This window comes from Harpia harpyja, chromosome 9 (genome assembly GCF_026419915.1).
Source record: "Harpia harpyja isolate bHarHar1 chromosome 9, bHarHar1 primary haplotype, whole genome shotgun sequence".
Lineage (NCBI taxonomy): Eukaryota > Metazoa > Chordata > Aves > Accipitriformes > Accipitridae > Harpia > Harpia harpyja.
In genome coordinates this window covers 7,641,477-7,785,655 of record NC_068948.1, presented here as the reverse complement: position 1 = coordinate 7,785,655, position 144,179 = coordinate 7,641,477, and the positions used below count along the sequence as shown (strand labels likewise).

At 38.4% G+C, this 144,179-nt stretch overlaps 1 protein-coding gene across 3 annotated transcripts; it reads right to left on the bottom strand.

Annotated features, from left to right (window-relative positions):
* Nucleotides 1–27,552: 27,552 nt before the first annotated feature.
* Nucleotides 27,553–107,812, bottom strand: ADAMTS18 (ADAM metallopeptidase with thrombospondin type 1 motif 18). Of its 3 annotated transcripts, XM_052797648.1 has the most exons (23): nucleotides 107,512–107,812; nucleotides 107,284–107,362; nucleotides 105,097–105,413; nucleotides 78,609–78,888; nucleotides 74,684–74,883; nucleotides 73,853–73,936; nucleotides 72,827–72,986; nucleotides 72,097–72,202; nucleotides 68,594–68,731; nucleotides 67,111–67,264; nucleotides 65,963–66,058; nucleotides 64,841–64,989; nucleotides 59,086–59,258; nucleotides 56,957–57,087; nucleotides 56,702–56,825; nucleotides 55,224–55,468; nucleotides 44,442–44,583; nucleotides 42,733–42,859; nucleotides 37,991–38,195; nucleotides 35,479–35,670; nucleotides 34,896–35,108; nucleotides 33,315–33,462; nucleotides 27,553–29,613 (listed from the first exon to the last, which is right to left on the bottom strand). In XM_052797648.1, the coding sequence occupies exons 2-23, from the start codon at nucleotides 107,333–107,335 to the stop codon at nucleotides 29,498–29,500; spliced, it is 3,552 nt and encodes a 1,183-aa protein (XP_052653608.1). In that variant the 5' UTR covers nucleotides 107,336–107,362; nucleotides 107,512–107,812; the 3' UTR covers nucleotides 27,553–29,497. The 3 variants fall into 3 exon arrangements, with proteins under 3 accessions (XP_052653608.1, XP_052653607.1, XP_052653609.1); XM_052797647.1 differs by having other exon boundaries at nucleotides 107,284–107,812; XM_052797649.1 differs by lacking the exons at nucleotides 105,097–105,413; nucleotides 107,284–107,362; nucleotides 107,512–107,812 and having other exon boundaries at nucleotides 78,605–78,837.
* Nucleotides 107,813–144,179: the final 36,367 nt, after the last annotated feature.

The window sequence follows — 144,179 nt, the reverse complement described above, 5'->3', positions numbered from 1 at the left end:
CTAGCTATTTACAAACAAGAAATGTTACTGTGTTTTTTACATACTCATATTGGGCATGATATTTATCTGATACTGATTTTGCAGCTGTATACTGCAGTCAACTTCAGTTGTTCACGATGACATAACGTGACCTATCCTAATAAAAGGAACAGAGTCAGAGCAATGTTAAATACCCCATTACATTTTGTGATCTATTTATCTGCTGCTTTAAATGTGTAAGGGGTCTGTTCTCTATGTTCTTTTGCCAGCCTTTTAAAGGCACTGATAATTAGACTTCTAAAGTCATTTGGTCACTTGCCATGCTCAGTACCTCCTGGAATTTTCAAAACAGCTGTGATACTCCCAGATTTAAAGGATTTTGACAAGAGTAAGATACTAAAAATTTTCAAAACTATCAATAGGCACTTATCTACATCTTTAGAAATGAAATGTCTTTCAAAATTTGACCCTAATCCCTTTCTGAGAAGAGTAGACCATGACATCCCAGTACTGGGTGTGTTACATGACACTTTTAAAACACGCTTTGCCAACATTTTTACACGTCTCCTTGACCTGCCTGCAAGAAGTCAGCATTCAGACAACTTAGGATGATTTAAAATCTGATCTTGAACAAGACACTATTTTTCTAAAAGATTGAAAACGTCTCTAACATTTCATGCTCTGAAGCTCATTTTTTTAATGATGCTCATAACCAGATTTTTATGGTGAATCTTTATGATTCAGAGAAATCAAATCTCAGAGTGATTTGTGTCACCCCTTAGCTATGGTTATAGCTTTATAGTAATCTTAGGATGTGCACTAGTTGTTTTTTATATTCAAGGCCTGTTAAAGGATTTATATCTGAAGCTAAATGGGTAAACGTACTGCAGGTTGCGCAGTTTCCTAGTACATCACGAAGCCAATTGTCTTCATGCATGTGGCTGAAGTGAGAGGTTTGCCAGAGAGGAGTTCCACTAGAGTCAGGGAAGACTTCAGAGCAGCAGCAAAAATGTCTGAAGATTTGCTTCATAGCTCACAGCTACTGCAGCCATCACAGTTGCAAACACTTGTCTCCATAGAGGAATCTGTCCGGGTAAGCACAGCATAGAGGCACTCAGCATAGCTCTTCCTATGCATTAAACACATTTATATGAACAAGAGAGGAGACTCCACACAACCCAACAAAATACACAAGCAGTGTGGAAATAAGCTCTGGCTCTTCACTTTCTGTTCTGAGCAGCACAGCTGTACTGGCTGATACTAACGAAACTGCCAGCTCCAATCTCTGAGCAAAGGAACTGAACATGGTGCGTAAGCTACCTTCATCTGCTGGCTCTGGGGCACAGCTGCCTTTGGGCCATGATTGAACTTGTTGCACTCTAAATTTACTATTGAGCCAGTCACAGTAGTGGTAAGGAAGATTGCGCCTTTACCTCTAATTTGAGCTGGACACAAATGGGATATTTTTCGTGGTCAGAATGCAAGGGTGGTTTAACTTTGGGGGGATTTATTCCTTAATTTTTGCACAAGCAACCGAGGCTGGAAGGTGGGCTACTGAAGAATGCGAGAAAGTTCTTGAGTTCAGAAAACCTACAGGTCATTGCTTGCACCTGCCTGTCCCTGTGTTCCTTCTCTCCTTCTGGTCAAAAATGGAGCCACATATAGTGTTCCCTTCATACTCATTAGATCTGTTCCCTGCATGCTTTTTTCCTTTTATATGGCAAAAACAATTTCCAGGGTCTTTTTATTCTTGTTAGTTCTGTAGAATCAACGGAGCAGTAGGGAAGTAGTTTGGATAATTTTTTCTCTCTTACATTAACAATAGAGTTTTAACTAAGACACCACTTCAGAAAAGCAGTAATGAAATGCAGAAGTCAAGGAGAACACAGCTGTGACTTTCAGAGTTTGCAGGGCTGTCAGCAAGAGAAAATGTATCTTTACCTATAAAGTGGGCAAATTTATTCTGTAAGACTTTGAGAGAAAATAAATTTGGAACTTCACAATGCTATTTATTCAGAGTCACTTTTCAGCATATAACCACTTCTTAAAGTTCTCATAATCGTCAGTAGGAATCTCATAAGCATCTCAATGCACCTTACATTCATACCTCTGTCAAGAGTCAGCAACCAAGCTGATAACAAGACCTATCTTCTTTTATTTTGCTGGAGAGACTCTTTTAATCAGTTCACAGTTGCCTGGTATGTGTCTAATTTTATGCAGCAAGAAAAAGATGAGCATATCCATACTGACTTAGCAAGTTCAGAGATATTTTGCTTTGAAATTTACAAACAGATAGGATCCATGACTGGAATTACAAATGTAGGTAAGCATAACACATTTAGAATTGCATTTCTTTTCTTCTAAATTGTTTCTCTGCAGCTTGTCATTGCTTGTGTAACATATCAGCAGACTCGGGACAGGCACAGTAACACAAATGTCATTGGGCCACATTCAGAGTAGGATGCAAACTCTGGTTTCATATATGCTAGTACATATTTTAAGATTGTTCACATTTTAAAAGAAAGATGTACATGAGATATATGGGCGAATAACAAGAAACAAGAAAAGTTCAGCTTTAAATGCATTCCTACCACTATGTCTGGAAAATCTCCACTGCATTCTGTAGAGTTTAAATCTGTACTGAGAAGAAAATTTGGCCCTGGAAATAGCACAGACTACATTGTGTAGGTCTAGCCAGGAGCATGCTGAGCTAGAAGGAGAATTGGGTCTATGTGGTTTAAGACCATAGTTTCTGCCTTGAGTTCCGTTAAAGCAGAACGACAGAGAAAAGCCTGTTTTAAGCATCATTCTTTAGCTCAGGAGCTAATGTCTTAAGGGTGTTGGTGGTATTATGTATATCTCCAAGCAGATACTGAGCACCTAATGCATTTTAATGGAAACAATTTGATTCAAGACTTTAAACGTTAAGTGATAGCTCATACAGGGCTTTGAAGATCCAAGTAGCTTAAACTTTACTGGTTTTGGGTACCTGGAGTCAAGTTCCTCTTCATGTTCTCACAGTCATATCTATTCTTCCGGCCTGTAAGGTCTGAGCACAAGTGTGAGCTGGACTCCATGTGCCTTGGTTTTCCTTAACAGAAGAGCAAGAGAAGGTTCAACATGTAGGGCTGTACCTCTTATAGTAGCATTTGGATTCAGGTCCTCTGAGGTACATGGCTTTCAGCTGGCTTGAGATATAATAGATAATAGGTGCTTAAGGTTATTTAGGATCTGGACCTCAAATGTTGGCACTAATTAGCTCCTTAAATCGCTGCTGGATGGAAGTGCAGAATGAAAAAAATTTTTGCCCTCAACATAGTCCTTTCCAAATTAGGATGAGATGTTTGCTGAGGATAGAAAATATCTTGAACATGCTGTACTTGGATTATACCTGTTCTGCAGCTACGCAGAGAACTTACAGTTCTGGCATCTCTCCCGGGCTCTGCAGTATGTTCACTTTCAGTTTCAACCAGTTTAGTAGTAAAAGATCCTTCCTTGGCAGTAGCTACAAATATCAGAATTCCCACTGTGAGGAAAAGTTTAAATATTCAGAAATTCCCCTTCAAAGCATTAGTTGAAAATCACTATAAGAAATTCTGCTCTTGTCTTTGTCTTTTATCTTGTGAAGAAAGCAAACCCATAAAACCTTAAGAAACAAAATCTGTCTTTGACCTTACCCTTGCCTGGATTGGGCATACACATGTATGGAGCTAGAGTCTTGTTAGTCAGCAACTGAATGTGTTTGCAAGTTTAATGGTACAGTGTCCAACCTATTCAATTACAATACTACAGCTTAATCACACTAATAACAAGCTTTTAGAGAACTGGAAGCTATATTCTGCTCATACTTGCTACTTTTCTTTTTACCTGTTACAGTGCACTTGGGCATCTGCTAGTTTTGGCAAATTCAAGCTGACGTTGTCTTAGAGAGGCAAGAGAAGACCACAGCTGCATGCTCTAGTTGTAATTCCCAGAGAACCTGAACTGGGCCAGCTATGGAAAATGAAGTAATTCTCTTGGTCCAGTATAAAAAGGATCTGATAAGTGCTGTTCTGGTTGACTGTTTTTATGATGGAGGGGAGGCCTTTAGGGGAGATCCTTTAGGCAAAAACAGTATTAGGAAAAGTTTTTAAGAAATTTTCTAGTGATTGTGATTTCTTGTGATTCTCGATTACATTTCTTTAGTGGTCAGGCTGAAGAGAATTGTCCCTTTGTTCTTAGGCTCTGAGTTTAGAATATAGGAAATATACTTGTCTTTCTAACAGGCTGTAACAGTAGGCTTTGAAACTGTAGTTAACTTGATATGTTCTTGGCTTGCTGACTTTGCTTTATCCTCTTAACAGAATAAATAATCTCATGTAATAACAAACCTGACAGATCTTCATAATTGATCACTATTCCTGACATATGAAGGGCACAGGAAGCAAACAGAATGAAGCCGTGTAAGTATTGTACAATGTAAGTATTGATTCTTTTAATAGCAGTACTGCTTTTCTCTGTAAGTGCCCACCTCAGCAATAAGAAATTATGGGGAAAAATAGAAGTGGGAAGTAAAATTAGACTTAAATGAAAAAAATATGTAACTGATAACTCACTGAGAGCCTGCCAAGTAGTCTCTCATTGCCTAAGGGTTCAGTTTTACATAAAGCCCTTAACTGTATTAATAAGATTTCTTTTGGACTACTGAAGGCTAAAACAAGTATAAGTGGGGGAGGAGTAATAAATCAACCCTGTTTGTACTAGACATGTTAGTAGTGTTCAAAACCCCTTTATACAATTAGAATGATTTACAGCTGAGTGATTGGCATAGGCTAAGAGACGCTGTGGGTAATGGGTAGAGTGGTGTGGGGAGGGCTGCTCACACCTCTTACAGCAAAATTATAATCTGGCAAGTTGTGCTTTCAAAGCCTGATGTCCTTGATAAACAAGGAATGGCAAGACTTATTAAAATGTAGTCCAATCATTGTTACAACCTGATACTGGAAGAGATAGGTGTCAGGTTCTGTTACTGCTGAAGTTTTCACAGCATCCAAATGATCTCTTGAGGTGTGTGAGAAGGCACATTGGCACATAATATGTGCACACCTATTCCCAAACCTGCAAAACCACTGCAGGAACCCTTTAACCTGTTCTTTCATCTCTCTTATACATCGCTGTTGTCTCACAATCTGCTCCCACTGAGCATGCTGCAGTTGTCTAACGAATTTCACATTCAGATGGTTGACTCACATTACACTCCACAGGGTCATATAAATGTTCTGAAACTGACAGTTGTGATTACAAGTTAGTTGGGTAAGAAGAGGACCCCTGGGCACAAATCTCTGATGTACCTGAAAATTTTTTTGGCAGCAGTGACTAAATCTATCCCAAGCCTACAAGGTCAATTTGCAGCTCAGTTGCCATCCATATTTATCTGCCTCACACATTGAAATTTTACTATGACAGTGATAGGTTTTCTAGGAAATACCTCAAGTAGATTGTTTCCATGGATAGCCTGTAATCCTCATTTTCTTGCAACAGTCTTCCAGGATGTGTCATTCTCCTGATGATGCCGTCTTAGGTTAAGTTTAAAAAAACAAGACAAAACACAAAATATGTTCTTATAGTAATAGAATTCACCTTGATTTTAAATCACAATGGCTTGTAACTTGGTACGCCTTGGTCACAGCACTGTCACCAGGTGTGGGCATTGTTCTGCTAAACAATAAAGAGAAAGGGTTGGCTGCTAGAAGGGACAAAGAATACAGTGTGAGCATTAAGTAACTTAAATTTCTTATATTAGTTGTGACATCTCATATTATGGAGGCACTTACAAATAGAAAAAATATGGAAGACAAGGAAAATTGTGTTTACATATAAAGCCTCTTTTCTCTTAAGCACCTTCAGTTTCTGATGATTTGTCAGTAGGAGTTCCTGCTGAGAACTAATATATTTAATCACAGTAATAGTATGACAAAACACCAGATAACTACAGTTACGAAAGGAATCATTCCTACATTTATCATGCGGATTTTAGAAGCAATAGCAATTTTAGAAGCAAGTGGGGGGGGGGGGGGAATCAGACTGTTTTTAAAGTATTTAGCATTTAGCAAGTTTCAAAGTATTTAGCATGACATGATACTTGAGAAGTTTTCATCTGAGGCTCTTGAGAGAACCGCTTCTCTTGGTCCATGATCAGGGCAGTGCATAGCCTTGCGCGATGTAGGAACATGCCTGAAATGGAAGAAGGTTTTAACTAGGATTTTGTAATTCACTAAATGAAATGGCTGATTCTTTTCAACTCTCAACACAATCCACTTCTGAACTGCTAAATATTGGAAAAAATAAGACAGCCATTGCTCTGGAGTAGCTGTTTAATATTGAGACAATGCAGCTGATATTTTTGTCTGATTTTTTTTTTTTTCCCAAGAACAAAAGCATGTAAAAGCAAGAAAGTTGCTCAGTGGCTTGGAGAAAATGTTTTTTTTTTGTGGTAGACTGTAAAATGAGCACTGAAAGGAAGGGAAAAGAACTTTCTCTAGCTCTGTCTTATATGTGTTCTTAAATTGTGAAATATCCATGTAGCATAAGGGTTCAAGAACTTCAGCATTCAAACACTCTCACTGCAATTAACTGCACCAAGGGCCTAATGCAATGCATGCTGAAATAAACGGGAGTCTCTCCATCAGCTGGAATGGATGTTGGATCAGGTTCAATACAACACAGAAATGCAAACTCTGCAGCCCTTGCTCTCAGAGGAGCTCTCCACTATGTCAACTGAAGTAAACTCTCCATTAGCTGAGTTGGTATTGTCATCTGTGATACTGAACACATAAGCAATTCTGCAAAATAAGCCATATGCTAGAATCTAGTGATAGGCACTAGATGCAGCTTCGTACATACCTTCAGAAGCGCTCTCTCTGTGCTGTATATGTTATGTACTATGATGTGCATTATGCAAAGTTTCTGCTCAGCAGAATTAGTCTTTTCTGTAATTAATTTTGATTTTTAATTAAAAGAATGCGTTTTAATAGTTACTCAACAAAGAGTGTTCCCTAAGATAGGGAACTAACATGCAGGGAGATGGAAATGCAGAGGTTTTTTTCTGAACCTATACACTGATCTCCCTTGTGACCAAAGGCAAAGTTGCTGTAGTTTCCTCCATCGTTATTCAATTGCTAAAATAGCAATAACAATTAACAGGGGCCAGGAAATGCTGTCAGTGTTCTATTGTGAATGTGCCCTCTTGCCATTCACAACCTGGAATCCTAGTCCTGCAAAATTTTGCTTTTTATTTACAGCCCTCTAAGTAAATTTCTAGAGCTAGATAATACAGTCTTTGTCAGAGATACAAGCAATAAAATATTACTGTATAGCTGGCATCTCTGAAGCTAGAATACAACCCAATCAAACTGACACAACTGATAAAATTTGGTGCTGCAACTCTTGCAAAGTCTTTGCAGCGCTCTGAAATGCTTGACTACAGAGCGGTCCTGAAATCAGTATGGTTTTGCCATAAAAACACACTACATCGGTGCCAGGGAATGGTGTCCTTTGTTGCACTGATTCAGTGCTCCATGCGAACCCTGTTCTCTTGGGAATTGGTCACCGGGGACAACTCAAAAGTGTTTTGCTGCTTTTAAGTAAGAAATCTAAATTAGTGGAAGCTTCAAGTGGAGTGTATGTTTTCTTTTGCTACCAGAAATCCCTCTGTCCTTTGCATCAATAAAACCGATTGATTCTAAATTTGCTAATTCTGTTGAAAATAGTTTTATCATACTCTCTCTGAGTCTAGTAAATGGGAATGGAAAGTGATAGTTAGACTAGATGCAGTATGATGTAGATGGTGAGTCAGAACTCCTGAAATCCAGCATGTTGGGTTTGTTTTGTTTTGTTTGAAGACGTAATCTAGGGCTACATTATAAATGTACCTTCAGCCCAAATTATGCTTTGTTTATCGCTTACTTCTTGAAGAACTAACTTTATATTAGGTAGCAAAATATATCTTCCTATGCAGAGGAAGAGAAAGTTTTTGTCTTGTACTATCACTGCACATTGGATGACAGGAGAAAATATTAACCAGATGTATCTTTGAAGTATCTGTGGTGATAGGGCACATAGCATCACAGGGGCCAGTCCTCCTATATAGAACCCATTAAAGAATTTCACTGACTCTTGTGGTTTATTGAGCCTGGAAACTTGTTCAGTAACTACGGAGCTTTTAACCACTTGGCTGTTTTGTCCTCCCTTCTGCCCCACAGGAGCAACGTAAATTAAAATGAAAGATGATTTACAATGTTTTGAAATAACATGGTGTAAGTTAACTTGTAAATGTCATATATCATTAGACCTGATGGGAAGGATGAACAAGACTGTATTCTGTGCCATGCAAAAATGTACTGTTTATAACACAAGCTTGCAGCAAAACTACCACCCCAGCATGTTTCCTACTGCTTTTCCATATTGCTGCAGGTGGTACTAGAGAGCTAGACAAAAAGAAACAGATTTTACTTTTTCAAAGCTGCATCTTTCCTTCTTTCATGTCTTCTCTGCTTATCTCTTGCTGTTGTTCAGACCCCCCTCTAGGAGGAAGATTAAAGAACAATATGGAAAAACAAAGGAAATAATAACAAGAATGTTTTATTTTAAAGAAACCTTTTTCGAGAGTCTCTGCTTTCAAATGCTTCCCTTCAGATTTTAATTTTGTTGTTTGTTTTTTGTGTTTAAACACATTCCACTCTGTCATAAACACTCCTTGTGCCATTTCTAGTATCAGGAAGGGAAATCTGGGGCTTGAATTGATTGTGTAAAGGTACAGTTACAAGGAGAAGCAGATGGAAGATGAAATGTTGGGTGAAATTTTCTGTCTGTCTAGCCACCCGTTCATTTATTGTTCATTTCCATCTGTCTTTGCCTGGCTTCCAAGATTGCAGTGTGTATTTCTCTAAGTGCTCTTAAGTGCCAGAGATTTAACTGAGTGCTGCACTCGTGCTACATTAGCTTACTTCAAGAAGAAATAGTATTTCGTTATACTGAATTGGGTTTGTGTTCAGTGTTTTTTATGGGATTTTTTAAAATATAGTTGTTCACAGGTCTGCAGAAGGCTTTTATGACAGGTTTATTGTGTAGCCCATCTTAACCAAAGATATGTTACCTACAATGTAGGACACGTGCTTCGGGGTTTTTTATCTTCAGTGCTCATATCTTTATTTGTCTTGCAAGTTCTTAATCCTTAGTCTCACTTTTCAGCTGGCTTGCCTCTTGATACTTTTTTATTAGTTTCTTTAAGATTTATTCAGCAAAATACTTTTCAGTTTTGTTAGCATGGGAAAGGAAAGGTTTCAGTAAGGTAAGTGGGACTGTATACAGGTTTTAAGGTGACTTTCCTGAATTCTAAGCAGGTCTGATCCTAATGGTAGGTGTTACTTTAGAAGGGACATAAACTTCTTGCCTCTGTCTCCCCAGCTGTAGCATGGAGGTGCTAATGCTACTCTCTCCACTGCAAATGGCTGGTTGGAAAGGATAGTTAAACAGTATTAACTGTTGACTGTTTTATACACCATGCTGGTAGTTTTAAACTGCTGCAGCCTCAGAAAGACTCACAAAACCTGGTGGTTTTAAGCTCACTTGACTTTTTATTCAGATAAACACCAGTATTTTCCATGTAATGTGAAAATCTGTGTATATATCAGACTACAAAGTCTGTTGTTCAGATTACCAGCAGCTTTAGGTTAGAGAACTGAAATGACCCAAAACAAAACTGCTAAAATGTCATAGAAGCCTGCTTAGAATAATGATGGAAATGTCCACTGACCTGAATGATGCAATACTAACAATTCCTGGATATGGAAAACAAGATATGGCTACTCTAAAGTTAGACAGCCAGAGCTAATGACCAGGTGCTGATGTCAGGAGCTTTTAGGGAGAGGCTATGGGAAATGACCCAGGTCAGACCTGCAACTGAGAGGGGGAATGTATATTTTGAAGAAAAGATCAGGAGATGGAGGTAAGTGTACTTACCTTCAGGTCATCAGAGCAAGATGGTAATTTTAAAGACTTAAAATACAAATTCTGACATCTTTCAACACCTAGATGTGGTTACTGCTTTGTTCTCAGTGTGGTTCTTTTTTACCTGTTCGTTCATTCATTCACCCTTTCTCTGATTTCTTGTCCTGAAATAACAATTGTGTGAATTGGCTGAAAAACTCCACAAAGTTACTTAAGGTTTTAACAGATTCTCAGCCTTAGAGGAAAAAAAAAATCATTCTTCCCTTCTATTTCCAGGATCCCTGTCCTCCCTCCTCTTAAGGATAGGTGCACTCATTTCCTCTGTTAGCTCTATTTGTGAAATAGTTAAATGCTGCTAGGTACTGAATATCAATGCAGAATTAGTTCACCTATGATATGCCACACAACCCTATCAGCAATTGCTATGCTCTTGTGGAAAAAAAAAACAACAAAAAAACAAACAAAAAACCAAAACCCATATGCAAGTTATTTCTCAAGTTTGTCTCAAGACAAACATCTCATTTACCATCTCAAGACAAACATCTATTTCTTTGTGAAGCTTAAATATGTAACTAGTTTTTTCATTATTAGTTTTCACTCACTTGAGAATACTTCTTTATACAGTAGAATTCAGTGGAAACCATTTAGGTAAGAATTATAGGATTAAGAAATGTAGGATTAGAAACTTTCTTCATAGAAAAAATTGTTGTTTTCTCTCTAAGCAATTATTTTATTGGAGTACAACTGGAAGTTCCCCAAAACTTCATGCCTGAATTTCTGAAAAGAGTAATTCCATCATGACCATTCCCATATGTTTTGTAAAAAGAAATAGCTGTCAGTACTCAATTTACTTCAACCATATGCATTAAAATATTCATTATATATTTATAGTGGACACAGGTACAACATGTATCTTCATGTCTTGTAAATAAATGCTTTTTCTGTTTTCTGGCCAATTTCATGCTATAAGCCTTTCTGAGATACCATCCTGTTGAAATCTTAGCTGACATGTCTTGTTTCCTGTCTTTTTATAACATTTCAGTGGTTTGGGACCTGAATTACAATACATTCCTCAATCTGATTTATTTTGTTATTTTATTTTTAAAGTTGCATGGTCACCACAGTGCTGCTAAGATGCTCAGAGTGAAAAGGAAAAGAACCTAAAGTTTTTCTTCAACTTGTTTTGCAAACTGGGCAACACTAGGTTGCAAATTGGTGTTGGCATGTGCTGTTCTTCAAATATTCTCAAGGGAATTTCCTGGTGTGAGGAGTCTCCAGTCTGTGTAAAAATACCACAACTGGCTCCTTTGCCATATTCCCTTAGAGAATCTGAGGACACAGGAAAATTGTGTCTAATGTCTGCTGAACTCTTGACTATCTGGGTATGGGAGATGTCATGTTGGAAGCCACCCATTATAGATTAGACTAGTTGCTCTGGCTTCCCTGACTATTAAGACACTGTAATTGGGTTACTGATTTTCCCAACATAGTCAATAGTAGTGTAGGACTAATTCCTTAATGACTGCCACAAGTTATTCCAATAGCTCATTGCCACGTAGTGAGACACTGCTCACATTTCCTGTTGCCTTTTTCAGAGAAGAGGATGTTTCTGTTCTGAGAAATGCACTAGATTTTCCTTAAAGTGTTTATGAAAGAGGAGAAGATAGCCATTACACTGTCATGTAGGCTGCTTTTCCAACTCCACAGTTATCTGGCAGTAAATACTTGGATAGGAGTAAGATGAAGTTGTGAAATTGAATCACAATATCTCAACAGATGTTCATAAGCAGCCTAAATATGAGGTGAGTGCATCATATGTTTGACTTGACTCTGAGAAGAAGATTTATACAGTTATGTTCTACCTTAAAAGGAAATACCTAAATACCTTTGCTAATCTGGATCTGTACTACATTAACTTTCAAAGGTAGACAATATCTCCATTGCACACTTAAGGTAGATTATTGGTTCTTCTGAGCCATAAGGCATGTAAAAAATGACAAAAGGGAATAGGCTGCTATTGAATTTATTAGAACAAGTTGATGAATTGTATGTGAAAAGGGAGGTTGGAAGTATAAATATGTTCTACATCCTTTCCATGACAGGCTATGGAATATTTATTACAAATGGAGACATAAAGCAGGAATAATCTTCCCCATGACCTCACTGTGACAAACTGGCTTTCTAATTCTTGCTGAGTGCTGATTATTACTTGGCTAACACTCTGAGCTAAAGATGAAGCATGTGCTAAGTTGCGGGAATTCTTACAAATAGGCTGAGCTATTTTCAGAAGGGCAATTTTAAGGACACAGTCATGTTTTTACTTGCAGGAGTATTTTTCCTTAAGGCATATGAGTAGATCCACATATGTGCAAAACCTTCAGGCAAACACTATGAATGTAATTGCTCATTTATGCATTGTATTTAGTGCCTGGTTCAATGAAGTAGGCTTGTGAAGTGGGGGTTAGAGAGCTTGGTTACACGATGCTATGAAAGGCACTCTCATTAAACTCCTTTTTGGAGGTGTATATTAAAGGAACAGGGGTAACATTAATAAACATCCTTCAATTTTTATCAACTCGGAAGGGATGCTACTGGCCAAGGTAGCTCAGAAATAGATAGGTATAACATGAAAGAGTAAAGAGGCTCCTTGTTGAGTTTTGTCCCTTGCTGGAAACGTTTGAACTATGTTTATGTACAGAGTTTCCTCTTGGAAGGAAGCAAGGATCCTGCTTCTTGTGGCAGTGCAGGTGTTTTGCCATGTACTTCTATACAGTGCGTTCAGAAGGCTGGAGAGAAGAGCTACAGTGAAATCACAGAAAGAAATAGAAAGTCATTAAATTAAGAATCACACCATTCTTCATGCAAGGTTTCCCCCATGTACCATCTTGATGATTTTACCATGATCTGAATTAAACCAAGGCTACTTCTGGTCTGTACTTTGAAGGTGGCAATGTCCTTAAGCAAAGACTCGCCAGACCTGTCTGACCTTAAGTAGGCCATCGCCTCTCCAGACTTGTAACTGTAGCTGTAAGGAGCCAACCCTTCTAGTGTGCTTTGAGCGGCATAACATAGACTTTATACTGCTTAGGTTTAACCTGGACACATTTTAATCTACCAAGCAGGTCAAGCCAGTCAGATCTACCTGAACAGTTGTCTCGTTCCATACCTTTCCCATGTTGCATGATGTGCTCCTCCAAATCTCGCACTGACCTTTGATCAATTCCTCTTATGCTTACATAGCAACAAGCCATAGTCAGGGGACCTCTACAAGCTCTTTCTTCCCATGTTTTCAGAGCCTGTTAGTGGTAGCCTCTTTGCAGTTTTGTTCCACAGCCCTATTGATGTGTAGATACAAGAACAAGGGGAAAAAAGGTAAAAAGTTTTCAGGTCTTACTGATACTGAACAGCAAGAATAGCACACTTCTGGGGATGGTTTTTACAGCATTTCTTCTAATAGTGTCCAAAAAATGTATAAAGGAAGGATTTATCATTCATTTTGTAATAATCTAAACACCTGTAACTTGCTTTCAAAGTTTTCCCAGATGACATAGGAGTTTCTCTACAACTTATTCTACCATCTCACCACACAGTCTGCTTCTATGATACAACACTTCTGTTCTGAAATTAAGACCACTAGGGGAGATCAGTGGAGGGAATTGTCTCACATGAAGAGTGTAAAACATCAAATAGAATGAGCAAACACCTCTTTTAAGTTCTAGATGAGCTGTGGGAAGTTTTTGCGTCTATGAAGTTTCACAGACTGCCTGAATTTAAATCTCCTAAATCTGTGAAAACAGAGAGGGTTTTTTTTTAATTTCTTTCAGATCCAAAATATGAGACTTTCTCCAAAACTAGATAGGCTCAGCATTGAGCAACACTGACAAGAGAGAAAAGTTATCTCCAAGCTCAGTAGCATGTTCTGTTGGCTCTGTCATCTGAGCCCTGTGGTATTATCAATGCAAGCATACTGTTAATCCATGTAATGTTATTAAACCAGTAGGTATATCTTAGTTTCTCAGATGGGTCAACGTTTTTCCTATTTCACAAAAAGTGTGACAACTTGGTGTGTCTGGGGTTGTTTTCACTAAAATGGAACAAATTGGTTTTTGCAAGCAAGTCATCCAGCAAATGTAGGGTTTGTTCTCATATTCTTCATATGACTTTGAAACTTTGCTACCTGCAAAGAATCTCAGGCAAGTTGTGTCTGCAGAGCATCATTTGCAAGCACACAGTGCATTAGTTTGGTTGATTGCAGCTCAATTGAATTTGTCAAAAAACTTCAGCAAATTTTAATAGTTAAATTTGTGTTCTTGTGTATCTCATGTTCACAGGATAACACAAAGCCTTATATAAAGTACACTGGATATCTAAACATATGCTTTCCTAGTACTGTGGGTTACTCTGCCATATTCTGTGTCAGCATGCCAAATTTGAAAAAACAAAAGCATAATAAAATAACTTCCAGTACATGTTTAATTTCATATGCTTGAGAGTGTTATGTCGATGTACAATGTTACTCCTGTAAAATGGCTTTACACTGACATCAGAGGTGAATTTTCAGTAGTTCCATACTTCAAGTTCTCACCAGCTTCAGCTGTAATTTCATGTTCTTGCCTGCCTTCAAAACTTAAAAAGAAAACCTCCAGTTAGTAAATCAGGGATAGAAACAATAAAATAATCCAAACTCTGTTTTGTGAAAGGTCTATGAAGTTTTAAAAGGAATGTTTCTGTAGTTAAAGATCTGGGAAGCAATAAAAAAATCCACCAAACTCTTCTCTGCAAGAGAATTCATGGCTCTAATTTTGCCAGTCTGCTTAGAGTATTTTCCAGAGGCTTTGGAGGATACCAAATTTCCATTTACAGGGGTAGTTCACCAGAGAGAATGGTAGGATTTCGTTCTAAGTTAGAAGACCCTGGAAAGATATTTTTGCCCTGAATCATTAAAGGTTAAAACCATGATCACAAAGATACTCTGTCAAGTCCTGACCTTATTTTCAAACCACAGAAAGATGGGTGCAGCTTAATGGTCATTCATATGACAAGTGGGATATTTTTCCAGGGGCCACAGAAAGTTGGTCTGCTTTCAATTCCTTGGATCCTTTCAGTTCCTGCCTAGACTTTTCACTTAATATGGCAGAGCAATGGTATTGAACAAATTGTCAAATGAATGAACAGAAGTCCTAGAACAAAATTGCAGGCTGTGCCTGAACTTACCTGTAGGTTCAGAAGTTGTTCACATTATTGTTTCTACAAGCTTAAATTCTGCAATGTCTTATGGCTATTAATCCGTACCTCATGGGGTGATTCTGATTACAAGGTTGTGTCAGAACAAAAGGTTGAGGGGGCGGGAGGGAACAACTCTGAATCAGGCTTCATGAGAGAGATGTTTCTCCATAGCAGATATCTATAATAAACATGCAATACTCATCATCTCTGCAGGAACAGATGTCAAATACTGTCAGAAAGGGACCTCTAGATGTATGATGGGAACACACAGTCAAACTACTCCAGGGGAACTCAGGTATTCTGAAGGACAGTTTTCAGGGATCGTCACTGAAATGATTTTAACCACATAATGTAGAAATATGTGCCATACAGGTGTTACCTGAAAGAAAAACATATAGTATAATTTTTGCATGTCTAACGTAAAGGAAATACATTTTATACATTCTTAAGTGTTAAGAAGCAATACCTGCTGCATAGTCTGATAGGAATTAATTTTACTTGCACTTCAGGTGAGCTGCATAAAAGCAAGAATTATACCTGTAGGTAGGAAGCTCAATATAGGCATGGCTTCAGAGCAAAAGGAACTGCTTCAGGGTAGAGTACTTCTATAACTGTAATCGCTAGTGTAATACTACCTTAATATAACAGCACTAAGCAGCTTTCTCTCTTTGGCCAAATTAAATATGACTCTTAATCTAATTTTGTTGCTTCAACGTCTAATAATTAAAGAGAAAGGCTTCTAAATTTTGCTGGTAGGGTCTTCAGATATCTGTGCTAAACTGGAGAAGCACACAGAGGAATCATGGAAGCTGTGGAGACTGTAGCTTTAAAGAGGCTTGTGTGTGTAATTAAACCATAACTGGAAGCAGATTTCTTGATAAAATTCCTGGGCAAGTTGCAATACTAGAAATAAGATGAAAAACAAACAAAAAAAAACAGCATGGAGGAATAGAACTCCTAACGGCAGAGCTGGAAACCTCAGCGGCTGTGGAAGTGGCTGGCAGAAGTTCAGACCAAAATGTCACACGCAGCACCTGCAAGTGCTGAATTCCAGCAGCAGGGGAGCACTGGGAACCAGTGGCCTTTGGGGGAACACTTGTAGGTGGCCCCAAGTGGAGGAGAAGTATGACATTGTAGTGGAGTTGTTTCAGAAGATCTATGTTCCATGTTGTAAGTCTTTCCAACAGCTGGAATTTAATCTTGTAAGTTATAACTTGCCAGACTCCCTGGTTTGGCATTTAAAAACAAACAAACAAAAAAACCCATTCAGAAGTCATTGCAAGAGGTAGAATGAACCCTTGCAATGACAGATAAAACATTGTAGTAAACAAAAGTCATTCAGGGCCAGGATGAGGCTTGTGACACTTAATACTGGGTATGTTTGAACCCATAGTACGCACACACACAAAAAACCCAAAAGTCTATGCTTAAAAATACTCGGGACCAGGAAAGGAGAAAACAAACTGCAGGACTTTGTTAACTATGACAACCAATATCTGTTATGCCAAAGTGGATGAAATCATTCTAGTATTTGTAAATAGCTACTTAGAGCAAACTGGATATTCATATCATTCCAATTCTCATAGAGTATAAACTTCAGTACTTACTATTAATAAGTATGGCTGGGAGAGGGGGAGGTTGAAGACTGTACTTTAGAGATGCCCCAATTCTTTAATGCCAAAGCCTTAAATGTCTGAGTCGGAACTGGGACACTAAAAAGTGCTTCTCTCACATGTCTCGGCACGGTCACAGAACACCACAGCATTGTGGCACAAATTCCACCCTGCGTACAAAAGAGATGAAAACTGAGGTTTGTGGAGGGAGATGGCAGAAGTGTGAATTTGTCCGGGTCTCTTCTGTTGGTGGTGGTACCCACACTCCCTCTGGTGATACCCTTCAGGGACTGGTGAGCTGCCGTCAGGATTTAATCCCTCTCGCCCTCTAAGGAAGGCAGTGAGATCTGAGTTTATATTCCAGTTGCTGGGCTGAGAGCTGATCTGCTTGTGTCTGTGGGAGGATAAAAGGGCTGTAACTCTTATCTGGAATAAATAAATACTGTTTCTCCTCCTCCACAGATTTTGTATGGAACCTTTGTGCATATGTTCAGCTTCTACACAGAAGCACACCATATGTGCAGGCTAGCTCTTCCTGAGGTATAAAAAAATAAGAAATCAGCAAATGGCACCAGCCCCACGTGTCTGGGGAGTTTCAGAACTGGAGCTCTGAGGGCTGGATGACAGTAAATTCTTAAGGAACAGGGAGAAACTGGGACAGAAGAGCAGCAACCAGTGTGAAAGGGAAAGGAGAGGCCTGGAGCACAGCATGCAATCTCAGTGTGACTGAGTGTTTTGTAGTGAGCTGAGCCATGTGAGGCTAGGAAGATTTTGAGTGAGACCTAATTAAAATCATCTGGCCCTCATGAGGGAGATTTCTTTTTCCGTGCAATTATTTTGTGTGTGTCAAGGATATTTAATTAGGCATGTAGAGCTGATGTTTCTGAGAGGAATTCAAAGCACACTCATAGCTATTTTTAGTATATTATTATATTGTTGGACTTGGGGATTACAAACACTGCAAGTCTATAAGAACAAAGAAACTCTATGTCCAAGGCTGCAGCAATGGTTCAGGATTGACACAATCTGCAGCTATGGCAGTTGTCTGTATCTGATTTTTGGGAGGCAGTAAATATCTAAGTAGCAATTCTACAGCATCCCAAACAGAGTATCATCAGCAGGGTTTAATTGTTTCTTCTTTGACTTACTCACCCCCCTGCAGCTATTCTGTGGCATATTAATATTAGATGAAACTTTGGAGAACCATGGTTTTGATAAGGTTTTCCACTAGTGTCTTAATTTTTTATTTCAGCTGATCTTTTTTTTTTTTTTTCATTTTCCTTTCAATGATCACAGTTACAAAAAGAGACCATCTGGGAGCTTTCTTCTCACAAGTGGTCTTTATAGCAAAAAGTAATTTAGGAAGCAGTGGTTAATAGGTAACCACTGGACTGATGAGGTGCCAACTCTGGCTGCTTCATTATAATTCCACACATTCTGCGGCTTTCTAACACGAGGATAAAGTTGCATGTTGTGGCTCTGTGACCATCCAGAGCACTAGCACAGATATGAGACCATAAGTGTGAAACTTTCTTGGAGGTCTCCCTGGAATAACTTTGCAAAGGCAAACTCAGAAATCAGACCTGAATGTTTTTTCTGTGGACCCTTATGGTTGAGGCCTTTTTTTTTTTTCTTTTCTTTCATAGAGCTAGACTTTAGCACACACAACTAGCAAATGCAAGTGCTATTCCTGGTATGAACTGGGCTTGTAGGTTCTCTTGTCTTACTCAAAAGACTTCATGTTATTTTCACAACCACATTCAAAGTTAGATAATCAGAAATGGTAGAATACAAACATGCTGGTCAAGCAGGCTCTCTGTGTGAATTCCCAGGGGTAGTGCTAAGGATCTCTCCCTCTGGACTTTGCCACTTTTTTTTTTATTGCCTGGTGTAAGGGTTTTCAGTCAAGAGTAATGTTTTGATTTAGAAATGGGTACCTAAGAAAAAGGTGAGGTGAATATATATATATATATATATAAACATACACATATACTTGTTCCTAAACAAAAATTTGAAATTCACTTAACCCTCAGACATCTTTTTTAATACCTGAACTCTCACCCTAACATTCATTTCTAGACTCGTAAGGTGATGAGGAATCTTGTCTCACAGGTGTTAAGTAATTCAAGTGCCCTTCTGCTCTGCTACTGCATCGCCTATGAGGCAAAAACCCTATGAAGTACATTGCTAATTTTAGCACGGTTTTAGCACTGTATTTGTGGTGTAACTAACTCCAGGCTCTGTAGGAGTTCGCTGAATTTTCTTCCAGCTCTTGATTCCTCACTAAACTCACTAGGTGGCTGTCTAAGAACACACATATGCTTTTACTTGCTGAAACACAGCTGTTTCGCTGCTGTGCCATTCTCTGATCTCACACTGGAGAGCACCCTCTCATCAGCCACAGCAGGTCCCAGGTACCAGCTGCAAGGTCTGGGCTGAGGGAACCCAGCCCCACACATACTGGACACCAGAGCCCTTTGATTAAACCAGTCTTGTTCTCCAAGACAGAATTAAGTACGTGTATCAACTAAGTCCAAGCCTCGCTTGAATGACTTCCTCGCAACACCAGTTTTTCGAATTCTATGCGGTATTCATAGGAGTTAGGTAAAAACAGGGATTAAGGTAGACTGTGCATAACTAAGGCTAGTTTGTTCTTCCAGTAAGCTAGAGGAGTGAGGCAAAGTAGCTTCCAGAATCTGGAAATTGTGGTTTGTATGTGAGGGGATCGGCTGAGAAAAAATATGTGGTGTTCACTTAACATCCTTCTTGTTGTTAAAGTCCTTATTACCAGATGTGGCTTGAGTTTGGCCTGTACGCACTGATTTTGTATGGTTATGAATCCTTTAACATAAGGGAAATTATTTCTGATTGAGATGAAAATTGGACCCCAAGGCTCAGGCTGAGCTGAACTTTGGGCACGTATCTCAGTTTTCCAGTGCTTTTCATTGGAAACCCTGACTTACAAAGGAAAGTATGCATGGATCTATCTCCAGTCCATGTGTCATCCTATTGTCTTCAGTACTGCAGAACATAAAGCAGGGAATGAGACCACACAGGAATGCATCTCTCTAGAGCACCTCTGCATCTTTCTTACATGGTTTATGTTACTCTGTACTACCCCAGAAAGATGGGGTAGGGAATAGGCAGTATCTTGTCTCTTTGCCTTAATATGACTGCAGCAAAGCTGAATTGGCACATGGCTGGGAATCATCTTATTTGCTTATGCATGGAGAAACAAGGGGGAGGATGGGAGAATAGTAGGGAATATAAATGTTATCTGTACTTAATCAGTTTTTTCCCATCGTTGTGTTTTCAATAGGATACTTACATTCTGTAAAACAATAATTTTTCTTTTAGTTTAGCCTTGTTGAAAAACCTAGATTTACCTGACACTTTAACAATTTTCTGTTGGAAACACTGAAATGAGATACTTAGTCTAAGGGCCGGGTCAACTCCCTATCTTCCAGAAAATCTCAGACTGTGAAATAGTTTGTTTCCTGTCATCAGGGCACAAAATGCTGATATACAACTCTCCAGTGTCTTCTGGGAGTTGTAATTCGCTTGTTCTCTGCCCAGCTCTGGTATTTTTTGGCACCCTGCAAATACATGATACCTTTTCCACGTGAAGATAAATGCATAGTTTTAAGCCTTCATTTGCCATAAATCTTAATTTGCATATTGCAGGTTTAGCTGAAATAATAACAAATTGCCAAAATGTTTTTGCCTGGCTGTCAGGCGAGTATGAAAGCTAGCATTCTTGGCTCAGAATCTGCAGGATTAATATGAAATGCTAAAACATGATACTGGAGCTGATCAAACCATGCAACCGACACCTGAGGGGAATTTTTCTCATGGAATTCATAAAAACGTCCTTATTTTCTCTTGATTAGATGTGACTGTTAAGTTTTAAATAGAAAGCAGCAACTTGTACATGGACAGCAGTGGGAGCTTTACTGTTCCAAAGCCATAACTTTTAATCAGCATAGTTCCCTGTCAAAGTGGATTACCCCAAGACACTTCACAACCCACTCTGCTCCCCACCCCCCCATGGCTTCGGCGGGGAGCTTTGGAACAGGAGGAGAGAAGCAGTGAAAAAGGGGATGCAATTGTCCGAGAGAGACAGAGCTATGTGCCAAAATGTCTGAAGGTTTCAGGACTGTATGATTCTCACATTATTGGTACTTTATTTTTTAATCGACCGCTGTTTTTAAAAAGGCAAATCCACTGTTTGCCTTCCTCTTCTATATAGTTAGTATGCCACAGTAACACAATCTGGAAAGTGAGGTGTAAACTCTCCTTTCAAAGAGCCCTTTGGTAGTTGAAGGATGCTGGCTGGGATCCATCCAGTAGGCATGAGGTTCAGAAGGTTAATGAGAAGTTCAGGGAAGAGCACTTACAAAAGCCAGCACCAAGAATAACCCAGTTCTTGAAGTACTCTGTTCCTGGGCAAAGCATGATTGTGTAATCTAGGAAGCTGGGGAACTACTTTGGATGTTTCCTGAATAACAAGACACAGCATGCATGAAATAGTTTGGGTTGGTTTTTTTTTTCACCTTAATCAAGTTCCTTATATAAAAAAAGAGCTAGATTAACAGCCTGGAAAAACTGTACAATATATATTGTATATATGTAGATAAGAAGTGTTTGGGTGGCAGATTCTAAAATTGGCCTTAGAGGAATCTCTCACCTAAAAGAAGAGCAAGACCTTTAATCTCCCATTAAGTCACAATCTCTCAGCAGATCAGTGCTGTTATCAATACCAGTCAACAGGAGAGCCCCTTGCACTTGCCTTCATGCAGACATGAGGTGTGAGTTGTGTCTGCCCTAAATAAAATTAACCATTTAGCCAAACTAATCAAAGAGAGGATAGTGGATATAGCAAGGTAGAGAAAGGTTGTTAAAGGGCTGAAAGTGATCACTTGTTATATCAAATCCAGTCTCTGACCATAACAGACTGCTGTCATAGGTGTAGAGTCCAGAATGAACCGAAAGAGTATCTGCTCTTCTGTTCCCCTTCCCCTCTTCCTTTCCCAGTGCAAGTGTACAAAGTTGCAAACACACTATCTACCAGCAGACTTGATACAAAAGGTCAAAGACTCAAAACCTGGTAAGTCACAGAAGATTGTAGAAGAGGTTAAAGTATGTGGAATAATACTAGGAATGTATTTGAAAAAGTCCAGATGATCTTAACTGGGTGAGAAAAACTCCTCCTTCTTGACCAGAAATTTAGCACTGGGTGTAAAAAAAGTGAGCAAATCACTCAACCAAGAACAAGAGAGTATCAGCAAATCCTGTACAGTATCTCATCTCTGGTTTTTGTCAGTCAGAAGATAAATTCCCTTCTATTTTGTGTTTCCAAGTTATATTTCAAGATGAAAAACCCATTCCTGGTCCCTGCTGAAGACCAGCAGAAACACTGAAGAGTGGGTCAAATTCCATGCAGTGCAAATACTGTGCAGCAAACACAGGTCAAGGTCAGTCTGGCCTCCCTTCAGCCTCGCAGTTGTTGATCACAGCAGGTCAAAGCTCAGAAGCCCCGCAATACCAAACTTTAATTTATAGCCCTGGCATCAACCCTCACCTGTTAATGCAAGCAGTTCTGTGAACTTCGGGCTTCTCAGCTGCTTAGCCCAGATGAAGTTTTTTCACCAGTGCTCTCAACCAACCTGCAGCACTGCACTGTGGCAGGGAGGCGTGGAGGCTTTAGCTCTGCCTTACAAACAACAGTATGACTGGTGAAACTGAGCAGGATTCTCAAAACCGTGTGAGCTCTAGGGTAGAATCACTGTGCTAAGGAATAAATGAAATGACTGATGTGTGCCAGATGTTAAATGTGTCTTAGTGAGTTAAGTGTTTTATATTAGCTACCTGAGAGTTGCACTGGTACGCTCTTGAATCACTGTGGCTGATGTAACATAGGTCTAGCCTAGCTAGAGATTAGGAGGCTGTTTCTGACCCTTGAGCAATCTGTATGCTTATCTGACCCATAAGCTTATAAAAAGTTCATGATTTTCATGACAAGTTCCATTGCAATTGAGAAACAAAAAAAAAAAGGTCAGCATTAGATGTTAACTGGCCACAAGACACAACGCCAATTCAAGTTCAGAACATGTAATATGGTAGATGTATATCACAGTAGCCCATATACCATCTGATGGTCTTACTCAATAACTGAATGCTTTTCAAATTAGATGTTCCAGTTTGTTTATATACAATTTTGGTTTTGCAACTAGTATTTTGGAAGTGCACACCAAAACCCTCAAAATTAAATTGTGGTAAATGATACAGTTTGAAGAAGTATATACTACATTTAATTGGAGAGAGCTGTGTTTACAGCCTGTTATTGTCTGTGTTGGTTGACCTTTCCCCACACACCAGCAAAAACAAGAATGAGTAAGTCATGGTAGTTCTGGGCCACTTGGCATTTGCAGTGTATTTTTACAAAGTCTGAGCTGATGAGCTTTCTGCTGACAGGCAATATCTCTGGCTAGAAGTGAGATGTTCTGATCCAGTTAAAAATATTATCTATCAATGGAGGATGCTGTACAGTTAAAGTAAATTCTTTGAAAGTTAAAATTCCTTTAATGGACTTGGAAGTAGAGCACTTTTTTGTGGAGGGTGAAATAATAATTTGTATATTGAATCTTATTCAGCCCCTGTGGATAAATAGTGACATATCATTAATACAATGAATAATCTATGAGCACGTTCTGCAGGGTTTATCTGTATCATTTGGGGAAAAAAATCAGTGAGATATCTGTTTGGATATTAAAAATATACCTAGAAAGCTTATTCTGTCTTTTTCAATCAAAAGTTATATTTCATCTCTCAAAAGCCACAAAATACTTTGTTTAGTAGCTTATAAAAATCCTTTTTGGTAGTGCATTTTGAGGAAATAGAGACCTCAATTACTTTTTACTTGCTCAACAGTTACGTTGAATATGCAATGTAGAAACGTGAGTTCTAGTGCTCTGGGGAACACCTTGCACCAGAATGGCTTTTCCTGTGAGACAAGTCTTAACTGCATCCAGGGCAAACATTAATGGCATTTTGTCTCATCTCTCCTTATGGAAGGAACATGTAGGCACTTCTGTGTTCAGGTGCCCCCCTCTGCTTGAGCCCTGCAGGAATCCTGGGTATCATTGCGGTGTCCTGCAGTGCCTGAGGTGAGGAATCAGGATGGCTGCAATACATTACCATGCTAAAAGCACTATGACAGTTGGTCAGAAAGGGCATTATAGATAGGATTAAGTATTTTGTACAAGAACAACTCTTGAATTCTGCAGATATCCTGAATCTCTCCAACTAGAATCTAAGTAGAGCTAGTAGAGGGCCATTATTTCCATGGAAGCACAGGAGGGCTGGCAGGGGATTCCTGCTTTGGGGAGAATGCCTTCAGTTTCCCCTGTTACACAGACCTAATTCAGGTATTATGGTGATACGAGAAAGTGAAGATCCCAAAAAGGGAGTTCTTGTGTATGCTTTTCTCTGAAATCTGTTTGCTTCCCATAGGCAAGAACTTCATGAGTAGACATTTCCATTATAAACCCTTTCATATTCTTTTCGAATGAACTTTTGCGTCAGCTCTCCTATGTTATTATGAAAGGATTAGTGAACATTATGACAACAGAACATAATAAATTAATGCTTGGCAGCCCAAGTCACCTAAGGGGTACTAAAGGTCTGTCTTAACTGCAGTAGGTACACAACAGTGTTAAGACTGAAATGTATGGTGGCAACAGCTGGATTTAATGCTTAGAAAGCCTGGAAGTTAGGGCTTAGGTGCAGGTTTCTGCCTCCATTGGCAGAATCCAGAAATTAAAAGAGACTCTGCTCATGGTTGAATACTTATTATTATTGAACAGGAAGTACGTAAAATATTTCATAGTTTGATGTATAGGTCCCATAATAGATGCTTTTCTTAAGAGAGCATGAGGAAAACTGGTTTTGGTGTTACTACACTGCATTGTGAATTGAGAAATTCAGGTTTTGTCTCTGGTTCAGCCCAGCTGGGACATTCAGGCTGTTTCTGCCCCGGTATCTCTCATGGAAAACAAGCACACTACTTCTCTTAGTTCTACCTGGAGTACGTTGGCTGCTAGAAGGCAAGCTCTTTGGGCCAAAGTGTGCTTCTGATTACCTCTACCCAGGGCAGAGGCAGTGACTTCCCATGGGCAATGCAATACAAATGCTGTTAATAGCAGCCCGCATCTGTACCACTTGCAGTGCAAGTCTGAGAATCAACACGGCCCCGCTACTGGTCTGTCACTGCCTGTTCCTGTGGGAAGCAAGTGTTATTTGTAAGGTGCAAGGTGAAGAAGTTCGGAATGCGATACACATCAACGGACATGTTCCAGCCCAGCCCAGCCCTGGATTTGTTCTGAAGAGCAGGGGATGAAGAATACCTATGATAGCAATGCACAGTGTGTAGGAAGTAGACAGGAAGGTCAGCTTGATTTGGCTGATGTTCATTCATACAATACTGGCTGGGGAGGAATTTAAGGTATTTTTCTAGCAGCTGCATCTCCTTATTTCAGAACTTTTTTTTATGGAAAGAAGACTTACTGCTTTGCCAAAAACTCACATCTCCGTAGTCCCCGATAACTGCCAGGCTAACAGTTGGAATGATTCATATGTATTGCTTTCCTCTCACGGTAGTCACTGTCTTGGTTAGGACTCAGCATTGAACACACCTCATTTTTGATTCATTCCACTGTATCCCAGCTTCCCTACTGCCTTTCCCCTCTACTATCCTCTCAGACCTCAGCAATGCTCAGCGTTTGCTTTCAAAACAGAGTCAAGATGAAGTTCCTCAATATTGCTCTTTCAGATCTTATCTGCATGGAGCTGCCTTTGAAATGTTCTGCAGTGTCCAGACAGACAGTGAGCCACGAGCAACACTTTTTCTCCTAATCACAATGAGCTCACTGTTAACATGTTCTTTTCCTATTGTTTCTTGTTCTACACTCGGGACTGTATACATGTGTATACAGTGTTGTACACAATGGGATCCCAGTGACTCAGTAGGGTTGGACTTCTGTTACAATAGAAATAATAACGTTAATTTATTTTATTGATGCTTTTGAATAGGATTTGCTGAAAAATAAAGGAAATATGGGATATGGATCATGTTACTGTAAAACCACATGCAGTGAAACGTTCATCTGTCTCCAACGTTTCATGTCTTCTGGGCATCCGAGATAGCTGAGTTTGATTTACACAATCAAGCCATTCATTAAATATCTGTTTGAGTTTTAGGCAGATGCATCTTTTACCTGAGTGATGAAATCTGACTCCAGGAAACGGAGCTATTCCTTTGTGAAAAGACCCCATTCTGCTTTATAAAGTGAGCCTTGCAGCAATATACTTCTAGAAGACTGCCAAGCTTTGTATACCAAATATCGTTGTAAGGGCTCAGCAATGAAACAGTTGTGGACTTGGGGTTGATCCAACCACACAATAGCACATCTTTATGCAATATTTCCTCTTTCAACATCCATCTCCAACACTGTAATTCACTGACAACCGTCGGTTCATTTTAATTCCAAAATTCTAGCCCAGAACACAAAGCAGTTTAGAGTCTGAATTCTTGTGTGGACATATTAATTATTTAACTCAGTAGTCCAAATCATGTTCAAAAGAGCGCTTGCTGGGAATCCTTCAGGAGCCGACTGATCTATTGCGTATTATTGCCTACTAGATTATAGTGTAGGTCAGAAGCATGCTCGGTGTTTCCTAGCACCAATAGTCAGTATAGCTTGCTGGTGTCAGAGAACTGAGTGATGGTGAATGAAGGGAAAAGTGGCAAATATATGTTAGAGAATATATGTGCATATGAAATGATCCAGTGAATCCATGTAGTCCCTACTAGGGATTGGCTTGGAAACTTCTTAGCTGAGTCATTTTTAGAAAAATAAAGTATTCCCAGGCAGATGGGAGAGGCTGTAAAACCTCATGCTATGTTGAATGACACTTCTAATCTTGCAAACCACCTTGCAGATAAATACATGCGGGGAAGAATCACATGGTTCTGTGACAGACAAGTTTCCACTGTCTTTGGTGAGAGAAGGGATAGGTCAGTTTTGTCTTGCACATAGCGGGGCAACTGTATTTTTGTGCATTTTAGCTTTTGTGTTGTTATGAAAATAAAACCATGAAGTTGTATCCATTTTGCCTTTTTGTGCCTGAAATGGGCGCAATCCAAGCCAGCTGCTTCAATGGTAGGGTAGTCATTCAAATGAGAAACATCTTCTGCTCTTAAAAGGCAACTACAATATATTCACTCTGTTGAATAACCAGTCGCGCATTCCTCACTTGCCAGCATAATGGGACCTTCAAAAGTAGAGAAGTTTCACATGACCTTAGCACATACGCCTGACTTTGAGTGCCTGAAAGGAATGACCTCCATCCCATTCATCATAATGGCTTGTTAACACTCAAATCCACTGTTTTGAGGGTTCCCTGCCAATATTAACCCATACGAGACCTGAATGGTAGGGGCATGGTCAGGCAGAGAGGTCACACTTAGCTATGGTGGCTAAATTTCCACTGCCCCAAAGAACAGGCTTTTCTTGTGGGCAGCTTTTGTCGCTACCCCGCCACAGAACTGGCGCAGGCTCAGAGTCGCAGACATTAGTCAATTACGTAGCAGAAGAAAACAGGATAATGTTGTACTTGAAGATACTATGGGACAATCAACGTAAATGCAAATGAATGCATACACCACTTATATTACTTGACGTTTACTTATAACCTCCGTATTTTATTCATGAATTTTACAATTCCAAATATAATGAAACAGTTAGAGTACTTTATTACAAAGCTTATAAAATAATTAAATATTACACTTATATTTTTTGCTTTTTTTACACCATAATTCATACTGTGTGACACTACCATTTTCTTTCCTCAGTTGTCACTTAAGGAAGCGAGCAAAGAAATATAAAGGAAAAGCTATGCATTAATAAATTAATTATTTTACATCAAATAATAAAAAGGACACAATTATAAAAAGGAAACAAAAAAACCCCTTGTAGTTTTCCTAGAAAAAAGGTCATAATTATACAATGTCCAATATCAAGACAGAGCGGTGTAGGTTGAGATATGTTTCCAATCATCATTTCTTAAAGTATCACAGAATACATGTTTTTAATTTAAATTGTTGCAGAAGGAACTGCTAATTTTAAATGACCACTGTCTGGCATTAGTGCTGAGCTGGCTAATCTTACGCTGAAACGATACTTTAAAAAAACAGTAAAACTGAACTACATTCATCAAACGAAGTTGTGGGATTGGGTGGAATTAGATAAATATGTCCCTCATAGGCACTCCCCAGAAAATTACAGTAGAACACAGCTCTGTCTCAGAATGGGTTTGGCAAATAGGTTGGGTATTTTTTCAATGCAGAAACTTTAAAAATTGTACCATCTGATATATAGTGTCACTGAACATCTCGATACTGAATCATAACAAATAGCATTATGTTTACATTTCTTTTGTTTGCTGGTGGATTCTGAACTAAATAAAAGTTTTAGGAGAATGTATAAAAATAGAATTGACTTTTATTTGGTTAGAGTAAATCATCCACTTTTACTTTTTCTTCTGTTTTTCATATAACCTGTGCGAATAAATAACTATTTAGAGAAGTTTAGCATGAATTAATGGACTGTAATATTCTTGTTACTTCCTTTGGGTAATGGATGAATCAAAATTTGCAGAGAGATTTAAGATTAAAAGGAAGACATTCTTCAGTATCATGGCATTCAAACAACCTAGCTTCTGAAAAAAACTACTTTAAAATATCAAGTTTAAATTTTAAAATTACATATCTAATGAGCTTAGAAAGTTGAAAACATAACCATTGAGCTCAGTAAATCTGAGTTCCTTGAGTTAGTTAGTTGAAATATGGAATTCTATTTTACTTGTAACACAGCAATATTAAAAGTCCAAATATTCTAAAGCTGAATATTTCTAGGAATACATTTCAAGTTACTAGTTAACCACCTCTGAGTTTCTACACAAAGCAGAAAATGAATTCTTCAAACCAATAAAAACATTAGCACAATGCAAAACTTGCTTTTCCAGCAGCAAGTCTAATAGAGAAGCACCATATATCTTTGTAGTGCACTATTTACTTCTTGTGGTCACACATGTGACGCTGCATTCTCCAGACAACAGCCATTTGAATGTCTTTCTGTGAAAGTGGCAGTAAACAGCTTCCTTACCCTGGGACGATAGGATCATAAAAAAATAGGAAAGGAAACGCTTTTGATAGTGCGATCTGTCATGCTGCCGTGCTGTAACCTTCCCCCTTGAGCTCCCGATCTCTTTTGCTTTGCATTCTGGTAAATTAGCCAGAAAAGGCTTCCTTGCCTTAATTTCTTCCTCATAACATATGACAGTGCAAAATGACACTTTTAGAGAAAGAAGAACTGCCCCTCGAGTCTCAGTGTTCAAGTGATCCATAGTACCCTGTACTTTAGTGAGGTCAGTAAATAAAGAAAAAAAAGAAAGAAACATTCCTTTTTCAACATATATTGAACAATTACTGTACCTCAGACATTCCCTTAGAAAAAATGTCTCTTCCATCAGTGGTTTATGTGGCACCATGTCTTGCCTCAAAGCAAAGTTAATTCCAACATAAATTGAAGAAGAGAATCCTGTCACTGAAGGGTTCATGTAACACGCTGCTATCAGTTCTTCTTCGTGCATGATTTACAACATTGCTTGCCATAAAATTTGTGGTTACAGACACCGTGCTGGGGTACCAGATGACACCAAGTGAAGAAATCCACACAGGAAGGATCATCTGAAGGAGAGAAATCCAAGCAATATGGTAAGACCGTGTTTTAGCAAGTCTACGAGTCAGGCAATATTTCTGCACACTTGTATGTATTTGGTAATATTAAAAACATGATGGGTGACTCAATTCAAAGAAGAGGAACCATGAACTAGCTTTCATCTCAAAAATACTAGTTTCTTTTTTAATTTGTTAAGAGATGTTTGATTTGTTAAGAGATTAACCTGATGGAGATAGAGCTAATACAATAGGAGGGTCAGAGGCTAAAGGAATTAAAAAATGAGGAGCACGCTTTGAAGTTCAGGAAAACAGGAGGAAGTTCCACTGTGCAGGATAATAAGAGTCATCTGTGTTTTCATCTCTGATTACAAGTATTGTTCTAAAGCCAGGTACTTGTACAAATGAGCCTGCTGCATGCTTGATGCTGATTGCTTGTTGCCATCATCATCACATGGAGTTCACCTGCACCTCAAAGTAGTGTCAGCTTTGAGTGTATGTGCATGTACATGTACACACAAAATGCATGGAAATCTGAACGCATGGACCCTACTCTGTGTACATGTGTGCCCAAAGTGCTCTGCTATGTGTTTGCGTTCCAACACTTTCTAGAGGGACTTATTTCTCTCGATTTGACTAGGCAAGGAGCCTAAGAAATCCCTCTTCTTAGACACTTTAGTTAGGGGGCATGAATCGGGCTTTTACGACTTGCCATGTTGGTGAAATCTTAACTGCAATCGGAAAAGAGACAGGCTGACGATGTTTAGTTCTGAAAAGCCCAGCTTTTAATTACAAATACAAATAAACCATATTTCTCAATTATGATTTTATTTCACGTAAAGTTATGTACAGATCATTTATACACACACTGCCTGGTCGCTTTAAAAACATTTCATAGCTGCTCCTTTCTACAGTTTTGTAGTGGATGCTTTATGTTTCTTTAAAAGAGCAGAGTGATGATTCATATGGATGATTTATAAACAAATTCACCATGTCTGAGAGAGCAGTAAGACATTTAGATGAGGTTTAGCAAAATTTATAGCTAAACTGAAATCTCCTGTGAGCATGGGAAAAGATTCCATTTGACTCTCAGAACTACTGTTTACATGGTCAATAAAAGGAATTTACAAGGAGACAGTGAAGAAAAATCTAGCCACTGTTGTCTGCATTCTCAGATCCAATAAGTTGAGTCACAGAAGATAAATGCTCCCTCACATAGCACAGACAACTTCTTCATATTCTGTGGGCCAGGAGTCATCTCTGTCTCTCTATAGGAACTTATTTTGATTAGTCACCACTTTTTGCTATTTTTGATTTCCTTTTATATGATGGCAAAGGTGGTTTTGTATACCTTTATCACCCTCAAATTTATTTGAATGAATAAGAAAATAATTTAATAATAATAATTTTTTTTAAAGATGCTCTTTTATTCCTCAGTTTTTAGAAACATTTGCCTGTCTGTAAATGCTAATGGTATGTAAAGAAAATACTGTCTTTGAACAAACAGTTGTCCAGGAACTAGGAAGCTCAGTACTGAATGGCAGCCTTCCCACTCCACAGCATTGCCTTTCTAGTCTTAACTGAGGGTCAGTAGGGATGCAACCGGGAGTTCAGCACCAGCTTTCACGTTACTTCATCTGCTGTCCACCAGACAGAATTTGCCGCTGGGAGGATGCAAAGCAGACAACAGATGAAAAACATGCACAGCACAAAGAGAGGAAAGCTTTCTGATTAAGTCAGGAAGAAGCTCTCCTGCCATGGAAAGGTAAATTTTCAAAAATTACAAATTACTGTTCAAAAAAAAATTATAAGCAGTAAGGAGGCAATGTTAATAAATCATTATGTCCCTTTTGAAGATTGGAGTGCAATGCTAACATTACAGAGGTATGGCCATAAACTTTACTTTTGGGACCTAATCCAAAGACCATTGGAATGAACACAAAGAGTCCCACAAACTTCAATGGATGTGGATCAGGCTGTCCGTCCCTTATTTCTATTTACTCAAGCACTTAAATGTTGTTTAAATTTTCATTCATTTTAAGCAGTTGGATTTACTAGGAGTTATGGTGACCGTAACTGCATCTAACAGAGGGATGAAATGACCCAGTTTGTCTAGGAAAGTGTGTAAACTCTCCCTGAAACATTAATTTCTTGACTGTGATCACTGAGCTGGAGCTGCATGGCTGATAATAGAGACTGATTTGCTTCAATGTGATTCCAGCACAGCTGGTTCCCTCTCTTTTTGCTGGTTTAGACAGAAAGTTAGAGAGCAGTGAAGAGATAATTGATCTCTAGAGCCTGACGACCCAGTTATAATAAAGGGGAAAGGGCTTCTGCAGATGTGAGGAGAGAGAGAAACAGGCCAAGGCCAAAATTAATAACAGACATTACTCCAGACATGAAATATAGCAGAGGAAGGCAGGGGTGAAAGAAAAGTGCTTGCTGTATCGTGACAGAAAAGGATGTAATACAGAAACCCCAAAGTACAGCAGAACTTTTGGGAAGGTTAATTTGAAGTATGAAGAACATTTACTTATAAAAACAGCAGAACTATTATTTACTTATCCCTTTTAGGACCATTTCATCTATAGATCCTTGTTTGGATTCAGGTCCCCTGATACATCAGTTTGATACTCTGCATGTCTTGAGTTGCTGCAGCAGAATGGTCTGTTAAGATATCACTGGGTTTTACGGGGTTTCTGTGCACAGTGAATGCCAGGAATCAGTACAGATGAGGGGGGTGGTTGGCTAACGTCAGTTTACAAGATGCAGGGCCAGAGCGTGACCTTTGCTCCCAACTCTATTACCACCTTTCTCTTGCAATCCGGCCTAGGTTTTATAGAGATTACTTTCAGTTTGCAGTTTTAAAATGGTAACAAGACAGTTAATATACGGTATTTTGAAAGTTAACATTTAAAGTGCTTTAGCATACCTAGATAACTGTGTTATATGGGACAAACCTGGACCTCCATGAGCTTTTTTCCCACAGTGAAAACTGTAACCAGCTTGTAAGCAAATATATGGGCTGGGGCTAACGCACCACGCTCTTTCTGTGGTGGTTCTGAGAGAACTCCCCTTCCATCGTTCAGAGTGACACAAAACCTCTTGCTCCCCCTGCTCCTCTAGAATTGCAAAACACACTGAAGAGGTGGAGAGGGATACAGCAGACACACAACTGGGGACAGAGCTTAATTTCATGTTCCCTGACTGCATGTCATACGCTGATCAGAAGCAGTAAGAAAAGAAGTACATTCTAGACAAAGCATTTTTGGACTCCCAGGATATGGGTGCAATCTGAAGCGTGGGAGGGCTTCGGAAGACTAAAAATAAATGGCAAATTCTTATTGCTTAGTTCAAAAGTTGCTATTTTTAATCATAAAACAGAACCAGCATAGGATGCTTCTGTTATTAAACAAGATAGTATAAAGATGCAGCTCAGAACCAAATGGCATAACTTTTTTACGTACTTTTTTTTTAACATATCCTTGTTTTTAAAATCTGCTGTGTCAGTTATACTCTCAAGTCTGCTTTAAGAGGGTTCACTTTGAGAAGAGAGATGTTGTAGTATCAGAGAGTAACTGTAAAGCTGGAAAGTTTATGAAGGAACATGACAGATACTACTCTTCAGCGGGTGTAACTGGAAAAGGTGATTTTTGCTCGACACAGATTTCTAACCAGCCAACCCTGCTGCAGCACGTAGAGCTGAGTTTTACCTCTTTTCACAGGGACTGGGCAGAAGTTAGTATTGCAAGCTCTCAGGACTGCTGGTTTCTGATGGGGCAAGCACCCAGAAGCTGGTCTTCCTTGGCGCAGGCACTGTACGCTCCGGGTTTGCACTCCCCCTCCACATGTTACCGTACACTGTAGAGAGGAAAAGAAGTCAAAGCTGTCTTTCATTACAGAGACTCTCTGGGAGCCCTTGAAAGCCAAAGGAGTAACTTTCAAGGACTTTGGATGAGACTTCCAAAGAGAGAGAGGTCAGGATTGGATGTGTTGCTGTTCAGCATCCCCCATCAGGACCAACTTTTCAAAGATGTGTGCATCTGGTCTCCCTTCCGAAAGTTTGGTTATTTAAGGACTCAGCTGAAAATTTGGTTCCTTACTTAGGCGTCAAGACAGAAACTGAACATTTCAGAAAACCTGTTCCTGATTGTCTGCAATGTTTTCTTTTGAACTCTGAGCCTCTGGGCCCAATCCTGCTGTCTGAACAGAGAGAAAACTCCCATTGGAACCACAATTATGGCAGTATCTGGGGAAAAACACTATGCATTTGCAGGAAGATCTATGAAGTATTTTAAACTGAATAAGCCTTTTACTTGTATGTGTTTCATGAAAAGTTGTCTTTAAGATAAATGTGATCATTTTCATCTGATTACAATTGTCAGGCATACATTGTTTCAAGTAAATGTTATTAAATGAGTGTGTGTCCCATTGATATGTGACTCATAAAGTAGATAAGTTCCAGAAATACAGAAGCTTGTTTGCAAGAATGTAGAAACAAATACAGACTGATCCCATAATTAATCATAGTATTTAGGGAATTCCAGGCAATCTGTGCAGATCCTCAAATACATTGTGCACATAGATATGTAATAGTTCAACCACAGTGCAGTTTGAAGAAGACTGAGAAGAAACTGTTGGAAAAAAGCATGGAATGTAGTGCCTCTCGAGCATGAATAACATTTTTAGGTGACATTTTTTGGTTTCAGGACAAAGAATTGAGCTGCACCAAAGCACATGATGGATGTGGACCAGCTGCATCATGTTTCAGTGGCTGAGTGGTGTGACCTTCTTTAGGGAATGGCTACATGCAGAAGTCGCCTGTGGACTGTTAGTACTGGAGATATTGCCTCCATACAATCGGACATTTGACTACAGCACAATGTAAGACTGGAGCTAGCTTTAATCTAGGTAGCTTGGACTCACATTGCCAGTCAGAGTGGCGCGGTCTTTGGCATTTTACGCCAGCCAGGTGTTTGTGCCACTCCAGCTAGCATTCAATCTGTGGCATATGATACCGCGGCTTTTCTAGGTTTGGTGCTCTCTAAGCGCAGCATTGCAACCTCAGCTTCTAATTACGGTGGGTACACTGTCCAAGATTCAGCAGTCGCATTGCAGTTGTTTTGTTCCTTAATGTTGTGTAGGGAAAAGCACTAGGGGATGCTACTTGAGCTACTATGTAGAGAAACTTGCTCCTTTTGTAAACTGCGTAAAAGCCAAGACGTGAAATAGTGCTGAAGAAAGAGTGCTAGCCAGGACAGGGAGAGAGAGGCGAGAAAGTTTCCCATTCCTACCTGCTGCCAGGGTGAGGAATACCAGCCCGACACCATGTTATACAATGTTAGCGATGGGCAGGCTCCCTTGTTACAAGCTTCTTCCAGGTCAGTGTTTGGTTTCTTGATGTTTCTACATCTTCTCTGTGGAAAGGTGATCAATTTCCCATGGATGCTTTTCTCACCACATTTTAGTTCTCGCTTTTGTACACCTGGGCCACAGGAGGCTGAGCACTGCAAAGGCAAAGTACATGTGTTTCTGTAAACACATTCAGATAAAGGAGAATGTGCTATGTGCAAGAGAGCCCAAATTATGTGAAACTATAAAAGCATTATATAACTAAAACCACAAAGACTATGTTTCGTAATGTGTAAACTGAATATGAATCCAAGTCAGTGAAGGTCCTGAAAAACAAAGATATCAGGGTACATCTGTCTACATCTGGATGTAAAGAACTGTGTTTTTATAGCGGCTTGCCTAGAACACCTGATTTTCAAATGACAGCCAGCTTGCTTTCCCCCACTTGGTTTGTGTGTGTCCCTGAGTCAACATTTCCAAGAGCAGCAAAGGAAGGCAGTGAGCCATGTAACTGCACCACCGTACCTCACTCCAAGAAGAAATCACCCACTGGAGTCGGTCATTTTTGGGGCAGCGTCCTAGCACACAGGTCTGCTGGGATTCAGGTTTATGGTCTCTGCTGCACATACTGTCAGGCAAGATTTTAACCTTGGGAGAACCGGTACTTTTGCAGTAGACATCCCGTTTCTTAACACCTCTCCCACAAGTCTTGGAGCACTGTGATGGAAAGAAATACTCATTTGAACTAGAGGAAATGAAAATTGGCATTATTTGTATTTTACAGCAGAGCATAGAAACCATGGCTAATGTGCTGTGTAGCTGCCATTGTAAGTAAACTTGAAATTCTATTAGTGAATAAGTAACAGTAACATCTGTATGTCGCTTCTAAAACATTGTTCTAAGTGCTTTCTTAATGTAAACTATGAACTCTTACAGCCCCCATGTAGAACAGATAAGTAATATCTCTCTTCCGTAGATGAGGTAAGTTGGACTGGTGAGCAAAATGCTTTTTTCCCTGGACAGCATAGTTGAAAGCTGGTCCTAACCTCCCATCACAAAATCTCCCATGGCAAGATGTTCTCGGCTATTTGTTATTTTGTCCTCACCTTGGCCTAGAGGGGTGAGATAGAGGCAGAGAAAACTACCCAGGGAAACTATACATAACTCCTTCACCAAATGAATCTCACTACAAGACAGAATCTGATACAGACAATGGTTAAGAAGTTTGACCAAAGATATTTTAATTGCCAAGATTACAGCTGAAGCTTAGGACAAGTCACCAGTGAATAAATATGCATTGTTGAACCGTGGTTCAGTTGAAAAGACATTCTATAGTTTTCATTGCCATAGCATACAACAAAATGCATGAATGAGCCATTTCTGATGAAATGCAGAAATAGACAGCCCTGAAATAATGCTGCCAGCTTTCTACCTTGTTGCATCCTCTTCTAATTGTTCTTCTTTTTACTAATAATTAAGGGGCACATTCCAAGGCAGAATCCTGCACTATCGCTATTCATGTTAAATCACAAATGTTTTTGAAAGATTTCATGAAAGCAGAGTTGTACTGAGGATGCAATATCTGCATGCTGAAAATCTGTGGTTTTAATCTTTCCCCAAAACAAACAAAAAACTCCTTTCATTTAAATTTACTCTGATTTGTGTAGAGAGGCTGGGTATTTTGCATTTTTTTCCTCTTAACTCCTTTGAGCCTGTGATACAGCTGAATCTTAAAATCTTCACTAACTTGTTCAACAGGCCTGTTCAGTACATTTCAGCAGGACTTGTGAACTTAATTTTCATAGGCTTATTTGAAACTTGAATTGTACACCTCTTAAAGAGGAGGAAAATGGATGTGTTCATTTTGGGGTTTTTTTTAATTTAGTAGAAGGAAGGTTTGAAAATGTGAATGTGTTTGAAGACTTTGTTCTTCCTTTTTAAGTATCTAATCATCATACCTGTTTTTTATAATCTCCAGTGACACTAAGGCTTCCTTTACATACACTGCAAGAAAAAGTTTCTTTTTGAGTGTTAAAACTCTGTTATGATGGACTATCAAGTAGTTACTCGTCTGTCATAGTACATTACAGGGCACTCCCCTGGAGAGGCAGTCTGTGCTTCTCAGCTGGGAATGCTTAGGTCAAGATGTTCTTGAACACCTAAAGAGTAACAGTACCAAGAAGTGTACACAGAAGTAATAGATTTTTCAGTAAATTTAAATCCACCTTGAATCTCACTAAATGAAGATGGAAAAATAAAAACAATATAGCTCCTTTTGATATGTTTACTGTCAGCTTTCTCTTAAACCCCAAATTTCCCAGTACTCCATTTATCCTTACATTAATAGTTCATATCAGCATCAGTAGTAGTGAAAGAAAGAGCAGAGATGAGTGAGTTTTGTGTAAGCATGTGTGTGTTTTTTAACCCGGGCTGGTTTAATGTCAGGCAGTTTGCAGGTTTGTAAAGCAGGGTGTGTACACACAGGAATCTGCCCAGGGGCCTTATGCCCCTCATGGCAATTAACTGCAGCAGTACTCTACTTGCAGTAGAATAGTTACTCTAACAAAGGCAAAAGTACTGAAGTGATTAGTGAACATGTAAATCACAGATTTATCAACCCAAAGCTCACATACATGTATGCATTAATATGCAACTCTAACCCCACATATTTCTTCATTCCTTGACTGCCTGTCATCCCGGAGAAAAGTTAATATTGCTGTGGGACGTAATCTCAGAGGGGGCTTAAGGGCTTTGAAGAATACATAGAGCCTTAAGTTATGAAACCAGAAGAAATTCTCCATCTATTCATATATACCAAACAGGACACCACGTGTCCACTTCTGGCAAGCCCTCCTGTCCGAGCACTTAGGAAGGCTAGTTAAAATATATACATAGTTTACATATTATCTTCATGAATAGAGCCACTTGCAAAATACCGATCTTCACAAAGTTTGCACTGTTCTTCTTTTTGAGCAGAGTTTTTGGCAATATTTTCATTATGCCAGCAGACAAAAATACAAGTTTTTCTCCCAATTACCTGAGACCATAGGCCGGGGCTCCATTCAGGTGGGCAGTCCTGACTATTGCACATCTGCACCTGTGTAGGGGTGCTGACAGGACACAGGGAATGGGCCACTACCTCCTCTCTTTGGAAAGCCCTTTTCTGGACACACTGAATGAGACGACTTTGTTGCCCTCCTCCACAAGATTTGCTGCATGCACTCCATTCGCCTGTTGACCAGCTTAAAGGAGAAAATGTACGTTAGAAACACAGGAGTCCAATGAGCTTTATAAAATCAATACATACGAGCCTTCTATCAAATGTGAATTATTCGGGGATTCTGCTTAGCCTGCTTTCCTGATGTACCGATACCTGTTCCAGCAATCAGAAAGCCATAGTTACATGATCTGTCTTCAAAGCATGGAACATTTTGCTAGGATGAAATATAAGTCACACAACTAGAACAACTAGTATTACTTACTTACAGTTCTCATCTACCAGAACCAGCCTGCCTATGAATCTGACCTGGAATCTGGAATTCCATGGGGTCTGAGAGGGATGCTGCCATTGAGGCTGGTGGAGTATCCAGAAGATCTAAGGGTCTGGCTAACAAATCACCATTCCTTTGTAACCATGTCTGTGCTTTTAATTGAAAAAAATCTCTCTAAAACAGGAAAAGAAAAATCTTTTCTAAGGAAATGGTAGGATGATCACTTTCGTCACTTTAGCTGCTGAAGAGACCTCCAGATAGACTGACAGATCCAAGGCCAAAGGAAGAATCCAGATAGATGGAGAGAGTTCTGTAAGTCGATACGATTTGATTATTGGAAAGTTCTGCCCTTTGTTGTTACATCTTTTCCTTTTTACATCTCTCAGAAGACAGGGTGGAGGAGGAAGATTCACCTAAGCTGATAGAAAGGAAAAGCTGGCATGGCAGGGAAAGAATGGGGCCAATTTAGCTGAGCATGTACCTCCCAATACATTTGTGTGTAGATACACTCAGACAGGGCAACAAATGTTGGCATGGTGCTGTCCGGTGGTATTTATGTCAAACTTTACTGGCCTCTATTCACAAAAAAGAACTTGCTTGCTAAAATCAGCAGTCCTGTCATTAGTGTCTTGAGGATTCAAATGTCCTCAGACTAATAAATTTGGCAGACGGATGATGTAGAATCTAAATAAAACAGAGGAAATTTAACCAAAAGCTGTGGGCCAAATCTATAGTCCAGTCACAGGCATGCTTCAGTTATGCGTCATGTCACTGAAGTTACACAAAGTCTGAAGAATTATTGCCAATTGCTTAGGATAAGTTCAGTTTTGAAATGTGAATAGCTGCTCAGTATTTCTCTTATTGAAGCATTGAGTGGGTCCCCAGCCTTTGTGGAACACTTTGCAAACATACAACCAGGTGCCTTTGACCTTGAAGGCTTACAACATAAGACCATAAATAACAACTAGATAGGAAAACAGAAGTGAAGAAACAAAGGAAATTACGAATGACTAAATGATTACTCAAGTCGAGAACTCTTACTCAGAGACGCAGCACTGAAATTAAACTGTAAACAGCAGTTTTACAAATTTTTAATAATTTATGCCACAGAAAAGGTTCTCATCTCAAATCCAACTGCTTGGCTTATTCTACTTCCTACAGCATCAGTCCTGTGACCACTGGCATAGCTGCTTACATACAGTTTGAATGACAAGAAAGCTTTGGTTTTTTTCTTTTCTTACTGTGTGAAAGATGAACAGCATCCCATTTGCCTGTCTGTTCACATCTGCCTGAAAACAAAGCTAATTTTAATTTGTAAAAAATGTATAAAAAGCCTATTTTGGAAAAATCCCTTTGGGAATAGAATAAACCCCAGCTCCCAGTCTAGTAACTTCAGTAACTGCCAAAAGTAGTGGGGAATATAAAAAGCACTAATTTAAGGACAAAGAAGTAGTAATGTGAAAAGTCAGTAGTTATGTAATTCCAGAACATGTCAGAAGTTTCCTTTTTCTCTGATTTATAAATATTTGGACTATTGCAATACAAACTTCTGGAAAAAAGTTATACTTTTAATCCATTTTACAACTTTTAATTAGTTTGCCTTGATGTTTCTGACAACAGTGATTGGTAGAGCAACCAAAAGTGTTCATTTTAAGAGTTTGTTCGCCATAACTGCCCAGAAAGTTCCCCTCTTCACAGAGGAGAGGGCAATAAACCTACTTTAATGTCCTCTAGTAAACAGCCATTTTCCAAGATTATCTGGGCTGTGATCCAAGAGCATCTTTCATTAGCTCAAATAACTAAATAATTATGACCAGATTTGGCAGCTCTGAAATCCAACAACAACAGTGTGCAGTACTGATGCTTTTCTGTGTTCTTACTGTTGGGACAGTAGTTTGTTCCTACTCAGACTAATAAGTCTTTGTTCTTATGCAGTAATTATTCCTCACTGACCTTTTTAAGTCTGGAGCCTCTTTTATGTCACAAAACTGACACGCTTGTCTCTCATCTATTATTCACCTCCTTCCTGTGCCTATTATGCCTACCGTATTTGGTTTTGCTTTATTTGCTGGCTAGTAAGCATTCTTTGTTTCCTCCATGGTATTTATTAATACTACATTTTTTGATGTTGGCAGTCTCGGTTTTATGGGAAATATTACATGCCGTGACTTTCTGGGCAGATTCCTCAGCAGAGATATTCTGGCATAGTTTCACTCAGCTGAATGGCAATCTGTTAACTTTAGACATGGTCCTACATGTAGATCGTCCATACATTAATATATCCTAAGGTTTTTAAAAATAACTAATTAGTGAGTTGAATTCTTTTTCCCTAGAGGTGGCTTGGGGCTTTTATGGTTATTCTTTTTGTCCTCTTTTTAGGGTTCAAGTCATTAATTGTGTTTTAAAGTAGTAAATCTAGGAATACCAGAGCAATTTCAGCATGAAAACATTGCACTGTGTCTCAAAATGGATATTCACCATTTTCAGTGACAGGTATATCAGTGGATGTTCAAAATACATCAGGATCTCCAGTTAATAGAAATGGAAACTTTGTGTGTGGTCAATAGAAATGAATATGATTTTGGTGAAGCTTCATAGCATAGCAATGCCACATCAAAACAAAGGTAAGCATAAACAGCTTAAAAAGACTCCTGGGAACATCACAGACAATACATTTCTGTCTACATGATACTGAGTTCATTGGATAAAAATAGTTCTGGCAAAAGATAAGTCACATGTGAGAAGACTGTGTTTGGCTACAAAGATTACTTAAAATTGGTATTGAGAAAATCATGTGGCTAAACGCAATCTAAAGAAACTGCTGAAGCAGGAACATGGGGCTCTCATGTCACGTGCTACCATTATTTAAACCTTATCTCTAGCATTTTGTGGTCATAGTGTATAATTTGCCATTTGGATTTTGTGTACTCTGCTGTAATCTTTAAATTTTGCAGGAAATTCCAAACTATTACTGGACTATTTTTTACTATGTTCAACATATTGCAAACTATGGGTTTTTAAGTAAAAACAAAGCCACTGCAGAACATACACATCTTTTTGCTTGGCTCCATCATCCTCTTCTGGTTTGGGGGAGATGAGGAATGCTTCCTATTAAACTTCATTAAATGTGTTATTTTATGAAGAATGAGAGTGGGCTTAGCCAATTGCTTTTACCACTCATTGCTTTTATCACTGCAGAGTAAAACCAGCAGATGACACCAGGTCTAGAGCTTTCCTCCATTTCCTCTGCCTTCTGTTGCCTGTGTGCTTCAATGCATCTTCAACTGTCTTTATTTCCCACTGAAACACTCTTAATTTTTTCAACATATCACTTTAGAAAATCTCCTGTTCTGGAAGTCAAAATGTCTTGTCCAACTTAGTACAGTTTTTCTGTGTCTATGGAAGTATAAAATTAAAATAATGCTAAGGTTGCAAAGTCAGGAATCCAAAAGTGAAAAAAACAGCAGAAGAAAGGTGGACAATGTGTCCTTAAAGGCACCCATTTATATTCTAAGCCATATAATACTGTGTTTAATTATATGAGCACACAACATTTTTTTTTCCAAAGGACCCCTACTACAGCTACTATAAATCAGTGTAAAACTCCCTCGTTTTTAAAGGACCTGTATTGATTTAGACCAGCTGGATTCTAAATGCTTATCTATACATCAATGTCTTCCTTTGCATCTCACCTTTCTTATGTCTTTTAGAAAATAAGATTGTTCACATAGGCAGTGTCTTCATATTTATTTTTGTGGGCATCAGGAGCACTGCTGATGATTTATTTGGTTTATATAGTCCTCTTCTTGGTATCATAATACTCTGTGGGACATTGTGTCCAAAAATCACTAATTACACTTCACATGATTCTTTTAACCTAATCTAATATGTGGAATCTGAGTCACGGGGCCAAGCTTCCACATGGGGAGTAGCACTTTACTCAGGAAATGGTCTTATTGATTCAAGGTGAGTAAAGGTGGCAGAACGAGCCTCTAAGTAACTTAGATTTACTCAGTGTCACATAGCTAACCCCAGCATGGTGACAGAGCTGCAAGCAATCCTCAGGAGGTCTTGCTTTGCAACATTAGAAATACCGCCTCTATTATTATCATTGGGCTGAAGCCTACACAACTAACATTTTTAAACAATTAAGTGTTTTACGTTACAGAATAAAAGTGGGTTCATCTAGCAGGCTATACAATTCTGTGTGCCTATCAGAGAGGACTTCTTTTGTGGCAAATTCAGTCATAAGGCACAGTGAAAAGGTAGAAAAATAAAGAGAACTTACTATGCTGGGCAGGGATTAGTATTGCATAGTTTTGTTTCAGTCATAGGCTTCGTCCTTGGGCCACAAAAGGAGGAATTAACCCGTGTACGATGATCTTCTAAACAAACTGCTTTTGCTGTAATGTGTCCTATGGAAGTATTAGAAAAAAGTACAGTAAAATAAATGTTTACTCAAAATATAGGAGAAAAAGTAGTAGGGAAGAATTTTAACTAAAGAAGTCCAAGCTCATCTGTCCTGGTTTCCCACCATGACATCATCCTTGGCATAATTCCCCTGACTTGAAATAAATAAAATAGGATTTAATTTGGCAACATGTTTTTAACATTAATTTCCTTCCCTGTAACACAGGTACTACTGAAATCAGATGAAACATTTTAGTTATAAACAGCGTATTTGCAGAATCTTCCCCCAGCAAATATTAGCAATTCTTCAAATCCTAATTCCTTGCAGAAACTAGCAGTGCTTGCTTAGAGCTCTCCTCATGTACTTGCAAACTGCAACAAAACATTTTGCAACTTTTTACACTATATCTTTATAGACTTCAGAATTCTGCAGGTTCCTGTACCTAAACTCTATCTACTGTCAACATCAGGACAGATTACAGAGAAGACTATGAATGCCTTAAGAGATGAAGTGATTTTATAGTTTTAACTTTAAATTGAGATGTATCATTCACCTCACACGTGGTTCATTGGGCACAGCAAGTCAAATTTGGAAACATGGTTGTTTCCATCATCTTTATATCCATGCTGCATCCTTCATTTGTTTTAAAGGGAAGTAAGAAAAATACAGTTGTCATATTTTATGTCTGCAGTGCTCCTGCTGGGTCTTTCTTCCATAAACAGTTTATTGAGATGCTGTGAAGTCTGACAACACACTAGCAAGATATTCCTGAATTTCACCTGGACTTTTTTGCCAGGTTACAGGAACAGAACATGGCATTTCCCTGGTTACCCAGTCCTATTCTTTGGTATTAAAGACAACTGCATCATAAAGTCTTACTTGTATGACCTATTTCCAATTTAAAGGCCACTAAAATTTTAATTCTCAATTCTTTTTGCAGGACTTCCCACATGCCAGTTTTCTGTTTTCATTACATCCCAGAATTCCTTTCAGTGACAGAACATCCAGGATCTAGAAGAACAAGTAGATGGTCTGTGCAAAGCAAATACCTAGAGGAATATGGTAATAAGAAATCCTTAGCTTATAAGGAATTTCAGACTCTGACCTGGCAGAACTCAAATATTTGAAATTAAACAGTGAGAAGATCAGGGTGCAGCTGTCAGTAAAGAAAGGTCTTGATAATGTTTTAGTCTTCAATTACTCTCTACAGATAAGATAAATTTTACACATTATTTAGTATCTTTCTATGATGTTCCCAAATTACAACAACATCAAAGCACGTATTTAATTCCCACATTACTTCAACAGCAAGATATCATATGCATATGGATTGACCTAAAGAAAAAAGACTGAGTCACTGTAAGTGACATGAATTGAGACTGGCATGAATATTTTTTTACTATAAAGGAAGTATGAAGGTACTTCATCTATGTTATAAGTTGTCAGATAAAAAAATAAGGACCAGGTGTTCAGTGTAACCCCCTGTATGTATTGATACACATTTGCAAAATTAAAGGCTGCTGAAATGTTTGAGATGCTTTATAAAAATGAAAAAGAAGAGGATTGGCAATTGGAAAGTTACCTACCACCACCACAAGTAGCTGAGCACTCTGACTGCACTGTCACCCAGGAGTAGCTATGTTTTTTGACAGATGTCTTGTTTTCATTGTTGGTTTTGGAAAATGTATATTCCCAAGCAATCCCAGGATTTCTGCCTTGTAACAGGATCTATAGAGGGGTATTTGGGGTTTGTTTAAAAAGAACAAAGGAGCGGGGGTAAAAAAAAAAAGAAGGATTCTGTCATTCTGAAGGAAGATGAGCTAAACATGATACACACATATTTATACACACTATGTTTGTGAAATAATTTTTAGGAGACCTAATTTTTCTATAAACTAAAAACCATCAAAGTAATTCCTAAACAGCAAAGCATTTGCTTGGACTAACACCTGCAGGTCATGTAACAGAAGAGTGCAGAAATACATGGTTCAGCGTAACACTCCTTTAAATCAGAAGGCATTTGACTGGATTGGTGAAGCAGAAATGCCTTCAGTAGATGTGAAGTATCATCCAAAGACTTTTGGCAATGCAGTATTAGTCGCTGCCCCATCCCAGCTCTCAGTGCTCTGCTCCTGCAACTGGCCTTTAACAACTGGGTCCCTGCGTTCACTGGGGGCTCAATGGCAGGTGCTGGAGTTTGCCTGTGGCAGTGCAGTGGATGGATTGAGGATTTGGGGGTGCGAGAAATTTCCTCTCTTTTAGTAAGCAAAGTCCAAGCTAGCTGATCCTTCCACAATGCCTTTTATGAATGAAGAAGCCTTTGTCCATTAAGTATGCAGGACTCAAGTGCTTTACTGAAAGAAGCTTGAGCAAAGCAGTAGTAGAGCTGTGTGAGGACTGGGAATAGAGGTGGTTAGAGATGACCGCCTCAGTTCTTGAGGCTGAGGGTATATAAAAGATTTTTTTTTTTTTTCATGTAAAAAACTTTTTTCTATGCAGACTGGTGATAAATTTTGTTTGGAAGACCCTCAGCTGGTATTTTTCTCATGATGATTGAAGCTGATAAAGCTTCAGTCCAGGAGAGGACCCGTCCCTGGGTGTCTACAAGGGAAAAAGGATTGGAAAAATCTTCTATTCATGATTTTAGCATAATGTGTTAGAAAATTTATAGAAAGTGTGATTACTGACTATAATAACAATCTTTGTCATTTAACTTAGGGAGCTTAGCTCTTGGGGGTGTACTATTTTAGTGGTGAACTATATTGCAGTTTTCATGTAGGCAACTTTCTAAAATTCACTGTATTCATTTCAAGTCTGAATTATAATCAATGCAAGATTCATTAACATCTGACACATACCTAAATTTGGGGAGAAATTTCTACTTAACATCTATTTTAGAAACTTTTTGGCAGAAAAGCACATTTAGATTCAAACTTAATAGAAAAAGTGCAAGAGCTTACAGTTACAGACCTCTACTAAGTTTTAATTCTTCACCAATGTGGATCCGGTCATAGTAATATAAAGAGCAGGTGCAGTTAACCTCAGTTCCTAAATACGCTTTTTGATAAGCACTAGCATTTCAAGTACATTTTCAGTCTATGTTAATGATTACCATTCAAAATATTAATAAAATACCAGTTAAGTTCACATGATGCTTAACCTGAGTGCTTAAGCAGTCCATGTAGGTAGAACTGATCTCTGTATAGACTGGTTTCATAAAATAGCAACAAACTTGCATTTATGCCATTTGAGACCAAGAAATATAATAACATTTTGGAATGTAGCCAAGAGTTTTAAAGAATTCTGAAAATGTATCTATTGGAAAACAGAAATTACCCATGACAGTCAAAATTCAGACCAAATTTACATGACCTCCAGCTCAATAATGGGAACACATGAAGGATCTGGACTGCATACTGTTTACTTTTCTAGAAGAAAGGAAAACAGATGCTCTATTTTCCATTCTTAGTAGGCAAAAATTTTATTTCAGTCAGTGGATCTCAATAATGACCCAAACTGACAATATAGCAATTAGGACTGTAAAAGGCAAAATACTTCCAGAAGAATTGGAGAGCACGGGCCTTCTTATTGGAAGATTCAGACTGAAAGATCCTCCAAGCACAGGTAAATTAAAGTATTTCATGTGAAAGTTTTCATCTCACCCATCCAAGCTTAACTCATGAGCACCTTAGAATACCTGTGAGATTACAGAAGAAATAGATCTGAGAGTGATTACTGACCTCTGTATTTTTACTGAATATTCTTGATAGAAATAATATTACTATATATGCTTTAGGGGTGAGTCATATATGTATGTACATATCACAACTATTTTCCAAGAACAGGATTAAAATCACTCTGAGATTAGAAAACATTAGAATTGAGACTGCTGTGCAACTCCACTCTGCCCTGCACAGATGCACTATGAATCTCCAGCTCTCATACTGTCTTTCCAGAAAGCCTCTACCGTGTTCAGCGCTCACAGCACGTGGTGCTCACTAATGAGCTTAGTACAAAGTTTCCATATTTTACTTTATGCTCATTCATCAGTGTGCAGTTCTGTGCTCTATTTGCTATGCTCTATTCAAACCGTTACCAGTGTAACTTTTTTCAGGACCTTTCTTTTTTCCTTGGCTATTCATCACTATCTGATGTAAATGTTTTCTAAGATTTAACAGCCCCTTCAGATGAAGGAAAATATCTCTTCTATATGAATTTTTATTATTAGAAAGCTGTCCAACTGCTGATAGCAAAAAGTCCAACTCTCTTAAAACAGCTGTTCCACAGTCACTTTGAATCTTGAACCTCAAGTCCATAAGCGTTACAGTTTCTCGAAAAAACAGGTTGTAATAATACATGTTCACTCTGCTGTCCTTCTCTTAAGGACAAACTGAGACAAATATCTAATGTGTAAAGTTTCAGAACATGTGCTTAAGGAAAAAAATAGGGTGCATTAAGCCTAATAAGAATTGAGCCCTGGAAAACTATTCTTTAATTAAAATAATTCCTTTCCTCGTTCTTACAGACCAGAATGCTTTAATTTGCTTTTACTCATTGGAAGGTCCTACAAGTCCAAGGTATTAGCACAGATCTCAGCATCTTAGGCAGCTAGAAACAATTTCAGAGACTAGCTTTATTTTCTTCTTGTATTCGAAAAGATCTGGCTAATGTATGAACAGTCAAAGTCAGATTTCCTTTTTCATGGTCCTATGAGGATTCACTTTCTCCCATTTCAGTAGGTGCTCTGTGTTCCTTCAAGTGCAAAGGCTGAAATTCTATCTGGCCTTTTAATAAGTCATGTGTCAAAAGAGGAGGAGTTTTTGTCCATGCCTCAAGTCCTTGTGTAAGGGTTAGCCTTTGTCTCATTTGATTCTGACAGCTGTCATAAAATTGTGCTATGTCGGTGGCCAAAAAAACAGTAAAGCTTAAAACTTTTCTAATAAAAATATCTTGAAGTATTAGACTGAACACTTGTCTTCTGAAAGTGCTCTTTACTTTGTGATAGTAGAGGCAAGAAACAGAATGAATGCATCCTGAACCACAGAATTCAGAACACAGAAGAGGGAGGATGAAAAAGTGGCAACCAGTTTTACTCCTGTTAGAGCAGTATTCTGGTGCTTCAAGAGAGTGAAGGGAATGAAGAGGAAATGATCTCAGGCGAGTTAGAACAAGATATGTTAGTATCTATCACTTCAGAGAACAACCACACAATGATGTAAGAAACTCGCAACCTCCAGCTGAATGAGTGCCTGTGAGGTAAATCCTGCAGATTAAGACCTTGGGCTACACCCCCTTCTTGCGCATTGGAAAGTAGACACAATTATAGCAGGCAGATGAAGTGAACTTCCTCTCTATTTCCTGGCCAGCAGGCAAAGCTAGAGCCCCTTCCCACCCAGCAGACTACAAGAGGGAATGTTTACAAAGCAAGAGCTGCATCACAGTCAGGTCTCTTCTCGTCCCAGCTACATATTAAAAGGGCAAAATCAAACTCTGGAAAAGTACTGGAGACAAAGTGTTGCAGGGCACAAAACCATATACTTTAAAGTCCCTGGCACTCAGCTAAAAAATAGTGTACAACATATAACGTTCAACCACGTTTTCATCAGGAATGCAATACTACTGCAAAGTTGCAATTTTGCCAAAGTAATGAGCATATAAAAAGTTTTCTATCGTATTTTCAAACGTTCATTATAAAGCCCTTCCTTAACAACCGAATAACTGAAGTCTGCATATACAGCCAAGTTATCAGACTTACAAATTTGGAAAGACCTCCAGCGCTAGTCTACTTAACTGGATGCATTCCAGCATCTTTTCAGCCAACTGGCATTTGCTCCCAAATTTACAGCTGGCAAACAACCTCCTTAAACATTTCCAGTTCCTCAATAGAACTGTTTAATGTCTACCTTTAACACACCAACCACCTGACTTCAGACACAACACTCAGCAGCTCTGACCGCAGGGCGCAGAGTTATAAAATTTACAGCTTCTTGAGTTCGAAACCCACAGACTCTATGGCTGGAATCTGCCAGATCTATTCTGAAGAAAAAGAACCATGGCTTTTGCTTACGGCGCAAAATGTTAAAACAATGGATAAATTGAATTCTCCTGAGTAAAGAACCTTTTCCTTTTGCTGCTAATTTTGATTTCAAAGTTAAACCAATAAATTTTCTAAGCTAGCTGTGCATCTGCTCCTTTGTTTCAGATTATTTTTTTTTTCCCATGGATATCCTAAGTTTCCAATAGGATACTCCATTTTGCAGGTCAAATTTTTAAAGAGTCTATCAACATTGCTTTGTTATGATTGACTCTGTGCTTTTCAGGTGTTTTTTATTGTAAGATGTGTATATATGTGAAGTTACTTGCAACACACTGAATTAAAAGAGATTAATTTACACAAGATAAACTCCTCTTTCTTCCATAATAGTCTGTCTAATGTATAAGAAAGCATACTAATGCCTGGCATGTAACAAGCTGAAAAAAAAATCACTCATTATCTCTGTGCAGGACTAATAGACATTTACAAATCACTTACAGAGTGAAGCTGAGCATAGAGAAAAAGCCAGGTAAAGTAATAGCTACTGTTTACCCATATGTGCTTCATCTGTTTTCATCTTTACTCGTTCTGCATGTGCATAATTTACAAAATGGGCATGAGCCCAAACTTTGAATCCCAGCATACGTGGCAGCTTTGATCTGAGTCTTCCAATTGCATCTACATTTCCTGGGTCACTCCCATGCTTTGTAAGTCTTTGATAATTTCTTTAGGTGGATGTAACAGAGTTAAGCTATCTGCAGTGAGCCATCAATTACACCAGTAAGGGCAGACGGAGAAGTTTGTCTCTGTGGAAGACTAGTGCCTGGCTGTGTTATGCTTGTGAGACCTGCAGTTTTATCCACTGTGAATCTACGTGCTGTTTAATAAGTATTGTAACATCCAACATCCTAAGCCAGATTCTGATTTCTCTGTTCAATCAGGATTAATTCCATTGAGTTTTATGAATTTACTCTGGTTTCAGAAGGGTAAATCTAAGCATGCAACATATGATGCTGGTGGAAAACCGTTTAAACAAGTTTTAAAACAGGACTGTTCTCTTGAAGGGCAGTTATTGGATGAGATCCTTGACAGTGGCTAACACCAGGAGCTTCAAAGGAAAGTGAGAGAACACCTGTTTGGAAAGCACCAGCAAAGGAAGAATTACCCATTGGTTGCTTAAGCCAAACATTAAAACAAAAGGGGTTTTATCTCTTCAATATTTCTAAAGTCACTTTAAAGACAGTCTTAACTAAAAGCTTATGACAAACTATTGTTTTTCAAGAAAGTCCACTGAGGTCATTAAAAGGAAAAAAAAAAAGAGTATCCTTGAAAGGTCCTGTATGATCTCATTTCTACTTCAGCTGTTTCAAATTTATCTTCTGTTGTTATTGTGTCTCCATTTTTTTACTGTTCACATGCTAAATGTACAACTTTCAGGGATACTGTCCAGCTAATCTCTCCTCACTAAAGGAGAACCCTTTTATCCATTGTATTGTATCAACATCTGTATCTTATAAGTACATCTCAGCTCTCTTTAGCTTACTTTCTCTTTAGGGGAAATCAGTACAAATTTATCATCTAGTAGCTAATAATAAATGTAATGCTTTATAACTGCAGCTTGGCTTTCTCTGCGTGGCAGCTAGATCATCAGTAAAGTCATTCCACCTGGCCTCTTTTCTCTCTTTTTCCCCTATTGATAAAGAGGAAGTGATTTACTGGTTTTAATTAGACATATTCCTGCCCTGAAGCACTTTTCACCTTCTCTTACTGTGAATGTTTCCCTCTTTGCAAAGCATCCTTTCCATCTGTTACTTACTGCTGTCAAGCTCTCTTTTTTCATAAACATTTCATAATTTCTTGATTCAATATTTCACCAAGTTTGAGGTAAAATTCAGTGAGGATACCGATCCTATCTTGTCCTGAAAAACTTTACAGTGCTTTCTCAAATCATATTCGACTTCTCAAATTGGTCAATTTTTCATCTGTTTATTGATAGAATGGAAAAACAAATTATTAAATTCTCGTGTTTTTAAGTTAGTTTATCAATCCCTGGTGATGCAGTATTTTTCATGCCCACATAACAGTTCAGTTTCTTTTGCCCTTTCAGAATCTTTCCCATAATTCGAGAGAGTTGTGGAGGGTGACTGAATATTTCGACAAATGGATGTCACAAGTGAAGCTCATATAAACTCTGTATTGCTCGAGCCGTGTGATGGCAGTGATGTCCCTTGTGCTCTGCTAGCCTCTTCTGGAGAGCATTTTCAGCAGTTAGCGGTGCCCACTGGCAGCCCTTATTTGCAAAGCTAGATAAATGAATGATGAATTTACTGTTCGTTTCTCCTCAAGGTAAATATTTTTCAGTTAACAGGAAAACACTGACGAGGTCTTAAAATTGAAAGTGCTGACCTTAGATTACCTACGACCAAATGACAGATAAATGAGCTGAATACATTCACCTACATTAAAAAAAAAATTCCAGCATGTTTCCATTTAAGATGAGAAAATTATGCTACAGAAACCGTATTTTAAAAACCTGGTATTAATTTCTGATCCTACATTATCATTTAACTATCACATTTCTACCCCTTTGACCATTGTCTGTTATTTCATCTAACCTGAATATGACCATTTCTGGAACTGCCTTCTGAATCTATGAATATTTTTCATTTCAGCTTTTATTGGTTTCTACAAACCCACAATCACTAAAGTATCAATAATACTAACTTCAGAAGTATACAGGTACACAAATTCTGAAGGGCACTGGTTTACTGGTTTTTGCCCTCCCTCCATCTGTGAAATTAATTCTTGAACAATCTAGAAAGGGTTCTGATGAATTCTAAAGTCTCATCGTGCATTTACACTTCCAGTAGTTGTGGTCAGGAAATACTAGTCCTACATACTTAATTCCACATTCCGCTCACAATGTTCTCCTCCTCCTCTGAAAATATTTGGCCACTACAGTCTGTATTTTTTCTCCCACAACCTAGTTAAATTACAGACTCACTGCCCTTTGTCTTCTTTGGTATGACTCACTCCCATAATTACATACATATAATATATGTAAATATATAGATGTGTATTTATTTTTTTATGAAATTCCAGGGTAAATAAGAAAAGCACTCTATCAGTCTTTTTCTTGTCTCCTATCCATTTCTAAATAGTGTTTGGGACTGCAAATTCTGATTAAATGATACATGCTCAGCTGAACTAGCGAAAAACCTGTTAGAAAAATAGATGCATAGGAACACACTGTACAACAAGATACGAATACAAAACTTTTCAGGGAACTGCAAGGCTGCACTTGTGATATGCAAGACAATAGGGAATGTTAAGGTTTTTTTCTCATTTGGGTTTCCTCCTTCTCTCTTAATACATGCTTCAGATGTCTCCTTCAAGAAAATATTTTGGTGAATGACTGCATTTCAAAGGGAGTGATTGCCTTGAGCACAGACTTGCCAGACCTGTCTGGACCTGGAGAGCACTGGTCCCATCCTCTCCTGTGAATGTTGCTCAGAGGACGTGCATAACCTGAACTTTCTGGATACATGCAGGCTGATTTGCATTCAGAAACACAGTTGAAAACCTGGACCGCTTCAGTCACCACACAAATGTCTAGCAAAACTATGACTACAAAATTAAACAGGCACAAGCTGTGTTAATCTGTCTTTCAGATCATAGTGGCATGGCAATAAATACACCTACAAAACCTTATATTTTCTGCCCACCTGAATAATAAAAGTTCCTGTATTTATGCGTGCAATTTATTAAATTTCTCAATACCTGCAGTGTGCATTTTTACAAGGGCTCGCACTGAATCTTCTGGAAAAAAAACTAATCTAGAAAATAAGTATTAAATTTCTTTTTAATACAACCTAATTAAAAAATGAAGAAAAAAATATCTGAAGATTACAGGAAGAAGTTGAGGTCCGAACCCTGGAAAGCCTTATCTTATTGAAAACCAATGTAATTGGATAAAAAATTGCTGGCAGGACTTTTTTGTATGCTGCTTGAAAACTACAGATGAGATGATAGAAATAAAAACAAAGCTACAATGTAGTATGGTTAAACACGCCTTTTTTCAGTCTTCTATCAGTTTCTGGTATTTATAGTTGAAGTAGGATTTGTTTCATTATTACTGCTGCAAACAGATCTTCAGCAACATATATGTTTTCTCAGAAAAGCATATTACTTTAGTTTTCATTGGCATTTTTGCTGCTTAGAGTTACTGGTAAATCATAAATAATGCAGATCTCTGAACACACAAAATTTTGCATTTTTTTCAGAATTCAGCTTGTTGAGTGTTGCTTAAGTTATTGAAAGGAAAAAAAAATCTTAAGTACAGCTCATAGATATATATAATTGGGGAACACGTAACTGTAACATTTTCAGTCGTTAGAATCCCTAGTTAGCAATGCCAGTGGTGTAGGTATTTCAATAAAAATACAAGGGAAGTTTAAATAAGCTCTCAAAGGAGCAATAGCCTCCAGTTAAATGTTAAATCTTAATAAAACTGTTTAGCATAATTTGATAGGATGAAAATAGAAGTGTTATTTGGCATTAAATTTTTTTCTTTAATCTTTATTCTGCAAAGTATGTGCATGATACGCAGCCAAGTAAGTCGTCTTACAGGCAATTTATTATTCATACTTTAGCTCTATAATAATACAGTTCAATCTACTTTGTATTATGACAAATAAGATTCCTGAGAGTTCAGCTTAGCATTTCATAGTATTTATAAGTAAGTGTGCTTGTTTATTTGGTGTAAGGCTATTTTGGAGATGGTTTGCAGGCAGGGAAGCATGTCTATAACTTGCAGACCAAGCTCTTCCTTGGACTAAAGCATCTCTATTAACCTACGTACCCAAAATGAAAAATCTTCAACTGAGAAAAAACGTTTTAAAAAGGCATTGCAAATTGTGGTAGTAATTTGTGAAAATAATGCCCTTAGCCCATGTCAAACTGTCCGTTCTAAAACACGTGTTCATCCTAAAGTACTTTAACATGTGTTCATGGTCCATGAACTTCAGTGGTTCTTAAAGGTACATTTAAGTACATTACTCAATCAGTACGAATAGCAGTAAGGCTCTTCACTATTCCAAATAAACACTTTACTGAATAGTTGTGAAAGTTTAAATAATCCTTGCAGAATATATTTCATGTCACAGTCTATACTTACTGCGTTTCTTAGTTTATCAGAACAAAGCTGTGTAAGGGAGACAGGGTGCAGAGTTCTCAGCGAACCCCTCCTACTAAACTTGTGCAGAGAGCAGTTTTCAGTTATGGTGTTGTATGATGGGGCAAAGAACCACAGATTGCTGCCTCAGAGACCGAGTACAGCACTCGCTGTCATGCTCCCCAAGTGCACACCAGAGAAAGCTATGTGTTGGATAGTGAGCTGACCAGAGTATTGCTGGAAGGCGGGGGAAGGAATTGAATCCCTTCTGGGGAGGGCTCCTTCCTTCTCACAGGGAAGGATTCATCAAAACAGACATTACAGATGAGTTACAAAGCCAAAGATTTGCTAGAGCTTTCTAACAAAGCAGGCAAACTAAAGTGGCTAACAGGGAGTAAAGACTTAAGTGATTCAGCCAGAATTGACCCTCAGATGTTCTGATGCATTTTAAAAGATAATCTAGTAAACTAACCTAAATGCAGAAAGATATTTTTCTTAGAACAGAAGTATTAGTGGCCAATTTCAAAATTGTAACACCGGAACGAACCATGTAAGTACCAAATTTACTTTCTACTAAATATAGTTTCAACACAGGACACCTGGCAGACAGAGTAGGTGATACAAATTTGACTGGGAGATAAACATACATAAAATTCATTACTTTAGATACTATCACCAATAAAACTGAATCAACTGAAATTACACAGAAGCATATGTGTGGTACTTTGACCATCTGTGTCCCAAGGTAGATGTAAAAATGGCTACATGCGCTTGCAGTTTCAGAAGCATTATTTGAATTGTTACCATTAGGCCTTGCCATAATGTTAGATTTAATTTTTAAATCACTCAGTTTTATTGTATACCATTTATGGGATGCATTTATAATCTCTGTTACCATTGTGCAGCAACTGAGAAGTAATGCTATATGGTGTGTTTTATGCACCTTCCTGTTCACTGAATTTGTGACAGTTTACTAAACCTCAGACCTTGATAAACTGGTGAAAGGCCTTTCAACCTAGCATGACCACACAATTAAGTCTGAAAACTATAGTGACTCAACGCTATTCTTTAATCTTGCTGAGAGCTACAGTGCAGAGCTAAAGCTGTCGTTACTAATTCTGTAACAGACATCAAGGGAAGAATAAACAGAAGAAAGCTTACTTCAAAGACCAGCGTCTCATTAGTTGGTCCTGCTGCATATAGACTCTCTGGATGGTTAAAAGAGCGTTGATAATCAAAAACTGTTCCAGCAAAAGAGAACTTTCCTGGCCAGTCAATTGTCCAGTCTCCTGTCAGGTAATACTTTTTACTGAGGTTGCGCACTGCAAGGTAGCTGGTGGAGATTTGCATTTCGTGGAGCTGTATACTGCGTGCTCCTGCTGGAATAGTGACCACAGCATAGTAGTCTGAAATGAAAGAAGTATGCAACATTTTTGCAGTTGTCATACAGCTAGAGATGGCTTATCATTTTTGAGCCAATTTGAAATTTTTTGCAGTTTAAAAGATACTGAAGACAGCTGTTCTGATCCACACAGTTACCGTGTTTTCACAAGGAGAAACCAGCTCTGATTTTAAGCCCCCTGTGCAGCCTGTAATCAGAGTAACTCTGAGGTATTTCAATTCCTGGAATTTTTCTTTGTGATTAAAGACAAGAAAAAGCAAGTTCACCTTAGAAAAATGCAGAACAGACTAACAGTGGTTTCACTGTAATCGTTTTACCGTGTTTTCCCTGTAGCTCCCTACGGTAGTTGGAAGGTACTACTTCCATCATGGACGAGGTTTTTGAGGTGAGATGCAGTGGGATGCAGAGAGCTTTCACAAAGCCCTGTATACCACTCGATCTCCCTGCTGTGAGCCATTGCGCTCTGAGCATGTAGAAATCTCACTCATTCTACAGTCAGATGAGACACCACTGACAATCTCCAACACGTGCTGCACACAGCTAATTTCGCAGAGCATTCAGTTTAGATTATTTTTTCTAGCATTGTATCTCTGCATTACTATATCCCAAACAATTTCCTGGCCTATATTACTGTAGTAGTGACATGTCTTATGATGAACAGTAAACGGATCCTCAAAATACCCCCGTGAGTAAAGAAATATTATCTGCATTTTATGCCTGAGAAACTGCGGCATAGTGAGATTATTTCACAAGAAGCCTGTGACAGTCCACTAAAGAAAATTCTACCTCCCAGTGACTGGATCATCCATTGAATCAGCTGGACAGCTTCCAGTCAACTTAATTTGAAAATGGACATGGAAATACTGTCATGTTTGGCATTATTCTGTGTATCACTTTTTGTATCTTCTACAGTCCCATTCCAGTCAGAGCTGTTGACAGCTATTTTTTCACTCGCCTGAATCCTAAAATATCTTTTAAGAGGAAATTCACATGTAAAGGGAAAATGTGGCTAAGAAGCAAGAGGAGTGCTTGCAAATTAGCTAATCAAGACTTATGCTCATAGCTTTCTTGTTACTAAGAAACAGGAGAAAAGTGAACTCTCCCCTCACTCTCCCTGTGATTTTCAGTTCACATCTGGACTTCTAGCCACTGCCCTAATGAGCAAGGAGTCATATATATCACATGGGGATACAGCAGAGCAATGAGTTGATGATCATGTGGGAACAGCTTTCCTTACCATTAGCTTTGTGCTGGATCAAGTATTGGCCTTTAAAGAACTTGCACGTTGAATTATCTCCTTTACAAACTCCACAAGCATCCAATACAGCTTTGGAACCAAGTCCATGATCACACCCTACTTGCTGCAACCAAAAGGCACAAGTGAAGGACTCAGACACAAGGGAATTTGAAGAAACAGCTGTATTTTCCATAAAGGAGTCAATTGCCCACTTAAAAAAATAGACATTTAGGATTGTAAGAAATTTTATCTTACTTCACATATTCCATCAATGCAAACATCGTATGTATTTGGAGAACACAGAGTTCCATCCTTCACTTTGCTGGACATTGCAAAGAAAAAGTCAAAGTCTTCTGCTGTGCAATACAATTTACATCTGTCTTCCTCTGGGGAAAAAAAACAACAACAAAACAAAAGAGAGGACAAGAAAGTATTAGCAGACCTGCAGCACAGTTTAAAAAAAAAACAAAAAAGCACCCTGCTATTGTTTCTTCCTGCATCCTAGATGACAAGCTACAAGGATTAATTGTGTCTGGTGACATATTAGGACCCCAAGATGGGCAAAAATATAGCCAAATACAGTAGCTTATATTATGCTATTTTAAAAGAACATGTGGCTTTGACTGTCCACACATAGAATTAAGAATTCAAAACCAGTGTGAAAACATGCACATTACATTAGCTCTGCTGATGTGGCCCTCATTTCAGTTCCACTGGTTCACAGTTTCAAATTTCATTTTTTATTAAGAGAAATGGGAGACTGTAATAATTTTATTTAATATTTAGTTAAAATTTGAAAAAGATATAAGATGGCACAAATTATCAGTTTAGCTGAAAGTTAGGACTAGGGCTAGATTTTGCCCTAACAAAAGCACTTTTCCTCTAGAAAATCCCGACCATTATCAATCAAATTTCTTCTTACACAGAGATCGTGTGTTACGCTTATAAAGGGCTGATTAATTCTACATAGACAAAAACAGTCTTGCAGTTGTAAATATTACCACAATTGCTGAAATACACAATTCTAATACAAATCGTAAGTGCAACAAATAAAACAGCATAACAAAATTTTGAAGAACATGAAATTGGATTCAAAATAGTATCCTTTTATTCTTAACTAAGCAGCTGGATTTTCAGTAGTACTTTCTACAGAGGCAAGGCATCTGTAGCAATTTTGAAAACCAGATCATGTTTTCAGGACTGTAAATGTAGATCTTGGGGTAGATTTTGAAAAGCAGCTAAGAGAGTAAGGACAGGCATTTTCAAGTTCAGAGTCACTTGGGGACATCTTGCTTTTGAAAATTATGCCCTTTGTCCCTAATTTTAAGCTCCTATTTCTTTTACTAAACATGGCCCCTACCTTTAAAACCAATGTAGGCTACCTTAATTTCTATTAAACAAGACGCATTATTCTCCCTATTATACCACATCCATTGTTACATGCTGTGAAATTATATTTTTTCTTTCTTCTATTCACATTTGCTGTTAGGACATAGGTTTCTAAATAACCGCAAAAATGTCTGCAAAGACTTTTGAAGAAAATATAATCAGGCTATGAATGAAAGTTGCATGTATGTGTATATATGTGCGTGTATATATATATATAATCATACACTTATTATCATCAAAAGCAAGTTTTTACAGGTGCTAAACGAAGCAGCTACAATGTGACATAGTCCAGCCACTTTTATTCAAGTAGTAGCAATTGCAGCTATAAACTGTGCTTTCAAACTACAGAAAGTATTTGTTGTATCTGATAAAAAATGAATACTGATTCAAAATCTTTGCAAAATTAAGATGTGTAAAGTAAAAATAAACTTTGCTTGTACAAATGACGAGAAATAGTTTTTGAGACCTGAACTTTATAAAGATCTCTTGGTAAAAGATGACTTTAAAAAATTTATGCCAGTACATTGTTTGTTTTTCCAGTTCTCATGGGACTATACCAGCAGAAAAGTCAAAAGGTTGATTTATTGTTATGTTTGGAAATCTGAGAAAGTTCCAAAGGAAGGAAGATTCTGGTAGTGTTATTGTGGGAGCTCGTATTTCCCATGCTGAAAAATCCATGGAAATTGTTTTGTTTTGGTTTTACACTAACCAATATGTAATATAAAATGAAAGAGAGGGGTAGCAACAGCCAGGGAGTCATGCTAAGGACAGAGATTGAAATTCACAACCAAGATCAGTTCTGCATGTTCATACAGGCAGTATCTCACAGGAGGCCAGTTTCAACTGTGCTAGAAAGCAAACACATCTCAAATAAGCCAACTGAATTACTATTTGCTTACATCAGAGTAATATTTGCCCAAAGAATATGGATGAATTACAGCTTATAGCTCACTTCCTGCAATTGTCTTTGTCCTTCAGAGCTGTGCCATAATTACCTTCCACTTTAGTATATGGTTTCCATTTGTAGTACCATCCCCGGAAAGGTTTGCTGTTGTATTCTGCACACTGCTGGGCACGGAAGTCCAAGCTATTTGCTGGACATGGCTGATTATTACAAAGTTGATAAATACGGCTGGAACCTTGGCAGAATTTGCCGCCATATTGTGGCCTAAAAAAAAGAAAAAAAAATTCTTTTGCAAAACCTACTTTTTGTGTGATTGGCATGTTACATGAGTATGAGAGTACAGAGAAAATGAGAGGACGTATTGTCTTAGGAAATCAGTATTTCTTATATGGGCCATTAATTTTCATGGTTCCCAAAACCAAGCAAAGCAGTTGCCATGAATTATCTACTTGGATCACTGCAAACTCAGCAAAGATGCAACCATCTAGAGGTGAGTCATGTTTTCACTAATTTAAATTTATAGGGCTATTTTGTATTGGCTGATTTCAATCTTGTTATATACCTATTTTTGCTCTGCTGTAACCCGGGAATGAACATGTGCAAAGAATTACCTGTCATGACAATAAGAGTTAATAAAGGATAACATAACACTGATCAAACATAAACAGAATGAATAATTACATTTGGTTGTTCATTTGTTTTGTAAATAATTTTGAAAAAATGTACTTTTAAATAGTCAAAGGAAACAAGGACCCTGCATAGTTGTTCTGCTTTAGGAAAATGTTGGAATTCGTGGATAACTCCATGTCACCTCCACTTCAGCAGACCTTGCCTGGGCATTTCCCTTAATTTTGGCCAGAATGAAAAGAGCATGCTCTATTAATTTGCAAGTATCTTATGTTATCAGAATAATAGCTTTTTAACTATTTGGTCTATGCACATGACTGTAAAACAATGTCAAATGTAAGACTTGCTCTTTTTAAGGCGACTGAGAGGTCTCATAAGCTGCTGAGAAATGTATTCACTCAACTTCTGTATTCCTTATGGATCTACATAGGAATTCACTGATGTTATTTTTGCAGTTTCACTATGCTCAGATATACATCTGCAAGTACTGGGCCAAATGTTCAAAACACCAAATTCTAAGAATTGTTTGTTGTATTATACAATTTCTTGCATCAAGTGAAAAGAAATGTAACAATGCTGCACTTACACACATTTGTGTAACAATTTTAAAAAATTAGGGAACATACATACTTGGAAGACAAGCTACGATCTTTCAGTGGATGGCTTCCCCATGTTACACACACATTAAGGAAAAAAATCAGAATAATATAAAAGATACAGAATAATAATATATTAACTATCAATAATTAATAGTAATAGTATAAAAGATACAGTTGCAACGTATTGTTTGTTTAAATCTCTAAACACTATGTTATAACTATTCCCCATATCAAGTATCCCATGCAACTTCTCTTGACATGCATCTGACTGGAGTAATGTGGAGGCAGCTTTGTGCAACATGGATGAGAAAATCCAGGTGCTTTTTCTGTTTGCTTTATTATAAATTTTAACCTTCATATGTCTAACCCTCTACCCAAGCTGGGGCGTGGTTTTATGTTTTGAATCAGCTTTGAATGTACACAATATCTGCCTTTTCCAGAATTCTGGGCTACGAAACAGCCTTTCAAAGGAAGAGGTGGAAACGCACCTGCTACTCTATTTAAAACTGGGTTAAAGCATCAGCAAAATGTGTTGTGGAAAAAACCCTAACTTCCACTGACTTTTCTTAAGGTCACCTACTAGCTACACTGACAGTGGGTATAACAGCGAAGGTCTTAAAAAGAATCAGATTTTCTGCCCTAGTTGGTGGCAATTCAGTCTGTGAAGGGTGGGGAGCGTATGTAACATCAGTGAAGTCAGGGAGTATTTATGCTGACTTTGTGCAATTGGTGAGAGCTTTAAGGCAGCCAAACCGTTGGGTCCTTACTCAATTCTCTACAGACTTTCTTTACTGCTTCAACACATGTATGATTTTTTACCTCCTTCAGCCCCAGACAACAAATCTGCTTTAGTGTAAGGAAAAGAAGCAACCTCCTTCCAAGTAAATGCCACCAAACAAGCACTATAATAGAATTATTTATGGCTAGATCGTGATTTCTAGCCACAGTCTTGCATTTGAGGATGGTATAAAATTCCACCAAACTAAGGGAGCACTGAAAGAGGCATTCTGTTTCCCAGCTCCGTTACAGCATTTTAATATTACAGTACACTCCCATTACTGAAACTGTTGGCCAGAGAATTATGGAAACTTCCCCACCTTCACTTTTTACCAACAAGATGTCAGTAAGAGTTAAGTAATTTACAGGAAACTAGATGTAGATCTACTAAAACATTTCTGAGAAGACTATTATCTACACTGACAAAATCATGCTTTTATTGGTGACATTTATACCACCAGTAGATTTTGGTTTGACTGCCTACAGAAGCTCTGGTAGTATAACTGCGCTTAGAACGGAATGCTTTGCACAGAGGGTATTCCAATATTTCTGTAGTGATGCAGTGCTCCTAATCCACGTATCGCCTAAACTTCATCCATCTGTGTACCTCCCCAGCATTGGCATGCATAGGTAAAGATACCCACGTGAATAGATGCTGTTAGAGCTGAGGCCTTGCTGAGCATAATTGGAAAAGGGAGAAATTTGTTGAGAAAGGCCAGTAAAAAAACAGTCTCCAAAGAATGATTTGTGAAAGGAGTATAAGTGCAAAGATATAAATACTCCACTTCATATAAGACTCAAAATGCTACAAGAGTAGCTTAAATCAATTCTGCAGTACCCTTTTAAGAATAGACTTCATGAACAATGAAAGTAAAATGGATACTAACTGCAATGCAACACAGAGAGTGAGAAATCCTGGAATAAATCTGATCGAGGAAACTATTTTATGCATTACAAAGGGAATTAGACTCTGAAATTCTGGACTCCTATCTTTTCATGTTTTGTAATAATTTAAATTCAAGACAGAACATTTCTGCTCATATTATGAACATATGATAGTATCACAAAGTTAGACTATTTTATTCTGCATGAATTTGAAAGGTCTACAAGGTCTTTCACAATCTTCATTTTTAATTGGTATTTTAAATGGCATCATTACTTTGCATCAGTTTAAATCTGCATTGTCTGTAATCACTGTTACAGATATTGTACACAAAATATTAAAAAGACATGTTCAAGCAATTTTGATTTAGTCTTTTGATTGCATACATGCCTAAAACTCCATTCTACTCTTGCTGAACAATGCATTATTGTGAAGTGGGTAGGATTCAGTCCCACAGATATGATTTAGGTATTAATTTAAATCTCTCGGGCACTCTTCAGGTTCTTTCCCAGCTAAACTATTAAATTATGTAATCTATTTCTATCTTGGAAAAGTACCTCAATTGTAAAATGTTGTGATGTATGAAAAACAGATCCATGAAATTACACTGTGACAATTTACAGAACCATAATGATTTTAGCAAATCTCCATAGTTCTGTGTTCTACAGATGACCTCCATAGGTGTTCGTTAGTATGAATCGTACATAACTCCAGTGGTAATTCAGAAGCCATACCCAGAGCTGTTGGGGTATGGTCACAAGGTCTGTCTTAAAATTGTCAAGAGAAAGGGAACTGAATTGGTTGGATATTATTTGCAAGAGGAGAATTTCACATACAAACACAGGTAACGAGATTTTCATACGCAGCAGCCTGAATTTGTGTTCTTCACCTGTCTTTAAGCTTCTAATAAGACGTGTCACCTTTAAAATCACTGGAAACTTAGAAATCTCCCTCAATGTTCATAAGAAGTCAGTTACTCTGAAAAATGGACTACTTATTTAAAAACCTCATTTTAGAGTCCAGTCAGTTCTTCAGAGATGCACACTGCTTGTCCTAATCTTTTACAGAAATACATTTTATTCTTTGTCATTCTCAAAATTTTGCTATCCAAAATCATCTATCAAGCTTTTGAACAAAATAAACATTAGCTCCTACACAAATCTGGATTAGGAAAAGTGAAATAAATATATTACATATGAAATAATATATATATATGTACTGAAATATATAAACATCTGAAATATATTTCAGAAGTTCAAAAAGAAAGGAATCATTATTCTTTGTTTATGTGTAGTTATAGAGGTGAACAATGAACAGTGACTAGGTTATAAATTGTTACATGTGGTGTAACATTGAAAATGGATAATATAATTTTTCTAATGATTCCACATTTATACAAAAGTGCTGTGATGGGAAATACAGCTACCTGGATATTTGTGCACTGCTGTGCGGATGGGTTATTTATAGTCCTGTCATTTCATCACTCTAGCTCTGAGAGAGATTTATAGTATACTCTTTGTACTAACTGAATTATCACTAATATAATAAGATTAAATTTAGTATAAACATGATCCAGTTCTGGTATCAAGTCTTACTTGGTTACATCAAGTCTTACTTTAATTAGAACAGATCACTCTGAATGCAAGTTTTAAATACATAATGCTACAGTAAGAGACACCCTTCATGTTAAAAAGCTTCTGTTTGAAGACCACTGGAAATCATTATCAGTTCTAATAGTGCACCAAACTGAAACATTTCAACTACTGGACATTATTCTATCACATAGGGAGAGCAAGGGAAGGCTTACGAATAAATGCAAAGAACAATGTGCATACATACAAATTTAGCAGGCAAAACGGAGACCAAACTAGGAAGACCAAAATATATGTATGATGTGTAATTGAGACCCTGCATTCTCTTGCTAAATAGTTTAATAAAGGAAACTATCCAAGTAATTTTATTTATCAAAACACACTGAGAAACAACAGAAGAGGTTGAGAAAATGCTTCGCTATGGATCTGCAAAAATCGGCTTGACTGAGTGAGGGTAATAAAGACTATTTTAACTAACTCACATTTTCCTATAACATAGTATATGAAGCATGGATATTATTACTGCAGCACTGTATAGTAGGTGTGAGGCTTCTTTACAGCCTCATATAAACTGTGTCATATTTTCTCTGTTTTTTATTACTGCAGTTTAAATGCTGTTTTTATTGTGTGCAATGAAGAATACATGTGTCTATGCCTGTTGAAGTTGTGTATGAAATAAAACAGTGAAATCCTCTTTTTCTTGTAAGTTGAAATTAATTGAGTACTTGGGAAAGATGCTGGTCAGATAACACTTGACCTTTACTTTGAAATAGTATTGTAAGGAATAGTAGTATTTACAGTGATGAGACATTCACTAGAGGAAAATACCAGAAATGTTTCATGAGTTAGCGTACAATTCTAGAGTTCAGCAACTTCATTCTGTCCTGTGAAACTTAAAAGAATGCAAAGAACATGACAGACATACAAAGACATCTGTCTACAACCATTTTGAAATTGACTTTAAACATTTTTGGTTTATTATCCTGGATAATATGATCTCATCAGAAGTCTTAATAGCTTTTAAGACCTTTTTCCCTTGCTTTTAAATAATTATGTGTGAATATGTCTGTATGGCATTTCATTACTTCTGCAGGTATTTGATAAAAGGTAGTGTCACAAAATAAATTGAGAAAGTTGGGCTGTAGGTTTTCTAGTACTCTAGCAGTCTTCAGACAGCCACTACTTTCTAGTATGAGGACATATTTCTGTCTTTCAGCTACTGATTGGTCATATTGGACATGAAAGAAAGGTCTTAGAAACATTTTCACATGTACTATCTCCCTACAGAAATGGACTCTTATTTTTTTTGTTGTTGTTCTAATAACATAAATAGCATAAAAATAATACCTTTTCATATCTATTTCTTACTTTGGATTATTGCAGTGTCTTTCTTGATATGTGACCCCACCTCCACAAGTGCGAGTACACTCTGACCACTCAGACCAGGCAGACCATTGGCCATTTACAGGCTTGGGTCCATGATCACCATATTTGACACACTGTCCTCTTCGACACCACTGCCAAAAGAATGCCAAAAAATATCCCATCAGTTAGTTGTACCTAGTAGATGCAAAAAAGAAAAAAATCCACATTTAAAAGCTCCGGTGCTTAACCATAATAAACGTGAGGTCAGCCACCGAACTCAATGAGATTGTTCACAGTAGGACAAGGACTCTGAAATAGGACATTGATCCACACAATGGTATAGATAAGTACTGTCCTAAAATTTGTCCAAGTTCTGAGTTGAAGATCTCTGAGGTACAAATTTTCAAAACTCTTCTCTTGGAGAGTGTCGTCTTGGTTTACTCTTCTCCAGAAAATCCATGTTAATTTATGGTCTTGTGCTATCAGAACCTCAAAACTTCCCATGTAATTTAAAAATTGTCTGCTAAAATTCTGCTAAAATTTCTGCCTTTTATCATTCAATTATGAAATAGTGAACAAAGAGAAAAAGCAAAATAGATCATTTGTCAGTAACTGGAAAAATCAAAACAATATTCTACTGGAAGAAACATTACAGCAAAAGAAAATATTTGGGGTAAGTATAGATGAGTGTAAATTAGAAGGTTCAACTAAAACAAATAACCATGCTCTTTTAGTAGTGATCACTGATGATAACATGCATGATGGGCTTAGTCTGTAGAGCAAATATTATGGCTTAAGGAGTGTTTGTATCAGAGTGGAATTGGAAGCCTTGATCTAACTTCTGTTATAATTAATGGATTTTCGTACTGATTTAGATTTGCCAGATGTAACTCATCCCATAACTCGATGGGAGATGCATCACTCCCTACCATCAGATAGGTGCCACTGTGAGTACCAGTCCTGACTATGTATTGCAATGCAGTTGTTTATAGAGCAATCTGGAAGTCCGTGATAGCAAACCTAGAGGGATCTGGATAAAACTGGTTTTGACAGGAGCTGGTATTTGACCCAATACAGTCTAAAAACAAGTTAGAGTGACGATGTCCTATTTATAAAACAACTTACCATACTTATACCACAAGCTGTTCCTTCTGCTGCTGGCATGAACTTTGTCTCGCACCTATGACCCACTTTGTGACACCAGAGAGATTTGCATATATCCTGAAAAGAAAAAAGTACTCGCTGTAGTACTCATAATTCCCATTATTTCCTGGTGTTTAGAAAGACTAACAAATGATACATGCCTTTGCTACCTTAAAAGCCATATAAATAAAACCTTTTCTGAATTTAGAAAAGCCAAGGTTTAAGATTCATAGGACAGCCATAGCCTGTATATTGCCTTCTTGTTTATGCACCATTTCACTATATATTTTTTAAAACTTTTTTGAGTGTGAGATTATAATAGAATAAAAACAGTGTTAAAAAGTTCAAGGCTAAAATTTCATCACGTCTGCAGGGACTATAATACTGTGAAGAAACTAGATTTTCTAAAGCACAGGAGGTATCTGGAAACACAGTCTCTTCACAGTGCTGTTCACTCTCTCTTCTTTGTTTCTTAGCTGTAGAAGAAACACAGCTGCCATCACATGATAAATGTGGTTAGTATAAAATAAATCAAAATACTCCAGGATACTAACAGGAGTCAAAGAAATGAAAATACTTCTTTTCAGAATGAGCACTCCAGATAATTTAATAAAATGTCTTCTCTGAAGAGATCAGCAAGGAGTGTAGCAGTCACTAAAATAATGGGTTAATCTAAATTAATCCTTCATCACAAAGTCAAGACTATAAATTACGTTTTTATTGTTCTAAAATAACCCTACAGGTCTTATCCAGACTTTGCCGTCAATGCATAAGAGTAAAACAAAACACAAGAAACTTAGTCCTTTATCCCACATGCCACACCCCATGCAAGTTTTGTTCAAAACTCTACTGCCTGCTAATTTCCCTTAGCATAATAGGCAAGGGCTCATGGGTCTTATATATTCAACTGCACTCCTTATGACTCCTGGAAAGAACACACTTCCTTCTGAAACTCCCCTGGGGCTGTGATATTCCTCAAAAGAGGCCAGTACCTTCAAAGCAAATTGCCAAGCAAGATAAGGTAGAGAAATAGCCCAGGCCTCGGAAGAACACTGTATTATTTGCACTCATTTAGTGTACTGCAGTTCTCTAAAGTAATTTTAACTTTTTAAAAGTATATCAATAGGTACCTTTACAAAGCTGAGGTTGCACAGTTTTGCTTTCATTCCAAATTGCCATTTGCACTGGGTATCAGCATCATAGATCTGCCCTGGCAGTTTGTCAGGGTATTTATACTGTCCTGTTTGCTTAGGTTCATCAATCAGGCAGGCAGCTTGAGCTGTACTATAATGAGAATGTATATTAATCATGACTATGATCTTTATATCAAAATATTTTAATCTGCTACAGACCAGCAAAACACATATTATGGTATACAGTACCTTTAACCATCTTTAAAGGTATGGACTGAAAAGAGAGTATCTGCTTGCAGGAGCCAAAAGATCTTGACATCTTGTTGGTAGCCTGACCTGCAAAGTTTTAAGCAAGCAGGAATTTCCAGGCTTTGGGACTGTTGTGACAACAAAAAAGAACGATGTCAAATTCTCTTTCTCCTTTTATTCCTGTGTAACCGAGAGCAAGGTGATCTAGTCTGCTTCTTTCCCTTAAATGGATTTCCAAAATCAGGAAACAACAGGGACACTGTCTCATTTCAGCGTTCGCTTTGTGTGGATTGACAAACAGAAGGCTGTTGCAGCTTGTGTGCTTTGGGTTGGCTGTGTCCAGCTTAAGACTGAAGGTACCCTATGGTCTACTTTTTCTCCTTTATATATGCTTGAGAACCCATGTATACAGAAGGTCACTCTATGCTGGATTTATCTTCCAAGATACTCTTAAGATACTAACTTGGAATTCAACGATCAGATCCACAGAACTATCTAGCTGCTTGATTCTCACTCTAAGGAATTAACATCTAAAATGCCTGTATTGGATCTGGGTCTTAGTACCGCCTACACATTTTTTAGTAATCATGTATAGTCTACCCATGTATGACAAAAAAAAATAAAAGGGAATTTGTACAGGAAAGGACTGCAATTCTGATGACATTAAACATAGACCAGAAAACAGTTCCTCTAAAAGCATCACTGAGTAATGCCAACATGCTGGAGAAATAATTGGCATCTTTCTCTTTTTCCTTCTTTCCCCCCCCTAGAAACAGTATATGAAAAATGTAAAATGTCCTTATTCATGACACGAGCTAGATCAAGTGAGAAACTCCAGTGAGAAAGGCCACTAATGTTAATTTACATTTTGTAATGACTTTGGTACCACTGTGTCTGCCCTCTTTTGTGTTCACTTCCTACTAATTCTCTAATAAACCTAGCTGCTGACAGGAATGCCTGGGAAAGAATGATATGCCAGTCATTACTGCAGGATATTCATGGAGGCTGAAATTCATTCTTTTGAAACACGGCAGGACAAAAACACTTATATGCCATACCATCTATATGCTTCTTAAGTTCATGTGTGGGGGCCTAAATAGTACATTGGTTTAAGCACATTTTAAAAGAGGTGAATTTCACACTGAAGTAATTTTTATGTCTGTTCAAGAATTCAAGCCCAGTTACTAAAGATACATTCCCTGGCACTGGCCCAGATTTACATCTGACCTACCTGAGAAATTTGTTGAGATACTGCCTGCTGCATACAGACCAAGAAAACACTCCATTGTTTCCTGTGAGTGTGGGAGACATAATATTACCCTCAGCTTTTCTACAAGGATTTCCTTCTCCATCATGAATCATACCAAAGCTGAAAAGAGAACCAAGCGTTAGAATGAAAATCTAGATTAATCAGAAGCAAAACGAAATTTGGGGCAGAAGAAACAGTTTCTGGGTAACAGCTCTATGCTTGAACTCCACAGGGAATGTGGAATTCATCCCTTTCATTCCAAAGGGATGAAAACATGCACCATACAAATGACTATTGGTATGAAACAAACTCCAATTAATAGCATTCAAGTTTTATTGTCATCATACACTTGTCTGGTGAGAAAAAGATAGTCAAGTTTCAAGAAAGACCCATACTGGTAATGCACAGGAGCTCTGCAATGTGACCTAATGACAAGACACTGGCACAAAAGTACCAGAGTTGCAGACTGTGTCAGAATTTTTACAGTTTAACCATTTCTCTTTCCTGAAGGAGAAATGTTTTGTGGTGACATGGATGGAAGTAGTGGATCTTCTGTTCAGTCACACTTGTACTTGCCTGTAAATCTATCAGCTTAAAACAAGCATGCAGTCTGAGCCTTTCTTTGCTTTAGCAATAATGCCTGTTAAAATGAATGGCGTGGAGATCAGAATCCAGGGAAATATCAGTGTTACACAGCTGTAAGAATATAACATAACTGTTCTCCTAATAGGAGGGAAGAACTACATAGCTGCAGTCAATCTGTAGCAAAAGAAGTGGGATTGAATGAATAGAATACAAGGTATGAATATAAAAATATGATTCTTTTTGTAATTTTGGCCACTGACTTGCTATATTATCTCAGGCAAATCACTTTCTTTTCCTTGCCTTTGTTATACACTGTCACTTACTTTGTCTAGACTGCAACCTCTTTAGTGGGAATACTGCCTCTTACCAGGTGCTTTGCTCAGTCTGCAGCACCAAGAGGCCCTGCTTTCACTAGGAGAGGTGTTAGGATAATATAAAGAATAATAAGTCATAATAAAAACCACGTTAAAAAATGATAAATTATGTGGAGTTTATGGATATGATAAAGATAATTTTCAGGCTTTTCCTTTTCACTGTTTTATATTTACTCCTTGTATGGGACATCTGTGAATATCAATGTGTTTTGAATAGAAATTTCATAATCTGTTACTTCAACATTGTAGTACATTGGCAAATTTATGAATGTAATCTGTGCATGTGCAGGGAATATCTAATTTACTGGACTTGATCCTCTACTGTTATAAATCATTGCAGGCTCATCAGAGTTACTGCATGTGTTGCCACCAGCTGAGGCTCCAAACTTGCTAAAATATATGGCTCCTTCTATAAATGGACAACAAAAGTCCCAACTGAGCTAGTATTTTAGAATCCTTTACAAAATACTAACTTTTTTTACATGCATTGCAGCCAAAGAATCCAGTTTATATACCCACTGACACAATGGGCTCTGAATTCCCGAAGGAACTGTTAAGCTTTGAGGTAAAAACACAAACTACTTAAAGAAAACCATAAAAATGTATAACAACTGAAGCTACTCAGTGGATCACAGAGCGTGATGTATACAGTATACAATATTCTCCTACTATGAAATCCTTAGGTTAATATATTCACAGTGGACCTCCGCACCTCTAAGGCTGTCACAGGTATTTTTTCTTCCAGGAATCTCTGTACCACAGAGACCAAATTCTGTTTTCTTACATCACATACTAGGTAGTTTTAGGAACATGAACACGAACAAATGATGAAGACATTTTGTACCTGGCACAGATTTTTTCCAGGAGATAACATGCATTTTACTAGACAGGAGTATGGAAGTATACCAAAGAAAGGCTGAATAATATCAGAATCAAAGGCAGTGGTGAAAAAGATGAAAAAAAACAACATTAAAAAATTTCCAAACATAATCTCTCAAAGCAAATTAGAAAATAAACAGGAAGGAAGGCCATCAAGAGGCAAAGGGGTATAATTCTTGAAAAATAAGCTATGGCCCTGATTCTCTCCTAATATTGATCGAAGGGCCTTAAAAATGTACTGAGGTCAGTGAAATTGCATTAGTGTGAGAGGACGATCAAACAATATATATTTTACATGTTTGGTCCCATTGAAAGTGTTGGCACAATTCCCACAGGCTTCACTGGTAGCTGGATTATTCTTTAATTCCTTGCTTCCCTTCAGATGTACAGAAACCTGTGAAAGGGTCACTCATGTAGACATTAGGTCATAGTATATACTGTAGAGCATATTTGTACAATGAAAACAAAATAGTCCTGATTCAGTCATGCAGAATCGGAAGGATTCATGCCTTGACCAAACAGCAGATACAGTACCACTGCTTTTCAAAGATACTCTGTGCAGTAACGTTGCTGCACAAAATAAAGATCCTATGCCCATGTTTTTCCTGACCCTTGATTTCAGGTTTGTACCACATAGAGAAACTATGCTTCTATACTGCCAGTGGTTAGACAGACTCCAGCTTGAGCTATGTTAAAACTGAAAATCAAAACCATGCAAGAAGTTGTGAAAAAGTAATTCAAAATGATTTGGGAAAAAAAACCAGGAGAGCAAAACCTAATCATCTTTAGATTTAATTCAACAATTCAGAGAATATCTGAAGCTCCATGGAAGATTATTGCTGATTTTGTTTGAGAGACAGCAGGTTCTTAGGAAAATTACAGTCTTATTACCATAGAAATCAAATGGAAATCCAATGGATATAGATACAGAAAGGCAGAAACCACCACAAAGGTTGGTTTTAACTAAATCACACATTAAATAGGTAGAGAGAACAAAGGACAGGTTGAATGGAATGAATGGCTCCCAGATCCTATGAATCACCATGTCTTCTCAGAAAGGGACCTCTAAGAGACTCAGAGAGATCACTTCTCCATACTGTAAGCTGCAGTGTCCTTTCTCTTTTTGGAGCAACTACACTGATACTAGAATCAATTTATCTACCAGAACATGGTAGCAGTGTGGGAAGCTTGTAGATTATTGTTGTCAGCTTTTACTGTTTGATCTGGTTATTACCTGGAATATATAAAATGTCAAAAAATAAAAATAAAAGGAAAGCACCCTGGACAGCTGATTCACTATTTCATGCTAAAGGACACACCTCTGAATGAAGAGTCTTGACTCTGGCCTAAAATTGCCTATAGCTTCCCATCAAATTAGAAACAGCTGTGAGGCACCCGTATCAGAATAAGGTCCTTTCACCTGTGGCAGCAAAATTGACCAAAATCCCACAGTGATTATTTTTATGATTGTTGAAGAGATGATATTTAATAAGGCCAATGCATTTGGTGGATGCTGTATATATTCTAATCATTATATAGCTCTCTATCAATGATCCATATTTAACTGATTTATATTAACTGGTGCTACGTTTCCATTCACTTACATGTTTGTTCATAGAAGGAGCATGTAAGACTCATGAAACTTACTTGTGTCCTGATTCATGAGCAATTGTAAAAGCCAGTCCAAGGCCTGTATCTTCATTAATGGTGCAACTACGGTATTTGCTGCACATGCCACTGATAGGTGCAAATCCTGAAGGAAGGAAGCAGTAGAATAGCTTGTTCCTCTACAGAATTCCAAATACATATATCATCCGCACTGGTCCTAATAACCCAGTCTATTGTGGTGCATGAAGATGGTTGTCTACTTCATCAGGTTTATCATGGAGGAATTATAGCAGGCTTTTATTTGACAATAAAGGGATTCCTGTATAAATAGTATAAATCAAACCTAACCTCCCAAAATACACTTTACTTGTAAAGATTATTCTTTCGCCTCCTCACGCCTTTACATCTCCCAAATCAGGGAGGAATCCCATTCAAAAAGGGCAAGTAGTCACAAGAAGAAAAAAAAATCAGAGTGGCTCAGAAATACTCTTAAAATCAAAAATACTCCTTGAAGAGCTGACAATCCAAAAGGATGTCTTCAGATAGCTTATTTTGCCACTTTTTCTGGGGAAACGATACCAGTAATACTCTTTTTCTTTTAGGTACCTCAAAGACAAGAATGTAAAAATAATACTGTTCTTTCCTCTTCAAGAAGGCTAACATTATGTGCAAAAATGGGCTTCTTTATTTTAAAATATTTCAGTCTCTCTGAATCAAGATGCTGCTGTTGACACCCACAAGTTTATCAGAATGTGTTTTCATATCATACCTAAAGTATCACAGGGCTCATTTTTCCAAGAGCAGATATCAAAACCCGTAAGCAAGATGGCATGGTCATGGCGCTTTCCATTCTTCCCAACCAGAGCAGATTGCCATTGACAGAAGCTGTTCAGTGACTGGTCCGCATGGTGGTTAATCAGTAATCCACCCTGTAGATATTTCACAGACAGAGAAATAAGGTGCTTCCATCAGTACTTGAGAAAGGTGATTGAAAGAATAAGAGTTGGTTAGGGAAAATGGAATTACTTTTTTGTATTTGTTCTACATAAACTTATGTATTCCCACGTTGACTGTCTGTGATGCCTGATGCAGTTGATGAGTGAATCTATTACAACTGTAAAATAAAACTGCACTTCTCCCCAGACACAGAGATATTTTCAAAGCCAGTGGTTGGAATTACAGTGTACAAATGTATTTGATTCCTGATAAAGCTGGACACTAAACCATTTTCAATCTTGTGATTAAAATGTTTGGAGATTTCTGTGGAGGAAAAGTATTATCCAAGTAGATCAACCCATCACAAATTTCTTTTCATCAAAAGAGGTTTTGTCTTCTTTTGTCTCAGCACCCTTGCCAAAAGAATTGGCTCCACTCCCAGCTTTTGTTACATGCTATCTTCTGTTTGGGACTTTTGACTCCTTCCCCCTTCCAATCATCACATCCTGGAAAGCCCAGTTCAAAACCTTTTTATTTATTTAAATATTTCGTAAGTAGATTTCTCATTCCAGCCATTTCTCTTCAAGAAAATGCTGGAAATTGTTAAGTTTTACCTTACTGGAAGCATGTCAATGTTTCTAAAGAACATTTATATGAAATGAAGGTTTTAGTATCAAAAACTGAGAAGCAGTGAAATGCAGAAAGTGTGATTTTGGAAGTTTTTGTGATTTTAGTCTTCTCATGCTTTATGTCTGATATCCTGTAATGAAAGTTCATGTACATAACATGGGAACACCCAATGCTCCCTGTGAACAGTAGCAAAAGAAGTATACCACACAAAAATTCTGACACAACTTACAGGCTCATGTTCCAAAAGAAGAAGGCTCACAACGATAATGTTTATATCACTTCCAATTGTTCCATCTTTAAATAGACTAGAGACCTGCAACAATTATTGAAGAGAAAATATCACCTACATGTATAATATTTTTTTTAATAGACTAAACATATGTATTGAGTTATTGCACTGGGCATCAATTTTCAGTACAAATTAATGGAGTTATATACCTTATAGGATTAATCCAAAAGAGCTTAACCCAGAAGAATTATGCCCCAAACCACTACACTTATTCAAAAAACTTGAAAACCTTCTATTGATTTCAGTGGGCTTTATTCTGTCCTTGGTCTCCTGGATCAAGTGTAATCAAGTTCAAAGTTCAAGTTTTGTAGTACTAAACTAAAGAGCAAAGCCACAAAGGAAAACATATTTGTAGTTAAATTATATTATTTTTCTCAAAATAAATTTGTGCTTTCTCAAATAAATTTTTGTTTCAAGGAGAGACATCAGACAAAACAGACTAAGATTCAGGATACTAAACGAAACGGAAGTTTCAATTTCGGAGTATCTGCCTTTTTTGTACTACACAAGAAGTATTTTAAAATTTAACATTTAAAATATTTCCCTTTTTTTTTTTTTTACCCTACAGTACTGTTGCCAGAGCTATGATAATCAAGGTGTGTATTTTTAAAGAGCGTTTTGATGTAAGTAATACATTAGATGAGGCTTGAAGAAAGGCTTGTGTAAGGTGCCCCTGCTCTTTTTGGTGTCACTACTTGTCTAATGAAATATCCTACTCTGACATAACAATATTCCACAGGGAAAACATACTTCAGTTACACCACACCTTACCATATTCATAACTGTTAAGATGTACGTTGTTACATTTTCCTTGCCATGTTTCTCCAACATTCTTTTATCTGCCACAACAAGGGTTTCAACATTTAGACTTCCATTTTTCTGAATTTTAGCAGATGATCTTTTGAACCTTGCAGAAGTCCCATATTCATCTGAGCGAATGTATGTCTCTTCTGTGGGTGGCTTAGGTGCATCTAAAAGGAAATAAAACTCAGTTTTGGAAAAGGTTCAGATCACCCATGAACAGTTTCATTGGAAGAAGAACTACCACAGGTTTAGAGCCTTAGATTATTTTTACAGCATGTGATTTAATACTTATGGCTAAGTTCTTGTATATTTATCAAAAAAGACCTGATTCATTCCTGAGGGAAGGATGGCTACAGGGAGAGAAGAAAATGGGAGAACCACATTCGTATGCAATAAGCAGTTTAAAACAGGGAATTAATCTAATAAAATGGTAGTATCTGTGGCAAAAAATACACAGAGAATTTTTAACAGAATTTCTACATTTTTCCTGTCCTTTCGATAACTTGCTGAGGTGTTTGGCATGTGCTACTTACATAGCAGTTGGTAAAAAAATCTTTTCCACAACAGATGTCCACCGTCAGTACAGAAAGCAGACACACACCACAAGTAAAATCCCTGCCAGCCTGCTATTGTGATTGACATTAGCCTTCTATGCAAATTTGCCACTGAGATTATTCCTGCTGGGAACATATTTATTTAGTATAGGGAAATGTCAGGCAACAGCAAGGAGGCCTAGACAACAGGATATGCACAGCCAGCCCACAGCCCAATGCCAGGGTGCACTTTTTCCCTCTGCACTTGTGTAGCATGGTCAATGGCATGGTTAGAGAATGGTCTCTACTCCATTTCTTAAGAGAGATGGAAAATGGGAAAAGAAATCTATGTCCTGCACCCTATAATGCTCCTGTTATTCATAGCTTCTTTTGTATAAACCTACACTGCCTTTGCATCAAGAATTAAGTCGAAAGCCACTTTAACATACTTTTTGGATAACAATAGGATTTTTTTTGACACAGTATGTAACATGACACAAGTGAGGGAGCCTCAGGTAATTAAAAAAATCCTGCCTGTGCCACATCAGGAAGTTATTCCAACAACAGAGCCAAAACAGACGCTACTTCCTTCCATGCCAAGCTGGGAAATCAAGAATACCATAGAATGCACAACAGTGGTCTGCTTTCAAGAACTAAGTCACTCTGAACTATATTTAATGTTGCAAGTGACTGTGCTAATAAGATTTTTAAATGTATTGCTCATTATAAACAACTGTCCTTTACAAGCTCAAGGAACTTTCCTCTTCTGGAAGCGCGTCAAGACATGAAGACATACCTCAACCAAGAGTGAAGTTTTTCAGTTCAAGACACACCAGTTTCCATGTACTATTTTGAAGGCAATACAGCTTCAAGGCATTTGACTCCTAAATCCATGAGCAGTGGAGTTTTGCTCTTGAATTAACTTCACTGCTATTAATAAAACCTAAGCAGCAGCAATGTTTCAAGCATGATTTACTAACTACTGTCCAGTTAATGCTCAAGATCTAAAAACATTTAGACTGTGAAGAAAAGTTTGAAAGATGAATAACTGGCTTCTCTAGTGCTTAAAAATTGCCAGTATATGAAATTTTAAAAGATGGTGAGTGGGACAAGCTACTTCTATGACACTAAAAGTGGTAGTGTGCTCTTCCCTCTTACTGTTCAGCAAGTTTGGATTAATTCTTAGGTTAGGATGAATTAACCTTGACTAGGCAGTGTTAATGGCAGAGGACTGCCTTCCGTAAGACTGCATTCTGAATGCCTTTGTTCATTCAAGCTGAAATTTTCTATTCTAGGTGACCAGATTGGATTTTGCTGAAAATTTCAAACTGATATGACTCCAGATCTCAGAACAAGACCAGGAAAACAACATAAAAGCTAACATGAAAAAAAAAGAAAAAGGAAAAAAAAAGAAACGAAGAAGAAGAAAAAAGTCCCAAATACTCATAGAAGGGGTGTTGCCTTTACTGGAGTGATATGTTTTCTTCTACATCCTATATTTGCCCCTACTCAAACAATCACATGTGATTTTATTTGTAGGACTGCATTCATTCACTGAACATGAGATCAACTTGTTTTATAGATTAACCAAGGCTGGGTATGGAAATAGGTTGTTATTTTTCAGAACTCCTCCTTACATTCTCTCAGAACGTTACAGGTATGTACTGCATGAAGTGAAAGACCGCAGGATGTGAAAAGAAAGAGTTTCATGGTTAAAGTAATTAAATGCAATCTTGCTTAATCAGATCCTAACAGTGTGTCTGACACCGAGTTCCTAGAGCAATGATGGGTAAATCACTTACACTAAACTCATCACAGTTGGATGCTAATTGCATGTTCTTCATTTAACATAAACCCAGCTTGAATACGCAGCTAAGAACTCATAGCTGTAACTGAAATTATTGAATATATAGATACACATATACAATTACAGTCTTTTAATAAGATAAATCTTTTAAACAAAAACTCAGTTTATCGATTTGGTACCCAGAAGCAATGGTTATTTTTGACCTCTCCTGTGTCTGTGAGTCCCATTTGTAAGACAGGAATAATGATAATATCTTCTCACATCCCAGGAGGTTATGAAAATACAGTGTTCAAAATGCACTCATTTATTATAGGGATAAGCACCATGTAAAAGCTCAAGGACATGAATAATTCTGAACTTGGACAAACAGTCACAGGGGGTACAGTAAGTAAGGCACAAGACCACAGTGGACAATGCAAATAAAATAAAACACTGTAGAGCATATGAGCTAACTTAGCACCATTACCCTCTGCTCTGAAGCAGGCAGCAGGAAAACCAGACAGGAGGGAAAGGGAGTATGTAATGAGGTAGTTTTGAACTGCATCAGAATGCCAATGTTTACAGGCTGAATCATCAGCTTGTGCATCTGGCATTTGAGGTCTAGCTTTCAAATCTAGGGAGAAGGATTTCTGAAGAAGCAGACAATTTTTAATAAGCAGTTTTCAGGCCTCAGATAGGCCTCAGTCTCAGACAACCACCTTTTCCACTACCTACTTTCTCATTCCTTCCCTTCTATTTGTTTTCTCTTTCTTACACACCTTTTGGAAAAGGAACCTGCTCATTTTCTCAGAACTCAGGTAGGAAGTTGGAAGAATATAACTGGACTGAGACAATGTTTCCAATAATGTGTGCAGTCCTGGAGACCCTCATTAAGAAACTCAGCTCAGAAGCAGATCAGCTTTCAAAAAGAATCAACTGAATGTTTTAAGTACAGATAGAGGGTCCAAGCAGGCTCTAAAATATTCTGCAATTTGAGGGCCTAATGAAGGACTCAGACTAGACCTTGGCAGGGTAATATATTCCAACATGGTTTTTAAGAGGTGGCTCCAAAATCTTATTTAAACAATTTACATGGGATGTTCTTTTTGAAGATCTCAGTTGCTGAAAAATTCATTATCAGATGGTGAGTTGTGAAAGACTTATTCTCTATCCTCTCAGAAATTAATGATTTGGAAGACTTTTTCTCCATCTTCAAGCCTAATTACTTATATATCCCCAAAGTAACAGAGAGCAGTTCAGGGACTTGGCATCCATCCCTGTGCAGAATTGCTTACTGAAAACTATGTCAATGTAAAAAAAATCAGGCAAGGGATCTTTTAATCTAGGTAGAGAATAAGAAAACTAAACAGTGATTCTGATGGCTTATTAAAACAGACTATGACATCAATTTAAAGGAATAATCAAGTTTCTCATATCTATTTCACTTTAGAAAGGTATAATTTAAAATTATTATGTCTCCATCACAAAGGTGACAGTGAACCACACCTCAGAATCACCATACAGTCTCTAAGAGCCACTACCTCAAACAAGGAGAGAAAGTTTCCTTACATACATTTCTTGCGACGTCCACAAAAATGTTGCTTTTGAAACCTTCCATGGTGGTAACCATTCGCTTGAGCATACTTGTGGGAAGTGTGAATTCTGTGATGACCAAAAGAAAAGTGTTTGGGATTGGACTCTACTGTGTACCGGTGCACCTTCTCTTCTGCAGTTCGTTTATATAATACATGAGGATGGTGTCCAGCAGGTGATGTGTAGTTGTGCTCCTGTGCTAGCTGCTGAGGTAATGGAGATATAAGGAACTCGATCTTCCGTGTCCTTATCAAACCTGACTAAAAAAAGAAACAGCACCACAAATTAGAAAAAAGACTGTCAAGGTTCACAGCTGGAACATGCTAGCTCTTAAAGTGATATCCCTTCAAAGCCTAGACAGATTGAAATGTGCTCCTCTAAATTAGATTTATTCCACATATAATCTAGATAGTCTTTCCAATTAAAGTATGCATTGTTTCATTTTGGAGATGACCACGTTTCACATTTTGTAACACACAAAACAAGAATGTTGTGGGACTGGCAGCATAGCACCTGCACACAGTACCATGAATAATTTCATATGCAATATTAATCCATTCTTCACAGTATAGATTTGTATGTGTGTTTGTGTACAGGATATACAGTCTCACATAAAAAGAAAATGCTTTTGGAAAATGCAACTTCTAATAAATGCAAACATTAGTAAAACAAAATATTTGAACTACGATTCAGGGGTTTTTCAGAACAAGGTATTACCAAACAGGAATCCCATACTTAAGGTTACTCTAAGTAGAAACGTAAGCACATTATAGTACAGCAGCACAAAGTGGAAGCATCTGAACATTTTAGTACTATCATTCAGTAATCAACTCCCTGCAATTTAATCACCATAAATGCAGTTTTAAATTTATGCCCTCCTACAAGAGAAAACTGATCAGTGAAAGCAAGTATGTGATTGTTTTCCTTCTTGGATCCCTGAAAGACAAGTAAGTATGGGAAAACTACACTGTAGTTTTCACATAGTATCTGTGCATAAAACTGCACATGTGATGAAGTGTTTCCAGGATCAGGGCCAGGGAAATGTGGGTGGCACTGAGGAAGTATTTCCATGCAGCTCATTAATCAGTTATGATTTTATTTCATTTCTTGGTTTTGTAAAACATGTTGTAATAAACACTCCTTTTTACCAAGTCAAAAACCAAGAAGAAGTTTCATCAGGTAATTCTATTACATTATATACATAATACTAGATACAGATTTTTGTTTTGGATCAGTGAGGCTCTACCATGTGCCAACACCCTCCTGCCAAAATTGACATCCCACGAGGACTACATATCTCTTATGCTTCAGAAAAATATGTGCAGACAAAAAAATGTCAATTGCGAACCATCTTGCCTGACATCTTAAGTCCTCCCAGATCATGATTCCACCTCCTTCCTCAAAAAGTATTCTTTGACAATGCACATATTAGACATGTATCACCTATTCCCTTCTGAAATGGATGCTTTTCTTCAGCCTAACCTCCTAGGACCAGAATGCCAAGGGTATCAGAAGGAGAGCAGTTTGAATGTGTAATGTAAGCATTGTATTTCTTAAGGATTTGTGGAATTTTCAGCACTTTCAGAACTGTTTCCCATGAGGAAAACTCAACAGAAAATGAAAAGCAAGGGAAAATAGAAAGTTACATATGAAATCTTCACAGCTGTAACTCTTTACTAAGCTAATGCTAAAATTGACTTTAAGTCTATTCCAGCTGAAAAGTTTTATCAGAGATATACAGGTCCTCAACAGTCTAGTCATACACTATGGCCTTTTCATGGAAATTCACTTTGGTCTTTCCAAATCAAAGGTAGCTTCACAGTACTCCCCAATATAAGCATCCTTCATGGGGGCCTAATAATAGCGCTCAAAAAATCATACTGTAATCTTGATTTTGACAATAGAAAAGATTCCATATTATGAACTCGGAGAGTCTCATTGCCTTCTGAAAAATAATATGAAAACAAACATAGATGATATTCTGATTAACAATTTGCCCCCTCTCCTTTCTTCAACACAAATTCATAATTACGTATCTCAGCCTATATCTACTTAACATTCTAAATGAAGGTTAAAATTGCCACTGTCAATAAGAGACAGGCTTTAAATAATTGACAAGAATTTAACTTGCCTGCTTACTGCAGTAAGTTGGCATATTTCAAATGTCAAATCACATTCGGTCATGACAAAGTACTTTCCTGTAGGGAAGAAGACTAATATTTTAACCCTTATGATGTGTGTCATCACACAATTTAAAAGTAGTTCTGAGAGGCAACCTTTATCTACTAGAGTGCACTGATAATTGGGCACTGCTAAATGATTTTTTTTTACAGCTGGAAGACAAGAAATGTAGTGAATCTGTTTTTTATTTCCACATTTTAAAGGTTTCCACATCTGAAATTATTCCTGCAGGATTCATTTTGTAAATGATTCAAACCATATGGAACAAAGGGGTTTCTACATTTTCCTGTAAGAAACTGTCCCTGATGTACACCAAGTTTCAGCCCCAAATGTAATTTCTATATTTAACATTATACGGGTGGATTGAGAATTCAGGGCCCTGCACTGCATGTATATTGCTGCCCCCTTACATAGGTTGTAGCTGACTGAGTGCCTTACAAATGTATTCACTTTTTTTCCAGCAGAAATGACCCTAAATCTCCAATAAGACTTCTTTCCTTTGGGTTTTACATCAGACACATCCTCCAAATTGAAAAATGTTGTGTGAATGAAAGATACCTTCTTTTTGATAACATCTAGTTTTATGAAGTTGTCAAGAAGAAAGGGGAGGTGCTACAGAGCAGTCTGGACACTCATTCAATCACAAAACATTTTCCATTTCTTCCAGGTATGGGATGGTTTCAACGATCCATATTAAAATACTCTCTTTGGTAATTCCAAAGTAATGCTGAGAATGCTGACCTGGCTTCTGACAGAGATGCAGTCCTCTGGATTGCTGCAAAGGGGGCAATTGTGCAATAACTGCCAGATACTTCTCCTGCAGGTTCTTGAATTTTAGCCTTAGGTAAAGCAAAGTGGCCTATGGCTATGGTCACGTTGCCTGGAAAATATGCCAGCTGAGAAATGCCAAAGGACCGAGGCAGGATACTAGCACAGAATCATCTTTTCTAACTTTACACTGCCAAGGAATTCCAGTTTCTTGAAGGTCAGATTTTGGCTAGTCTGTACTCCTGGGCAGTGTAAGTGTTAAAAAAAAAAGTGTTCCTGGGAATTTTTGCTACAAGTACTTGAAACATCTATCTAATTGTGAGTTAGATGCAATATGTTTATCCAGCTCAAATACTTCAGTAGATGAACAAATACTGTCAAAACTGTCATGGAAATTTATGCATTAGGTTTCCTATTGCTAGCATAGCTTTAATTGTACACGTGATTTTCCTTGAATCAGAACTCAATGACTTTTTTCCATTAACTTTGATGGGTTTGGGACCCAACAAGGAGAGGGTCAGATAGGTCAAAACTCCATTTTTATACCAGTTTCTCTGCAATTATAACACCATGAGAGGAAGCAGGATGACAAAATCTAACATTCTTACTAAGTCTAGACAACACAGCATGAAAAAGACCAGGGACTCCTGTCTATTCCCTCTCTCTCCCACTGTGGCTATTACTAATAATAGCAGTAATTGTGAGAATATGGTGGGAAGGAAAACCCAAGAGATTGCTCATTTGGAATTTGCTGTTCTCTTGTTCTTCCCTCACAACACATATTTGCTATTCTTCTGTAAGGGATATTCCATGCCATTGGAAAGTAAACAGAAAGACATACGTTGATCTGTGTAGTTAGCAAATAAATCTGAATCAATAAATTAGAGGAACTTGCAGTTTGTTTGCACAAAAGTTGAGAAGAGATGAGAAGGCAACATTCCTCCCACTTGTTATTTGTTATGAAATGTTTGCTTAGCTCTGGGCTAAAGGAATTTTCAGATCCAATACATCTTTGTGAAATTCCTCAGTATCAGGGTATTATCACCAAGGTAAGGCACTTGTTCTGTTTTCTTGGTGTGTTTCAAAAGGAGGAAGAACCTCAAAATGAAGTTTGGACACGGGAAATGATATTAAAATATCGGCTTCAAGATTTTTTTTAATTGAAGTTAGATGATAAACTGAAAAATAAGGAGAATTTTTTAAACCACTGAAAGTTCATCTTAGCTATACAAAACCAAGTAAATCTTCCATTGATTTTAGACTCTCATGGAATGGTTTTGAGAGTCACATGCTAACATATCTGTTTCTAACAGGTCTCATTGGCCTCTTACTGGAACAGCACAAAGGCTGCTCCCATTTGTCTCCCCCTGTGTTCTTAGACTCTGAGTGAAGCCTTTGGCTGCTTACCAGCCTGTAAACCTAATTCATTTTGAGGTTTCAGCATCTCCAAAGAACAGACCCTCCATAAAAAACAGAGCAGTGACAGTGAGTGAAGGATTTTCAGAACTTATATTTCGTGTCTATAATTTAACAAAGCTAAATTCTGAGATAATACACAAACCCTTGCTCTAAACTAGAACAGCCTCATGGCTGTGGGTTCTCTGTTTGCATACAAGACATTTTCATTACGTGCTAATTAAATTAAAGGCAATAGCTTGGCCATATGCATATTAAGGTTACAGGATTTTCATAAACCAGATGCAAATAATGAGGTAAGAAGCATAATGACATGAAACTGAGAATTAAAACATATGAATAAATTAAGAGCAATGTCTCTGCTAAACATAACTACTTAATACTGACGCAAAGTTAAATTACCATTTGTACAAAGACAGGCGTATCTCAAGTAAATAAAGTGCTAAAAAGTTTGCATGTGTTGTCTAAGGAATACTACTTATATCCAGAATGCTTTATTCAGTGTTATAAGCATATACATAAAATTAGGTGTTAAAAAACCACTATGTCTTAACTGAGAGCAGCTAAAGCAACAGCCAAAGAAATCAATGAAATCTATACCATTAGATGGGTGTGCATGTACTCAAGATGAAAACTGTCTCAAAAGGAAGAGTTAAATGTCATTTCACACCCATTAAAATAGTTCCAAATATTCATGCAAAGTTTTAAAAGACTTGACAAAAGATCAACTGAAATCGGCATAAAGTTTTCCACAGACTTCAGTGGACATTGATCCAAGACTTCTGTTGTGTTATTTCCCAACTGTCCAGCTCCTAAAAAACACAAATCATTGATTCAAACACATCTTAAGATGAGTTACAGCACGTAAAGTACAGAGACATAAAGTACAGTTTTTAGTTCTACTTAAAACAATTTAAAATATAAATTAAGAACTTCCTTGAAATATAAAGAATAAGAAGAATAGATGTCCTAAGAACTATGGTTGCTGGTTATTTAAAATTATCTGAGGTCAAAGATGCCTATATATCTAGTATTCACATCATAATACTTTTGGGACCTTCTCATGTCACAGCATATTGCAGTCTTTTCTCATTCACTTCGGAGTGAAAACTCATGAAATTATCTTAGCTACAGTTCATTTTAATCAAAGCCAAACTCTTATTTTCTGCCCTGATGCTCTGCTAAGTCTCTGGCACTTTGGCACCACAAAGGAAACAAAAACCACCTATCTCTGCCACCAAAGAATTCCCTTGCTGGAGGAGAGACTCCCCTATCTCAGATGTCCCACCTGTAGGTTTGTCTGCCAGATCGTTTCCCATACTGGAATAATGAGCATCTTAGAAGCAGAAAAGAGGGTACAATGGAGATCCAGAGAACACGAAGCTATTCACACAACTTAGAGCTACCTGACAACAGCCAGAAGTTGCCTTTGGGCCCAGACTGGCCTCTAAAATTGGGCAGATGTCAATTTTCAAATACCAACATACTGCACCGTGTGCTAGAAGAAGGGAGAGGTCTCCCCATGACTCCTGTATGTCTGCTCAGATTCCACCACAGACTGATGAGGCCCTTCCCTCATGTTTTATAAGCGGATAACAGTAGTCCCTTCATGAAGTATAGAAATGATCTTCACGTTTGCGATCAGCCCTCCATTCATTCTGCACATGCTCCAAGGCAGCTGGTGGCAAGCCAGCTCAAACTAGAAGCAATGTAGCTGGTAAGAGTCTGGGTTATTAGCTCAAGCACAGCATAACATTTATGTGTCTACATGGTATTTTGTAACAACTAGTTCGTGGCCAGCAGCTCGGAGAACAGTGACAGTGATTTCAGATCCGTTTCAATTGCATACTGAGAGAAACCCATGTGGAGATGGCAGTCCCTTGTGCGTATACCAGCAGCCTGATACAAAATCCTGTCAAGACAGCAGGAAAAGTGCCAGCTGTTTAGAATGGGGTTTGGGTCAAGTCTCGAAAATGGGGTGAAGGTAGAGTTTTCTCACACATGCCAAGGAATCCCAGGAAGACTAATGTCCTGTTAAGTTTGCTAACATTCATCTTACGGACTCCTCTTTCCTCCAAAGCAAGGATATTCAACCAGTACTAGCACAAGACTGTTCAAAGCAATCCTGCATCATGTAAGCAGTCTAAATAAATTATTGTTTCTTTAGAGAATGTGTAATGAAGTAGACTCACCGCTTGGGATGGGTTAAGTTGGTAGTCTGAAAAATATGTGAGACTATAACCTTACTACAGTCATAAGCAAAACTACTTCCAAGAATTATAGCCAGCAGTATAGTACAGCCTGACCTGGAATTGTAGATACCCGATATCACTAACTGACTTTCTGAGAGATGAGTTATTGAGCACGTCTCACGTTGGGGTCAAAATGGCAGTGCTCTGGAAAATATAATCAAAATGAGCAAATTAAGATGTGAAATTAGGTAGAAAAAAATGACAAGCAACTTATCTGGCAAAGCAGAAAGAAAGAGCCGAACTGCAGAAAGTGTTGCTGAGGTGAAAGATATCTTTACCCTTGGGAAGCATCATGAGCAAACAGCCAAACCAATGGCAGTAAATCATGGTAATTAAAGAAGTTCATTCCCTCTCCGCTATGACCTACAGCCCCTGTTCTGGGTGGTAACTGCAAAGGGGACAGCAGCAGCTAACAGAGCTGAGGCGTATTTTGCCTCCATATGCTGTTTCTGTCCCCCTCAGAAGGGCACTTCACACAGATGCGCCCCTGTTACCGAAGCACTGGGTAAATTAAACAAGCTTCTGAGAGACAGTGACAGGGACGGGATCTATGATTCTCCAACAAAAAGTGAAAAGTCTGGACCCTAAACCCATACACACGTTCTTAAATAAATGACTGACTTTTTAAAGAGTGTTAAGCACCCAGGAGATCCCATTGAGCTGAACATTGTCTCTGCAAGTGTTTCCAGAGCACGTTTATACCAATTTGGGAAAGAAAATGTTCTGGGAAACTAGTGAGAATGGACTCTCATGAAGTTTCCAATAATACACATGTATTATTGAAGTCAGAAATCCCACGAGTAAAACCCAGAGCATGTTCATTTTTGATCCTATCCCAAACCAGGCAGCACAAAGGCATGTGAACACACTAAATGAAAGAGAGAATTTCAGTTAACTAAACTTTTCCCTAGCTTTTATGTTTGCCAAACAAATTCACCCATCCTTCAGAAAAGTATCAAGTCTGTACATGGGCAGTTACTGACCACTACCCCTGAGTCAGGGAAGTACAAATATAATGTTTTATTGGACTGGGTCCTTGGCTGATGAGAATAACCTCAGCAGACCTTTACTGATTTTCACCAGATTGGAATATCTGGCTCTGTACCACAGCAAATGTTTAGGTTAAGTTAATGGCCTTTATACACACTAAAATATTTTTATCATGAAAGAAGCATTAGAATAACTGGATGCCTATTCTGACTTCAGAATTGTACAGCAGATAACATTTTTCTTTAGATTCTGAGTGACTCACAAAAATAACTCAATTTATTCTGTTTTCTAACATAATGTAGATTTCTTGCAAATGTAAAATGTTAAGAGTTCTTAACAATATAGCATTTTATTATCTGAGGATCTGCCAGAAGAAGAGTACTATGTTTAAATTGCCAGTCTGAGTTAGTCATGAAAGACTACTCTGTTTGGTTGCTCAAAAGAAGTGCTATGCAGAACATTCAGCAATTATTAAAACAAGGTAACAAAATTGCATGTCTTTAATTATTCCTATACGAACAAAGACAGAGTTATCTCTGAATAGTGCCTTTGTATTTCTGCAGTTGACTGAACTTGTTTAAAACACCTTTATGCAACCCTCTGTCAACATATGGCAAACAAGGAAATATTCTTATTTGTTCCTACACTTAAGGTAATTGAACCAGTCACATTGGTATTTAAATGTATTAAATTGGTATTTATTGCAGGGTAATAAGATATTCTAGAACTAACACAAATTTGATTGCTTTGCCACAGATTAAATACTTGCTTGTCAGTACGTGAGCTCCCTCATTTCTCGTGTTGTTTTTTTTTTTTTAAATGGAAATAGGCATGACAAATGAACAGAAGAAAAATACTAACATAAACTACAGCATTATGACACTAACTATGTACTAATAATATTTAAGTGCCAAAGGTTTACCAAGTTGCACTCAAGATCACTTAATGATTCCATTAATGATTCCATTAATAAGGCTCTTTGGCTTGCCATAATGGTTCTGGAAAGCAATTAGCTAAAACCAACAGCTCAAATTTAGGCTTGGTAGCTGTACAAGCACTTTGGTATTGCCTGTTTAAGCAAATCCCTGCAACTGTAAGATAAAATCTAGATATTTTATTAGTTATGACAGTTCTGAAATCCATCACAAAGCAAACAGGAAACAGCAGGATTGTTTTATGAATGCATTTATGCTTCACTTTTCCTAAAAAGAGGCAGCTCACTATTTGTCATGTGCTGTCTTACAGTTGGTTAGTTACTTACAGCACGTCAAGAATAACAGAACAACTGACTTCAGAAGGTAGCTTAGTCCCCTAATCTAGCATCCCATGTAACTGAATGGACAGTTTAAAAGAATCCTTGAAGTGTGAGAGGAGGTGTACCTTTTGGAAATTTTGAGGCGTAGAAAATGCAGCCCTCTGTCCTCTCATTCTGTGTAACAGCACAAAATAAAAGCGCCATTTATGTTCCTCTTAAATCTCTGAAACGTGACTTCAAGATGCCTAGATCTTTAACAGATCTTTGGACAGGGCAGAATTTCACCCTAAGGTTGGTTTGCTATGAATTATTCATGCTGCTTGAAGGATTAGGTGCAATGAAAATGTTCTGGCAAGATCCTCCTCCTCCTTTGTGTACAGCTAATCGATTTTATCTGGATGGAATTCAGATGTACTAATATTCTAGGGAAAGTGCATGCCGCCTTAATGAATCTTCTGGTCCTATAGTTGTGATAAAGGCAAAACCAATAAGATTAGGGCATAGTGACACAGAAAATGAAGAGCTTAAAAAAAAGAACTGATGATAGATAACTAAAATGAGTACTTGGAAATTCTTTTCCATAGGTACTTAGCATTAACAGATGCTTGCTTGAGTGTTTCTGATCAGGAACATTCCTCCCTATCAGACATGCAACTCCAAACATTAAAAGTCATGAATCAGGCATTGCAGGAAACAACACTATAAATTATGAGATTTTTTAAAATAATGCCGAAGGGCTTTGGTGTTTTATTTTCTTTCTGGTTTCTTGCACCATTTTCAACTGAGTTTTTAAGAGGGTTTTTTACCCTTTATGATCATGTGTACTAGAATCAAACTTGGGGGGGCGTTTAGTGAAAACACAGCTTTTCCTATGATGATGGGACATTAGCAGCTGGACCTTTCAGAAGAACATTTCATACCATGAGTAAGAGTGGCAGACAAGCCTGAAAGACTCCCTCTCCCTTACAAGATACCCCGTTGAAGTTGCAGACAATAGAGACATTTACCCAATGCACTTGGACACCACACAGGGCTAGCCGATGATGGACCCTTCACTCTGTTCAGAGGTCTTGACTTCAGAGTGACTTACTTACACTGGCTGCATCAAAGCCCCAAGGCAAATGCTCTAGACAGTGGCGGTTCACTACCCATACCAACTTCTCTCCGGCGAAGATCCTCCAGATAAAAGCTTCAGCCTGGCAGAGCTGATGCAAATGAATTTGAGGGGGCAGAAGATCTGAGCCTGTCTGACCTGGGATAATTTGCATTCAAACAAAATAAATCCAGCTCAATTCCCATAGCAATTTTACTTTGCTATGAATAGCTCAGGCAGCTCCAGTAACGAGGAGCTCGGGTTACATCTGATTGCCAGCTGTATTGCTTACTAAGAAGTTAGGTCAGTGGTTCCCAACCTCTTAATTTTCCTTGTTGGAGTATACATTGCTATGGATTAGTTACATGAGAGAGTGGTCACAAGGAACTCCGTAGGGAGCAAAGTATCAGCTTTGCTGATATTCCACATACACAGACATATACATATGTTGAAATATCTACGTGGGAAGGAGAAAGGGAGGGGAACAAAAGAGCTTAGGCCATTAAGGGAATAGAAAACAAGGAGCAAAGATGGCCCAAGAGTGAGAATGTCAGGCTGGCGCCTGAGTTATCTGGATTAAACTCCCAGTTCTTCAGCAATTCAACTTACCTGTTCTTTATTTCTTAGTTTTATAGGCAGAATTTTGTAATCAACCCAGTAAATGCTCAAGAGAGACTTGTGAAGGCTTACGTTTGACCCCAGTTGGGTTGTTCTATAAAAATGCCTCCATCTTCCTCACTATAAGCTGCAGCCACAGCCTTCAGGATATCACTCAGTAGCTTAAGCTGTGATCCAGTGACCAGCTGCACTAAGCCCAGAAGGTCACAGCATAGCTAGGTACGTGCCACTTAGCAGGGCTCCATGCTGGCAAGTGCCCTGTTCAAAGACACATTCCTCAAACATGGCTCTGCCCATGATCTGTCCCTTGGCACATCACTGGATGGGCTTCTGCTATGTGACCTCACTCACAGGAACAACAACGGTACATGGTATGTGACCCAGAAATATGCAGTCCCATTCCTTGGAGTCTGAGAAAGTTGATAGGTTTGCTCATAACCAGGAATTCCCTTGCTATAATGCTTTCTATTTTTCACATGGCTATGGAGAAAGTGTGACTACTTAGCATCACCATGAAAGCAAGAAAGAATAAATTTCATCTTCTCTTCTTTTGCTGTAATCACCTCTTTGAAAGAGAAGAGCAGCCTAGGTGTGTCTGAATCACATTATTTTTTTCCAAGAAATGGCAAATCAGTAAAACCTTGAACGCAATTCATACTATTAAACCTGAAATACAGGACATCATCCCAAAGATCCACTGAGTTAAAAGAAGACCTCACCACTTTCTCAGTTTTTCACAACGTTAATAAACCTGTACAATGGCAACTCCATGTAACATTTAGATAACCATACAAACCATACAAATGTCCTTAGCATCCCAATCTTAGTTTACAATGGGCATTTGAATAACAAGTGAGTTATTTGCTAAGATAAATGTAGTAACTTAAATCTATATTCCATGTCATGAAAAAGCCTCATATTTGTAGGCACCATTTACAGCCATGAAACCTGCCTTCGCAATATTATATTGCCAAGTGTACCATGGGTCCAAAGATTCTTTGTTTTCCTGCTTCTAGCCAAATGCTACCCATCAGCACTGCTCAGACATACTGCACTAATCCTTGTCCTGCTTTAAAACTGTGCACACTCATTCACACTCCTCTCTCCCACAAATTAGCCTATGTTTCTATTTTAAGGGAATGATGCACAGAGGTGAGCATGCTATAACCGCTCTGCTGGTGTAACTGTACTGAAATTAAAAGCAGGAAACCTGGGTGGATTTGTTCCAGACTAGAAAAGTTTTTAATACTACTACAAATGAAAGTTTGATGAGAAATAATTTTCAGTACAATTTTCTTACTACAGAAATCTCTGCAGTAGAAATAACTATGATGACATGCAAAAAACTGCCACAAAGAGGTCCTGGTTTGGTACAAAATGAAACGTCATGCCATAACTGTCTTAAAATTGAAACAGTAATACTACCTTAATATTGTCCAGATTTTCAGCATAAAGTGAGGTGAATCCATTCTTCAATCCAATACATCAATTTACATCTCCTGACATCCTGTCTCCTGACAAGGTCAGAGTACAACATACAAGTCTAAACCAGTATTTGGAGTGTTAACACAACAGTTTTCAGATATTCAGAACCATGTTTGACTTGTACTTACTGAATAGGTCTGCAGAACTAAACTGGTCATGAAAGGTTACACTGATTTTACTATAAGCAGACTTTAGTATAAGCCTGTGAATTATGTGACTGTTTAGCACGGATGAGTCTTAAGAAAAGTATGAAAAGACATTTACTTACGTCTTTTCATTGAAGAAACCAGTTCTATTATGCACCTCCGAGAATCAGAAATGAGAACAGAAGCAGCTGAGGAGAGGATGTAAAGGTTCCCATTTCTACAGAGTCCCGCAGAAACTAATCCAAGAAGGGAGGGCTTTGATTCCTGTGTCAGCAAGCACCATTTGCTATGAGTTTCAAGCAAGTGAATAGCATTTCTTCATAAAAGCATTTGGACAGTAGAGTGTTTTCAGTGCACTACCTTAGATATTAGGCTCTCAAAATACAGTCTACGGAGCACCAAAGATCTATGTAACCCTGTGATGATCTCTGAGATCTCAGGAAATAGGAAAGATAAAGTGACAAAGGGAGGGTTGTGCCTAAAAGCAACTTCTTCTGTGAGATATTCTTTATATTAAATTGGTCCAAGAAATTTAGAAATCATTGCCACAGATATTGCCACTATGTTAAACACTATTAGGCCTCCTTATTGAAATAAAAAAGCAGCAAAGTCAAGGGAGATACAATTATATGGAATTTGTTGACAGCTCAGCATGCTGCAAAGTTATAAAAGGATGATTAAAAAAAAAAATCAGCAGAAGATTTAGGAGGCAAAATTTCCTAAGCAGCCTGACCTTCTTTCTGCAATGAATCTACTGAACAGTAGGTTAAGCAAAGGTCAAGTTAAGCATTGGTAAGAAAAAGGCTCAAAGAAAAGGAATGCGCTGTCAAGGTTGCAGAGGCTCTGGGGCATCAGGGAAGTGTGTGAGTTACAGACGCTTCAATCTCCTATGTAGTTCCTAGTCCCAGGGCCTGAGTGTGCTCTCTGCTCTGTCCTGACACCACAGAACAGAAGACTTGAGTTCACTCCATGCCGCACTGCAGCCAGTGGCTGCTCTCCGCGGACTTCAGGCATAACTTGAGAGAAGTGCTGCGCAGCTTAGCTGCTGTTGTATCTTGAGCCCTTACTTAGAAATCTGGATACACTTGGTGTGCTGAGAAGTGCTGCATGAGTCAAATAAGTAGTGCGTCAAAGCCCACCAACTCCCATAAACAAGAGATAATTTGCCTACTTTCATAGGCAAGAATTCGAAAAGTGAACATGAAAAGTGAAAAATGTGGTCCTCCCATTCTGAGTCTCTCTGAAGCTCCGTGTCACTTGCACAGCCACTGATATATTTCTCAGATTCTAACTTCTCTGCTAGAGCCGATCCTCAAGCCCCTGTACCTCACATTAGTGTATCCCTGACTTTTCCCCCAAATAATCTGGCTGCTCAGTGGCCACTAAAGGGGCACTGCCTGCCAAAAGACTACTGCCATGAAAGTAGTCAAGCCCTATTTGTGCCTACACATTTTCCTACATAAGATTATATGTGCTTCCAGGAGTTAAAGTGCAATCATGCCACTTCTCTGTGTGAATTTGCCCAGCTTAATGTGTCATGACTGAAGATGTGACTGTTCGTGCAATCCATCTGGATCATCAGTCATTTACTCCACCTTTTCTTCTTTCCAGGTGGTAACGTAAACAGAGGAAAAGCCAGAAGGACCTCTTGTTGCGAAACATTTCCTCTCTTCACAGCACGTTACACTATACACTCCTCCCACAGCATAAAACCAGCAGTGTTAATGTGCTATGGAAGTAAATTAGTCACAAAGAGCACCATAGGGAACTTAAATATTTTGAATGTATACCATATAATCAGGAAATGCCCACCCTCTTTATCTGTCAGGAACAAGGAAATTGAAAGCTTTGTAATCTTAAACTGCCCATCAGTAGCTATGAATCAATCAAACATCTTGCTGTGGAGAGCTAGCATGCACAAGAAGGTGGTAAGATAAGAGAGGGTTTAAACTACACTCCCCATCCTGTTGGAATAGTTTCAGCCCAAGATTCCACATTTGATCACTGCCTGTCCAGGGCTCCTCTTTATATGCCTCCACCGAATCCCTCGAAAAGACTAGAATAGGACACTGAACTTTCATAGTTTTTCAAATGATTTATACTATTACTAATTCTCACAAATTTCACCAATCCAAAATAAATTTGATTTTTTTTCAAGAGTAAATAAATTTTATAAGATAATTTACAGACTTAGGGTGACTTATTCTTTTAACATATAACGATAGAAGTCATGCAAGACTGATATACATCCTCTACATTATCAGTTTTTGCAATAATCCTACATCCATCATCCACTTACTACAAAAATCAGAGACAAATCACATCAACCTTCTCTTTAAAATTTAAGTCCCTTCCTGGAAGAAACACAAAGGTGTTTATTTAAATGATAATTACTATTTTGCTAGCACATAATATAGTTATTGAATGGCAGAAGACATAACAGTTGTAAAGAGCATCACCTCATGCAACTTTACAGAAATACAAATATATTAATATTTCCCAGACAATGGACACTGAATTGCACTGTCCTTTGTAAAATCAAGTTTAAAGGATTGGCACCAATTCAGTGCATTGATATAGATATGTATGTATGTATATATAAATTTACCTTCTTTTTTATTGGCAAGTAAAATGCAAAAAGTCAGGTCCAGAGGCTAAGCTGTCATTAAGGGCATGTGGCATATCCATGGAGGTGTTTTGGAGCACATGGGCACCATTCAGAGCAGGCTGATGGTGAGCAGGAAACATAGCCCCATGGAGAAATGCTCCACATCTTCTTCTGTTAAACCTAACACAGAAGTAGGGCTGTGGAGGTAGAGTGAACTTTGCTATGCACAAATGCTAGTTTGCAGAAGACAGAACTTCATTCTGGGTGACTAACATTTCCTTCTGTTTTGTTTCTGACATTAGAGCATGTTCCTGACTTTCCCAAACTAATCTTTAAAATGATTAAATAAATCATGTGAACAGCCACAACAAAAAAAATATACTATTCCCTCAGCCCTCAAGCTATTTCCAACTAATTTAGTGTCGTGGTATTATTCTGTGCACCAGAAAGCTAGTTTTCAAGAAATGCTTGGAAAATGACAACAAAAATAAACTTTTCATGGCACTATAACCCAAAAGCTGACAACCTGTAAATAGAACTGGTGCAATATTCATAGGCCAAGACCAAAGTCTGGCACATTTTTGTTCCCAGCTTCAACTGTCTATGGTAATCTATCAGCCTCTCTTTCTGATTCAGCTTCTGGTCCAAATTGTCCTTTCGTTGGTATTTCATCTGTCGCACAGGCTGATGGAGAAAGCAAGCCTTTGTCACCATACCATTAGTCTGATGTTCAGTGACACATGGCACCAACTGTATGCTGTTCTGTCATGGCTCCCACCATATTTGGGTTCATGCATGGTCTTCATTAAGTGAGACCCACAGGACTCTCTGTGCCTCAGGCAGTTAAAATGACCACCCAGGACTCAATAGTAAGACAGAGGAATCACAGGAATCAGAGGAATCAATTAACTATTTCTGTAACAGACTACATGTTCTCCTCTCTACAATTCTTTGGCTCTCCTATGAAGAGCAGAAGATGAATGAGGTCTTGCATCCTACAGGTGTTCCCAGGATGACAAGTGATAATATCCTTGCACATTTTTGTAGATCAAAAACTGTGAAGTCCATCTCCTGTCTAGTAAGGTAAACAAGCCTCAAAAACTACTTTCCTCCTTTACTCCCAATGCCAGGCTTGACTTTATCAGGACCTGACTGGGATTAGGGCAAGTAACCTCTTTACATTTACTCTTGACTTCATATTTTTTGGTGGCCATTGTGCTTCCTTTACTCCGTCATTGTTGTAATACTCTGGCAGCATAGCAGAATGAAAACACTTGGCATTAGTACACTGAAACGTATCTGGCAGCTGCAAGCACCAGATGCCAAGCATTTCAGTGCATCTTCTAGCAGCAGTAGCAGCAGCTGGTTCTCTGGGAAACTGCCTGAACTCCTCCCTCATTTCACTCCTGGCTGTTACTAGTCCAAGTGGTCCATGAGAACAGCATAGGCTCAGTCCGCAGATGGGTTTCTTTGCCCTGCAAGTAGGCCGTTTTCCTCTATCTCACTTCTGATTCAGTGAAATCTGATTATACAGCACCACCTTGGATTATTTACAAGATATGTTTTGGGGTCTGCCAGTAGAAATGGATATGTTTCACTTTCTTGATAAGCCAGTGGTACCTTCCATTTGCAAAATGTCTTTCTAAATCAAATTGTAACTGTAGTAATGTTTCCCAAAGAAATGGTGTGCCTCTTGACTTAAGGGCCAAGATGATGTAGAGAGGAAGAAAAGAAAACTCTCCTGAGGCCAGGTTCTGATCCAAAGCAGTCAGCATAAAACTTTTTACTCACTACAAGCTTTAGGTGAAGCCCATAAACCAGCAAATACCTGTCTATGAGAGTGGAAGATACTGTGCTGCAGGAATCAGTAGACATCAGCTGCTCACTTGTGTCTCAGCCTGGAAATTGTTCTTCTTCCGCCCCTTTGCTCAAGCCTTTGCTGCTAGAGGCAGGTTAGCAATCTGACCATCAGTACACGATGCTGGGAGTGCAGAAAATATCCATATGGCCTTCAGCATGGCTTCTAGCATGAAGAGAAGCCAGCAAACAGAGAAAAAAACTGGAGGCTGGAGATACTGTTGTGGTAGACTGGTCTCTACAGTGATTTCATAGACATCTATTGCAAACAATGTAACGTAGAGCAGACTATAAGGAATGATCCTTTGTCAGAAAAAGTAGCAAAAAAGGGGAAAAGTGACAGAAGCATTTTTCTTGTCCACAGTGGGCTGCAAAAAATTCATCTCGGCCCTAGGCCAAGATCAGTATCTTAATCTTTAATTTATACTTGCATCTAACAAAACAAATAGCATAACTTTCTGTCAAATGTTAATAACAAGTGAAACTGGGTAGCCACATTTTTAGAAAAATTTAAACTTTCTTCTCCAGGACTGTGTTACAGCATTTATACCTATCCCTTACCATGACCAGCTTATACTTTAATTACAATATTAACTTGAAGTATTTCTTGAGGTTCAGTCTAGCCTAATTTTAAGACTTACTGTTTTGACAACTTCTTCCTAAAAAAGGAATGAGTGTGTGGCATAAGACAAGCCTGCTCAAGATAGAATTATTTTTAAATGCTCACTCTTTTCACTGAAGTGCAATAATTTACATGAAGAAAAAGCAAATCTGTTTTTAATTTCATGATTTAAAAAAAACTAATCATATTCTGGTGTTATATAAATTCTATATCTCATGGTAAAGAAACTGCAGATCTGAAGAGTAATCTATGTTTCATTAGTTTGTGTATTCTGCCACAGAATATAATATTACGTTCTTAAATTAGTTGGAAGCCACACTGTGCTGCAGAGTATAAAAACAAAAGTGAGGGCTCAAGCTAGGTCAAGCATATTTTGTATAGGTCCATTAAAAATCTCATGCCATTAATATTAATAAAGATGTTGAGACACAAAAGTCCTTCAATTAACATATATTAGGCAGGCAGGCACAAGCATTCAAGTGATCCCACTGTGAACAGCAAGAATCCAGTCCTCAAAGAATAAAGCCATGAGTGTGCTGTGTACATAGTGGGGCAGCTAGAAATGCTAATGCCACAGAAGAGTGAAAAGGCAACGCCCTATTGTCTGTGCAAGTAAATATCACTTTATTGCCTCAGCTTCCTCTTCTATTAAGCAGGTTTGTGCTGGGCCCTGTTATTCCAGTAAGAATAACTTCAAGACCTATTATCTTTGTCATCAGACTTTTTTCTTTTACTATTTTTTGGCAGGAACTAACTGGGCAGCCACATATGAGATTCAGAAAAAGGACATTCATCTGACTGTACAACTTGTTTGTAGATTTCCCTAGCTTATGAACTAACATTGTAAAAAAGAAATTAACTTTCACGTTCCAGAAATTACTCTGGACAATAATGGTTCCCACGGTACTGAGCTTCAACCATCAAGACTCATTCACTTGCATATGACCTGATTATTTGACATTTCTTCACCCTCATTCTTAGTGACTTCCGAGCATGATAAACAATAAAAGGTTACTGATGTCAACCTATTATGAGCCAGGATGCTGTTCTCATCTAACACACAGTAAAGCCAGTACTGAAGCTTAATTAATACTTGTTTGTAAATTGCACTGAGCTGCAAGGCATTATGATTTCAGGTTTCTTCTGTAAATGTTTACCTCGAAGCTTTAGTCAATGTTCTACTGTCTGAACCAAAGATAAGTTCTGCTTCCATCAGCTATTCACACAGCTGGTCAAATCACTGTCAAAGCAAATCAATAGGAAATTCCTTTAGCATACTGTAATTTATGGTAGACCTGCAGCAACAGAATTGGGATTACAACGGGATAAGAAAAGGCAAGAAAGAACCAACATTTCTGCTCCCACTGACATGATCAAAAAGACAGAGGAAAACCTTGTTTGTAAAGTAATTATCCATTAAAATTCGATTCAGATACCATTTAAGGGCTAGTCAAAGCCTTCCTAACACAAAATGAGTGGTTTTGAGAAAAAAGATACTGAAGTCTGAGTTTCAGCTGATAAAACTCACTGTAGTCCACTGCTAAGTCTCACTGCAGACATAACTAAGTTTAACCCCTCTCCTGCCAGCTCACTGAGAGAAGACCATTCCAAAGTGAGGTACACGGAGCTAACAGCTTCTGTATGTGGTCAGGAGTCACATCAGAGGAAGTACTTCTAATGACTAAAAAGGCTGCTGACTGTAGTGGGGCTGCTGTCAGGTTATCACTGGACACTGCAACTTCCAAAAAGAGAAAGCAAGTATTTTCTAGAAAATCCCTCGAGAGCGATATACCTGTAAGTCAACAACATTACTCATGCTCAGGAGAGAATGAAATCAGATGCAAATAGCTCTGAAATTGTCTTAAAGAATTGACCGATATATTATTGGCATCACAGCTCTGGGTGCCTTTGTCTAGCATTGCCCCAGCTTTTATCATGTCCCCATCCATGGACTGCAAATTTCAAAACCACAGATATCAAAAACAGTTTTTAGACCTCCATCCTTCTCTCACTGTTTGCAGTACTGGACAATCTACCATCTCTTTCAGAGTATGGGACATGCTGTGCCACAGAAACGCAAACCCTTCCCTAAAAAGTTGCAAATCAGTAAACATTATCTTAAAGATCTTGTAGACTTAAATGCAACTGTGACAAACAAAAACTGTAGGTGCCAAAATGACTAAGGGGCTTATGGAGCTGGTAACAAACTCCCAGTGACCATCCAGACCGGTTATGACTGGGCAGCCTACGTTGAATCAAAGTCAAGTTCCCAACTGAGTGCAAGTGTGCAAATCACAAAGCTGTCATCATAATCAGGGCACTGGTTTTGCAGAGAGGCTAAGGAGGAAGTAAGCTTGGGAAAAAGAAAATGTTTAAGAACAGTTTTGATACCACTGTTTGCTCAAATTAAGTGGACTGTGCAGCAGGGCCAGGGCACAACCAAGATACTCCTGTGCTTTCCGCTCTACTGCTATGTGTCAGGTACAGAGCTCTAGGAGTGGGCTGCTTGAGTTGGACTTCAACTACAGTTTCACAGACTGTCATTGTGTTTTGGGTAAACAAAAGCCTTAACACGCCAGGTCTGCAAACCTGGTATCTTCCTCAAACACTTCTGAAGTGGAGGAAGAAGAGGAAAAAGACAGCAATAAAACCTTGTTTGGGTTAATTATTAGTGACTGAAAGCTGGTATTAGTTACTAGAATCTGCCTCAAAAAAGAGAAATATTTTAGATGTTCAGCAGCTCACAGCTGTGCAGAAGAGAATATGTTGCCTTTCGGCAGCAGAGATGGTATGATCCAAATGAAAATAGTGGCGCTTAAAATAAAAATCCTCGTTTACATCAAAGACATCCTGTTATGAAGAGGTCAAGTCTGTGCAGACAGGTCACCCTCTCCTGACCCTTATGAGCATTTGACTATAAGCTTTTCTTTAATGGACTAGGGAAAGTGTGGGAACTAAGCTTTGTGGAAAGACTTTGCTACAGCAAGAAAAATGCTGATGTTTCAAGTATAGCTAGAGTCTACTAATTTCTTTAGAAGTTACGGTAAGACTGCTGCTTAACAAGAAAGGCCAGGATGAACTGCCTGTCTATGTACAAGTGGAGGATTCCCTGTTTCCAGAACTGCTTTAAGGGTACAAACAGTGGTGCTCACAACAGCCTGAAGTTTGGTCTGAAATACACCAACAAACAACTTCAATGCTCTTACTGCCAGCTGAGCAATAATGGAGCAGGCAAAAATGACTGAGAGGACCAGCTCCTGTAGGCACTCTTGCAAGCTGTTCTGTGTCCACAGCCCACTATGTTCAGGCTGATGGAGCCAAAGTGCTCTCAGTGACAGTCCTCTATGTATGTTCCAGGTTTCCAGGTCTTTCAATATAAAACCTTGAAGAAATGTAACCTCTGGTACTTTTCCTGTCCAGCAGAAGCAGATTATTTCTCCATCATTAATTCTCTTCAATTCCATTTCTTACCCATCAGGAATCAGTAGGGTCAAAATGCCTGGGATAACACTGTCTTTGTCTTGTAGAGCTAAAGCCAGAGTTAAACAGAAAGCTTATCAGACAGATATGGAGAAGGGCAATCAATAATCTAATAACACAATTTATTCCCCATCAGCAGTCAATTCAAGGCTGATACCAGAAACAGTGTCTTGTATTTGTCTAGTATAATTTAAAATATCTTCAAGAATATGGCTTTTTCCCATTGTCACCTCATTTTCCTTTAAAGGTTTTTCTTATTTTCATCTTTACCATACTATTGAGTGAATAATGGCAAAATGTCCATCAAAACAGTGGACAAAATGATGAACCTGTAACATAGTTTGTGTTTTATAAAGGATGGAGATGTAATGGTGTGTGAATACAAAGAAAGTCAAAGAACTCATATGCCAGATGCTGTTCATGTTGTGCTGCTATAATGGCAGAAAATATAGGATTTGTATATTGGCTTCTGGATGGAACAAAAATAGTTTTGAGAATGAGTCAAATCACCAGCTCTGTACTTAGTTTCTCTTCAAGGTCCCACTGGGCCAAATTTTGTCCTATTTTTACAGCTGTAGGTTTCTAAAGGAACCTCATTGTGAACAGCAATTATTTTGTACTTTTACCAGCAGTCTGGCTCACTGATTTTGATGGGAGTTTGTCTGCATAAGAACCTTGGGATTTGTCTCAACATATTTAATTGGACTTAAAGCGTGAGCTCTAGGAATAAGAGGCTGTTGTTAGCATGAACTTAAATAATGCTAATACAGGGTGCAATTAAATGACTACAAAGAATGGGTACATGAGTTGCCTCGCCTGCCTGCCTCTTAGGTGGCCAGACCGCATTAAGAAGCTTTAATTTTGTGGCTTCTTTGATACTTTGAGCAAAGTCCTGCCCTCAGACATGCACACACAACTTCCATTGAATTAATACATCTCCTGTTTATCTCTCAGTGCTACATCTAACCCTTTCTCCAGTCGTAGACTCCTCTGACAGCTCGGTGAGTGTAACATGATTCATCCTTCCCTCCTCTTTCTCTTCCCTTGACTAGACACTAACAAACATAACAGAACTTGAGACAAGAGAAAGAGGCCCCTTATAATGAAAGATTCAATCACATCTTAGCAAAAACAAAGGAGGGCACTAGCTAGCGCATGAAGCTGACTCCACTCTTCTAATTGAGGTACATAAATAAAAGGCAGAGAATGGCCCACATTCACCTCCAGCGTAAGCAGGTGCAGTCTCTCAGGCCTCCATGCTAGTGCGTTTGCTTAGGGCTGAATTTGGCCTGAACAATAAAACTGTATATCACATAGTTTTAAAGGACCTGAACTGTTCTCTCTGACCCAAAATACACATGCATGTCTCCTCTGCAATGTAATGGTAGGAGCGTTCCTTTATGTTGTACATATGTTTCTTTCCACTGGGTGCGTATGTTTTGTACTTGCTATATACCCTCACCTGTCTTCTCCACCAAATAGCAGCAACATCCCCACAAATGCTATATAATAAACTACTCATTCATTATGTTCACTGTTTTCTATGTTGTGTATTGGACTATAGTGTAAACTTGTTTGACTTGGTGAGAGTTCTTGTTCACAAGGGGAATGTGACTTCTGCTCCTAAATGCACAGTTATAAATTACTTTTAAGAATGTCTCTAGAACACAGCTGTACTACTGACAGCTCTGGGGTTCTCTTGTATTCTGCCCTGATTTACTGTGTGACTGCAAACAACTCACTTTATACAAGAGATTATGTATACATAGACCTAACGTAGGGAGACAGAAAGGAGACAAAAACTAGCATATAAAGAGAGACAAACAACGCACAGTTTACACGCAGACTAGGAAGACAGTAGTAAGGCTTTTAGAGACAATGTCATCATGAAAGTGGAGTTAAAGATGGTGAACCTACAACAGATATCTATTTTTAATGCAGATGGGATAGCACAACATGTGGATGAGAATGGGCAAGGGGGGAAGAGGAATGAGGTAGGAATACAGATATGGCTACAATGAGTAAGTCCTAAAAACCAACTTCTTATTCTAACAGTGGCCAGCACCGCCTCCTTCAGAAAAACTGAAAACCTCCTGCATTCTGTGGATTTCCATAGTCTGCCTCCCAATTAGATAGCTAAAGGCAATTATAAGTAATAATATATTACTAAATAATAATAGTAATAAAAACATATAATTAGAATAAGTGAGAATTAGCTCAGGTCAGGAGTTTGGAAAAAAATTGAATTTGGGAAAAATGAAGAACTTGAATTGGAGAACGTAAACAGAGGATGAAGCAGCAAGACAAACCATGGCCTGGATATATCAATTGGGAGAGTACAAGGGATTGAAGAAAATTCCCAGAAGTCATGCTGGAGTAACAGAAGAATTTTATTAAAAATAACAATGAATACCAATGGAGAAAGGAGTTGAAATTTTGCATTAATTTCTATTTGGGCCACATTAAGATGATGCCAAAGAGAGAAACTAGTTTTGTATTTACTAATATAAGTGAACTTATTCATCCAAAGTTGTAAGCGTTAAAAAAAAAAACACCCCTGAGAGTGTGAATGTATTAACAAAATATAGGAAAATGAGAAAAATTATCACAACTTCTTTGGAGGGAATGTATCATATTCTCTACAGATAGTCCAGAAGACATTTTTCTGAAGGTGTACAAAGTACATCCATATTTTGAGCATTTTTGATAAAATGACTGAGCAAGTCTGTGTGATGTACAACATAAGCCTGAATTTTAATAAATCTCTCATACTCTTTTATCACTGAGTGTGATGCTGCTACTCAATGCCTGATGGTGAAACAGACACTTAGGAAGATCTAAACAAGATTTCTTGCATACAAGTTAATTTCATTTAAAAAAAAAATTAAAAAATCACAGCTTTCTTGCTACATAACAGATACTCCAGCAAGTAGAGGATACTGACTGAAGCAGAAAAGGGCAGAAGACAGAAAAAAGAAAGTTTCCTGTTGAAAATCAAAGCACCTAAACACTGTGATGATGAAAAGACAAGAGACAGTACTCCTAGTAAACTTGTACACATTCTCCTAAAATGCCAACTTAATGTATTAGAGTACTTACTCAGATAAAGAGCGTAGATCCAGTTTTACCTTCTGACACATCAAGAAAATTGTCTTGACTGATGGAAACATTTGGTCTCAAATCAACAAATCAGCATAAAAATGTGGGTCAATGTTACTGTCAACTAAGCTATTAAAACTTAACATACACACATCTCTTAATAGATCTATACCAAAGCAACAAATTCTTGCTCCTTTCCAGTGTTAAGTTAAGGTCATCCTGCCTAACAAACCATTTCATATAGGCTCTCTCAAAAGTCTACTCTGCAGGCAATGGCAGGTAACAGACAGCTGAATGACTGAATACTCTAGGTCATCCAAAAAATTAGATCAAAGAGTCCCTGTAGTCTATTGAAATGCAATTGCTTCCACATCACATTGTGGTGTTCCAGGCTTGAAAGAATGGGTCACTGCAGTTTTATTGTAGAGAAGCTATTGCTAATGAAAGGAACAATGGAAAGATTAGTGCTACCAACCATATAGAAGAAACACCACTTTCGGTTTAATTGCAGTGAACAAAGCAAATAGGAAAGAAGGGCAACCAAGTGACAAAAGTAGTTGGTGCAAAGAGGATATAGAAGCTATTCACAAGGTTCTCTTGATCAGAGCACAGCGTCCAGACTTAACATATGATTACTGAATTTGGATCACAGTAAAAAATGACGTGGTTGTTGTTACAGACAGCTGATGACACATTTTTAAGAAGGCAGCCTTGCAAACTGAGAGACTAAGAATCCTGCTGATAATTTGCCTGGGATTCATTAGGTGCACTGAAATAAATAAATAGATAGGGAGAAAGGAACAAATATACTTTATTTGTGATACCTACTCTGCAGAGATTATTATAAGTAAAGTTTTACTTCATTTACCAGTTTAAAACAACATTTTAAGGTGAAATCTATTGAACCTTGGAAATGATTAAAGAAAGAGAGAGATTCTAACTGGTGATGATCTAGGTACTGAAAAGGGTTCTGCCATAATAAATTTGTTCATGCCACAATATTTATTCTCTTTTGATCAGTTTCTGGATCTTTTCTAAGCAAAGCTTGCCAGTCATAACAATCTCTATGTCGAGACAGTGGTAAAAGATCCATTTCAGTCTCAGTTAAGATCACCACATTCTGTTTCTCTGTGACCTGAGGCAGATTTGAACCTTCCTTCTCCAGACAAGACTTGACAAGCCCAGCTTCACTTAGCTCATAAAGCACGCTAAAAAACAAAATGTGACCAAACAGGGGAGATCACCCAAACCGTAACTGTTGTGTGTAGGTAGAGCACTTCTCTTAGAGGAAGAGACAAACACTGCAGTAAGTGAAAACAGTTTTTTTCTGAATAAATATGGTAAAAGCTAGCAGTTGTGAAAATGAAGCTTCCACAGAAACAACTAAGCACATCCAATATTAACAGTTCAGCATTACAAACACAACTTAAAAAAAAACAAAAGAAAGCTTCATTCCAGTTTCTGGCACCTGCTCCAAAGTCACGTTTGCAACTGTTCAAATGAACTATAAGATACTAATTCCTCTAACTTGCTGAGAAAAAAAAGTAGAGCATTGAAAATACAATCCAGACTACTTCAACCAGTTATCAGTATTCAACAGCTCTTCCTAATGAGCCACCCTCTTCTGAAGTCACTGATTACTATTTCAAAGGAAACACTGGGTGTCTCAAGTGCTCCTTTTTTGGTCCAGTCACACAGTTTAATAGCCCTTATGGACAAGTACCTTTGCAAAACAGATTTCTAGAGGGTGACCCAACATATCCTCTGGATCTTAGTCAACCACAAAGCATACAAATAGCTTCATATACCTAAGACTTAAATGTCACTGCTTTAATCTGCATCCATAGGAGATTGCTTTGCAAGTGCAAGGCCTTAAGCCTAAAAAACATCAGTAACTATTAATTCTGTAGATGATTCTTCTGAATTACATCAGTAAAGACTTCTCTGCAGGCAGTGAGCACTGTCAAATGTATTTTGAAAAAATAATTTGTGAGCAATAATTTTTCATAAACTTGGATGACAGCTATAAATGGAAAATATGCAATGATGATATTTAACACGTTCATAAGAGATCAACTAATCAAGACTTATAAACCCAAATAAGGCTGGAAATGTCAAAGGAAACAAAGGGAAATTGGTTCGTAACTCCTGCTGAGCTAGGAAATTCACCCTTCCTTAAAGCAGTTGACAAACCTAGGTATAATATTTTTTTCCCACAAGCTTATGGATTGATTTTTTTTTTCTTTATTCATTGTAGTTCACAAAGGTGGGAAGAGCATTTACTTAAGAGCAAGCAAAAAAGTATAAAATATCACAAACCATAACAAAAGAAAATTCCTATGGGATAATTACTAGGACTACCAGCTAGTCTTCTGGGTTTTTTTCTGAAAGACTGTGATCAGAAAAATACAAAGGGTGTGATGGAGTTCATTGGCTATAATTAAACCTCTTCTGTTAAATGCAATAGCAACTAGTGGTATTACGAAAATCACCAAATGGTGTATAGTATCCTGAATATTATACAAATTACATACCTTCAGCTACTATTCCATGTATGAAAATACTTTTAATGCTGATTTGTTTTAAATAAACACTTACCAAGCCTACACATGTAGATATTGCTACTGAAGAGGTGCTATCATTCCTTATAAATCCCTGGTAGAAACACTGCTCGATTTCATGTTCCTGAGAATTTGAGACTCCATCTTTCCCGAGTACCTGGACAATAAAACTGTTGCTTAAAATGGTTGAAGGTTTAAGTTCTAAGTGAAGTTCCTGTCCAAATGCTGAAAATTTGTAGTGCAAGGAACTCTTTGAACTCTGAGTTGATCTCTTTCTCCTAGTACTGTGCAAAACATCATGTGAAATGTACGATCCACTGGAATCCACTTTGACAGGTGTCACAAATACATAATCTGTAATGATAAAAAGTTAGCCATCAGCTTTTGTATCCAACAAGTAAGCGTCATTCTAACTTGGTAAGCACCAGGCTTTCACTGTGGCATGAAGCATTCCCTCATTTAGGGAATGGCCTGAAAGCTCTGCGGGCTATGTGTGTATAGTCTTGACTGCACAAATTCACCCCTGTAAGTCACACAGGCTCTCAAACTGTGTTTGTGTCCTTTCTGCCCTACTGAGAGGTACAGACTAACTAGCATAGCTGTGAACATTCCCACAATCGCTCTTCTGAAGACATTTGTCATCACCAGCAGATCTGTAGATTTTCCCCTCCCCTTGTATTAATTGCTGTCAAATGTGAAGGCTGCTCTGGTTTGAGAGTTTTTTTCCTTCCCTAAGAATGCAGCAAATGTTATATCACTGTAGGGGTAGCCATGACTGAGACTTTGTAGAACTGTACCACTTGTTCAAATGGATTAAAGGATTAATTTATTAATGCCTTAACTGAGTGAGACCTCATCTCTTTGTAGTGACTTGATTAGACTGGGTTTCAAATTGTAACTGACCTTCAGTAAAAAGAGATTACATCTTACCTAATAACCTTTAGTCAGCCATTGCTAATTGCATGTCAAAGAAGTTTACTGTTTTGGATAAAATATGTGAAAAATTACAAAACTATTTGTGAGGAGAAGACTAAGATCTACTCACAACCACCTAAGAAAGGAAAAAATAGAGGCCATGATTCAGCTAGCTGTATAAGCAGGTGCCTAGCTTGAAGTACATTACCATTGCTGTTGATCTAGCCATCCAGGGATCACTTGCAGCCTGGAAGCTGGGTCCAAATTTTAGCCATTTGCTGAACTAGGACCTTTGCGCCTATTCCTGGTTATAGGAGTAACTATGCTGAATAAACTGCTTCCCAACCCCATTTCATTTTTGAGCTGTACTTCTCTGTGAATACTTAAAGATGTCCATGCATTTGACAGTAAAACAATTCATTTCTCTTCCTCAATTGAAATAACACCATTAAAAAAAGAAGAAAACCCCCTCCTTCTTGTGTTGTAACAGATGTTGCAAAAACTATCAATCTCTTTGCCCAAATAGACTTTATTGGACACACATTAAGCTGAAAACATAACCAGTGATAGGTTGTTTTTTCTTAGACAGTGGAAACAATACCTCAAGAACTTTCACTTTCCTTGAGCGGTGTTAATCAACGGCAGAAGCTGAGGACGCTAAGCAGGCTGGTGGCCAAAAAATGCAAGCAGCTGCTTGAGAGAGGGAATCCCCCAGTGAGCAGATGATAGGGTGCAAGAGGGTTTTCCTTTCTGCACCCTGGTGTGGTTCTCTATTGTACTTTGTTTCCACTCGCACCCAATAAAAAGCCTATACTGCACTTCAAACTTCCCAAAGTCATCAGCATCTAAGTGTTAGTCTCTGCAACCTGGAAACAAACAGCTCCTGAGCTCTCACTCACACAAGTCCTTTCTCTCCAGGTTTGTTTTCCCTTAGCCTGCATTGCACGGCTTCTTCCCCTCTCCCACCCAAATCTTTTCATTACTTTTGTCTCATTGCTTCCATAACAGACACATGAGGTTTTGTTGTTGGGGCTACATACGCATTCATCTTTCTAATAGCACATGTAAACGTGGATGTTTTTACCATCTCATTCATTCGCTTTGCTGTTACATATTGTTCCTTTTAGCTTTTGCACACAGGGCTTAACAAGTTAATCTCTGCCCACGGTTAGCTATTTTACAGCAGCCAACTTGCTTTCGCTTTATGTTCCCCGAACACTGTGGCTTCTTCCCTTTAAATGCTCAGTCCACCAAAAAAAGCATCCATGCAAATGTTCATATACACAGACACAGAAAGAGCTATACAAACCATGATTCAATTCACTGATGCTGTCACTGGTTAAAGTTGCTGCATGAGACATGCAACAGAGGCAGCACAGCTGAAGGGTCTGCAAGAGAAAAAAAAAAAAAGAGAAAGAAAAGGAGTATTGGGCGAGATTTACTTGACAAGGGAAGGCAGAAAGACAAGGCACCAGAAACTGTGCAGTAACCTGGTATGAAAGTACACTAGGCGACTGCAAAAGAAAGTGCTCTCGACCTGCCTTTACAGGGCTTCCAAGCCACGGGAGAGTCGGGAATTGCATGGAGCTGCCGCTGAGAATCGCAACAGGTAAAGTCCAGACGACAAGCAGGAGACAGTCCATGTTCCGCCGTGCACCTGGCGTGCTACCTGCTCCCCGAAGCGTGCGGCGGGCGAGCCCGGATCCCCCGCATGGTCACCTGGGCTCTGCCCCGCAGCAGCTCCGGCGGCCGGCTCGCAGCGCCGCGCCCCCGCCGTGCGCGGCGGCGGAGCCCATGGAGCGGCGCCCAGGTGAGCGCGCCCTCGCCGCCGCCGCCGCCGGCGCGCACCCTTTAAGCCGCCGCCGCCGCCGCCGCCGCCGCCGCGGGGCAGCGCTGCCTCCGGCGCCGCGTCTCGGCGCGGCCGCCGCCCGGGGGGCGACGCGGAGCGGAGGAGCGAGCGAGCGAGCGGGCGGGCGGGCGGGCGGGACCAATGGGGAGGCGGCGGGGCCGGGCCGGGGCCGGGGCCGCGGCCGGGGCCGGGACTCGCGGGCGCAGGCGGGGAGGCACCTGGGAAAGGGGGTGGCGTGCGGGCCCCCCCCCCCCCGCCGCAGACCTCGAGGGAAGCGCGGAAGCCGCTGGGCTGAGCGAGGGCAGCGCCAGTGCTGGCACACCTGTGGCGATCTGCAAAGAGACCGGGGGGACCTTCACTGGGGAGGGAGGGGTGCAAAAAGGGGGGGCCGAGCCACAGGGCTTAATCAAAAGGACCAGAGTTTTCGTGATGATGCTGGGAGAAGGAGTCCAGTATCAGCCCTTCAGCTTCCAAAGCACCATTCACTTGGAGAGAATATGCTGTTATTTTCTGTTATTTTTAAAGGTAGCTTCATAGGAAAACAAACAAACCAAACAAAATCAAACGAAGATCAGGTTGCCTGGGAAGAAAAACCAGCTGTGATAGCCAAGACCAGTTACTGAATATTGAACACTGATGCCTATAAAGGAGCTGACTTTCACACAGTGGCTTACATGTATTGAGCCAAATGCAGCACCAGGTTCTGGTCACGACTAGTCTGTGCTATTAGGTTACACTTTCCCGTCTATAGAAAACTTCAGTAAAGGATCAAAGATCTAAATAATCTGAAAGGAAACTGAAGTATTGAAGTGAATGGGACTGGTTCAGGCTGGAAATCAATACAGAACTTGTTTCTGACGGTTTTGGCTGCACTTGGAGAAGTGTCCCTCACCTCACGATCTCCCTTTTGTGCTAGACGGTTTTCCAGTATGTGTCTCAGTCCAATCTCACCCAAAATCTCCCTTGTCCCAGGGTCACACCATGCAAATAAACGGTAGCTGTGTCAATTGAAGGTGCTTCGCTGCTCCATTTGGCACACAGGCTGGAGAGCACAATGGAAGCCGAGGTGAGCTGGAGGTCATCTCTTCTATCTACCGCCTTCACCAGGGGGTTCGTGGTAACTAGTTTGGGGCAGTGGATTAGACAGATCAGAGATATTTTCCCTTCTAAAGCATTTCCTGTCTTTAAACATTAAATAAGTTCCCAGGTGTGGAATTTCTCCTTCACCTCTCTCCATTTCCCAGTGGGTTTTACATTATCACCTTGCTGAATATATTATGATAAAGTTTCAAGATCTTTTTGTAATAGTGCACCTGTCACCTCCCACTGAGTATATTCAAATGAAATAGCTGGCTACAGGTTTACGATGGTCCCAGCGGAGCAGAACACATAAAACATGCTGTGCATTGCAGATAATAGGAGAAAAATATAAAATTATTGGGCTGTTATTTTATTATCAGCCCTCAACATCCTGAACAGACTTGACTGTTTTCAGTAGACTACCTGACTGTGAAGAATGACATTTTATTTGCTGTGAGGGGCAGGAAATAAATACAGATCTCTAGCAATTACAAGAATTGTTTAAGAAAGAAAAAGACAAATTTCACCATAAACCTAGCACCACTGAAGGGAGTTTTGCTCTTGATTTCTGTGGAGTTAAGATTTCACCCTGGGGATTTATAGTTTCTGAGTATGATCAAAGAAGAAGAAAAAAATGTGACACTGCTTTGCATGGCTGTAAATGACATGCGTCCAAATTTGAGTTGGCATTAGGCAGGGGACCCCAACCTTTCTTGGCCTGTAGGCAGCCACATTGATCAGTTAACATGCTCAGACAACATCATACTTTGCTCCCCGAGTCAATCAAGATCCCAGCAGTGATGGTCATAAACATCAGAGAATCCTGCAGGCAGCTCGTTACCATGTGCAAACATAGTTACCATGCAAAACATTAGAGAAATAAAGCTCCACAGTCAGCAGTGTAGTAAACAATGCAGTGAGAAGGCTTTTTTCCTCCCTCCACTCCCTAGCAATTCCCGTCTCAGATGACCAGCAAGCATATAATCCTTCAGAGATAATCATTACCATACTACAGTCTGTTATTGGACTCTTCTCTATTCTCCCCAAGCTGTCAGGCTGGATGCTCCTATCACTTTTTTATGCTGATCAGTTTTGTCATGTTTTCAGTAGGTCTTTTTCTTCCCCTACTTTTTTGTATCCACCTGTTGTAATTGTGTTCCACCTACATGAGAAACTCCTCCATTGCCGGTGAATACAAAAAAGCATGGAGACCCAATAGAAGCTTGTCACCCTTAAGCAGCATTGCACTACAGATAACAATACCCTTCTTGGGGAGGGATCTCCAGCGTCAAGAGATCGTCTATGTACCATGACTCAGGAAGTCAGGTTTTCTCTTGTATCTGCAAGGGAAAGTAGGGGGGGGTTGCTACTCTATACCAGCAGTGAGTTACTGCTTCACTTTCATCACCACGCTGAGGCTTGCAAGAACATACACTGAGTTTCACCAGGGCTTCTCATCCACCTGCTCTAGACAGATCACACCAGCATGCAGTGTCCATTGTCTTGATGTCTAGATGCAAAGATGTTGGATGTTCTTGTTTCCACTTGCTATCTTATCAGAGAAAATGGATTATTATTTTTAATAACTCTACTCTTTCTAATTCTGAATCCCTCTTTTCTCGTGAACTTATATAGACTTTTTTCCGCAAGAACTATGCTGTCATGGCCATCATGATGGAGTCCAGCCCCATACAGAACTCACATTATTGGTAACGTGACTGACAGGCATGCAGAAGAAATAAGCCCTGAATTAAAATGCCATCATGTTTGTTTTGCTGCCTTTGTTAGAGCAAATTCTTTATCATTTGAGACATTTGTGACCACTGAGATGAGTGAATGATTCACAGAAGTCTGTTGTCTGATAGCTCTCACCTCTTCCTCTGTCAACCTAGATTAATTTTTCCAGATGTATTTGTATTATAAATTAATTTGAATAATTTATACCATATTTAAATCATATACGATTGGATGACTGGAAGCAGTGTACTTCCAATGGGAAAATGGTGCAGTGAGGGCTTGTTTTGATCAGGTAGTCACATTGTATTGAGTGAATATGCATAGTAGAATCGGAGCAGATATGGGTTTTGCTAACTCAGCATTCAGTTTCTGCAACTGTCCTTTCCTACTTGACCATTTCTGTGACTATTTCTTACTGAACCACATACTTGTTGGGTTATTCAGGATACATGTAAGCACTCCATAGGATTCCTCCAGCTCAATCTTTATGCTCTCTTTGTATTTATCCTCATGAAGATGTTTCACTCTTGTGAAACACAGAAGCTCTTTGCCTTCATTTATAGTAAGTGGTGATTAACCACATGCTGGGTGAAACTCTTTGCGGAGAAGTCTTCATGGAAACCCCTTTAGAAATTAAGATGACCCTCTTTAGAATCAGCTGGTAGTTTTCAAAACCCATCAAGTTCATCTTTGTCCCCAGCTGAAGAGGCTCCAAAGTGAAGTTATACTCCAAAGTTGGTTATGCTCCATACATACCAAAACTGCTAAGGAGGCTTTTCTTTCCCTTTATATTATTCATTCAATAATCTCAAGGCATTTTGTGAATTTATATAATTTGTCTAAAGAGTTCAGCAACTGTTACTCAGTTGTAGCAGAACAAAACCTCTAGCTGAACAAAATATGAGCAACTCGAAAAAGAACTTGTGGAAGCGTTCATATAGATTAAGCATAGTTGCAGGGATGTAGTCATCTGGTATCAAATTACATTTGCATGGCTATTCCTACATTATCTAAACCCACTCAATACCATACAGTTCAGGAAGAGGCCAAATCCTTTCAGCTGGCATAAATTATCATAGGTCCTCTACCTGGCTGAGTTACAGAACCTGAGAAGATAGTCTACTATATCTTTCTTGCCAGAAAGATCCCTTGTGCAGAAAGGAGACTGTAAACAAAGAGACTTCATGGCCTACCTCCTTGCCATAGGGAGAACCTCAGGTATGGTACGGGGGCACAGCTGGAACATGACACATCCTAACAGACTGACGGTCTGAGGACATTGGTCAGCTTCCCCTCCAGCTGGAACAGCATTAGCACTTGCTCTTACTTCCACAGAGTAGGTTTATAAAGTACTAGGCAGTATTGTAATGCCTGCTAACAGCAGATCCACTCCTACACTGAATGCTTTCCCCCCTCCCCAAATTTTAAAAGGCTACTCTCATAAAAAGAAGCGATGGGGACTTCTTTGTTTACTTCCGTGAAAACCGAAGCTGACTACAGTATTCTCAGGAATGGAAAATGCTAGTCTAGCGTATTCCCAAAAGCATATTTCTGCATTTCTAACCAGTGTTCAGTTTATAATATGAGCTACTGTAATAAAGTTGCTTTTACATGATGGCTAATTGCATTCTTCAGTGACACATGGCATGGGCTATACCATGTCACTGGTTATTCTGTTTATGCATAACTGTATTTCAGCTGACATGGAAACTGTGTAAGTAACAAAAACATCTACGGGTTGACTTAGTGTGGTTCCTCCATTAATTCCTCTTCCTTAAGAGCCCGAATGTTCACAGAATAAAATTCCACTGTCTCACCAGTTTCTGTATTAAATTCTGCTTTCTGCAGAAGCCTCAAAACATGGTCTTAGGATTGAAGTTATGTCCTCAAATGGTCTCTAAACCCACAGTTTTCAGTTTGCATCCTATAAATTCTGGCAAACTCCATGCAATAAAGAGTAATCTCTGTGGAATAGGTTTTCACCACCATTTACAGTAACATTTTCTGTCAATAAGCCCCTGAATTCATTTCACATAGCTTTTTAATCACAGCCACTGGAAAAGGAGCTTGATCCAGCATTCCTGCTGTACCCTAACTCCCAACGAAATCAAAGAAACAATGTTTACATTTTTTCCTCACCCAATTTGCACGTAGCACTGGGCTGTTATAGTCCCAAATAAATGCTTTTGATTACAAATATTAAACACAATTTTCTGCTTACATGCATTTCTCTGTATTGCACAGCATGTCCATCCTAATTTGATTAGTTCTACACATTTATTTGTGCTAGCTGGACATCCTACTTTCTGGCATGGAGTATGAAGTTCCAGCTATCCTGCTGACTTGTTACCATTGTACTTGCTCTATCCTGCGACACAAGGGATTTGGGCTCAGGAGCGGAACTAAAACCACCTCCATGCTGGGTGCTTACGGCTGACATATAGAAACTTCACAGAGCAATGTTCTGCATTTCTCTTGCAGTCAGTGCTGTAGGCTAATGCTTAGATTTTAGAAGAGATTAACTGACTTTCATTTCTAGTGTCACCAGCAATTTTTAAAAGGGGGAGGGGAGACCAAGGAAGCAAGAAAGACAACCTAAAAACTCCGCAGATAGCATTCATTTGGCTTGGATTCAAATGTCACAAGTTGCTGCCACAGTGTCCCGACACACTCTGTGGCTGAAAAGTGAACAGGGGGAAGCTGCAGCTCAGTACATGGGGGCTCTGTCACACACACAGACCAAAATTAAATGAAAATGTCCATCACTAATAGAAGAAAAATAAAAGCTGTCATTGTGGGTGGCCCGACTAAGGCTTTGCAAGCACTACATTTTAGAAGAGTTTTCCTGGAACCTTGCCAAGTGTAATTAAAGCACAGGTACCTCCAAACTCACAGAACTCTAATAAAAACAATTAAGCAGTTTATACTGTTGTGCACGTGCCAAAATTTGTATTTATACAATGGATCAAAAATGGCACGGGAGAAACCATGCAGTCCAGCAGGTTCAAAGATCCACTTTGAAAATGCTTTTTATAAATACTGATTTGCACTACACCCGGAGGGCTGTGTAGCCTACAGAGTCACAAAGACATATTTAAAACCCTTGCAAATTACTTGTAAGACACTAGTATTGGTTTCAGACATACTTTGGCATCACGTGCAGGAAGGAAAGCCCAGTCTCTGTTACAGTCAGCCAGCATCTGCACCCCAGAAAAGGATAAACTAGGCCAAGAAAGAAAAATCCATATGGAAATTTCAACCTCTATCTTCTGTGATAGGAATGTATGAGGTTACTCCACCCCCAAAACAAATGGCACTGGGATGAAATGGTACTTCATTCATTTCTTATTGGTTCTTCTTTACACCTCTGTAAACAAAACATACTTGTTTCATCCAATAGAGGCTAAAAGTTGTTTTTTTCTCCCTTGCTCCTAGTAGCGCTGCTTCATCTCACCCAAGCCTGACATACTCTTTTGCTTTTTCATTTTATTTCTGGACTGGAAAGGTAACTTCTGCTGATGTTAACTTGTTCCCACAAGTGCTAGCATCAGTTTGCATTGCTTTGTAAGATAAGATCTCTGATGACAATTTTCCTGCTTGTATCCAGCTAGTTTCAGGGTGGGAGTCTGAGTTCTGGGATGAAAATTTCAAGTGCACTCTGGGGACTTAATTTTCCAAAGTACCAAGAATCCGCAGCTCCAGTTGAGATCAAGAAGAACTGAACCTGCTCAGCATTTCTGAACACAAACCCCTGTACTCTTTTGAACAATATACCCTGAGAAGAATGTTCCTGGGAAGATTTAGTCTCCAGTCCTTTTTACATGTGTTTCTTCTTTTATTTGCTACTAATTTCATGGGCCAAGCAATGAAGAAAATTGGCTTCTCTCTCCTCTGAATTTCATTATTTGCAGATTTTTTTAATACAAGATAATGCTTCTTTGGCTGGCTCCTGGGATTCCTCTATTAAAAACTTCCCCCCCTTTTCACATCAATGAGCCTTTGTTACTTCAGCTTTCTTGCTGGGAACATAGATTGCAAAGAAGTTTAGGAGCCTTTTCAGCCTCTTCTGTGTAACAGTTGCAGTGTACCCACAAATACTTTGTTTTACTATTTTCAATTAAGTATCAGCCCATTTCCTATGAAAATGAGGTGCTTTTACTTCTGGTTCAGTGTGTGTTCATCTTCCCTTTATAGTTTTCTGCCCAGACCAACCACCTTCATCTCTTTCTTACTCAAAATGGACCTCTCAGTGGGAATTTTAACTACAGCTTGGCAATCAAACAGGAAAATGTCTCCCACAGAATTATGGAGCTGTTCCATATTTGATTCTATAAGAAAAGGCTTACAGCACCATGCAATACTATACAAAGAAGGCGTTGTCTAATAAATCTGCATAGATATTCTACTTGCTATGTACTGAAAGACTTCAAACTCTTGTACCATAACAGCAGTGGGTTTTGTGTTAGACATTGGAAAGCTGTATTTTTTGAGGACCAGATTCTCATTTCTTGTAGGCTATTTTGCACCACAATGGCAGTGAGCAATCACTTCACAGCTTTGTATAAGGGTATTAACTCTAAATATTTAACGTGCTTTTTGCTCTTTCACCAGGAAAGCAAGGCCTTCATGACTTACATTTTATTTTCTGAAAGAAGGATATTTTTACCATTATTTTTCTTGCCAAAAGATGACAGTAACAGATGAAGAATATGGTAGCAGTAGTTGTACAGGACCCCTTGAGCTAGGTGCTGAACACACACAGAACAGAAAATTGGTTCCTATCCCAAGAGCTCAGCTTACAGTTTTTAATTTACCACAGCCTTCTTTGCATTCCTAATTTGCAAACAAAACTATTCCCTGACTGTGGTGTTGATTTCCAAAGTGATTTCAGCATGTTGAGGAGTCAAGCAGTTGTTTTACAAACTCAGTGTTGCACCAGTTGCTGTGACAACATTTAATAATATCTTACTCTGTGTGTGTAGTGAGTGGAAAGTGTTTGATTTTTGTCTATTTTCAATAGAGCTAGATGTTGGGAAGAAAAAGGGAATGAAATCATTTTAGGCTGTACGCCTGTAACATTGAAATTAACAGCCCTTCTTCAGCTGAATTCAACAAGGGTAGAGTTGGATCTTATGGTGGCAATTCTGAACTTGCATAGTACTACAAGCGCTCTAGTGGGGCAAGAATGTAAAGGTAGCTGGGAGAGTTAAAGAAGAGGTGATTTTTAGGCATATTACAATAAGAGAAATGTAGAATAGAATATTCATGAAAATTGGAGTCATACAGGTTGAAGCTTTACTCAGCAAACCCTTATGTACGAGTCTAATGCTAGGTATGTTCATGTTTGCTGGGAGGTGCCTTATAATCAAAACCCTTCCCTTCCTCTCCTTTAAGAAATACCAAATACTGTGGAAGTGCTGTTGTTTTGCTCCATGGATGAACTCTTAAAGAGTGTAACATTAATAAAAGTGATTTCATGGCCTTTTCAATCATTTAACCTTTAATGAGAGCAGGGTGGGGGTTAGCTTGAATTTAAATGAGATTTAAACCTTCTTGGCAATGCAGACACTGCAACATTGTGCTAGAGCTTCATAACCAGAAACTGAAACTGATTTCTATTTGAGGGTAACCTGATTATTTTTTATCCATGCTCACAGGATAACTTTACTGAGTTGCATCTAGCAGGAAGAAATGCGCTGACTCCAGCTCTGCCAGGCCAGCTAGCACTGCTTGCTGCCCTCACAGTATGAAACTGGAGTCACACAGTGCATGATGTGTACTGGAATATGCACAGGATCTTTCAGAGGACTATGGAAGGCATTGCATGTCTAGGAGTTAGCCACGGTCAAGCAAAAATTATTTGCAGTCAGAAGTCTACACACTGAAGTCTAACTACAGCTTGAGTTACCTTGGCCTATTTTCACAATCCAGAATAAAATGGAATTAAAAGTAAACAAAAAATGTGATAGGTAAAATATTAATTAGATTGACAAAGTACTTTTATTTTTTATGACCTATAATAGTCTAAATTGCAAGATTATTTTTTTTTCAGGATCTACTTTTTGTGTCCCTTTGATTATATAGATACACTTGTGCCTTGCTCATTTGCAATCACACACTAAGGGTGTCAAGAGCAGCAAGACATAAATGCTGTTCTCATGAGTAAAATTTTCTCATTGCAAACTGAGGAAAATGGGCAGTTTAAGTTGTCTCTCTGTTCCAGATACATTTTTTTGAAACCTGCCTCATCACAGTATAGAGACAATGCGATCTGAAAGCATATTGTTTTGGATGAGGGCCAGCCATCTGGGAATCCTTCACAAGTACCTGAAATAGAAGTAAGGTAGGGCATATTGAGGTGAGCGGCTTCCAGATTTTACCTGAAAGCTCTGTAGGTGGCCTAAGGCCACTTGAATCTAATCCAAAACAGGCACCTGGCTCTGGCCTGGATGCCTGCCAGTTTCAAAGCACATTCTATCCCTGAATTATGGTGTCTGGACTTATTTCATGGCTTATTGTTGTATGTCTTTTAAAACTAATTCCTCACTGAAAGATGTTTGAAATTCAAAGCTTTCTTCAGTTTCCCACTTTATTCTGGAGCTGCAGACACTTGCCTTATTAGGTCCAGGAAAAACCTGCTCTAACAATTCACTAAACAGAGCTTAATGCTTTGGTAGTGTGTAGGTTGTTGTTCTTGGGAGGAAGAAAAGGGAGAACGGAGGCTTGTGTTATGGCTTTACCTTGTTGATAAACATGAAGAGGTATAACTTCTGTAATGTCAGAGTTTTCACTAAGTGCCTGTGCTGCTTAACTTTCAAAGCACTTTTTCATAGGTGTAAAGGGAGCAATCTACTTGCAGTGATTAAAGCTTGGTTGTTTATTAACTACAAATGTGGCTTGTATATGCTAGCCCCTGAATTATCACAGTGCTTTTACTATAGCTCAGCCATTCATATTTCAGCGAGATTATTCTAACTTCTTCCTTATGGGCTGCCCAGAAGCAACTCTACTATAGAGCTTCATGACTATTGGACTTTTTTGGAATACCAAGTCAGACTTACTCATACTCCAAAGCTCCAAATGGAGAAATCTCCTAAAATCCAAATGTGAGCAGTATAGTCGATATTTCCTCCACAGAGGAATAAAATACTTAAAATACTTAAGGCAGAATTTAGCAATGGGTGATACGTGTAAATATGAGAACTTTTCCCTGAGAGCTAAATGTTTAGCTTTTGATGTTGAAATAATTTAAGTGGAAAGCACTACAGGATTTCTCAGTGCTACAAGGGCAGCTTAAATGGTAATGTATTCATCTTTCTTCTGCCTATCAGATCTGTCAAAACGGTTTGTATCTTCATGATTTTGTATAACCAGCAAATCTAATCCTTACCAGATGCCTGGACTTTATATTGCATTGTTGCATATTCTTAATTAAGCTGCTATCTGCCCATCTTAATACTTGATTATCATTATCACACTAAGCAGTCTACTTAGCTAAACTTTTAAAGAAACAGAAAGGCAGACTTCTGCAAACTACTTTCCTAAGTTGAGTAGCCTCACTGTTACAGAAAACATGTTGCTGTTTAAACAGACCAGAAAGGAATTACCTGACCAGAATAAATAACAACTGCCTGAGGGCATGTTCCCCCTCAAATGCTGATTTGAAATTGCTGATCAAGTGTTAGATTAACTGGATTACTTACAACTCTCAATTAATAAATACCAAAGCAACTTGGCTAAGAAAACAACAGACAACATTAAACAAAGAAAACAATGCCCACGTCTGCAAAAATTACTTGGAGTGGATACCAGGGCATTACACAGAGATTTCTACGGAACCATCCTCAGAGCTAAATCAAGGGTCATCTGTTATTTCCCACCTAAAAGTCTAATAAGCGACTCAGAAGGATTTAAAGACTGTTGGGCCTATAGGAAAATTGCAAGTAACTGCAAAGTCAGGAGAACACTTAACCTGAGATTTATGTGTTGTATCAACAATAATGGAAAGCCCAAGAGAGACTAAGGGTTCAAGACATGAACCTATTACGTGTGTGTGTGGAGTGTGGAATGTGGGAAGCTTAGGGCTACCATATTTCTGTCCAGGTTTTCCCAGACGAAATGAAATGCAGTGAGACTAATGTGTCTGGGATGCGTCCTTGATTTATACACATACCAGTAAGTTCAGAGTGAATTGGATTTACTGTGCTCACACAGATCACCCATTCAGTGTGCACACATTAGATCCCATGCATCCCGAATGCATGGGATCCATTGTTCATATACTGTAGAATAGATCTGACTATATGCAATAGGTATGTCTGCAAATGGCCTTGATCGGCTCATCACAGTCCTAAACAGGCATCACATTACTTCAGTTTTTCCTGGACAAAATATCTAGGTAGAAAAAGAGGACATACCTGGAAAAAGCCAGATGCAATCCTAGGTAAACTGCGTAAGTACAAGTTTTATTTGGTATGCTTAATGGTATCAATATAAAAACATCTGAAGATACCATTCATATCAGGTAAAAAAAAAAAGGAACTGAATCCACAGATATGTGAAATAAAGAATTCCATTTCATTGCCCTGAGTGCTCAGTGGAGAGAGATTAGAAAAATATGTCATTGTCCACTCTTGTCTAAAGAGGGACAGAAATAAGTGCTGGTGTTCAAGAGGGAGAGATACTCCTTGAAACATTAAAAATCCAATAAGCCATTTTCTTTCCAGCCTAATAGAGGTGTTTGATTAATATACACTAAAAATCTTGATATTAGCCATAGATTTTAAGGATTTTAGGCACTTTTGGAAATGCACTTCAATGTATTTGTAGTTTGAACAGGCTCTGCAGTCCTCAGTTGGGGAAAGACAGTCCTTCATATTCAGAGTGACTGTAATGTTTGGACTCCAGAATGTACACTTGCTGTACATCCACACGTTCCCTGTCATGGACTAAAAAACTGGAAAGTTGAATGATGAAGTAATTCTACCCTCAGCAATGTACCATTAATATTTTAGTATACTAGAGGAAATAACTGGATTTGGAATGGTTAGCGCAACATGCTACTCTAGTGTGGCTGAACAACTGCACCTCAAAAAGCTACGCTGTCTATATGCCTACTTCTCTGAACCCTGTCTAATGTCATTGTGCCATGACCCAAGTTCTGCACATACTTATTGACTGGCAGTTACAGAAACACTTTAAGACAAAATCTGATTTTATTTGGCAACATACACTGATGGCTATCAAGCTATGATATCTCATGTGACTCCTATTTCTTTGGATAAAAAAAAAAAAAAAAAGGGCTACTTTTTCCCAAAATCTCAGTACAACATACAACGCCAGAGGGACACTCCATGTTCAACTCCAAGCTTATCTGTCTAAGTAACCTAAGTCAAAGCATACCCACAAATATTTTTTAAAACTGTATGAAAACAATGCTCAGCAATTTTTGTAAATTCAAAGGGTAGGATTCAGGCAATCACAAACCCAGAAGCATTTATCTGGTGACTTTTGCATCCAGTCCCTCTGCATGCTCTAGCCTGAAAAGCAGCCAGTGTGGAAATGGTGGAACTTGCTACGCACATCCGAAGGATATGCTAGACCTCGTACGTGCAGAAAGGAATTCTTCTGTTCTACACCACCATAACATTTTATATCCTGACTCCACTGCAGCCAAAAAGCAAGTCAAGACAAAATTCCCTTCACCAGTAAACCTGAAATTCCATCCAGCAGATGCCAGCAGCAAGCCTTTCATACCCACCTTCAGGTTACACACTTTTCTGTAGTTCCTTCTAGGGCATTTACTGAACTCAATTTATACAAAAAACTAGAAGACAAAGTCACTGACATATAAATGAAGAAGGAAACATCTGTATTGAAAGAATCAATGAATATTTCCATTGCAAAGGTGATTATGTGGGAGGCCTTTTGTCTTTTTGAGAATCCCTGCCTTCCACCTTTTGACTCTTAAGCTGAAAGATGCTATTTAAAACTACTGTTTCAGCATATAACTTCTATTTCTTTATGCCTTGTTTTCTTAAATCTGCTGCTACCTTTTATGGCTAAGTTTTTTAGATTTGTCATGCTGCTATATAACTCTGAAATGTGGAAATTCTGTAGTAACAAGTGTTATACCACTGAACTGAAGTGTGGCATTATAGTCCCATCATTACCAAGTCATGATGGGCTCAGTTTTGTACATGCTCCAGACCCTTCGCTCCACTGAAACTGAAGTGAAAGTCTATAAATGACAAAAAATTCCTATATTACTTTTCTCATTCGGAAGAGAATCTTCCTGATTCATGTTTTGTTAATCCACATAACTGGCAACTCTTATACAGTGCACTGAATTTTGCACCGCTTCACAGCAAATGTATTTGTAGTAAAACTAGGTATCAGTTTACTAAAAAGCATCAGTGAGACTTCACAGGCTCCTTGCTGTGAACAGGGGGTCAGATTCTCCCAAAAGTCTCTGCTGGTGTGAACTGGTATAGCTCGACTGAAACCATGTTTTGCTGAAACCTGTTCCTAGACAGAATTTTAGGCCAGCTCAGAGTGTAACAAATCAACAGAACTGGAGCAATATGCATCAATAGCAAATTTTGTCTAGGGAATATAGAGCAATCCAAGAGGTTTTTTAATCCAATCTGAATGTCTCATATTGTCTATACCCATAAAAAAACTGTAATACTCAGTAAATCCTATGGCCAGAATTTCTTGAAGGAAAGAGCTTACTCCCTTTCTGTTGAAGGAGAGAGGAGAGTGCTCTCACAGAAAGCCTTGTACAGCTTACATACACAGAATTATTCCCATGGTTCTTGGGGAGTCACTGTGTAGGTACACCGACACTTTTGGGGGCTTCCAGAAAGGCTCATAAGTAGAAATGAAGTCAATCACTCTTAGCGAGTATGAGCCAATATTCAAGTAGCTAACACTTTTGCTATGGCAGCCTAAACACACTTTTCTATCTTCATGGGAAGACTTTGCTGAAAAAAATACGTTACTGAGGATTTTCTTGTGGCAGGCAGTGCAACATTGAAGACTACTCTATAATGCCACCTATCACAGCCTAAATTGCTCATTCCAGTAGCCTATCTTTAGTTCCTAGAGAGGAAGATGGTCCTCCAGAGGATGCTTCAGGGAAGGTCTAACCTAGATGGCGTTTCAGAAGAGCCTCCAGCAATGGCACAGTGTTTTTCTACCCCAGTAAATATACACACACAGGTTTAGGTGTAGCAGTAGCCTCACAATCAGCTACACAAGGTCTGTTGAAACCTGTAAATAGCATCAAGTCCACATGCTCAATCCCCTGAGAGCCCTGCTTGAATACATGCATTGGTGACATTCATTATACAAAAGGGGGAGAATTTGTCCAGTGCCCTTAACTTCAAAGAATTCTGGTAGTTCATTTTGTTTAAAAAATTCTCATTCCAAATTTTAATCTGTAATTAGCTGTTGTAAATCTTCAGGTTAAACTTATAATTTAAATTCAAGAGACTTTAAAACTGTCTGGACAAATTAGATATGTACTTAGAATACTGGCACTTCTCCAAGACAAACAGTGTCTGTTATTATCAACAGTGCTAATGTTACCAGAATAACTAGGAAGCTTTACAAATCAGCATGACAAATTAAAAAGAGGAAAAACAAAAATCTCCGAAGGCAAGGACTTTTTAGCGCTCATTTAAATTTAATCTTCATGGCTAGATTTGTTTCCATAAACATACGTTTGTTGTAATTAGCTACCGAGACTGGAGCTTAATGAGTTTAATAAATATTTCAGGCTGTTAAGAGATGGAAGTGGCACTGTGATGACTGGAGATTTTCTGCAGTTCAATGAAACATAAATGAAGAGTAGAAATTAATAATTAAAAGAGAATTCAAATGACTGAATCACACATTTCCTAAGGGCACCATCCAACTCTCTGTGGAGTGGAAAAAGTTATTAGGAACTGGGCATGGACCATAAGCTTCTAAACAATTGTCCAGCACAAGAACAGAAGATCAGTCCGCTGGAACTATCCATTAAGGAAACCTGAACAATTACACACAATGCAGACAGAATGTTCTCCCCGAACAGGAGATTGAAGAGCGCAGTGGAGGTATTACTATTTGCTTCAAAACTGTTTTCACTGCAACCCCTGTGAATATCAGAGAGTTTGATGACCCCCTATGAGGAAACAAGTAACAGGAGCCACATGCAGAATTACAGGGTTCATAAATCTTCAGAAAACACCCCTCTTCATTTAGACTTCTGGCTGATAAAATATCCTCTCCCCCTTTTTTGTTCTTTTATTTTAGAATATTTGTTTTTGAGATGTTATAGGAAACATTAATTTTCACACTGTTTGGATTTTGTAGTCTTGAGTATAGATGCAAGTATGTTTCACTTGTATGTAATCTGGGGGCTAGTTATTAACAGATTTATAACACCTGTCACTATCCAAATATCCATGTTACCAGAATGCAGAGAAGGCAGAGGCACCATTCCAGTCCTAACTCTAGCATTTCACATCAAATCAGATGTATGACAGCTGTCTTAAAAATCATGAGAGAAGTGTACAAGTCATTAAATCATTAGGTACTCATATTTGCACAAGGGTTTGTGCAGCACAAGTCAGTTGTGCACATGTTATTTGCTTTAGTTCTTCATAGACTTTAGCCTTTCTTTTACAACTACAAGATGGAAACTTCTTTTTTTAGATGAAAAGTAATATCCTTAAATGACCACATAATTTCAAGGAACGTGGGACATTACCTCCTCCATACTACCATCACTAAAGTTGATGATAAGCATCAAATCTTGGACCTAAAAAGCAAAATTTTGGAATTTGGAACTTCCTTTTAGGACTGACTGACTATTCTTAGAGCAGGGACAATTTTTGCTTTTAGATGATGAAACCACTCTTCAAAGAAAACAAATTAAATGGTGCTTGTTGTGAAGATTCTAGCTCATATGCTGTCTTCAGATGCCTGTGGCTAGAGATACTTCTTAAAACCAGCCAAGGAAAATTCACTTCCATAATCTTGGAGCAAGTACTAAACCAGACCTTGCAGCTTGATGTAGAGTGTTTGCCCAGGCTCTCGAGAATCTCATGATTTGTGTTCATGGAAGATAATATATGGATAATCTAATCCATACTGTATAATAATTCACTACTTCAAAGGAAACAGAGAACTGTGCATTTATCAGATAACTGTAATGTCATGAAAGGCTGAAGAATATAAGAATAAGATTAAACTACAGAGATAGAAAGTTAAGTATTTAAATGTTAATGTGGAAACACTTGCTACATACCATAAAATACATACAAAATCTTAAAATAGAAGAACATGCTAACAATGCAAAACTGACTTCAGGCCCATTCTCAACTGTTATTTCAGTATTTGATCATAGGTTATCATTCAATAAAAAGGTGCAATCTAGCAAGCAGATAAAATTTTGAAATGAGGCTTTGGAGAACTATCCATTACTTTGATTACCAACACATACTAAAGTTGTTACTTCAATGTGGAGTGCAAATGTCATGTCAAAGGACACCGGTGAGGCTTTTCCTTTTCTTCCTCTCTGGCTCTTTAAATTAGAATGTTAAATTAGCCTGACTCACAGACCAGACAGAACAGGTAAGCAATCTAAACTTTTGTTTACAGCTGGGATTTTTCCTTATTTCACTCCATCTTTCTCCATTTTATTCAGTGGGCCTGCAAATGGAGCATTGTCAAACTTGTTTTCCTGGTTTGACTCATAGCTCATTCTTTATGCAGATGCAGAAGAGGGGGAAGGGGGATTTCTACATGGGTTCAGCATGTCCTAAATTATCCTTTTTTTATTTAGTTCAGACAGGCACTTCCACTGGTTAAAATACTTTGCAGAGTACATATGTCTCAAGAAATACAGCAACATGTTAACTATGAGTATACCAACCACAAAAATCAGCTTATCTCAAGCTGTTCATAAAGACAAGAAATATAATGAATGACGAAATTAGGAATCAGATGTCATCACTTTGTAACACTCTCACCCCATATATTTTCATAATTTCACGTGGTTATGTCACAGAACTCTCTAATGATTGTACAAGTTGTGTATCATGAGGTAGAAAGATTTAAAATTACTGAAAAAAAAATTGGTATGTTTTTTCTTTCTTTTTTCCTCATGAATTTGACATGTTTCTCATGGTCCTATTAACAGAGGGCTCAGTAGTTGAAAGTTGCTAAACAGTATATTCCAAAGAATATGAACATGGTTCAAATAATATAGATTAATAAAAAAGAAATCATAACTGCAAATAAAGAAAGCTAAACAGAAACATGTTTGACATTTTGCAAATAAGTCTTCAAAAATCAAGCCCCATGAAAGTATATTCTCATGCACTCAAGTGGAAAAATGTGATCTCAAACCAAATGTTTATTTTTCAAACAAAGGAAGAAGTAACCAGTCCATTTTATTCCAATGTCTTCATTGTGGTCTAATTAATCAAATCAAAATGAAAAAAAAAAAATTGTAACAATTTGCCAAACACATAAAAGAGATGTCTGATGCTGATGATTAAACAAACAACTCCCCCAAACAGTCTGAATAGTTTCTAGAGGAAAGAATTTTAGGGGCTTTTGAGCTTTCTGAACTTTTTCTCATAAGTTGTTTTCAAAAGATCAAATACAAATTTACCATTTATCAATCATATTACATACAAGAATTGGGGGTGTCTTTGAAATTCTCTTCACTTGAATTTCTGCGTCTATTTTAAAAAAAAAAGGTCTCTGGATTTTTTTTCTTCTAGAAAAGGCCCCACTTTTGAATAGCTCCACTAAAATATATATGACTACAAAAACGAGCACAGATGCAGGTGCTTGGTACATCATTTATAACATGCATTCCTGCTGAACTCAAGCAAGTAATTTCTATTCATCTCTCAAGTAAAAAGCAAATACCAATACTTTTATGAAATACCTTCATTTTAAGAATTCAGAGTTTGACAGATGCTTGTTTCTTGCCACATTTCCAGCAGCTTGCCTTGGGCAGCCTTAGTGCCCAATGGCAATTTACTTACATCATTTTACACCTACAATAACAGTTTTTTCCAGTGAAATTCTCTATTTTTATATTCATGCCATGTTTATGCTCCTACATCACAGACATGTGGCTCAGAAACATCACTGAACAGGTTTCCTAGAGCTGAAAACTATATCTATCAGTTAACAAATATAAAATATCCCTGATTCAGAAATGAATGTCAATAAATAATGAAGAGAACATAAATCAGTGTTATTTTGCTAAATGGCAAGGGGTTTTAGCTTATTCACTCCAACCAGAGATATAGAGGGAAATTCATATCAAGTATAAGCAAATTGGAGGTTGTACCTCGGAATAATAAAAAGAATGTGCAGGCAAAACTTCTTGAACACTACAGCCACATGTTCCCACTCAGAGACATTATGTGAACCAACACACCGGGAATTTTAACCACAGCCTCTTTGTGCCCATACACAATATTTTAAGGCCAATTAATCTGTGTGTTCACACACCCTATGTGTGGTCTCCTCTCCGGTCCAACCACATTGCTGATTGCTGGTGCCGTGAATACCTTTTCTCTGCCAGGCCAAAATAATGCACTGACCCTGTTGTAAGGCTGTTACACTGGTGCTTTCCACACAGAATCAGTTCATGCAGAGAAACAGGAGTTTCATCGCCTTCTGCACCAGAGTGGACTTCACCTGTTTTGAAAACTGGTAATACCCAATGTCAGAGAAAATAATTTCGACATGCTGTGACTGCTTCTCTGTAACTGTAGCTACTGTGTTTCAACCAGAGAAGAGTGTAAAATGTTTTTCTACTGCTTTACTTAATTTCAGCCTCTATAGAAAATAGGTAAGAGCTCTAAGCCATCTTTGTGCTTTTTTAATAACCAAAATCCAATGGAAATTTGCACACTTACTTACAAAAAAAAACCAGTCTCAATGTCAAAAGAAATTTTCAGCAAGACCTGACAGTCAACTTAAAGGACTAATACATGAAGAGAATATAGAGGTGTATCTGGGGGACATGTGCAGATAGCTATTATAAACAGCAGCATATACTGAAAAATGAGATATGTAGTCCTGTATGTTTGAAGTACTAATAAGTTATTGTTATTGTTATTGTTATTGTTATTGTTATTGTACAGGGAAAATACATTTCTGATAACATAGCTCTTATGTGTCACTTTCCTATATACAGCAACACAATGAGTTATCTTAGTGATAAATATCACCTCTGTCAGAGAACCCAACACCGAATTATTCATATTTATGGTCTGCTTAATAATAATTGTGAATGTCATCTTTTGGTGAGTAAATTGAGTATTCCCCATATTTCCAGCCTAGCAGAGGATCCTTTACTAATACTGATTACTATTACCATCTATTCCACTGTATGATCACAATACTGCCATGTGCATCCTGCAGGACCCAGAAGACAGTCCATTCCCAAAGGACACGTCACAAAAGAGTCTTTCTCAAGAGAGTTGAACATTAGGGTAGCAAACAAATCAGTTGAGAGAGGTTCAATTGCTTAAATAATTAGTTGTTCATCTCAGCACAGTACAATCTTTAAGGATCTGAAGAGTTGATTAATTTCTTAAATGAAAATCCCCATTAAACTCCAAGAGATTTGCCCAGGCTACTTTGCAGCTTTAGGTTTTGCATACAAGGTTTTGAAAATTTCACTTTTTGAGTAAAAAAAGAAAAAAGGCTTTTGAAAATTGACTTCCTACCCAGCTGGCTGACACAACCTGAAATCCACCTGCCCACAAAGGATTTTCAAAAAACAATGGAAGCAAGGAATGGTGTTGAGTGGATCTATTGTTGCAACCTACAAGCATATAAATATTTTAACAGTCTATTTGTGTTCTTATTGTAAAATAGAGTTGTCCTTAACCGCTATGGAAAGAAAAACACCCTGACTAAGGGAACTGTTGTCAGTATTACATCATTGCCTTCACCCAGGCTACAGTCTTCTGTTGCTTTTACTGAGTTTTAAACGTCATTGATCCTTTAGTAAATTACCAGAGGCCGCTGAAACCAGTAGGGGTCTTTTCCATTCACTCACACACTTGTTAGATTAGGCTCGTACATATTCCCTTGCTGTAACATGGTACCCTGATACTATCCAGAGAATTAAGTCTCCCTCTGTCCATCCATGGTACCAAGACAAGCCTGTTGAACTACCTGTCAGAGAACCCACTCCCTGGTAGCAATGGGACAAACACTCAGAACATGCACTCTAGTGTTTCTCTGACTCGCCTTGCAGTTGGGTGTCATGGCATGCTGACTGTGGTTTGGGATCAGTGCATTGCATCGCCCCAAAGAAAGAACAAACATTTTACTGTTCTTGCAGTTACAGCTATGGAGCTTTACCAATGAATAATTTTTCATCTCACTAAGGTCTTCAGTTCTATTATTATTATTGCTTTTGAACTAAAAATGTCTGCTTTAATCAATACGGTTATAGTTTTCTTTCTGCCATCTATTGAAGTCAGTAAAGTATCTCCATTACAGCCCAACCAAAAGGACATTTCCTCTCAAAAGAAAAGAGCAGCATGTTTCATGAAACAGTTTATTTAAAGAACATCTGCTTGAGTTTTCAGAACGTTGCTGTAGGATATGGTTACACTGAACTGTAAGACAAAAATGTCTGGTTTTACTGTGTTCCATATCTCAGTTATTAAGTCAATTTTATAGGACCACTTATGTAGGCTGAAATTTTTCCTAATAAATCATTAGAGGATATTTAGGCCTCTCTCTCAGTTTGTGGTCTTTGTTTGTTTTCCAGTAACCACAAAACATCTGAACTAAATTATCTAGCAAATTTGATTACTTGTATTCCAGAAGTTGTACATCTTCAAGATATGTGAATGTCATTGCAACATCAGCAACCTCATGTTCTGACTGCATTTATATCACTCGGTTCCTCTTTCATTGCATTGCCATCACATAGGTGTTAAATCATATACAAGCAATATTATACAGCTTCAACTTTTTCTAAAGTTGAATATATAAATTTTTTAAAATATTTATGCTTGGATCACATCACATGCCCTGTTTGACCTTTTTTAGCCATGACCCACTGCCCCTGCAGCTAATGAAGAAAAAACAAGCTGGCATCTTGCATAATGGTATAGGCTATGTGGTTTGAGGACGAAGGGTTCTGAAACAGGGTTTGTGACAACACCCAGGTGACTATTTCATCCATTGCAACAAATTCTTTAATGAAATAGAAACAATTGAGTTTGAAAGTATCTGAATATTCCATTTGGATATGCCTCACCTTAGAAAGATTTATTTAAGATTTTTATTTAAAATTTTGAAACAACTTTTGGAGAAAACTCAATGTATTTTTCAGAATTTAGATTCTTCAAAATAATTAACAGCCTATGTTTCCATCTTGATCCAAAGTGTTTCTTTTCTACACAATCTCAATATTTTTTCAAGTTAAGGTGTTTATCTTTCAATATCAGCTGTGTTTTGTTTGTTTGCTTGTTTTGTTGCAGCCATGGTGTAAATGAACTTAGCACAGAAGAGATGGTAGATGCCTCAGTACGGGATGGCAGACAGCAAGAACTAGTCCCCCTTTATTTACTAGAATTATGATGTCTTCATTTAGACAATATACCTTTTTTGACAACTGAAAGCAAAAGTAAAAAAAAAAAAAATTCCAAAGATGATACAGTAACTCTTAATTTTCTTTAACAATATGAGAAACCAATTTTTTTCTTTGTTTTTGCTTTTGCTGCTTAAAAGTGAGCTCTAATTTTATGTAAAAACTCTTAAATCCAAACCCCAAATAATCATTTTAAAACAGCTTAAGCCACTGGAAAGCAAGTGTAACCCATGAAATGCATTGGCTATAACCTGGGAGGTGTCTTTCCATGTTAGTGTTCTTCAGCACAGGGAATACAAAAGTTAATTAAATTAGATATTAAATTAAGCATAGTTTTGACACAATACAGTTCACTGGAATTTTATACAATAAGCTCCCAGAGTTAGTCAGGGTCAATAAAGAATTACTTCAGCAACCCCCCATGGTAGAGACATTGTCTCATCAGGCAAGATAAGAATGTACCACACATTCCACTATTCAAACTGGGCTTTTAAATGTTCAGATTTTTTGGGTGGGTGACGGAGAGAAAGAAAGGAAAATGAACAGACTTTCAGCAAAGAGTTTGATATAACATAATAGGAGCAAAGAGTCTTTCTACTCTGCATTGCTCCCCTGGCCTGCGTGAGCAGACAAGGAGGCTTTCAGGCGCTCCATTTGTGTCGCACTCCAAGCTACATTCCACATTTCCTTGCTTTGGGCACCATCTGTAGTTTGCATATTCCTTTAGGACGCCAAACATCCCTGGGAAAACAACAGCAAAACCCCAAACATACACAATATGCAGCCCATTCTCACACAGTAGAAGCCTCAGTTGGAAAATCTAGACAATAAAAGCTTTAAATAAAAAATATTATCTCTAGGCAGAACTGTATTTTCCTGGTCCCCTAGAGAATTCTTCTCTTGTTTGTGGCTTTGTTTTTTGCCAGTGGGTACCCTGCTTCCCTGTTGTTTGAGGTAAAGAAATCTATAATGATGTCTCTTTCTCCATTAAAATGTCCCTGCAAATGACTAGAGATAAATTCACAGGATTTTTAAAAGCCTCAGTGGATGCAAAGTTGGAAAACTGAAGTGTTTTGCTGCTACACTAAGAATATTACACAATGTCAGTAAACCTAATGAATCTTAGTACAAAGCATACAGGTTGGTTCATTGCAACACAGCTTGCCTGCAAGCAACAACTTTGTCTTTACTGATCTCCTGCCTATGCCAGACAGAGGTGCAGGGGGAGGTTTACTTCCCACATCTCCAGTGTTTGCAGAGGCTTCAGTAGCAGTGTGTTATTTTTCCACACACGTTTGCCAGCTGTTTTATCTTACAGGTCACTCAGGACTTTCAGGGTAAGGGAATGTTCCTACAGAGGAAGATGGTGAAAGAAAGCAGTGTGACACCCTTCCTTAACGTACCTCCATTTTCAAGCTGTTCCAGAGGTGAACTGCTGAGCATTGAATACATTAGTCATCAAGTCCATATCCAGTGGTTTGGTATTACCAAGCCTCAAGCAATGCTCCATTCTGTGAGAAGTGAAATTCCTGCATTTTACATGCATTCAGTTTTGTTAGTATTTAATGTTCACTGTCTACAAATTGTCTAACTTGTGCCTTGTGGCAAGTCAGGCCTGAGCTTTCATGGGTCACCATGAGACGCTATTATGGCCTAATAGGAGTTTTCTTCAGAATGGCACCAGACTGTGGGACTGCTTAAAAGTGGAGTTTTGGGAGTAGCAGGAGAATATTGCATTAGGCCTCAGTTATTCTGTGCTATCCGGGAAGCAGCAGCAAAGCATGTGGATCTCATCTAGCAGATCCATGAGAATCTGGAAATATTCAACCTGCCCCCTCCCAAGTCACACTCTTTAAGTATGGCTCTGTTTTTAAGGATCTTCATTAAGGCTCCATCCCCTTAGTTGTCTTGTAGAAGAACATGATCAGGATCTTAGCTCCTTCATTTGCTCCTCTGAGTTATCATTTATATCAGCTCTTTCATGCTCACAAAAATAAAGATATCTCACAAAACAGTACAAGATAACCAGACGTCAGCAAGGGAGTATGTATTTGACACAAGAGAAATGCACAGTTTACAGATGAGTATATTTTTAACATCCAGGATCTGTGTGGTTTTGCTCTCTTCTTTTTATGGGTGCACATTTTAAATAATGCTTCAGAAGACTGACCTTTTGCTGAAGAGACATAAAGCTGGGGTGAGAAGTATTAGGGGAAAAGGAGTAATAAAAATCTTTATTAATTTTTACTTCTGTTGCTAACAAAGGTGAGTACGCATGAAAAAGTGCCTGCATGTAGTTCTGTCCATCGCTTTCCCAAAGCTGAGCTTCACATTGCACTTAATTCTGAAAGAAGTAAGGCCAAGGAAAGGTAAAGATATGTTTTACTTTGTTGTGCATTTGGTCTGGCTAAAGCAGTAACAGCCTCACAGAAGAAACCCAGCCCAATTGCTGCAGACATGGTTCTCTGTTTACATGTCCTATATGAACATTAGGGGATTGCTTTATTAGATTTTCACAGAGTTCACAATAGTCCAGCTCTGAAGCCCACCAACATTGGAATTTTTGTTTTTCAACTTGCACCAGGTTTTCCTCCTCTTTGACTTGTACGGACTTGTACTTTGTTGTTTTGGTTGGTCAGGAAACGTATGAGAGGATTTCACAGGGAAACTTAAGAAGGTCTCAAGAATCTTTGGTTTCAAAGCTATTAGTAGGACAGTTCTATTGAATTTTTGGGTGGCTCCAGGCTCAGAGCCCTCCTGTAGTAGGCACCCTACGGTACATTACTGCCTGCTTCCAATGAACTAGTAGGAGGTGATTTGTTTTTTTTTTAATATGATACAAATAGTTTTTATTAAAGAAAATACAACTGTAGAAAGGGATGCTGTCTTGTGATGATTAAAGGATCTTTAACCTGTTCAGTGTCACTACTAAACTGAGGCTGAACAATGTATGAACATCTTCTACCACTATTAATTAATTGCTGCATTTTAGGTTTGATATGGGGCAGGAGAGATCACTATAACATATCTCAGGGACACATTTTTCTTTCAGGACCTCTCACATGCTTGTTATATCTACCCATCAAGTACTTTGTTATATTTAAATTATAAACTCTTTGGTCTGGAACCATACCTTTCCATAGGTTTGCACAGTGCTTAATGTAACAAGCCCCTACCTTCAGAGAGTTCTGCAGTGCACATTAATGATGTCAAGTCTCCCCAAACCTATATACAAAAGGACATTAAGTTTGTGAAGTAAGGATTCAACAACCAGGAGGTACCAGAATTAAAGTTTCCTCTGCAATTGGCTATGCAGTCTTAATTTGGCATGCATGCAGGCATGTATTATGGTACAGACTCTCATTATACAGCCATATGCCTTGTACAGGAACAGGCAATGCTCACTACTGCTATTGAGTATTTTATTTCATTCTTCTCCTTCACTGCATAATCTCCTGCATTCGCTGCTGCATCTCATCAGACTCATGAATCTTCCATAATTGCCAAATGTGCGATCTTGTTTTAGTTGCCTGGTTTAAGAAGCATAGGGCTTGACTTTTTAAAGCAATTACAATGTATAGCACATTTCTACTCAGAATATATGTCAATGCAATAGAAATCTTGCCACATCTGCAAACCAGAAACATTAGCTTAGATGTCTCAAGTTGGATCCCCAGAAAATGAGAAGCACAGCATTACCACCTCCAAAACCTTGGTTTAAATCACTTACTTTTACAAACTACATAGAAGTGTCTGCCAACATGTAGTTCACCAGACATATATTTCACTACACAAGCACTGATGTGTCTTAATACTTGAATCCTCTGCCCCTTTTACTGTAGCCCCAACACATCTCCTCAGAGATCTCTTTGAGCTGTCAGTTATTTAGCAACTTCTTCTCAGAGTTAAAAGCTTGTTTTAGCCTGTGTAAACTAAGCACCTGAAGATAGGTACAGTTCTCATTAGAATTCGGTCTGGGAGGAGAATTTGGCACACATTTACTGCCTTGCCAGGGTCTTCAAAGGGAGTCCCTGTGTGATCCTGCCAGGTTCCTAAACTGAATAGTTTGGCAAAACATGGCCTTAGATCATGCTATGTCACATACCTGTGGTGGGGTCCAGCTACAGCCTCAGTAATAAAATTCACTGCAGCACCCAAGCAGATTAATTTCTCATAAATGTCTACCACACAAAATGCACAGGAGTCCCCTTTGTTCACCAGAGACTGATATTTCATAATCTCCATTGATCTAGGACTTTGCTTGTATCGTTGACTTCTTTGACCTGAATTTGCCTACTTGCTGTACTCCTCCTTGCTGTTTTAGGCTGTGAAGGGTGCCTAATGATCATGTTGTTATCTTACAGCAAGATCCACAGAGCAGTGATCTCCTCCTATTCTTCCCTAATCAGCCTTGAGACATAATTAACAGTTCCCTTCCCCACAGTGAGTGTACCATGTAAAAGCAGCATGACACCTAGCCGGTCCACTATAGAGTCTCACCCTCACAAACATTTTTCTTTGTTCACTTTTTTTCCCCTTGAGCTCTATTTTATCCAAATCTGTGAAGCTCACTGCCACCTTTGAGGACAAGGAGCAAAAAATCCCAGTAACAAACTACCTGGACTACCTATGCTTGCAAAAATAATACATAAGGACCAAACAGTGCTTGTGTTTCAAAATTTAGTGATGTTGGGATGAAGATTCACTCTTCCCTTAAGGTGACAGAGATAAGAGTGACTTCCCCTGAAATTCCTGTATTAATTAAAAAGAAAATAGTGCTTCCCTGGAACAAATCCCTCATGTTACTTTCTAACCATCAATTTACAAGTACAGATTCTAAAGCAAAACACCTGTGGGTGGTTCTGAGATCATTAACAAGATATGAATCTTTTAATAAATAATCTCATGGGTATGGCATCTTAGGAAGACAGGTACCAATTTCTACATTATTTTAAAGCCTGCTGTGCAGTTAGGCTGGATGCCAGTGCTGAAAAAGAACAGCCTGAATCTTGGCATGGCAAACCTCCAGTGGGCAGCTTTAGTCTGAAAGTGGTCATATTCTGCTCTTCCATGGCACTGTTCTGCAGAAGCTATCAGAAGAAGAGGCCCATATATGGTAGTACAGCATTAGTGATGTGTAAATCCAAGTGTTTTCATGCTGTCAGTTAAAGCCTACTTAACGCAGACTGTGTGCGCAGCATGTAAAATAATCTAAGGGTACACACAGTCTCTAAGGGTGTGTATGTCTCTAAGGGTGTGTATGTCTCTAAGGGTGTGTATGTCTGTGGTGGCAGCAACAGGAGGAAGAACTTGCAGGGGGACCATAATTCTGGATGTGCTTTCCCTGCTAGAATGGCTGTAAGTGATGGGTGATCTCTGAGGTGGCTGAATTCAGTGCCTTTCTGACTGGAATGATAATGCCATCAGGAAGATAACAAACAAGATGAAGCATCCAAAATGCCTTATTACCCTTTGATGGATGTGAGGAGCTGCCAGCAGAAGCGAAATATATACGAACTGCATTTCAGCTGCTTTGTGTATGAAAGTGCAGTGCTGGAGCAATGTGGAGGGTGTGCACACATTAATTCTCCTTCCATGTGGCAGAGTAGGTGGAAAAAAAAGCCAGGAGGAAGAATTATAGTAGTCTCCCTTTTATTGTTGTGATTTTATTTGTAGTCAGCTTTGTCCTTTCAGTCAGTTATTTACAATTCTGTTGTTTGCTCTATTTATTGTTACAGGATCGCACACTTGGCCCACAAAGTCAGCGTATTTTGCATGAGGATTGTATCATTTTGATGTTTCTTTTAGCAGGTTTTTTTTCTACTCTAATCTTCTTGCTCTGGCTATCTGGTTTGAATAGCTAATATAGAGTTTATTCTGTTGGAGAGTAGCACAAGGTTTAGGACAGCTTATTGGGGTGTATTACAATGAAAAAGACCTCAAACGACTTAAGAAAGAGGCTTTGTGTGTTCCCTGCCCCAGCTGACTTGACTGTTGGTTAGGACAGCAGCACAGGACATGGTCAGACTCCTTCTCTGCCTCTCATTCTCTTCTCTGAGACCACGCTAGCTCTATATTGCTGAGCACAAGTGTTCATTTGTTTATGCTCTCCTCCTCGCCTTCACCCTGGGAATATATATAATGGAAGAGAAGTACTTTGACCTGTTTTTACACTTCACAGTATTCTGGCATCAGCCAACCTTTCATGTGTAGCTGCTATGGTTAAAATAATAGTTATACTAGCACCTCCCCAGCGAAAAGATGTAACAAAGTGCTGGTACTGTAAGGTATGCAGTCCCCATGCTGATGCCCCTGCCAACCCCAGCTGTTAAAGCCACCACGAGCCAACACAAGATAATCAGATTCTTTTTTTAAATATGATATGTGGAGCTCTCTCTGTCCTCTGACTTTTGAACTTCACAATTTTGCCTGCTATGGAAGGTAGAAATACAATCTGTTACACTCTCTGTTATTAACACTGAGTGGAGATTCTTCATTCACACTATTACAAAAGCTTTTTTCAAGGCAAACACTAATTCTGTGGTTTAGTTCAAATACCGTAAGACTCAGAAGTAGTGTGAGGCTTTAAAACTGAAGGAACTTGAGTTTCAAGGGACACGTCACACAGAAATCATATGACTTGCAGCAGTCGTACATACTAGAAATAGAGAGCACTCATTTTATCAATGGGAATCTAAGGCTTAAACTATTAGTGTGCTCTCGTATTTTCTCAGCAGCTAGCAAGTACCTTCAAAATACTATTTCTATTATTTTGTGTTATTTGGGGCTATTTACATTCTTATATCTATTATATTTAATGGATCAAAAAAAAGTGGACCTGAACTCATTCTTATTGGCGAGTGAGTTGGTGAAACTGCCCTTATTGGGCTGCTCCACTGTCTTGGCTCCTTAAACATTGCACTAAAAGTGTATTTCCTCACACTAATCTTATCAGCCATATGATTCTTCTTCTACCACACTATGTAACTGTTCAGTCCTTGGAAAACCAGTCATTTCTTACAGTGAGTGATTTAACCATTTTAGCCACATGCTCTCAAGATAATATCTTGAACAAGATGTGCAACTGATTTAGTTTAACAGTAAAGTATTCATAAGGAAGTATTCAATACTGAGGCATCACAGGAGCTGTCAGAGCAGAATAAAAGAAAGGATTAAATGCAACTCTGCTTATAAATATGTAGCTGAGCAATTTAGTTCAGCATATTCTGTATCTATAGAGAATGCCTCAAATCAGATTCTTTTCACAGACCACACTCATGGTTCTGCTATGTCCACTTTTCATCACTTCAGCACTTGGCAGGACAGCACCTGGCAGGACTTTGTCTTAAAACTTGTGTTCATCTCAGGTAATTTACATCTCTCCTTTGCAAATATCCTACTAGTTTGAGAGAGGACAGAAATAAAAATAATCTTACATTTTAGATAACTTTTTTTTTCCTTTTTTTTTGCAGGAAGCCTTAAAAGAAGAGTTTGTAGAAAGCATGACTGAAACCTATTTGAAAACAGTTTCTCCTGCAGGTGTTGCCATCCCATGGGAAGGAACATATGTCAGGCATTCTTTTACCATCCCATATGATTATGTGACAAGCTTCTAAATGCATCTCTCACAGTCAACCCACAACTGCTGAAGCATGAGATAAGAAAGATTAGTTTAGCTGCAAGCAGATCTAACTTGAGGGTCTGCCTGTACACTACAGTCATTAGTTCTGCCAAACATACAACACCAAAAAAGTCCTACTACATTGCCCAACATTATTACATTCACTGCATCTGTACATGGCAACATATTGCTTTCCATTGTAGGATTTCAGCAAAACCCTTCAATAGGAAAAACACTGTAAGCCATGTGGCAATAAGGATTTACAGGGAAGTAGACTTGAAGGTTTAATGCAAGTAAGCAATACCTGCTTACTCTGTTTTATACAACTTTATGACTGGCAACCAGGTTGGGTCTACACAGTATCTTCCTTGCTGAGAACAGAAGCAAAATATTAAGCCAATTCCCTTATGGCATGGTAAGATACACTAGGTAAAGATTCAAGAGAATAAGCAGATTCCAACATTTACTGTAAATTTAACTTGACAAAAATGCAAATTATATGGTTGCTTAAGTTCAAGGGATTCAGACTGTGATCAATCTAATGAGAGCCCATGTAAAAGAGATCTGTCAATGGCATGGGGGTAATAAGGGTGGATATACTCATCGGGGTTTTTGGTCAAGCAGCCATAAGTTAATCAGCAAACTTGAACATGATTACTCCAGTGTAAAAGCTAGTGTAATCATTTTCAATGAGCTGTCATCAGCGTTTCCTTCTTTGCACTTGTATCTGATATTCCCAAGTATTAACCTAGCCAATAGAGTCAAGACCCATCTGCCTTCTGCTTGGAAAGTGCCTGAATCTAACCCTTCAGTTTCCTAGCTCCCTCCCTTCTCCATCAGTCAGGGTTCCCGGCTCATTTATTTACCCTTTTCATCAAGAAAGCAGGATTGCTTTTCTAACATTTCATGGCCATCAGACAGACATCACGAATCTTGATGACTGCCAGAAGAGAGAGACCTGTTTGTGCCCACAGCTGCAGGAGATGAACAGTGCTTGTAGACAAATCATGGCACTTGGTGACAAATGCTTCAATACCCAGCAGGTTTTCCCACTGGCCATCCCAATCCACAGTGCTACCACAGGAGCATATCTTCCTTATCATTAGATCAATCTTCAATTTTGCATTATAAATGATAGGGTCCTTATAACTGAATTAAGGATTATTTTATAGGCTTAGAAACTGGGATGATCTGTGAAACATTTTTCAATGCAAAATGCTTTAATACCTATAGAATGCCTTCTTTGATGAAAGATTTTAGCTATATGCTCTCTACTGAAACATTTGAAGCATCAGCTCCTGGCAACAGTAATTGACAGGGCTTGTTATAAGGAATTTCAACTAAGCAGAATAAGAGATAATGATATGTGGTTAAGTAATTTAGGCAGGGTATCAGAAGAAAATTCAGTGAGACCTATTAGACAATGAAAATATTGTCCAAAGGAAGTGATAAAAGCCACATCACTTAAAATATTTAAAGCTGGTTTGTTTAAAGCTCCAGAGAGGATAATTATATTGAATCAATCTCCATTCACAGCGAATGAAATCAGCTTCTATTCAGGAGCATGAAATAAATTACTTAACTGGCCATTGTAGTCTCTGACTGAGGTGACTCCATGGTTTTTCTTCTCTTCAGGGGATGCTCCTTCACTCTATATGTTTGTTTTCAGAGAGGAAAAACACTTCTAGAAAGGAATTAATCTGGAAGCCTAGTTTAGATAGCCTCCCAAAACCACTGCTGTACTCTAGTGTATAGTACATGCAATGGTGTAGTAAAGCTGTAAAATGACTAAAATAAACTATCCCAGAGTATCACGGTTCTGCTAGATCCTGTACTTCTTACCAAAATGACCACTGTAAAACAAAAACTATTAATAATTTGTAACTGATTTTTACCTCATCTTCAGTTTTTACTGGGACACAAACAGTTCTTCCACATGTTGGCTTGTAAAACCCCATTCTGCAATATTTGAGGGATTGTCTGTGGTATATTCTCCTTCAGCACATTGAATCAACTCATCTAAAAGTGTTTTTTTGGTTTTCCGTAATGTTGAGTCTCCGTTCTACTGTATGGATGATTACAAATTAGGATCCCTGTGTCATTAGAGTGCTAGGTCATATCATAAATCAAGCACTGATGGAAAATGTTGACAAAAGCGATTTATAAGTTTTCAACTCCGAGCCCAATCTAGATGTGCTCTGATTGTTTTGCAATTGTTCCTTGGAGGAAATATGTAAGAACATTCATAAGTGGGGCACCAGTGGGTTCCTGTCTGAAAACAATGAAAATTATAACTGCAGTACAGGAGCTGTCCTTATTCTGTAATAAGACTTTGTATTGAGGGCTGGTTTCCAAATGGAAGGTTTTGATGCAGACATCTGTTAATAAAATATTTACTACTAAACTTTGATATGGAAATAAACCAGCAAGTCTGATTAAGTCCTTAGGGCTAAGACAATCCTTAGGGCAAAAGGCAAAAAACAACCACCCTCCCAATCCTCAGTTTTAACTAAAATGTACAATTATACAATACATTAGAGTTACATCAGGGTTTTGACTATAAGGCCATTTTCCAATGGATTTAAATGCCACATAGAAAAAAAGGATCAAAGTTTGCTACAGTGTGATCAAATGTTCTCAGTTTGATGTGCATCCATCCAAATAAATGTCTGTTCCTTATAATTTAGTTAATATATATTCCTAATTCTAGAAGGACTTAGGTTCATATTTAACTAAATCCTTGTAGCAATCCACTGATCATAATGAGATTATCCATAGTTTATTGACTTAAGCCTACAGCAATGGAAAATTAATTTTTTGCGCCAATATATTTGTATGTTATACGAAAATATTTAGGACAGCAGTCTGACTTTTCTATAGTTTATTTTTAAAATGATGCAAACTCATTTTGCACAATTCTTAGTGTTTGTGCATACGCAAACATATATCTTGATATATTCCCTTTTTAAGGAAAGATGTGTACACAAAAGGCAAAAACTATATAGGTATGTATCCAGGTACTTTTAACTTAACCACACAGCAATTAAATGCATACATAAGTACAGACAGACATATTTATACATATGTATATACAGACTTACATATTTATGTATTCATAAATATTTATATGTATGTTTGTATGTATATGTGTATACATACACATGTAAAAATGAATATAGTAAGATGCAGAGTAAGTGGAGAGGCAGAGCAATATAACACCTTAGAATTTGTGTTTCAAATACATAAACCCATGGTATTAACATAGATTAATATTAGAAGGGATTAGGAAGAAAAAGAAACAGTGGATTATCATGAAAGAGTTGAGACTAATAAGGAAGAATAAATAGCTGAAAATTGGAATACTTCCCCAGAAATTATGGGATCTTACTTATCCCCACTATCTTCTCCAAGTCAATGACTGTGTAAGTTAAGAAATTCACATACAAACATTGCCATCAGTCACCATCAGTCAGTATTTAATTTTTGCAGAATAATCTAATTCTCCTATGCACAGATTTGTACTTCATACTTTACTACATCTTCATGTCCTTGTAGTACCACAAGTACAGTCTACTTCCTGACAAAATGAGATAGCTAATATATGGTATGTCAGTAAAAAGAAAATAGTGTAGCAATTCCAGCTGTTTCACAAGCCAGTTTCCACCTGGCCCATAACATTTCGTTCAGAAAAGATTGGGATTAGCTATTCAGACAGCATGCACTGCCCCAGCAGCCAGCTGGCTTCTCCTGTGTCCACAGATGAGCGGGTGGTTGGTCTGCAATAGGAGCAAGGGGCTGTGGAGAGTAACACATCACCTAACTGTATGCCAGAGACAGGAACACACAAAGAGCAATCCTACCACCACTGCTCAAGAACTGGCCCCAAACCCTGGATTATTTTTCTCCGCAGTATTAAAATAAACTCTCTCCAACACTATTCTGCAATGTCAGTATGGTTGTGATACACCTAAGCATGGATATAACTAAATGATACACCTGGTATCAGCTATCTATGTGATCTTTCAGACATCAGTTTGTTCTGGAAACTACATATTACCAATCTGCCTGCAATGCAGCCTGTGCAACTCCACTGACTGCAGAAAAATTCCAAATATACATTTCTTTCACAGCTAATACATTTCTTCTGTAGTTAATAATGCCCAAACTTTGCTTACCTAATCTAAACTAGTAATGGTAGTGAAATAATCTACACTAGGTCTCTATATGATTCCTACTGCTAATATAATTATACTCCTATATCTCATTTGAGATACAAAAATGCCATGTACTTTAATGCTATACAATTTGTCTGCACTGACACGGGATGTTTGACCAGAAATCTAACTCAAATCCCTACAATGGGCACTAGGTCTTAAACCATCACAGATTTTTTTTTCTTGTAATATCTCCTGAAACAGTAATTATCTGACCTGTTTAGAGGATTTTTAATAAATTTATTTTGAGGGCAATCACAAGAAATTATCTCAATTAGACAGCAGTATTGGCACAGCTGTTAGGTCCCCAAAACGAAGGAGTTAACTTTAACCATCATAGTTTTAGAATAGTACTATGAAATTTGCTTTCAACTTTTTTAGCCTTAAGGGTTCACATTTATGTTTTTCTTTGCAAAGTTAGAAGAACAAGAAGGTTACCTTTAAAAAATAAAATAAGAACTAGGAATCTATTGTAATTCATGCTTTAGGAGCTGGAATTATTTTTAAAAATCCCAATATCATGAGAACTGGCAGCCCTGAGACTGGATTAAAATTGTCCAGCATTTCCTCCAATAATCGTCTGATTTTTAAAAAAAAACTAATTTATTTCCACGGAGTTTGGGGAAGTACAAAAATGCCTAACATTTCTGGCCTAAGAACTTGAGCATGCTGTTTGAAGTATGATTATTTAAGAAGCTGTCTTAAACCATTTTTAGATTTTGGCATACAGTATTGGGCTGAACTATAAATTTTCCTTTCCCTTACTTTTCTCTTGAGCTGCAATTTGTGTCAGTATAAAGCCACATGGGTCTGTAAAAGCTGTAACTTCAAGCATGGCCATGTGTGTTAAGTGGAGAAGTCAAGGAAGATAAACAAAATAATATGCAATAGGGACAGAATACTTGCTCTTGAATTCTAGAAATGACTAGAAATGCATTGAAATATATATGCCTCCCATTGGTCTCTGCAAATCAGTGTGGCAAATCCACAATTCCAACACTCTCTGTGTTAACGGGCACTTGCTGGTTTTTATTTGTACAAATCTTACCTTTGATTTACACTTCAAAACACAGAGAAAGGGAACTACTGCATGAATTATGGTTCAGTTTTTCCACTCTGTACTTAAAGACATTAGATATAAAATCTTATATGAAACAGCTTTAAAAACAAGACTTCCTATAGAACTGATTTTCACTGCTCCTTAAAAGTCACAGCTGTGTTAGCTGTATTCACTAAGGAGTGTGGTGTTACTTAATATGAGAAAGTGGGTTGAAGGGGAAGGCAGAATCTAAACTAGAGTAAATATCTGCCATTCAGAAAAAGCAGTGGTAGGCATATAATATGGCAGTTAGGTTGTATACAATAAAGTGCAGTCTTTAAGATATACACAGCTTATCCATAGGAGTCTTTCCTGGCATCCTTTCAAGAAAGTTGTTAACTAGCCTCAGTGTTGCTATCATATTCAATCAGGTGGACCCTCTCACCCTGTGAGAAACCTGAGGGATGCCTACAACAGTTCCGTTTGCAGGGTGAGGATCATTACCTGGCTGATACACAGACCACTGCTGCGGTTACCAACACTTCATTTTTCTGTGAAATCATAATTGCTGTTTCCTGTGGCACTTTGAATCAAATACCTATCATCAGCCAGGTAATTATATTTGTTTCTGGAGATTGCTAGGCTTTTCATTGGCCAAGATTTACCATGTCACTCACTCTAACTGCCAGCCCCTGTGGAAGATCAGGGTCATGAGAAATCTAAGCAGGGAGGAATAGCTGAATTCACTTTTTACAATGGTTTTTAACGGTTGGCTTTGGCTGTGGCCTGAAACAGGCAGCCAAGTGCAGCTCCAGGAAAACCCTTTATAAAGTTTCCTGCATTGCAGACAGGTGGCAGCTGCAATGCAAAGGCCCCTTTTTGGGCTGAGAAATAGACCACATGGGAACATATATTTAAAAATTTGAAATGTCCTTTTTTCTGCTTTTGCTGTATCTGAAGCAACAGCTGCTTCAGCTGAGCTGCTGCGTTCAAAACTCTCAACATCCTTCTCATAATAACAGATGCATTATTGAGCATTATGAAAGAGTCTCTCCAGGGGAATGGGGCCTGCTCTTGAGGTGCCAAAAAACACAGATATTAGTAAAAAGACAGATGATTTGTGAATTTGAAACTGCCTGGTTCTGTCTCTCACTGTGTTAATAATGAATTCATTACAGAAGAGCTGTAGCTCTCCCCACCATCCAAGTGAATCACCTTTTTTTTGTCTGGCAACCCAGCACTTAGTAATAAAAGCAGCTCTGATCTGAAATTATACAGATCTTGGAGACACTCTCTGTTTCTGTAAGCAGCCGTTAGACTCCTGTGCAATCTAAAAGTTTGCACTATGGCTTCTGTTCTACTGACTTCAGGTGGTTTCAGACTGTTCCACCTGAGCTGAGGAAAGAAAATATGCCTGTATGGTCTGAACAGTTTGCCATCAACCAGTGCTTCTAGCCTGATTATAAACAAGGATGGTGGGGCAGAAGAGAGAAAGTTCAAGAACTGCATTTCTTTTTGATCAAGTGTACTGAAATACTTGCAGGCTTAAATCACAGGGTTTACTGGGAGGTTGCTAGGCATAACCATGGCAGGCCTTAACATCCTTGTAGCCTCTGACCCCCTCGGAGCAGCAACATATGAACAAGACAGTAGTTTAGCACGGGAGGTACAGAACCGCCTGCTACTGAAGATGCTGTCTGCACTGGTCACTGTACAGCAGTACCAGGTAATAACGTAGTTTCCATAGTACTAGGAGATTATGAAGTTCTCTGCTTCCAACCTGCCAATGGAAGTTTTTGTAATGTTCCTCCCACGGGGAAGAAGGCGGCCAAGGGACAGCACAAAGGTGTCTAAAGTTTAACAAATACCTAAAAAAGGAATGTGTGAAGGTATACATAAGATAGGCACCGCTGTTGCATCACTGGTGAGCCTTCAGAAATAGTGGGGCAACAGTTTGGAAAGAGCCATCAGGACACATAGCTTATGCTCAGTGTGATAGATGAGAGGGACACTGGGTTGAAACAAGTG

Excerpts from the sequence above, each read along its gene's own strand:
- ADAMTS18 (XM_052797647.1), bottom strand. The coding sequence starts at position 107,617 with ATGGACTGTCTCCTGCTTGTCGTCTGGACTTTACCTGTTGCGATTCTC. Across the intron at positions 68,732-72,096 it reads GCTCATGAATCAGGACACAA|CTTTGGTATGATTCATGATG; the intron begins GTAAGTTTCATG and ends TTCTCTTTTCAG. Across the intron at positions 64,990-65,962 it reads CAGCTTGTGGTATAAGTATG|TGGTGTCGAAGAGGACAGTG; the intron begins GTAAGTTGTTTT and ends TTCTTTTGGCAG.